This window comes from Cyprinus carpio, chromosome A2, assembly GCF_018340385.1.
Source record: "Cyprinus carpio isolate SPL01 chromosome A2, ASM1834038v1, whole genome shotgun sequence".
Classification (NCBI taxonomy): domain Eukaryota; kingdom Metazoa; phylum Chordata; class Actinopteri; order Cypriniformes; family Cyprinidae; genus Cyprinus; species Cyprinus carpio.
In genome coordinates this window covers 6927309-7071487 of record NC_056573.1, presented here as the reverse complement: position 1 = coordinate 7071487, position 144179 = coordinate 6927309, and the positions used below count along the sequence as shown (strand labels likewise).

Below are 144179 nucleotides of genomic sequence, written 5' to 3'. Positions count from 1 at the left end.
TTATCTCACCAAAATGTTTGATCATGCAGTGCATTTTTGTTTTTATAATGGGGCAATTGTAAAACAATAGCTCACATAAAGCACAAGCCTGATTCGTAAGCTGTATGTTCACACAAAGGCCTACTCTGTTTGCAGTGCTCTGTATGCAGTCCATGTGCAGTACGTAAGCGGTACAGAGGCAATACGACTCATATTGTGCTTTCACAACATAGACTGTAAAAAAACATGGACATAGTGTCCGTGACATCACCCGTAGGTTTCTGAAGAGCATTTTTTAAGCCTAAAATGGGCAGAGCCGGCCGTCGCCATCTTGGAAGCTCGTCACCACGTGTCACTCCTGGATAATCAAAAATATACAAAAACCACACACACCTAATTAGACGGTACCTAAAACCACGCCCACTTAGCTTGACAGTAGTAAAAGCAGCGGCAATCCACCTGTCACTCAAGTGGCCATGCTCTTAATTATGCAGAACTTTATAATTTAAACAGATGAGTTACAAAAAAAAAAAAAAAAAAAAAAAAAAAATCACCCCCCTCACAGTTGTCATGAAAGGCAAAATTAGCTATACAGACCATAACCACTTTTTATACCAGGCTGTAAACATTTTTTTTTTCTTTTGCTGTAAAGTTGGGTGTTTTAACATGGCGGGTCTATGGGATTGACTCCCTTTTGGAGTCAGCCTCTAGCAGCCCGTTGATGAATTGCAGTTTAAGTCATTTCCATGTTGGTTTCAAGAGAGAAGGTTGCCGCTTGTTTCACACAGAGATCCGCGGCTATTACCATAAACACAACATTTATACATGTTGCCCCTTGGTAATATCATTAGAAAATACGGGATTAGTTTCCACTGTTATGCTGATGATACTCAACTATATATCTCAACAAGACCAGGTGAAACTTCTAAATTATCTAAGCTAACAGAGTGTGTTAAAAATGTAAAAGATTGTGATGACCAATAATTTTCTCCTATTAAATTCAGATAAGACAGAGATATTACTTATTGGACCAGAAAACATTACACAGAATCTCGTAGATTACAATTTGCAACTAGACGGATCTACTGTTACTTCCTCTACTGTAAAAAATCTGGGTGTTATATTAGACAGTAACTTGTCTTTTGAAAATCATATTTCCCATGTTACAAAAACAGCATTCTTCCATCTTAGAAACATTGCCAAGCTACGAAACATGTTACCTGTTCCTGATGCAGAAAAGCTAGTTCATGCATTCATGACCTCTAGACTGGACTATTGTAATGCACTGCTAGGTGGTTGTCCTGAATCCTCAATAAACAAGCTACAGGTAGTCCAAAATGCAGCGGCTAGAGTCCTTACCAGGTCAAGAAATATGATCATATTACCCCAATACTACAGTCTTTGCACTGGCTACCTAACAAGTTCCGTATCAGTTACAAAATATTATTACTTACTTATAAGGCCCTTAATGGCTTAGCTCCTGCGTACCTAACTAGTCTTCTACCACGCTACAACCCATCACGCTCCCTAAGGTCACAAAACGCTGGACTTTTGATAGTACCTAGAATAACAAAGTCCACTAAAGGAGGTAGAGCTTTTTCGCATTTGGCTCCCAAACTCTGGAATAGCCTTCCTGATAATGTTCGGGGTTCAGACACACTTCCTCTATTTAAATCTAGATTAAAAACACACCTCTTTGGCCAAACATTCAAATAATGCATCTCATAATTTTGGACTGCAGTTATATCTGATCAAATGTGCATTATTATTCTTTAGCTTGGGTTAAACAAATTAATTTTACTTGGCTGGAACAGCAGCTACGCTAATTATGTCTCTATTTGTTTCTCTGTTTTGCCTAGGATTGTAACTAGGATTTACTCCAGTCTGGATCCAGAACACCTGAGAAGAGATGATGCCAACCCCTCAGAGGACCTCAGATGACGCTAACCCAGAGACAACATACAGAACTACCACATTTTGCTATAAGTTTGATTGCATAATTGCTGTTAATAGTGTTAATCGTCTGTTTGTTTACGTCTTTTTATTGATTTTTCTGAACATTTCTGCCATATGCACATGAACTGACAGTCACCACTGATAAGCTACTACTAAATATTGTAGAAACTTAATTTTCTGTAAAGTTGCTTTGTAATGATTTGTATCGTAAAAAGCGCTATACAAATAAACTTGAATTGAATTGAATTGAATCCATTTTGATTTTAAATCCAAACGTTGTTTCTGAAGATCCTTTTTGAGCATTGTGATTATCTTTTTATGCAGTACAGTAATACAATCTTTCATAGACATGTTTAAACGCAACAAATACAAGCAAGAGTATGTGTGTTAGATGTGCGCGCTTTAAGTGTGCATGAGCGCACCGTCTCTAGGAGATCGTGCAAGTGCTGAATGGTTTAAACACGGGCAAGAATTAAAAAGGATCTGCCTAGATATCCTGATCTACCGAGAGACCAATGGAAATGCTTTATTCCTCTATTCATCAATTTAACATGCATATACACACACTGTATATCAAAAGGAAGGCAAGGTTTCTTCCACTGGTTTCCATAGATACCATCTTTTCGCTACATGTGCTGCATGCATGAACATACTGAACAAGAGAGATGGGATGAACTGACTGGTGTGAAACTGCAGGTAGAAAGATAGATTGTCTGAAAGCAGCACCAAGACAAACAGGCCAAGAGACACACTGTGTTTTTATAGTTATTTGTATTCAGCAAAATTCAACATGCTTGCAGCGCATTTTTCTGTTGAAATGTTACAGCAGAATGAATATGGATGGAGAAATTGTGCTCTCAGGGAAGATGTTGTGTATGCAGAGCACATCCGAGTTCATGTCCTAAGGCTCAAGCACATACATAACAAGAAACAATGTCAAGTTAAGTGTTAGGTCTTGATCTTATTATGTATCGAATGCAGTGGTGTGTGATGAAACATGGTGAAATCATAGGTCATAGGGAAAAAATGAGCAAAGCATAAAGGAGAATTTGTAACCCCATGTTGTCCTCAAAACACAACATGCAGGTTCATAGTCAAGAATCAAGATGGCTGTAAATGGTGGCAGAATACAAATGACGGTAAGTACAAAGACTTAATCTGAGTTTACCTGAGTTCTGCTACTGGACATGCTGTGTTCTGGACCATCACTTGATGGCAGGGAGGAGGAGTAGATGGATGAGGAGTCACCCTCCTTCTTGGAATCCACAGGACTTTTTGGTCGAGCAGGCAACCCCACTACAGAAAGACAATAAGTGTTTTAATTTTGGCATATTTCTGGTCCATGAACTTACCACTGAATACACATACACAAGGAACTATGTCCTGTAACAAAGGCTCCACTAGATTTTTAAAATACTTTTTGAAAAAAATTATATATACCATTAATTAAGTTAAAGGCATTCATTTGTGGTATTAAAATATTTTAAATGTACTCTTTGTATTTATGGTATCATATGGGTAAAAACCTTTTTTTTTGTTTTTTAAATGCGGCCTTGATTTGAAAAACATTTTAAAATCTTAATTTTGGATGGTAATGTACTCTTGTGTAACTCAAAAATATAATAGAATTAAAAAAAAAATTACATACCACACGACATTTTACAACCTAAACTTTCAAATCATCAGATATTTTTACTGACCTCGACACAGTCATAAGGGTCTACAGAACATAGTTTCCTGTTACATTTTTCTGCATATTCCCACTCTTTGGTCCCAACACAGAATTTTAAAGCCAAATGATTTTCAAATAATAATGCAATCATAAAAATTAAAGCAGCTTTGTTAAAAAAAAAATTATATCACTCTGACAGTTTTGACCTCATGCCCCAAATAAATTTGAATTCATAAATGAAATACATGCTCTTCATAGTTATGAATTAGGGCTACACGATATTATCTAATTGCGAAATTTCAAAAGTTCAAGTTGTTTGTAAGGCTACACAATTTGGAAAAACATTTGTGATGATTATTTTTATTGGGATTAGAGGTCGACAGAATTATTGGTTTTGCCGATTAATTGCTGTTGATTGCTGGAACAGTCGGTTATCGGCAAAAATACATGCCGATAGTTTTCCGCGTTTCGTCCCTTAATTGCTGGAGACGGCTGATAGTTTCCAGGGGTGGGTCCATTGCTGGAGCGGCTGAGAAGGCTCTGTTTTCATTATACAGTGCGAGAGCGGCCTCTAGTGGTTGAAATCACTGACAGCACGTGCTGTTTGTTTAGACACGTGACGCTGCACGCTAAACAGAGCGAGACACTTAAAGGGTTAGTTCAGCCAAAAATGACTCACCCTCATGTCGTTCCAAACCCGTAAGACCTCCGTTCATCTTCGGAACACAGTTTAAGATATTTTAGATTTAGTCCGAGAGCTTTCTGTCCCTCCATTGAAAATGTATGTACGGTATACTGTCCACGTCCAGAAAGGTAATAAAAACATCTTCAAACTAGTCCATGTGACATCAGAGGGTCCGTTAGAATTTATTGAAGCATCGAAAATACATTTTGCTCCAAAAATAACGACTTTATTCATCATTTTTTTCTCTTCCGGGTCTGTTGTGAGCGCGTTCACAACACTGCAGTGACGCCGCTGACGTACGACACTGCTGACGTGTTTTCTTTTTGTTATTGTGCGCACCAGAGAACACGTCAGCAGCGTCGTACGTCAACAGTCACAGCAGTCGCATTCACAACAGACCCGGAAGAGAAGAAAATTATGAATAAAGTCGTAATTTTTGTTACTTTTGGAGCAAAAATGTATTTTCGATGCTTCAGTAAATTCTAACGGACCCTCTGATGTCACATGGACTACTTTGATGATGTTTTTATTACCTTTCTGGACGTGGACAGTATACCGTACATACATTCTCAATGGAGGGACAAAAAGTTCTCAGACTAAATCTAAAATATCTTAAACTGTGGTCCCGAAGATGAACGGAGGTCTTACGGGTTTGGAACGACATGAGGGTGAGTCATTAATGACATAATTTTCATTTTTGGCTGAACTAACCCTTTAAGACAGAAAATCCTGCCGCGCCTCAGAGTGCCATTCACACAGTTTTCCATTAAATTACATTATATTCATTAATGTACATAATGAATTGTATATTGAGATTTTCCATCGAAACCTTTGTCTTTCTGTGGCTCCAATAAAGTCTGTATGCTTCATTTATAGAGCTATAACATAGATCGCTCTTTCCGTTTGCTCCATTTTTTAAACACTGAACTTCAAATTATCTTTGCATCATTGTTCATTCTTTTAGTCAGCTTGTGTCCGTTTGGTGAATAAATAAACTGTTTTAGACCGCTGCTCGAGTTGAACGCGACGCGTCCGGATGTGTGTGATACCGGTGAGTTCTCCTAGACTCAGCTGCTCTTTCATTTTGATTAGACAATCATTAAGTGTTCAATAATAGAAGCAGTTAAAGTGTGAGAGTAAACATTGTGCTGGTATAATTGTAGGGCCCTATGTATTCCGCGATGCAGAAAACGCGGACGGAATCCATTCATAAAAACGAAATTCACAGTTTAGCGTGCATGACGCTCGCGGTGATTTCAGCGTCTGCTGTCTCACTAAATGAGGACGAAAACACATGAACAACATCTCCAGAACTGCTCTAAGAGTCACTTCATGAGCATCTGACCGTTTGATTTGAGCAAAAGCATCATATCACATGCACAGAATTATAAAGGTATTCTTTTATTTTGCAACCCGTCAAAATAAAAGTCCGGTTTTGAAGTCTATTGTTCAGTAGAATGTACATAGCCTACTACTACTATTAAAATAAAACAAGCATTATTTTTTAAGGAGTAATCACACAATATTTCTTCCATGTTTTAACTTTAATAGTTAATCCCCTTTGTTTGCCAAAAAAAGTTTGCTTAATTTTAAGTAATTAAAAGACAAATAAAATTAATGTTTCATGCCTTGATTTGATAACAATAAAAATGTAAATACTAATTTTTTAGGGGAAAAATCATTAGGCTTCTTTTAGAAAAAATAAATAAATTAAGTTGTTTTATGCGTTCAAATAATTAGACATGCTAAAACAGAATTTGGTAGCAATAAAAAAAAATATGATGAGAAATAAAACATTTCATAGGGCCCTAATCATGTAATTTTTGTTAAACTTTTATTAAACTGATTTGAAAATGTATAAGTTTCATGATTTTATTTAATTAGACTTACTTTATGATTAATAAACTTTAATTTAACTATTAAAAAGGAGTGGAGTAAAATTTAAATGGAAAAGACAGAATCCAGAAAAAATTAAAATAATTATTATGGAAATAAATAAAATGGAATTTAGGAAAAAATTAAACAGATTTCATAGGGCCCTATTAGAGTGTGGTAATTTCAACATTTACTATTACTGTTATTATTATTATTACTACTACTATTTTTTTTTGTAAATAAAGCACTATTTTAGTTTTTTTTTTTTTTTTTTTGTATCCATTTTAAAAACTATCGGTTAATTAATCGGTATCGGCCAGTGTGGTCCAACCTAGCTATCGGTATCGGCAAAATCCAATATCGGTTGACCTCTAATTAGGATGATTATAATTAGTAAAAAAATAAATGAACAAAATAAGAAATATTAGTATTGTAATACTGTACCGTAAAAAACAAATAATAGGAAAACAATATAATTTTACTTTACAGTACAACTATAAAAATTACAATATTCACATTTTCTTTTACATCTTTTACATATTTTCTTTTCAAGCCATATTGTGATTTCAGCTGATTAATCATGCACCCCGGTATAAATAAAATTTTAAGTTATTTTTGAGCCCACTAAAGTGAAAAACACACAATCTTAAAGAAAAAAAAAAAAAAAAAAAAAATACAATATATATATATATATACATATATTATATATATATATATATATATATATATATATATACATATACATATAATAAAAAAAAGGGACACACCTTTGTCAAAGATTAACTGCAACTGTCGTGTTTTGCGCTTCTTGTCACAGAACTCCCTTTCAAAGTCGCCACGGCCTGAGGTGTATTGGTCCCATGCAATGTCCGGGAGCTGGACTACTCTCTGGGGGCGAGGCAGACCCATCTCCATCTGTGATGAAAGCAGATGATCAAAAACATACTTAAAACAGAATGCAGGACAAAGTAATAGGCATTTCAGACAACAGCAATGGACGTGCCAGAGGAACCTTCTGTACCTGTTTCTGTAGCTGGTCCACAAAGGTGATGGGGTCAGACAGGGCTTCCTTCTGATGCCGTGCCAGTGTCTCCAGGTCCAGGATGGCTTGGGTTCGCTGGGCCTCCAGTACACTGATGGTCTGGAGCAACCTCTGATAACTAATGTGGAGGACAGAGGAGAGGGAAGGGCAGAGATGCTTGGTACATTATGAACATCTGATGCTATGCATTTAACCATCAAATTTTCAGCAGTTATTTAATATTTAATTTTAGTACAGCACAACCACACACTTTACTAAAGATAGCCCCTGTAAACGTTCCTATATAAATATATGGTAACACTTTATTTAAGGTCCAATTCTCACTATTAATTAGCTACTTATTAACATGCATATTACTAGCATATTGGCTGTTTATTAGTACTTCTAGGCAGATATTAATGCCTTACTCTGTATGAGCTTGTTGTAGATCCCTTAACCCGACCTAATAACTATTATTGAGCAGCAAATTAGGAGTTTATTGAGGGAAAACTCTTAGTTAATAGTGAATATGTGTTCCCTATTCTAAAATGTACCAAATATATTCTACAAATAGAAAGTTTGCGAAAGGGTGGGAGGGTGTGATAGTTGGACTAATATTTAATCATTTAAAGGGGTGGTTCAGTGTTTTTTTTTTTTTCTAGGCTTGATTGTGTTTATGGGGTGCAGTCTAACATGTGTTAACGCTTCATTTAAAAAAAAAAAAAAAAAAAAAAAACATAAATTTTCACATAATTAACCTTTATTCCACACCGATCTGTCTCTTCTCCTATTAACACGCTGATAATTTCCTTCTTTTATGAAGCCCCCCCTCAGAAATAGGCGATGGGCTCTGATTGGTTAGCTAGCCCAGTGTGTTGTGATTAGCTAAACTGCCTCTAGCATGTCTAAACGTCATTAATATCTCTTATCAGTTTGAGTTTGAGAAGCAGATGATATTATTGAAGAGGATCGTGCAGAACCTGTGCAAGCACGGCTTTTAATGGTAGGCCTATGTTTTTTTTGTTTGTTGTTGTCTCATACTTTAGGATTCGCTGTTATTTATAAATGCTACTGCATTATTATGTTAGCTTTTAGTATATGGTTTTATCCTGATTAAAGCTTTAATAAAGTACGGCAACTGCACGCGTGTCCATGTTCAATGCTTCTCATAGCTATGTGAAAAGTGTATTTTGTAACAGTTCATTGCTGGAGCTGAACTGAATGAGAGAGAGAGAGAGAGAGAGAGAGAGAGAGAGAGATGCAGAGCAGGGAGACGTGTGGAACATTATAAAGAACAGCTGCTTTAGAACACTGATTTTGAATCCATTAGAATCCTTAGAAGACAGAATAGCGATTAATATACTGTATGAATCGATTTTTACGTGCACCTCTAGTTTTCTCTTCCTCTTATCTAAAGCAGCACACCATGGCCTCAACCCCTTTTCCCGAGGGCGGGGTTTATCTGGGTTTGTGATGTCAAAAACCCGGGAAGTAACTTGATGTAGTCCCTACCAGACGTTTTTGTAGGCATTAAACTGCCAGCATTTTAAAAGACGATATCTCTGTTTGCACTGAACTTTCAGCTTCATTACTGTGCAGATAATGTTTATGATCAAACAGCAACATTACACACTAAGGGTGCTTTCACACTAGCACTTTTGGTGCGCACCCGGGTTCGATTGACGTCAGAGTTCGGTTCGTTTGGATGATGTGAACGCTGTCTTCCTAACTCTGATGCGCACCCGCGAACCTTTCCAGAGTCCACTTAAAAAGGGTGATCAGGGGTACGGTTTATGTGAACTCCGGTACGGATCGCTGCTGAAGTGAACGCAATTGTACAAAATCGCATAAGTGAACTGCTATTAATGACGTATTATTCAATAAAAATCTGTGTTTGTGTGTGTGTTTCACTCACTTTCCTGAGGAGCGTGACTGACGCGCTGGAAGCAGAGAGCTGTATATCTCATTTCTGTTCGCCTTCAGTGTTCTTCAGATCATTTGCAGTATATTACTTAGACAGACGTAAGTGCCGTTATATACCGAAGCTTTGTAAACAAAACGAATGGTTCAAAAACATAAATATATAAAAGAGAAGGTGGCAATGTTATGCATTTGCCACCTTCTCCTGCGCCGTCGTTACTAAGCAACGGGGTAAACAGCTGCTGGCTTGATGAAGCAAACGAACTGCGGTTCGGACCCAAATAACATAATATGAACGCATTCCAGCGGGGGCAGGGGGAGGGGGAGCAATCGAACTTGGGTTCAGACCAGGCAAGCGAACCAAGTGTGAAAGCACCCTAACCAACATTAAAAATAGTGAAATCGCAATGAACCACCCCTTTAACACTTTTAGGGAAAGATGTTAAAAGTTCAAATACTGATGTTCCACCACAGGGAGGTAAAATGCTATTTTATGATATATTGTAATTGTTGGATATAAAAATCACGGTAACACTATTTTACAGTACCTTTGTTACACATCACATGTACTTACTGTAGTAATAACAGAAAATTATGCATAATTACATGCAATAACCCTAAACCTAACTCTAAACTTAACTCTAACCATACAGTAAGTACATGTTGTTAATTAAATAATTTTATGGGATACAGAAGCTCACATTTGAAACAGCTTTTCTAGATTCATCTTGTTAGCTACGAAGATATGACGTTGGCTGAGCTCTACAGAGCTTTGACCTTTTCCCTGATCCACAAATAGAGTCAATGACGTTGGATCCACAAGAGCTTTGAACATCAGAAAATAAACCACAAATAGAGTCAAAGATAAAAAAAAAAAAAAAAGAGGAGTCAAAGAGGGGGAAAAGCGAATTAGACAAAGATGCTCTTCTAAGCGGGAGATTCGGCTTACCGCTTAGAAGTAATCTTATTCAGAAGCTCAACAGACCTCGTATAATCAATCTAGCCTAACATGGCATAAATGAAAACCAACTGATGACAGCAAGCATCCAATCTCAACAAGAATTCATTTAGAGGACTTGCTCCATTTGATTTGTTTTACTTGAGGGCAACTGACTAGTTTTTCTTCAATTTCCTTGCCATTTAATAACTTAGACAGCAGAGGAGCTGTTAACAGCCTCTCGATTTAGATGCACAATGAAGATAGGCATGTAGCACTGCAGGCTGGGGAAAGCAGCCAATCAGCCCAAAACGGACATATGGCTGGCAATGCACTGCCACCTATGGGTCAACCATCTGAAAAGCAGACTAGAGCATAGAGTAGATAACAGACAAAACAAAATAAAAAAAAAATAAAAAAAAAAAACCTTCCAGTAATATGGCCTTTAGGAGCCAAAAGTCTTTAAATAGAATGCCTGAAATTTAACCACAAATTTTTATGCGTCTCTCAATGCACACACATTCTGGCCATGTTCGAATGCGTAATACTGTTTAAAAAACATTTTCAGTTTCAGTTTTCCAAAGTGCATCCAAAATTTTGGATTTCAGTTTCAGCCCAGAATTTTCATTTAGGTGCATCCCTAATATTAATCCTTTCTTTTGTTCACTGTGGAACTGCTTTACTGATATATACTGCAAAGTAAATAAATTAAAATTAACGTTGCTATGTAAATTAAGAGAATGTTGAACTAAACTTAAAAGGGCATGACAAATCATGACATAAGGCTGACAGAAAACAACAACGTACCGATGCATTATCCCTCATGAACAAATCTAACGGGTGATGTTTGCATACATCCATACCAGTGTACCACCACAGCATACTTCATTAACAGACATGACGTCTGATGTTGGTATGCAAATTTAGTCTCAAATACAGCAATTTCATTGGCTGCTGTGCATGCTGTCACATTAATGGGAACAAAGTGCAAGTTGACACGGTCAAATTTCATGCGTTCCGTTTAAAGACATTTGGTTCTGTCTGCCTTCCATATTAGTGTCGCTTTTTATGGGCAATCATCACTATAATGTCATATCAACAAACTTCTAACCACAAACCTCCACATTAATGTAGACCTCAAATCTGAGGCTTGCTGTTGAATACTAATCGAAATGATCTGAGGATCATTCAGAAGATCACTACATAACGACCGTCAAGAATGTGCTACCAGCAATGCTTTCAAAAAGACCCTCAACACTAGCATCACTCCAGTGACTACAATCCCCTGGCACTGTGGTGACCAGTTTTGCACAGAAAAGCACCCCTTGTTTGCTTCTTCTAAGAAAATAATCTGCATTAATATATCTATAATTCAAATCAAGCATACAATAAATCCAAAAGAAAATGCAGGAGAAATACTGTCCCAGATAAGAAATGAGAACGATTTAATATAACAACAAAAGATAAATAATTCAGACAGGCCTCATAAACTGATGTGACTGCAGTCTCTTTTCATTTCTATTGACCAACGAGCTAATCCAGTTGGCTGCTCCTGATCCCTGCACTCACACTGTGAGATGGGCACACGCTGAATGAGCGCGACCCAGGACAACCTGTCCACCAGCAGCAGGCCTTCCCTCGCTTATTACCTACCACCATCCTGGAGACTACAGCAACTGTTGCTCTGCAAGCACTGTTGACTATTACACTGCAGAGAACAAGGATGCAGAGTTAAGCAGAAAAACACTTAGATGTTTATCTAGGACAACCTCTTCAAATTACAAAGCACAGACACTATGAAAGCTAAAAAGACAAAACAAGACTCTAAGCAAGAGCAGGGGAGAGAGATCAAAATCTGAAATGCTGGGTTTTGACAACCAAATAAGTTAAAGCAATGCAGTTTCCTACTACTTTTAAAGCAAACCCATATAATTTGATTTATTTATTATTAAATTGTTTTTACAGAACATTTATAGTTAATAATATTCTACTGGTTTTATACCTTCAGTCATTTTGAATTACCTTATTTTAATGCATTTTCCTAATATAATTTCTGAACATATAATATGTATAAGACATGTTTGTACCTGATGTAACTGTAGTTTATACATCTTTTTGCAAAGACATTTAGGCCTTACAAGTGATTTGTTTAACATCTACATTGTTGACAACTTCATGTGTGGTGCACTTGGAATATAATTTTAATTTTTTAGTAGACAGTTATTAAAAAAAATAAATTACTTGAATCATGTTATAGTTACATTTTTAAGTTGACTTGTTAAAAATCGAGAATTGGTCAAACGTTCTGAAAAAAAAAAAAAAAAAATTGAGATTTTATTTTTTTTTGCCACATCGCCCAGCCCTACTGTCAACCAATTAAAAAAAAAAAAATATCACACATTTTTCACATTAATATATTTATATTGTCATAATTGTCATAATATATTAATATTGTCATAATTTAACATTGAACCTCCAAATTAATGTAGAAACAACATAAAGATGGTATATTTTAAATGTGTTTAATGGCATCTTTTTACGTAGTAGCCTTTTATTAATGAAAGCCAATATCACTGATACCAATACTGCTAATGATGTCTCTATTAAATGCATTTTCTCCCCAAATTTAGCTATTAATTATAGACATTCAACATTACAGTATAATGGAAAGCTATTATTCTTCACATTTAATAGGGTCTAAAATATATAACTTTTACTTTAAGTGAACTTAAACTTGAACAAAAACAGACTGCAGCAGGTTTCACTTTAAAAGCTGCACTGTCACTTTAAATCCTGATGCACATGACGCGGATCTGACATTTTCTCCCAAATCTTTACGGCCATTTAGGACTTTATTACTCATTTCAGACTGTGTTTACGAAGTCACTCACCAAAACCGCACATTTTGACATAATCGAATGTAACGATTAAATGCGAGCCGGTTGAAAACTGATGCAAATATGTGACGATTCAAAACGGTTGAGATGCTAAATAAATCGCAATTCAATTAGGGGTAGGAGTTTATATGAAAGCATCTCTGAGGGGAATTGACTGTCTTTAGAAAAGTTTAGATTGTATTTTCTTTTCATCTTACCTCTGTATAATGCATATTAAAGTTCATAAGTGCAGCGCTGCTTTGTTTACAGTGGAAAAGCACCACCTGCTTGCAGAGAGTGAATCTGCGTCTCATTCAGCTCTTCTGCTGTTTCTGTTTTTATGCAGATATTTTTTTTTTGATAGATGATATATAGTTTCACAAAATTGAAGTCAAATCATTCTGGTTTTGCTTCAAATTTTGAAATTTTATAATCAAATTTAGATTAAAAACTGCTCATGTTGCATGTATGCAGCATCTTTGTTTGGATCATGATTAAAATGCAGTGGCTGCCTGCTTCTAATTTTAAATAATTTGTCTTAAATCTCATTTTGTAAAAACAAAAAAAAAATTGAGAATCTAATCGAATAGTGAAATCAAAATCGTGAATTGAATCAAATGGAATCATGAGTTGAGTGAATCGTTACATCCCTACCCTGTACTAGGGCTTTCTTGGATATTTGTTATTGGCAAAAGTAAAAAATAAATAAATAAATAAATAAACAAAAATAATTAATTCCCACCAGCTAAAGATGCATTATATCCTGTTTTTTTTAGATGTGGCTCGGGTCTACTCAGGGGTGCCCAATCCTGTTCCTGGAGATCCACCGTCCTGCAATGTTCAGCTCCAATCCTGATCAAAAACAACTGAACCAGCTAAGTAATATCTTAGCAGCACTTGATAATTACAGACAGGTGTATTGGAGCAGGGCTGAGACTGAAGTCTGCAGGTAAGTAGATCTCCAGGAACAGGATTGGGCAACTCCTGAAGTAGTTCAATGCTTTCAAAGGTTTAATACTTTGGGTTTGGGGTTTGTTCAAACTAACCCTCAATATGAGGAACAGTAACAGTAGTGTTTGCCATAGCAAACACATCAAATTAATAAATACAAAAGGGTACATTAATAAACAAAAAAGGGGTTAAAGGACAATGCATATCTTGGTTTACCAGAACTGATGACTTCAGACACGACAGCATAAACCTGAACATACTCTTTGTTGTGTTTGAGAGCCAAGTGATCAGACTCAAAATAGTAGACATCCTCCTCTTCCTCCTCATCTTCCTCAGCCTGTGCGGCCAGCAGCTCTTTGGTGGATCGCGACACTCTACTATCTGACACACCAACCTCTCCACTGACCCCTGCTTTCTCTGAGAGTTCATTGTCTGCCTCGCTAGAAAGCCCCAGTGCATCATGGGGAAGGTCTTTATGGCTGGTGTCTTCAGAGGAAAGAGAAACCGATGTGGACTCCTCCTTCAGCGAACCATTGTCTATGTGCGGGGAACTGGGTTTGGGGGAGCTGGCTTTGAGCCCACTACCAAAGGCAGCACGGCGCGGTGAAGTCCTCAGGGTGTATCGGTGTTCTTGAGGCTCTGTGAAGGAGGGGGGCTCTGCAGGGAGCTGGGAGGCAGTCAGCACCGCTGTTTCTCCTGAGATATTCAAGCAGTTGTCAGAAGGGTCCTGCGGCTCAGCCTGAAAGCCGCCGTTGGTGCTCTCCTCTCTTGCGAGCTCATCCTGAGCCAGGCCAGCATCCCCTACGACGTCCACCTCTACCTCCATCTCGGGTTCCCGGGATAACACGACCTCTGCAGCTTCCTCGGGGGTGCAGTTCCTCTCACAGTTAATCTGAGGGCTGTCAGACTCATTGGCTTGCTTGCGATGAGGGGAACTACAAGGCACAATAGGGTTGGGGGATGAGGGTGCAGCCTGGCTGCCGTTTAACAGTGAAGGACTGTTGTTAAGCGTGGCAAGGGAGGCACAGAGCTCTGGGGGTAAGGCTGCAACTTCTGAGTCCTCCTTATGGAGGTCAGTGAGGCCATTGGTGGCCTTGACATTCTCGCCGGCCTGCGGCGGAGGGGCGATCTCCTCCACTGGGCCGTCCTCTTTCTGCTCGGTCTCTTTGTCGAGGCTGAGCGGAGGGTCCGAGGACAAATTCGATTTGGCACCCTCGTCATTTTCCTTCGGTGCAGCACAATCAGGGCTCTCCGGTTTGAGAGAAGGTTCCTCCTCTACCCCCTGCGATTCACCTGAGCGAGGGCAGCGTTTGGCCTTCTTCAGGGCGGGGGAGGCTTCCAGCCCACCCCCGGCACTAGGACGCTCGCAGCTGTCCGATTTGTCTGACTCGTCCTTCTCGGAGCTTGGCAAGCCTCGCTTTCCGTAGACTGGCAAGGGCTCACCCTCCGCCTTGCTCTCGGCTACCTTTCCGACCTGCTGGTGCTGCTGACAGTCCTGCTTCTTCTTGGGCGAGCGGGCTCTGGGCACAGGAGGCAGAGAGCTCTCTTCTGGCTGGGCAATGCTGCGGTTCCTGAGGGTTCGACCACAAAAGTTCTCATCCAATCCATTTATCCCCACTGATGATCTTGTGACGCGCGAAGAGCGGGACGCGGCCATACTATGGTGGGTGCCTACTGTCTCCTCATCGTGGTGCTCTCTCCTCAGCAGCAGAATGTGTGCACCTGAGGGACATGACAAGAGAAAAATTACATATCATTGAGATTTTTCTCTGTGTTTTTTTGTTTGATTAACATTCATGACATAGAAAGCCTCCAGAACATTACACTGCTGTGAACCAATATACTGTTACACATCCATTTTCTTTCTCACTTGTTTACCTTCACCTAAACCATAATCAACTGTTACAAGGAATTGCAGAGACATGTATTTGCATAATTTTGCGTGTGTGTCATTAATAGACGCGGAAGTGAATGGAATTCGGTGTTAATCTGCGTAGCTCTCACCGTGTCTACACTGGACGCGAGCGGTGTGGCGCAACGTAACAAAATACTAGTCAGTGATGCTGTCTACACTGGATGCGGCGCGACACGACAAATCCCTGACAGTAAACTGCTGCCGTGTTTAATTTATGACAAACTGACACAAAGTTCAAATGATTTGCAACGGTCGCATTTCGCATACAGTGTAGACAGACTTTAGCTCTTGCGTCTCGGGGCGTGTCACATCCGGTGTAGACACGGTGTCTGTGTGTTCAAAGAAAACAATCAGTATGAATATAACGATCAGTGTACTAAACATCGTACATCCCACAATGTGACTATTGCGGATGCGCACATCGCGATATCGCTGCTGAAACGATATATCGTGCAGCCCTAATTCCTACAGTGTACAATTTCAAAAAATGCCAACATTAAGACTTTTTCAGCAAAAAATGCTAGAAAAATAGCTAGAATTCAAACCACTATAAATTCAAACATTTATGCTGGACACAGTAACATACAGTGATGTGTTTATTATTTTTAACTCATTCTATCCAACGCTTCTGGAACCATCACAAATCATTCTTGCTATTTCTGTAAAACCTTGTATTTGTTAGCCAGCTAGACAACTTCATCTGTGTGTCATATTTAAAAAACACAAGAAGATGATTTATCACAAAGATAAACACATGGTGGGCCAAAGAGCCAAATATGGAAAAATTAAGTAAAAGAAACATTTTAGCTGAAGAAGTGACAAACTGTTTGCTGGATGTTCCTGCACAGTGGATCAATGAGAAAAGAATAATGTGTGTGTCAAGAATGAGAGTGCATTCATGGAATAGGCCTATATGGAATATTTTATAAAAAATTTCAATAATTTACTTCAAGACAGTAGAGCCAGCCAAGGTCTCGGATCTTTCCTTCAAAGCAAATCTGTTAGATTTTTTTGCTCGCTTAAAAAGCCTTATAGTACAACCCTCCTTAAAAAAACTGCACAATTGGAGATAACATTAATGTCCATAGCACAAGCATGAGTTTATTACTTAGAGGTATGTGCATTAGTAATAGTGATGACACAAACATCACTAACAAGATTCCCACAATAAATCTTTAATGTGCAAAATTTCAGAGGATCTTTATCTTTATTTAGTTCTTCTCTCTTGCTCTCATGGTATTTGGGTCTGGTAAAAAGGATTTAAACATACACCACTGTAGAAATAACAACCTACGGGCAGGCTATGATCTACTGTTATCTAATATTCGATAAATACGTTTGATATTCAGACATTATCTGAGAGTTTCCCACAAGCTATCAATCTACTTATCACACATGTGCTCACTAGGCTTTCACTGGTGCATTTCTAAAAGTTGCTAAAGCTGCAGATGTGAAGGGGGATTTAAGCCGTTTCTTATCTGCGCTATACAAGAGCTTTTCAACAACAGCCACTACACCACAGACACAACAGACAATCTTGGAAAACCGATCATGGGTGTCTCTAATGAAGCAGTTAGTGCTCCGCAGAATCCTGTGGGCAGGGTCCAAAATGAACATTATACAAACCACCAAAAATGTAAGTTGGCCCACCAATAGATTTCATTTCATTATCAAAACAGTCCGTTGATTTCAGCACATCCATGTCCATGCAGCCTTGTGCAAGTTATTTTAATGCTTAGAAGAAAAAAAAAAAAGGTTGACGCACCAAACAGCCATCCACACTCATTGTTAATGGAGTACACTTTGAAAGGCCTGACCACTCAACTGTTCAAGATGCAGCAGAATGCAAAAATTTAGGTATACCTGGGTCCTCAGTGTCAAATCAGATTTAAATCAAATGGCCAACTAAGAAAAAACTGAAATGTTTTCCACACAGGAAAATTTCCAATCAAAAGGTTTTTTTTTCTTTCTTTCCACAAACTCAAAGTGAAACACAAAATATTCCTAGAAATATTCCAAACCACCAAACCTCATATTTAACACATTTTTGTGAAGGCAATAATCAGTTACTTTTATATGCTGCTGTCTGTGACAAAATTACCTGCAATGTTTGTCACAATATCCTTTTATTAGTTAAAATATAGGCTACCCTTTTATTAATTCTCAATATTAAATATAACATTTACTTTAGGCTTTTATTCACATATAAACAATGAACAAAGCACACAGAACACATCAAAGATGGTAAACTGAAGTTCACAGTCCTTATGAGGATCAAGCAAGCACATCTGAGCTTCTGTTTAACATTTGATGTTCATGTATGTGTGTTGAACAATGTTTATATGTGAATAATTGTGAAAATTATTTCCTTCATATGAAAAAACCATGTCACTTCACAAGACGACAACTCTATTCAGATTAATTACTGTTACAATGTCTCATTATCCATGTGTTGAACGAAATTCTTATGGATTTGGAATGACATGAGTGTGAGTGCTAACAGAATTTTCATTTTGGGGTTAAGTATGCCTTTAAATATTTAGAACGTCACATTATTAATTAAAAAAAATAATAATAATCTAGCCCTAAATAACAACATTTAATGGTACATATTCTCCAGCTATGGAATAATTCACAATGTGGCAAAAAGCTAATTTTAGACGCCGAGTATGACAAATGAAGCAGTCAGCCCAAAGACCAGTGCTTACAGAACATGATATATTGATATGGGAATGGTGAAATGGGCAAAATCTGCAAGGCAGCAGCAAAAATGCACCACATTTCAGCTGCCTCACGGGAGACTGAAAGAAGCACTGGGCTGGTACTGTCGTCCACATTACTCAATAATTAGTGTGGTACTAAAGTCAAACAGAAGCTTGAAGTGAGACAAATTAGATTACACCATATCTAATTCCTCAATTGCCTCCATTCTGCTAAGGCTGTGCAAGAGGATACATCTAGGACATATGCAGTAGGGGGAAAAAAAAAGTATAATTTTAGGTTTTATTACAGCCAGAACACTTCCATAAAGCCTGTCCTTGAAGTTTTTATGAAACCATGGCCCTAGATATTTCACTAAAGAAGACCACACCACATTCTCCATTCCACACAATCACTGCCATGTACCATTAGTGTGATCTGAATGTCGAGAGGATTTTTTACTGCTGATATTAGTTTTGCTTGAGAAATGAGAGGCACCTGAGGACAGTCTTACACGCATCCCTTATTCACACTCCACTGAAGCCTCCTGGTGAGTGTCTAATGTGATTTGACCATGCATATAAAAAAACGAGACAGAAAACAGACAGAAGGCGTGGTGTCAGGCCAGAATACTAAAAGCACTAAAATGGTTAGAAAACATAATTTTCCGTTACTACCCATGTCTGTTTAACTACTAGATTCTATTTTCCTCTCTCTAGAAATACTATAAAAAGACCTGTTTTTCCATACAGCAAATCCAGACCTGTGGTCTGAGCTGGAACAAACACTTACAGGCTGATAGACCTAGTTCAAATGTAAAGGAAATCACTGTCTTCTTTTCCCTGTTCTCTCGTTTATTGCAATTTACTGATCAAAAAAAAAAAAAAAAGTGACTTTTGTAGTCATCATGATCGTAAAATGAGCTCTTGCTAATGGAGGAGTCACTGTCATCACACACGCTACAACCGTTCTGACATGAGTCATTTGTGCATAATAAGGTTATCTGGAAACTCAAATATGAGTAAGTGAAGGTTAGGTTGCTTGTCTTGATATATGGAGTAAAACCTTAAATAACAGCGCACAATGGCTGATGTAACATGCTGAAGGCAATTCATGTCATGAACATCAGAGAATTCACTAGGACCAACTTTACTAAAGCAGTGGTTCTCAAGCAGGGGCCTTAGAGGGCCACAGGATGACTTAAAATTGTTTAATTATATTGAAAAAAATAAATATTACTACATACAGAACCACCAAATTTTGCTATAAGTTTGATTGCATCAGATAATAATTGCTGTTAATAGCATCCATAATCTGTTTGATTACATCTTTAATTGATTTTTCCATACATTTCTGCCATATGTACATTAACTGATAAGATACTACTAAATAAATATTGTAGAAACTTAATTTTCTGTAAAGTTGCTTTGCATCGATTTGTATCGTGAAAAGCGCAAAACAAATAAACTGAACATTAAAATGCTAAAAACACAAAAAATAAAATCAAGATAAATTTAAAATAAATTAATGTTCATTTTTCCTCTCTATTCTTTTAATTAAACAACATACCAAATTAGAATATCGAATCTTCTGGTATCAGAAAAATAATTGTTTAATTATTTTTAATATATGGACACTCATTTGGAAAAGCAAACTTTTCTAACTCAAACTTTCAAATATTTTTTATTATTTTTTATTTTAAAGCTTAGTCACTGTGACACTGAAGTCACATGATCATGGTGTAGTGTAGTTGTTGTATTTATCCTGTATTATTCTTACTGGGTTTTTGTTAAAGAAACAATGGTGATGTTAACTTCTTTGTTGGACTACAAAAATACATTACTACAGCACTCTATATCAGAATCAGCTTTATTGCCAAGTGTGAATTTGTCTTAGTGACAGAGCTTCCAGTGCGGGGGGCGGGTGTACTGTGTTGGACCATGGGGATTGAAAACCACTCTATTAAAGACAGTTCAACAACATTTCAGATGTACATGCATATTCAAGGCCTGTGAATTTTGTCACACCGGTTCTGATGGCAACAGTTTCAAATATAATTTTTCATGTCATTCTTGACCAATCAGTACGTTTAAATATGTGGAGACACAAATTACATTTAGTAGCTGCTGCAGCTGAAAAACAACGTACAATATAGCAACTGAGCTATATGGCCCTTTTTTAAGTACAATTCTGCATGCACAGAAGAAAGTCATGCGTGTTTGGAACATGAAGAGGACTAAATTATTCATTTAGTCCCTTTAAATAGCATTATCAACCAAAACATATCAATCTTTTTAGAATAAAATCAGCAAATAAATGAACTTTTGAACTCTAAAGCTTAAAATAATGAATTTCAAATGGAGATCTCAATTTTGACCTTGTTTAACAGAACCATAATCTTTGGATTTACAGCCTACTTTAGTTAACACTAAACATACAATTAGAAGAATCACTCAGACCCCAGCAGCCCATCTGTGCAACGGCTCTTATTGTTCCTATGACAGCCAATGGAGACGCTTCATGTCATCTGGCATTGTCCACAGACAAAACTGGACAGTTGAAAGCTGAAAGAGTAATTCCCACATTATGTACCCATCCTCATATTGTTCCAAACCAGTGTGCTCTTCATCTTTTCGAGGGGGTAAAAAAAAGCATCAACAAAGCAGTCTATATGAATTGTGCTCTATATTCCAAGTCTTCCCTACTTGGAATGAAATTTAAGTCTGGATCCAATGGCTGGTCTCTTTTGTTTACAGCACATCAATGACGTCAATGCTGGCACAGCACATAAATGCACCAATTTTGAAAGTGAACATGAAGGTAAATAAGATTTAAGCTAAGGTCTTTAGTGAATGACAGCCTAAATAATGACAAGCTTTTAATTTCAGAATTAACTATTGCTTTAATATTATTATAAGCCTGCAGATGGACATTAGCTATGCCCTACAGTTACTCAGAAAGACATGATGCCTCAACCAGGAGGAAATGTACAATAAACTATAGATGGAAACACAATGCAATTCAATTTACAAATAATTCATTTTTAGGGCGGCAACAACTTATTAATAAAAATGATAACCGATCTTTGTTTTTTGTCTATTTTTATTAATCAACTCTGTGCTATGCAAAGAAAACATCTGCCAGTCAAGTCACTTCACAGCAGTGAATAACAAAAACGAAGAACATGGACTAAACCTGTTGCGGGAAAAGTGCACAACTTAGGTTGTTCTAAATGTCAGATATAAATAAGTTATATGAAGTGTTTCAACAAAAGTATATAAAGTAGCTTGTCCTATCAGGCGATGTATGTGCTGTTTAATGGGCAATGCGCATGGTTGTATTGTCATTGCCCTCAAACTGCAAATTGTTTTGAGAACAACATCTGACTGGATGTGAAAAATTGTGAAGCATTAGAATGAAATGTATAATTAAAATTGTTGTTTTGGGATTTTTTTTTCATCCAATTAATCGAAGAAACCATGGAAAGGGTGGATTATAAACGGCAGATTTTGTCCTACATCACAGTTTGTGTAAGAAACCCCGGAACAGACACTTCTACCTCATTCACTGGCAGGTGCCAACAGGAGCTCATCCCAGAATAGTGGATCACCGCCAGCTGCCCTCAAACTCGCGCAGACTGTTCTTACAGACCTGAAATATGACGTTGCTATTCTGCTCGTGCCTTGCGCCGCACGAGTTACGAATTAAAAACTTCCTGAATAATCGTAGAACTCGCGCGCGTGGCGAAGAACTTTAAATTGACACGTGCGCGCCAATGGACTATCAGAAAACACTCCAGCCCAGTCCGAATGACAACGCGGAGGAAAGCACTTGCCCTCTGCGTGTTCTCTAAATTGCTCTTCGCAATGGTTTCAGTGAACCCGGTTTGGCTCCGTGCTTGAAAAATGATAAAACCTCACTAAAAACCTGTTCTCAGAATGTGATGTTTCCCTCTGAAACGGGTTCGTTTTCATAAATGACACACTAACAAACAAACAAACAAACGGTGTCTTAAGCACTATTATTAACTCGCCGTTATTTATCTAGCACAGTCGACAGAAGTAACATTTTCTCCTTCAATTGCGTTTAACGGGCCTCTCCGGCTACACCGCATCCGCGGTTCGGCATGACGTGCAGCCCCCGCTGCCTCCCAAACACCCGTGTGCAAGTTTCTCCAGCTCCGGAGACTTCTGAGCGGAGCTCAACTTCTGAAATAGCATCTAATGCAACACGTCTGCTTCATGCATTTCATAAAATGTTTAAATATACATATACTTTTAAGACACAACTAACCGTTGAACTGAACAAAACAAATGTGTCTGCAGGGTTTTATTAGTTCACCTGCTAACTGCTGCATTCACAGGATACGCAATCGCACTCATTTTGCGCTACAATTAATAAAACATTTATCTCGTAAATGGCCACGCAACAACGAGAAACAAACAATTCGGTTTCTTTATTCCACAACTCAGTTACTAATTAGCATTTTGGCTAAGAGCGCTAATAAAGATGATAGACTGACTTTAGCATGCTAATGCTAACGAATTTGGCGCACCCTGTTTTACGCACATTCATAACACTTGTTAACGAACGGGAAAAAAATTTGTTTCCTTGTGTCAAATAAACGCGAGCAAGTGAGTAACGTAAATGCCTTTTGAAGATAAAAGGGCCTAAATGTGGAAGCTAACAGGCTAGCGTGTAACTGCAGAGGAGCGGGGGCAGCGTGAACATACTCTACTGATCAGCCGCAACAACTTTGCCCATCAAATCCGCTCGAACCGCTACAATCGGAGCGGTTCCTGTATCAGAGTCTGCTGTAACTTCGAGATAAAGTGGGGGAATTAGACTTGAGTGACGGATAATTCTATGTAAAAGGGGTTATGAAGCTACAGAATTACACTTACCTCACTTCCGCAAATCGTTTGCTGCACATTCGGCAGCCGCCATGTTTTTTTTTCTCCCTCGGTGCTGCTGTGAATGTGAATCCCACAATCCCGCTCACTGCGATACTGTACAGGACAGCAGCCGCGGCCCACAGGCTCGCTCTTTTCATAATGACAGGCTCTTACGAGCTCTGCTGTCAGCCCTGATCCGACCGACCATTTCAGCCTGATGATGAGCAGCATATTGTACTGAAGAATGCACTATTGTGTCCTATTGATCTGTCTACGAATGGAAATAACTGCTAGATTGCACCACTGCTATTTAGGGCTCAGTAAACTACTTTAATTTTATTTCAAGTTGAAGTCGATGAATTAAATTCACAGTCAAAAGAATGAAATATAGAAACAGTGATGACACTATCTTACATGTCAAGCCTTTTCCCCAGGGAGTGCTTATAATAAGTTATTTTTAAATTATATACAAGGTGCATCTCAATGAATTAGAATGTCATAGAAAAGTTCATTTATTTCAATAATTCAACTCAAATTGTGAAACTCGTGTATTAAATAAATTCAATGCACACAGACTGAAGTAGTTTAAGTCTTTGGTTCTTTTTAATTGTGATGATTTTGGCTCACATTTAACAAAAACCCATCTCAACTCTCATTCAATTATCTCAACAAATTATATCGTGACATGCCAATCAGATAATCAACTCAAAACACCTGCAAAGGTTTCCTGAGCCTTTAAAATGGTCTCTCAGTTTGGTTCACTAGGCTACACAATCATGGGGAAGACTGCTGATCTGACAGTTGTCCAGAAGACAATCATTGACACCCTTCACAAGGAGGGAAAGCCACAAACATTCATTGCCAAAGAAGCTGGCTGTTCACAGAGTGCTGTATCCAAGCATGTTAACGGAAAGTTGAGTGGAAGGAAAAAGGTGTGGAAGAAAAGATGCACAAGCAACCGAGAGAACCGCAGCCTTATGAGGATTGTCAAGCAAAATCGATTCAAGAATTTGAGTGAACTTCACAAGGAATGGACTGAGGTTGGGGTCAAGGCATCAAGAGCCACCACACACACATACATGTCAAGGAATTTGGCTACAGTTGTCGTATTCCTCTTGTTAAGCCACTCCTGAACCACAGGCAATGTCAGAGGCGTCTTACCTGGGCTAAGGAGAAGAAGAACTGGACTGTTGCCCAGTGGTCCAAAGTCCTCTTTTCAGATGAGAGCAAGTTTTGTATTTCATTTGGAAACCAAGGTTCTAGAGTCTAGAGGAAGGGTGGAGAAGCTCATAGCACAAGTTACTTGAAATCCAGTGTTAAGTTTCCACAGTCTGTGAGGATTTGGGTTGCAATGTCATCTGCTGGTGTTGGTCCATTGTGTTTTTTGAAAACCAAAGTCACTGCACCCGTTTACCAAGAAATTTTGGAGCACTTCATGCTTCCTTCTGCTGACCAGCTTTTTGAAGATGCTGATTTCATTTTCCAGCAGGATTTGGCACCTGCCTACACTGCCAAAAGCAAACTCACCAGACCTGAACCCCATAGAGAATCTGTGGGGTATTGTCAAGAGGAAAATAAGAAACAAGAGACCAAAAAAATACAGATGAGCTGAAGGCCACTTTCAAAGAAACCTGGGCTTACATTCCACCTCAGCAGTGCCACAAACTGATCACCTCCATGCCGTGCTGAATTGAGGCAGTAATTAAAGCAAAAGGAGCCCCTACTAAGTATTGAGTACATGTACAGTAAAGAACATACTTTCTAGAAGACCAACAATTGACTAAAAAAAATTTTTTTAAATTTTTTTTATTGGTCTTACGAAGTATTCTTATTTGTTGAGATAGTGAATTGGTGGGTTTTTGTAAAATGTGAGCCAAAATCATCGCAATTGAAAGAATCAAAGGCTTAAACTACTTCAGTCTGTGTGCACTGAATTTAATACACGAGTTTCACAATTTGACACAAACAAACATTTCTCAAATTTATGCATCATCTATATCTAATAAATAATATTTCCACACAAACACACACATCACCCAAATCTAATAAAAAAAATTAACACATATATATATATATATATGGAATTCTAAAGTATGTTACAGAAATAAGTAAAAATGAGTTTATATTTGGTAGTAATTTTTATGCTAATCATGCTAATTTGAAAACCACAAAAATAAAATGTCTATATGCATTACTGTAATGAGAACTTGGGTGGAAATGTGCTTAATTGTCCTCAAAATAACATCACAAAATGTCCTACAAATGTCTTGTATTATCTTCTTATTTGATTTTGTGTGTTTGTGAAATATATCCATTAATGGAGCAATTTAACAAATATTAATTTCTTAAATTTCAGATCTTAAGAATGATGACAGATATCGACAGCATAAGTTTAGGATTTAATAGTAGCCACTCAGATACAGCTTTCGGACAATTAATATCGACAAATGACTTCACGTCCTTCTATACATTAAATAATGCCTTGAATGTACAGTACACATGAGGCAGCAGGATTTAATTGATCTGATTTCCTTTTACATAGCATTTTTAAACAAGACAGCCATTGATGTGTTTAAATGTGCACCTAATTGTTTGCATCTCCATGCAACCCAACGGCACAGCTATGCAGCACAAATAAAAATGAGGAATCGATTTTCTTGCCAGCATAATGTGCCACATCATTCCTATTAGCGTGCATTCTGTTTAGATTTAGCTTGTCAAATCATTTTCGAACAAAGAAAATGTTCATGAATGCCAGAATAATCATACCCCTCTGGAATAAATAACATTTAGTGCAGGAACGTGTTCTTTAAGTACTAGTACATTCAAATACATATCGAACATCAGAGCTGAAGCATGCACGCTTTTGAATCTACAGTACAGTTCTTTCCTGAGACTACGTAGCATTTAGTATCCCTTCATACCCAAAACATGAAGATTTCATCCACTAAGACAACATGATCTTTCATTTTCTTAATTGAGGCAGTACCTCAAAAATATCTAGATGCAGTGGAATTCATTTTCGGTGTACACAAATCATGTTCTATTTGGCTTGGGCGAAGCAAAATCTGTCATGAACTTAGCTGCACATAGAAATCAAATGCATTAATGGACTGTTAAAGTGTGCCTTAAGTCTACTTGGTTTCTAGTGTCAAGAGGAAGTGGATATGTATGATATATACAAAGAAAGCACACTGGATGATGTTTAATCCGTCCATCTGCTATAAAAACAGTCATAAAGGGTATAGAGAGTGTGGGAGAAGTGTGTATACTGAGGTGAAGCTGTAGGTGAAACAAAAGTGAAGTGCAAAATAATAAGTTTTCTAGGTCCCCTTGTGGTCTAGCAGCATCTCAGCACAACTACACGGAGCGCGTCTCCACTTCGATCTTCTCCTCTGTTTGAGAAGTTTCGGCCTCCTGATGGCTGACACTGGGCCGCACGGTCACCACTGGCCCTCCTCCGTAGATGGAATGGAGGAAGTTCCAGGTCTCTTCAGATATCTGACCTGAATCAGCACCTGTTGAAGCAGAGAAGAAGCAAAACGCATGTTTTTTGAGCAAACGTGTTAATGATAGATACTTGATCAAGTACACTACTGAATTTAGGGCTGCACGATAAATCATATTTTAATCATGATTTCTGCTTCTTTTGATGAATTAAGCATACAAACTGCAATATTGGCAAGGTTTTTTTTTTTATTATTTATTTTGTCTCCACAAGCATTTAAATATTAAGAGCTTAAAACCCCAATCAGAACTTGGATTTTGAAGAATGTTGGTATCCAAATACAGCTGACGGTACCCATTGACTTCCATAGTATGGAAAAAATACTATGGAAGTCAATGGCTACCATCAACTGTTTGGTTACCAACATTCTTCAAAATATCTTTTTCTGAGTTCAACAGACAAACAAACTTGAAATATCCTTTTAAGAGGATTTGGAATTATTTTAATACTAAGAATTTTACAGTTTTAGCTTTTGAGAGAAGCTTCTCAAGGCAAAATACCCTTGTACCCTTGTAATTGTGATCAGTTTAACCATTATTGTGCACTTATAACTGAAACATAAAGCTAATATTGACCTGATTTACTTTCCTAAAAGGACAGTTTGGTCAAAAATTACTTAACTTCATGTTATTTAACTTTACAAATATTTTGAGGAACTTCAGCTTGGTAATACACCATATTAAGGAAGCAAAATGGGTTATGATTTCTGTTTTATGGTAACTTTAAAAGAAAACAAATGTAAAAATAAAAATACCTGGCTTTAATGTGATGTGTCCATTTTTATTTACAGCAATCTTGGAATTATCAATTGGTCCTGATGGGTCTGAAAAACACAAGACCATCCATCAACAAAAACACACCAAATACCCCAAACAAACGTGGAAAGCAAACAAAATCTATAATGAAATTCTTTAAGAACTCCTTAGTCATCAATAACTGCAGGACATAATGCTTATATTCAATTTCAAACTTTCAGATACTTTAGAAGTATCAGCAGCAGGGATGAGAAATGACTTACCAATGTCCTTGCCTTTGACAAAGCCTTCCCATTCCCGGAACCATTGCATGCTGATACAATATATCACCACAGGAGACTCCTCCTCCTGAAACGCCTTATTGAGCTACACGAAGGACAGAAGAGATGGGGAAAGAGAAAAAACACATGAAGGGAAAGAGAAAGATACCATTACCTGAATGTTTCTTCGTAAAATATCATCCTACCTCACTGCAGCCAAACAAACAATTACATGAAAAACTACATTGCTGTCTACAGCTTACAATAGCGACTGCTTCCTATAGGGCCATTCACACAGAACGTGTTTTTGCATTCTATAATTTTTCTATGTGAACTTGCACTAGTCAGAGACCTTTGATCACTGCATTCGCGAGTTTTTTTTATACAGTCTAACAATTCATGTTAATTTAGTCATTTTATAGTACAAGTAGTGCGAGTGGTGGGTTCACTAGAAATGCATCCACATTATTACATTCTTATTTTTGGTAATTTCATATTATGGCCAATAACTGATAAGTGTTGGATATTACCATTCTCTATTACTCTATCTACATAAAAATAAAACACTAAAATCAATTGTTACAAGTGAATTTAGGCATCACAACAATATAATGTACAGTATGAAGATGTTATATTCATTTTGAGAAAAGACCTTTAACAGGGTGGTTAAATTTTTAGCGATTTTAAAAATTAACGTTAATCTAAATTTACAAAATATGGAAATGAGAATAAATCAATAAATACATCTATCAGCTGATAAACAATATGGTACCAATATATTGTGCATCCCTAGCAAAAATCCAATGAGTACCAGAATGACGTACTTGTTGAAATGGAAAAAAATGGAGAGTGATGTAGCTTTACCTTTTTTTTTTTGGCAAATCTTGGAATGAATAAAAAAAATTCATACTGTAGATAAAACAATTGATTTTAGCTTTTAATTTAAATATCAGCCACTTAGATGTTATTAATCATAAGAAGAAAATAATTATTGGCTTCGGGGCTATATCAACAAATTCACTGATAATAATCTATAATGGAAATAGTGGATGACGAATTTGATTGATCAATTATGTTTGTGCACTGTGAAGTGAAAACCAATCACAGCTCTTTACACTAGGGAATAATGCATTTTTTTATGAAGAAAACGCATATGAAAAATAGCAGAGGTCACAGTGTGAGCTGCTGTGGGAAAAGTGTACAATCCAAGAAGGCTTTATATTAAACTCTTCTTATCCGATTAATCAAAGTTATAATCACAGACTAATGAATAATCAAAATAATTGTTAGTTGCAGCCTTATTGGTATCAGATTTTAATATGGGTGCATAACGACTTAAAATTCCATATTATCAGTAATTAGGCCTTAACTTGAACTAAGCAAAGCATCTCTGGCTGAAATCAAGTACTTTTGTCCTCATGCTTTAATAATGAGCACAATTTGGGAGTCTGGGGGGCTGGGGGGGCACACTTCTGACCTCATTCTGAGAGGGTGTTTGTGGTGGTGGTGATGGAGGGTGTGTGTGTGTGTCTGTGCACAGATAACAGTGCAGGCGTTAGACCAACCCAAAACAATGAAGACTCTTTTCACTCTACATATCTCTTTAGGGGCTGTTTACACCACAACATTTTTAGCCAAGAACGAGCACTGTTATCCTTTCCATGTAAATACCCATTACGGGAATCTTTGAAAACGGTGACATCATGCATCAGTATGTGTTAGGTATGTGGACACGTGCAGTACGTGCCGATTTTAAAGGCAAGAGCGAACAAACAAACACAACAAAGGCGGAGTACATGGTAGTGTTGTTGCTGCTCAAGAGTTTGCTAACGCTTTTTCAGCAAAGTGTGGATTTACTTCACCAATATTACAACCAACAATGGAGATGCATCATATACATCATATACACTCACCTAAAGGATTATTAGGAACACCATACTAATACTGTGTTTGACCCCCTTTCGCCTTCAGAACTGCCTTAATTCTACGTGCCATTGATTCAACAAGGTGCTGAAAGCATTCCACAAAAACCATCACCCATATTGATAGGATAGCATCTCGCCGTTGGTGGAGATTTGTGGGATGCACATCCAGGCCACGAAGCTCCCGTTCCACCACATCCCAAAGATGCTCTATTGGGTAGAGATCTGGTGACTGTGGGGGCCATTTTAGTACATTGAACTCATTGTCATGTTCAAGAAACCAATTTTAAATGATTCGAGCTTTGTGACATGGTGCATTATCCTGCTGGAAGTAGCCATCAGAGGATGGGTACATGGTGGTCATAAAGGGATGGACATGGTCAGAAACAATGCTCAGGTAGGCCCTTGCATTTAAACGATGCCCAATTGGCACTAAGGGGCCTAAAGTGTGCCAAGAAAACATCCCCCACACCATTACACCACCACCACCAGCCTGCACAGTGGTAACAAGGCATGATGGATCCATGTTCTCATTCTTTTTACGCCAAATTCTGACTCTACCATCTGAATGTCTCAACAGAAATCGAGACTCATCAGACCAGGCAACATTTTTCCAGTCTTCAACTGTCCAATTTTGGTGAGCTCGTGCAAATTGTAGCCTCTTTTTCCTATTTGTACTGGAGATGAGTGGTACCCGGTGGGGTCTTCTGCTGTTGTAGCCCATCCGCCTCAAGGTTGTGCGTGTTGTGGCTTCACAAATGCTTTGCTGCATACCTCGGTTGTAACGAGTGGTTATTTCAGTCGAAGTTGCTCTTCTATCAGCTTGAATCAGTCTGCCCATTCTCCTCTGACCTCTAGCATCAACAAGGCCTGCCGCATACTGGATGTTTTTCCCTTTTCACACCATTCTTTGTAAACCCTAGAAATGGTTGTGCGTGAAAATCCCAGTAACTGAGCAGATTGTCAAATACTCAGACCGCCCCGTCTTGCACCAACAACCATGCCACGCTCAAAATTGCTTAAATCACCTTTCTTTTCCATTCTGACATTCAGTTTGGAGTTCAGGAGATTGTCTTGACCACGACCACACCCCTAAATGCATTGAAGCAACTGCCATGTGATTGGTTGATTAGATAATTGCATTAATGAGAAATTGAACCGGTGTTCCTAATAATCCTTTAGGTGAGTGTAATCTTCACTTCCCTACAGGTACTGTTTACTAACAAGGCGACAGCACCAACTACTGGCCTGGTGTACGTAATGCAACGTTTTTAGCCGTTTTCGCGGAATCGTGTAAACGCGAATTGTTTTGAAAACGTTGTAGTGTATACGTGAAACTTTTTAAAAATGCAAGGGAAAAACTTTTCCGTTTTTGACTACATCGTTGTCGTGTAAATGTAGCGTTAATCTACGGTGCCATTGCAGCTCCTACCCGAACAAACATGTCCAGTTCATTCTTGCGGCGTTTCTCCAGCTTCTCAATCTCGTTCTGGCAGGTGTGGCAGACATACAAGTGATTGACAGCGGGGCCGCCTCCATACCTATTCAACAACAAGCAAACAATTAGCATTTAATAAGAACTCAACTTCCAAAGGAAGTTATAAAAAGAGTAGCGACAACTCTTACCTGCTATACATATGATCCCATACATTTTGGGGAAGCATCATAACCAGATCATCAATAAATGAGGCTTTACTAGGAGGGACACCTGTTGGAGAAGAAGAAAAACAAGAGGTCATAATTTTTAACCACTGAATAATTAGATTTTCTTCTCAAAAATGGGCATCTGTACCCTAAAAGTCAACATGAAACTGTGTGCAAGAAGATTCATAAATAATTCATAGGGAACTTTTCCTTCAAATTCATTAGACTCAGTTCAAACAAATCAGATCAAGGGGACGAGAATGCTTTGAAATGCTTTCTTGAGAGATTCACTTCTTTTTTTTTTCACTGACCTCATACTGCACTTTTTAAGTGAGAGGAAGAGAATTAAAAAAAAAAACACAATCAGTGAAAAGGATGTGGCAGCACTTGTCCTCTGTAATGCTGGTAGAATCTGCAATTCTATCTGGTATGGAGTCATATCTGTGGTGTATAAACTACTTTATAATGGGTCAAGTGGGAAAGGCCCAGATCTTAATAAGAGTGGTCCTCACCACCGTGGGCACACAGGAAGTCATGGTTGGAAATGGGTCCTGGCTCAGCAAAGGTTTTGAACTTGTTCAGCCACTGGCGGGAAATGTAGAACTGCAGGAGGCTTGGCTCCATCATGTTGAGCAGACTGGTCACCTTCCGCCTCTCCTTCTGAGTCTCATCGTTACTCTTCCTGTTGCACACACAAATGACATCAAGTGCCATTTAGCAACTGTCAACACACATGGTTCACCACAGCACTGAGATTTACCGTCAGACTCAAGGCCGTTTGTCCTGCTCAACATAACCTTGAGCTTTTCTGCCTAAAAGAACAGATGCATATTAAATCATTGTTTGTTCATCACTAATTCAGTGAAGATCCCAAGATAACAGCAGAGTGTTTGTTTGGATCATTGTCCTGATCGAAGATCCAACCACGGCTCATTATAAGATTTTTAAGAGGCAGTCAGGTTTAGATTTTTTATCTGTTGGTAATTGATATCCATGATGCCATGTATCTGAACAAGATGTCCAGGACCTCCGGCAGAAAAACAGGCCCACAACTTTAAAGGAGACCTACTAAACCTCTTTCTACAAGATGTAAAATAAGTCTCTGATGTCCCCAGAGTGTGTATGTCAAGTTTTAGCTCAAAACACACCACAGATAATTTTTTATAGTTTGTTGAAATTAGCCGTTTTTGTGTTTGTCCCTTAATGCAAATGAGCTGGTGCTCCCAACTCCCTTTTCAGAAGCGGGCGGAGCTTCAAGATCTCATGCTCCTGCATACCAATGCTGGCCTTTGCAAATAAACATTACACTATTAGTACAAGCATGTTATCTTTACAGAAAACGTACTCGGTTTAAAAGTCACTCATCTGATTGTACTGTGCATAATAAATGCATGTTTATGAATTACACAGACGGGGAGCATGCGTGATAAAAATATTGACATAGCTAGTCTCATGGTGCCTTTTTGTGCTATCACAAACTTTATAAGTCACACTTGTGATTATGAGCTCGACAAATTCAAGTGGTCTACTTCACATTGGTTTTAGAGTCACAGTTTCTGTACGGTTTGGTATGTGCTATGTATAGGGACAAACTATACTGTTAAATAAAAATAAAGAAAATAAGAATAGTCTATCTAACTACAAGCAACAGCAAAAATAAATACAAAAGAGTAAAGATACAAATAAATTAAACAGTGATTTTCAGTTTTTTTTTTTAGGTAGGTCTAACATTAATTTTTAGTTACAGAAATTGAATAAAGTAATGAAATGTAAAACAGCATTGCATATTTGACTGTATAAATTAAAGATTCATCTTTATAAAAGTTACAAAAGCTATTCAATCAAGAGCAGTGAGTGACTTCTTTGTTATTGCTGTTTGATTAATATTAAGAAAGTGCTGTCACTTTAAGACACTGTGTAAGTATGATCAGCGTAGCGCCATTTTGGCAAATCTGAGCAGTACGAGTCTGAGAATCCTTATGGCTCGGCTGACACAGAAGAGTATACACCACCTGCGTACTGCTCAGATTGCGTTATGCTGATTTGGAGAGACACAGAGGAGAGGAATTGTTGAATAAAGTCGTTATTTTTTTCTTCATGTACAAAAAGTATTTTCGTCGCTTCATAATGTTACGGTTGAATCACTGATGGCAGATGGAGTATGCTTTTCATTCTTTCCTGGACCTTGACACTGTTACTTATTTGGCAGTCTATGGGACAGTCACAAGCCTCCCTGTTTTCATCCAAAATATCTTAAATTGTGTTCCGAAGATGAACGAAGCTTTTACAGGTTTGGAACGACATGGGGGTAAGTGAATAATGACAAAATTTTCATTGAGTTATCCCTTTAATATTTGCGCGTGTTCTGAGGCGCGGGTTTGCACGCTTCGGATGAGCGCACGCACAAATCTTTTCACTGCACACGCAAGCTCGCGTCCTCTGGCTCATAAAATGTTTAAACTGGCAAAGCTTAAATGAGTTTAGTTTAAACACAGATATCAACGTGTGCTGTTCAGGTCTCACCTGTGTGCATACGCCTCGGCACCCGGGTGATGACGGAATAAATGACTGCTCATATTCCAGCATTCGCATTGAACAAGAGTGAGTGGTTTTTCCATGTTTTTTTTCCCATCTCTGCTGTTGTAATGTATTGTGAAGCCAGAATGCGCATCCATCAACAGAAACATACATAGCCGAACCCTGTTTGTTTTACGTGTTATTTATAGCAAACCATATTACAGATGCATTGTCAAATTTAAGTTATACTGCAGTCCTAGTGCGTGCCGAAATGTGTGTGGAGAACTGTTTAATTTTTTTCTGCAAACCATTCCACCCCTACTTGATACCCTCTCAAACAACATGCGGTGACGTAGGGGCTGTCTGATTTGATTTTATTAATTTTTTTGGCTTTCAGGCCCCAAGACTCAATTAAAGGGTTAGTTCACCGAAAAATGTAAATTATGTCATTAATGACTCACCCTCATGTCGTTCCAAACCCGTAAGACCTCTAAAAAAGCTGAATAAAGTCGTAAATTTTGTTATTTTTGGACCAAAATGTATTTTCGATGCTTCAACAAATTCTAACAGACCCTCTGATGTCACATGGACTACTTTGATGATGTTTTTATTACCTTTCTGGACATGGACAGTATACCGTACATACATTTTCAGTGGAGGGACAGAAAGCTCTTGAACGTAACACAGTTAAAACATTTTTTTTTTTTTTTAAGGAATGTTATGAATCATTAATAATATTTAATTGTAATTAATTTTAATACATTAAAACTAAATTATAATATCATAAAAATTTCTTGTTACTTAAAATATGATAATATTTATATGGTTATAAGTTTATAGGTTGTTTTTGTAAGGTTATAAGGCAGGGAGGTTAATAGCATTAGGATTAGGAATAATAAATGTATATTGGTACTTCATATCTTCATATCTGTTTATGTTTGTTTGTGTGTGTTCTTACTTGTAAAAGAGCACATATGCCTCAGCATTTTGAACACAGGACTCAGACACCTCAGTTACGCTCTGGTCATCAAACTCGTACCACAGCTGGTTCAGCTCATTCCGACAATAGGCAATATAGTGGCCACCTTGAACAAAGCAAAAATCACATTAAATATTTACGTTTTGTCGGAGACGTAACCACACACTATGACACACTAGCTGTGGCGCTCAAGTATGCAATTTCAGTGTGAGTCCGAATTGATCATTTTCCTGATCCCACTGCCACATCTTATTTTTTCCCTGTGTTTTGCTATATTACTGAATTAATATTAGTGGCACAAAAAGACTACAACTTCACCACCTGAAACCACATACATACCTCTTAATTAAAATAAATCACATTCATTTATTATATTATTCATGAAATTATTTATAGACAATAAATAAAAATAATAAGAATCATTTTTATTTTAAAAAATAATTACTTTTTTTAAATAATATAATAATATGAACAATAATAATTTATATTACAATGTGTAACTGCTGTAAATGATATATGACGTTATGCTTTTATTACCGTGTCCTTCGTCTAAAAGACTTACTGCTGGCAGTGCCGTGGTGACAGATGACTGACAGTAGGTCGTATGAGGTGGTGTGGGCGGGGCAGTCCTTGGCCAGGAAGGGCTGCATTTCGAGGCCTTCCAAAGGGAAGGACACATGAGTGCTGATTTTGGTGGAGAACATAAGTTCGTGTCTGAAGCGCTTGAGGTGAATGCACAAAATCTGTTTGAGAGACAGAGAATTTTAACAAAGCAGAAAATCTAAGTTTGCTGTCAGATTCTAACAGTAAAGATAGAAAAAACCTGCCATGTCTGTTCATATAAAAACTACTTGGGCAATGTTTACAGCATGACTGTGTGTAGTACTACCATCATGGTGGTCCAGTAAAATACTTTTGGCCATTTTACAGATGTACTGAACAATCATCAGATCTAACAACTCCCACAGGATGGCTGCTCTTGCCATTACAGGTCCCTGAGCAAATTTACCAGATGGCAGCAGATATTATTTTTTTGAAGGCATTCCTAGTCTCTCTCCAAACATAAATCCACTGGATGTAGAAAACAGATGACTCACCAGAACCTATTACCCATTATATTACTATTATTGCTCAAGGGTCTAAGATTGGTTTTCCTTTCAGGCAGACTACAGAACAGGCCAAGACATTGTGGACTTCATTTGTGGTGTTTATATTTTTTTGTGTACTTCCTATAAGCTAATGTAAATCTGATGTTTTTCAAAATCTGGAAAATAATCATGTGGCGCCTGATCGGTGTTCCTACCTCTGGCAAACCCTGAACTTTGCAGAATTTGACTCCATTCCGTAACCTAAAAATCAAATAGTCAACATTAACACTTTCATTTCTGCAACCAATCATCTTCAATATATTCTCCAACAAGTTAATACTCACTTCTTGCATTTTTCACAGCTGTACATATTGTCTCCTAAAAAAAAAAAAAGCACAACCTGTAAGAATTACAGCACTGATATGTTAAACATTAACACAGAATTCAATAAAGATTTCCATATTCATCTTCTTTTTCTAGATCTGACACTCAAAACAGCACAATCAGCTATTGATTAGTTTTGGTTTTAGAGCAAAATTTCAATTTTGAGAGAGGGGGAAAAAAATCAAACCTTTTAGTTCATCCCTTGCAAAAAAGGCAGCCAGACAGTCCTGCAGTGTGACCACAGGCCCCCAGAACCAACTAAAAATCAATGAGCAGAAATAAACAGTGAGGGTCATTCAAAAGAAACATATCAAAGCCTCTTCTACACAGAGATTCTAGAAAATACTCGGATAATATGTCCTGGGATCGTTTGATTTTGGTTCATTCACACTGGCAGTGATTTTCTGGAATCTGTGCATGCATTCACACACATTCCGTAAAGACCCCTTAAAGACACGTGACGTTAGGATATGACGTGTAATGTCACGACTCATGAGTACAGTTTCATTAAGCTGGTGAACAATCTCAGCTTGAGCCCAGATAGCGCAGAGCTCCCTGATCTCTGCTTCATTCCAGTTTGTGCACATTTTTTTTGTATCATGAACACTGATCTGCCTTCAAACCACTCTGTAATAGAGTCGCATGATAACGTGCATCATCACTACGACACACCCTTTACAGCATTGGTCCTGGCTTTTGTTCACACCGGCCTTGTTCCGGGACTGATCCCGGCAATGTAGGTCCTCATCACAGATCGTTCCCGGGACGTGTTTACGTTCACACAGAAGGCACTCTGGCAATTTTCCAGATTTCTTATTTCTATCTTTTTCTACATGCTTAAATACTTGCAAATGACTGAATTAAATTATATGGACATAACGACTCAAGGCAGCACTTAATATACCCTTGTGCACCTAATTTTATTGAATTTGCATTTGTAGTGTACTTCAAATCTTAAAAGTGTATATATATATATATATATATATATATATATATATATATATATAGATATATATATATATATATATATATATATAAAACAATGTATAAACAAACTGTACTTGCAGTAATATAATGCTAATAAAATAAATAGACACTAAAGTGTACATAAAGAGAGTACACTTTAAAGACTGGTTCTTAACAGACTTAAGTACACTTTTATAATGCACTTTGTAGTAATGTCAAATTAAACGTTTCACTTAAATTACATTTTAAATAGTTTTAATAACCTTGTCATGCTTTAAAATACATACTAACATAGTAAAGCACATTTTTAACTGTGGTTTGTAATTTAATATTACAATAAAAGTTAGCATATTTTAAATCTACATTTTAAATATTGAAAATGTGTAATTACAAATAAATTAACATACAAAGAATTTACTTAAAGTACAGTTTACCATAAATGCTTGTCAATGCATTCTGTAAACTTCAACCATATTTCAAATATAATAAAATGAAATCATGAAATTATATTAAAAATGTACTTAAATCCTGCTGAAGTGGGTCAAAAACACACTCTCAACTAACTGCATTTAATCTAAATGTAAACTATAATACATTTTCATTTACTTGCAATAAATATTCAGTTCACACTTATTTCCAGAATAAGGACTCTTTTTATAAGTATGCTTAACTGTACTTTTTTTTTTTCACAAGGGTACACTCTCACATAAGACAAATGTCAACATAATACCTCTTTATATATTCCATGACGAAAGCAATCCAGCCTTGAGCGGCGTAGGCTTCTCCACACGAACCAGCCTTGACTAGAGCCGTCTGGTGGGAGGAAGAGTGCAGCTTGGCAAGGTCCTCTTTCCCTGGGATGGGCAGAGAGATGTCCTGGAAGTTCTCCAAAGTCACTGAAACCTGAGAAAGGAAGGACAAGTTACAGAGGAGCTTAATTTAAAATGTTAATCTGTAGGTGCACGTACAGTCTAAAACAAAGCCATTCAAACAACAGCAAAATAACTCATGTAACACAACTTTCATCATGATGACAAGTTTTGTTCATCTTCTTCTATTATTACTGATAGTTTTTTTTTTTTATATGCAAGTGATGTTGATTAAAAATGACTTACGTTTGTGATTGAACTAAGTGAAAAAAGCTGAACATCACTAAACTTAACTGAACCATTTTGAACCAGTGGGTTAATTGGTACTGAAATGTGCCCTGTACATATTCATATCTGATTAATCAGCTATATCCACCACATCAACAAAATATTAGAACTTGCATCTGCAATGACAATGAAGTAAACATTAAAAATGTGATACATTTTTCTAATAATTATCAAACCATTTAAAATAATTTTGCATATTATCATAAAAAAATTATATTAAATACAATATATACTTGTGTATGGCTTTAAATTATTTATTTTTAAGTCTCTTTTGCTTAGCAAGGCTGCATTTATTTGATCAAAACTACAGTAAAAAAACAGCAATAATGTGAAAATAACATACAATTTAAAATAACTGGTTTCTATTTTAAAGGTACAGTAGGCAGTTTTTGAGAGGCTAGCAATAGCAAGATATCCACAAAAACACAAAACCCCAAACTAACTACAAACCAAACCCAAAACCAACCCAAAACACAAAAAACATCAAAGTGCACAAGAACACCAAAAGTGTAACCAGAGACACAATGAAAGTCAGAGCTGGTGGAGGGTTGAATGCAATGCTGCAGATTTGCTCATGTCTCAGTCACCAGTGAGAAAACATTACAGTACAAAGCGCATAATATTACAATAATAATGCCTTCCATTCTCACTTGGTCTGCAATAGTGTAACAGAAAGTGCTGACGAAGTATATTATCTACACAAACAGGGTGCGCGGAGGTATGCAAATACATACATTAACAGACAGCCTGAGGAATATGATTGGACAAACATTTTATGATCCTAAACCTTCCACAGATGATCAATTTAGAACACTTAACTTAATGATTGCTATCAGGATGTAGACAGACTTTCAACCAGCATAACAAAAATGTTTTTAAACCAAATCACCTTGTTGCCTTTAACACATTTTAAAATGCAATTTATTCCTTTAATAAATCTTCAGCATCCTCCCATTTTCACAAGATTCTCCAGAAACCATTTTAATATGCTGATTTGGTGCTCACAAAACATCTTTTACGATTAAAAAAAAAAAACGGTTGTACTAAATGGTTTGTAGAACCCATAATAATTTTTTGCAGTTCAAAAGAACTGCATTTATTTGAAATTGAAATCTTTTGTAACGTTAATGTCTTTATGGCCACTTTTGATCAGTTTCTTTACTCCTTGATAATTAAAAAAGTATTAGTTTAAAATATAAAAATAAAAAACATGTATATGCTAATTTAGTCAAAAGTAAAAATAAAACTATGTGTAAAAATTACACTGTATGAGTAAAAACAATCATTTGATCTTATTTATTTTATATTCATTTGACTATCTTTTATTCATTTAATACTTATAGGAGCTCTCACTCAAAGAATAATTTGCTTTAATGATAGCATATTCACACTCAGTCCTCCGTCAGTTTTAAGTACCTTTCTCTGCAAAGGTTGTCTGGGGGCATTCACTTTGATTATAAAAGTGAGGTTGTCTGGGGGCATGTCTGGGTGAAGAACACACAGATCACTCACCCTGTCACAGGTCAGGCACTGAACTGAGCTGACAATGGTGCCGTCGAACACTTCAGAAATGATACTGTGATATTTCCTCTGCCGCTTACTCTTTGGTGGGGTGAACGAGGGTACTGTCAACACATCACAACCATTTAGAATCAATGTCAAATCTGTTTCAGTTCATGTGATGTTCACAACAATTTAATTAATTCTAGTGATGCACTGAAATTTCGGCAACAGCAAATAGTTTTGCAAGGCTCTTTAATGTGTCATCATGACAGATCACTGTAGTGCCTCAATTCAAGCAGCCCATGAACCGATCATCTCTTCCTCTTTAGTAGTTACAGCATGAAATAAACATTAATGGACATCAGAAGGTGAGTATGACTTACTGAAATGTATTGTGTCTAATGTAATCACTCAGTCAGGTTTTAAATGCAGAAATATGTTAATAAAACAGCTTGCAAACTGTGTCACGTAACGTTACATTTGCCTCTTAAGCCATTCAAAGTCCATAAACTCAATAGTCAGAAAACAATAATTATAGAGGAACATTTAGCTAAAAATAACAACTAAACCACTAAACATAAAACTTAAACTTAACAACTACCTTACTAAATATTAATGAGCAGGAAATTATGAGTTAATTGAGGCAGAAGTTTCAATAGTAGTAAATAGTGAGAATTGGTACCCAAACTAAAGTGTGATCAAACTGCCTTATGTCCAATTTAAATGTTTGTACAACTCAATTTTTATTTGGAGTGTTGAATATCAAATTCAATCAATTAAAGGGATACTCCACCCCAAAATGAAAATTTTGTCATTAATCACTTACCCCTATGTCGTTCCAAACCCGTAAAAGCTTTGTTCGTCTTCAGAGCACAATTTAAGATATTTTGGATGAAAAGACTGACCCAAGTCATTATCCTATTGACTGCCAAGTAAATTGCACTGTCAAGGTCCAGAAAGTATGAAAGACATCGTCAGAATAGTCCATCTGCCATCACTGGTTCAATCAGAATTTTATGAACCGACGAGAATACCTTTTGTACGTGAAAAATAGGGCTGAGGGAATTTCCCTTGCGGTAATTTTCAATAGCGCGGTATGCGGTATTATCGCCATATATATTCAGAAAACAATGAAAATGAAACCAAATAGCGTTGCAACAGGAAGTGAAGTACACAGAAGAAAATGACAAAAATTTAATTTTTCTTTTTCAGCCAAGTACAGTTAAGAATTTTCATTTCAGTGCATCACTAATTAATACCTTTAATTAAAGTACATAACCCCCAAACTGTCCCAAGGAGAATCCAACTAAAATTCTGGTACCTTTCTTGTGAGTAGAGCTCAGGCTTGGCCACATTGAGGATTTGGGAGGACTGCTGGACAGTCTAGATGTGACACCCTCATTTCCACTGGGACTCTGTGGTCTGATGGTACTGCTGACATGGATTTCAGGGTTTGAATCTGAACAAGGTGGAAACAAACAAGTCAGTCAATAAAAGCAAACAACCACTGCCCACAATGGATTTCAAATATGGTCCCGATATCCTTTAAGCAAAATTGAAGAATGAACGTGTGTGATGTCATTTTAAACAAAATCTGGCCAAAATTAGGGTCTTTTGCAGTTCATTTCAATGGTTCGAAACAGCTTGTAAGTGCAAGCTTTCTGTCAAGGTTAAACATTAGTAAAAACATGAAAACACTGGAATTGCAGAATTGCAGAGCTGGTGCAAACATAACCATATCCATGAGATCAAATGCCTTCAGAATATTCACACAGTATACCAAACTTTTTACCTCTAAGCAAAAAAAAAAAAAAAAAAAAAACCCTTCACTGTGAGTTTATTGGAGACTGTAAGGCTGTTCGTTTACATGTTGCACAGAAGTAACAGTCTTGCATTTACCAGAATTTCGGCCCTGAGCTCTAATGGCTCCTTGGCTGCTGATAATTGGCCTTGACTCATTGGTGGTGTCTACGTCTTTATCCAGGTCGCCATGGGAACCGGCACGGTACAGATTGTTGATGAGATTCTTCTCTTTCTGCCAATCTCGGTTGTTTTGGTTCTGCTCTGAAATCAGCATCTCAGCTTCGTTAATGTCTTCTGGGACTTTGGGACCTTCGTTATCAGCACGATCACTGCTGCCGCAAGACTCGCAGGTCTGGAAGTCGTCTGATTGGCTGTGGTTGTCCTCGTCGGGACAGTCATCCATGGCGACAGCCTGGTTTGGGTCCTCAGGTTCAGGAATGGGCTCCTTGAGCTCCTCGTGGAGTTGGTCCATCAGACAACGCAGGAACTCTTGGGAGTCCTTAGTACAGAGACAGAATTTAATTAATGTTTATTACGAATATTTAATAAACTCTCCAAAGACCAAAACTAAGTTCACACCACAACTAAAGCAATAGAGACACAAAGAAAAAATATAATTGGAATCACAATAAAAAAACACACATCCAACCAGAATAAACATAAAAAGACTGTTAGCCAATCAGAATCCACCTGACTTTAAAGACCTTCAGCATTTAAAGTGAAGATGAACTTTACAGATATCGCTACAGTAATCATTTTAGTATTGTTCTTGGTGGGAAGGGGTTACTCTTTAAAGGTAATGTTTATGTTACGCTGGTCAATATTGCAGTATCTTGGACTTACACTGCCACCTAGTGGTGTGGTTGCAGCATTACACAATATCAAACATTTCTAGCTCTTGGAACACATTATTTTATGATGCCCCGCAAATGACATGTTTGAAAAAATAGATATAGTGGCCACTAATACATTCCTATGATTTATTTATTTGTGGCACCATTTTTTTTAATTTGTTCCCTTGTTTTATCTTAATTTAATTTATCTGAAAACCACAATTTAATTCAAATGATGGAACAAATTATTGCATTTTGGGAGCGAATTCTTAATTCACGGGTGTAAGATAAGAGTATGTACATACTGGCCAGAAAATGATGACAGTATTTAAATTTTTACGGTGAACTTTGTCTTGATTTACATTTGTCTTGTTGACTTGTCCATTAAACTCTGCAGTCAGAACCTGACACATTGACAATCACACACTTTTTGGCCAAATGTTTCTAAGCATTATCAAAAGAATGTAACATGCAAGGAGGCTCCCTTGTATGCTGCAGATTAGCCAGGGACCCGCAGGGACCCCATGACCATAGGAACAGCTGAAGCTTATCAGAACGGCGTTCAAAATTGCTAGCCGGGCATCCCAAGGCTATTGTGTCTTCCAGTCGGGCTACCAAAATGTATCACCTCTCTGCTGGACGGGCTGTCTTGAATAGTGATATAAAAATTCTTCCTTGATTTGCCTTGTTCACTCACTTGTAGGAGTGAAATGGATCGTAGTTGACCATTTGTTACATGTTTCTGAGTCTCGCCGATTGAAACAATCAAGTATTTAAACCATTCAAGCACATGAAGATGCGAAAGAGAACTCTATGAAGGGCCATACAAGCCATAATTCATTCTGGCGCTCTCTCACATACATTCTCTTTTTACATTCATACACTTTTGCTCTCATAGTCACTGCTCTCATAGACACTGTCTTTTTGCTCTCATAGACACTGTCTGTGTCCTTAATGTTAATCAAACAACAAAACACAAATTTAACAAAGATTAATCTTTGTCAAACCTACAGGTCTATTTGAAGAAAACAATACAATCACTGTAGTTTTCGATCATGCTGATTTGTCCACATTGAACTTTAGCCAATGTCTTTTTTATTCGATCTAATTAAATTCATTTTGGGCTACCAAAATCTAAAGAATGCCTGCCTGAAGGGCTACCAAGTATTTTTAAATTTTGCGAGCCCTGAGAACATCAGCCATTACAGACTCATCCACATGGCAACATGGCCAACTGGCATTCTAACATCCTGGTATTAAGAATCCTGGTAGGCAAACAAGTTTCCAACAACAGGACACAGCACATTAGACCAGAAGGTCATTGCTGTATTAAAAAGATGGTATTAAACAATGCCCATTTACCTTTATACTTAGTAAAGGGGATGACTTTAAAACAAGGCATTCATTGACTTTGACTGAACGTCCCCTCTACAGGAGTCCACAGTCTATCTGGTATTCATGAGAGTGAGTCTGAAAATGAGATTAATGTTTCCTACAGTCTCTGAACAGCCTATGATGACCCATTCATGTCAACGCTAATTCTCCAAATGGCCTTCCTCTTCAGCCAGGCATGACAATGGATGTATTCCACTGGCCGAAGGTGATCAAACATCTAGAGAGACTCTGAAGATTGTGCTCCATACAAGAGAACAAAATCTTTCATAATCAAGAATAAAAATGGGTCTTTTCTTAAATGCAGCTAAAGGACAATGTATCAAAAGAGAAAGTGTAAAAAAACGTGAGAATGAGGCTCTATCAGATGAAATTCCCATAGCAAGCAGGATAATTTGAGTTTGACCTCATCTGCCACTGGGCAAACTTAACAGAGGGTTTCGCCACAAACTCACACCATTGGTTGACTATGTTGGGCTGGTCAGGATGAGACTATACATAAATAATTTTTAAAAAGAATTCTTGGGCCCTATGAAATCAATTATGTTTTTTCCTTAATTCTGTGTTTTACATTTCAATGATTCTGGATACCAGTTTAAGAGTTTCACTGAATTTGAATCATCAGAAACATGTCTAATAAAATAAATAAATTCAACTTTAACACTTTAATCATTTTCAAAAAAATGCATAATAATAATAATATCGCCTTAGGAAATCTTATTTTTACACAAATTAGTTTCAATACTAGGTATGTATCAGACAATATTTAATATTACAGGATGGATGAACATTTCTCCTATTTTTACATTCAGATTACTAAGTGCCATCATCTAATCAATAAAATCATGAATAATTTAATGACACTGGAAAATGTAATCTTTAACAAACCTCAACATGAACATATTTTTTTCCATTGTACATTATAATGACGTGATGCCCAAAGTCACTTGTAGCATTTAAAGTGACTGATTTTAGATTTTAGTGTTTTATTTCAGATTTAGACAAAACAGCATCAAATCTTTTAAAATACAGTAACGTTCAAAAGTTTGGAGTCAAGTTTATTTTATTTATTTTTTTCTTTGTTTGAAAGAAGACTGTAATACTCAACAAAGCTGCATTTATTTGATTAAAAAAAAAAATAATAATAGCAATAATAAAATAAATTTTAAACAAATTAAATTAAGAAAACATACCTGTTGGGAATAACCACGAAACATTGGGTTTACAGCCTTAATGCCTTGGAACAGATTTGTAGGTACAACATAGGAATTCCTGCAATCACACAAAAGAATCGCAAAGATGAAATTGCTTCTTAAAGGGAAAAAAACCCTGAAAATTACACTGAAATAGGAAATGGCAAGAGAGGAATGTACCTGTTTTTGTGCCACAGGTCTGTGATGAGTTTCTGATAGCTTTTGCTTAGCGCTGGCTTCTTGTCTGTCTTCACCAGACCACCACAGTCCAAGAAAAACTGTGTCAATGGAGGACTAGAAGATAAACCAGAAAGGAAAAGCAAGATCAAACTAGAGCAAAGCCAGACTAAAAGAGAACAATTAGGACACTGAGATAAAAACATGACTGATTATTAGGGTTCTTACCAGTTGGAAAGCGCCTGGAGAGCTGCGTTCATGTAGCAGGTATTGCCAATGTTCTTCAGTCCAGTCAGACCTGTGAGGAGGAACAGATGACGAAGATCAGACTAACAGTGTAGAATGTAGAGCAAATCCACAGAACACCAGACATGAGAGATGAAGGACCTCTCGTCCTTAGTTCATCCTCCTCCTCAGTCTCCATGTCCAGCTCATCACAGGCTCCTGCTGGAGGAACTCTCAGGGAGGTGGGGCTCCCAGGATCTTTGAGGTCCTGAGAACCAGAAAGACAATGGAAGAAGATCAGCAACAGCACACCTTTTGCAAAGCAAGCAAATAAGTGCATCTAAACAACGTTCAGAAAATCTGCAATCTCAACATAAATCATTATAAGACTTTAATTAAACGTATTTAAAACAAAATTCCATCACCACTGATAGAATGTTCAGCATTCAAAATATAACTGACAAAAATGACATCATATTTACATACTGAATAGTGATTGGTCTTTTGTCTTACATCTGTTTGCATACTGAGACTGTGATTGGTCTTATCTTCTTTGCAAATATGTATAGTCGTGTTTACATTGCAAAGACGATGTTGTAAAATAAAGGAGGATTTTATTTCAGCACAACCAAACTTTTAATCTTTGCTTTGCATTCACAGAAAGTTGCAGAAGAGTTCTGACCGGGCTAGGGGTCTGTACTGGGGAGATGAGCTTGCCAGCGCTGGGCATCTTTACGTGTGGACCCAGTTTTCTTTCCAGGAAAACCTCCTTGGAACAAGCATAGCACCACACTCTCAAAGTGGTCAGATTCACCGTCAAGTTGTGCCGTGCCTCCTGAAAGAAAAAGGCACATTGCTTAGACATTTAAGTGAAAATAAATGAGTATCTGCAAGTTTAATGTTCAAAATGTAAATTATAAATAATAATAATAATAATAAACACAAATTTACATATCTTTAAAAAAAAGTCTCCATATGTTATAAAAAATGCAATAACTAGAGCTGCAAAATATATTTATGACCATATCAATATCAGATTCTGTAATAATAATAATAGTAATTAGTAGTAGTAGTAGTAGTAGCAGTAACATTAGCACTCATCTGAATTGGAAAATATATTTTTAAAAAATCCACAATTAATGCAGTAAACTTTTTTTATGCCAGTTACCCATTTTCAATGACTGATTTCATTTGAAGACTGTGAGTCTAGTGCGTCTAGTGGTGTAATTTTAAATCCTGTTATATAATTTTTAATTAACCAATGAATATTGCAATTGAAATCAACCAGTGAACGCCCTGCAACTGTTTTGTATGAGAAACAATAAATAAATAAAAAAAATTCACACATACTATATTTTGGCCTTTGAATAAATACTTTCATTCAAAATCCACTGGGCTGAAAATGTTTAAATGGTTTGAATGGTTTTGAATGATTTAAAACATGTCAAACTCTACACTGAAGCTTTATTGTTAACAAGTTTTTTATTAACATCTCAAAAAAAAGTATAGATTTAAAATATCTGCTGCCAGTTATTAGGCCAAAATTTCTATTTCAGTGCTTTTTACTTCCTAAATAAAGGCAGTCAGAGTGCAGAGCTCTTTCTCAACATATGAAACCTTCAATGCAACAGAAAGACTGCTGCAAGAGTGAAAACGAACCAGGGGAAATGGGAAGAGGCGACGTGAGGCCTGGGCAAGCACACAGCGGTGGCTAACGGGTCTCTACATTATTCATGTGTCTGGATTGGCTTTCACTGCAGCACTAGAACTGGTGCAACTGCAGCCAGACATGGCATTAAAACATTTATGAGAGCAGTGCCAAAATACAAACGCTGCCAAAATCTGCAACTCTGGCCATTTCAGTGATGGATCAGTTGTAATACATGCCCATATCCATTTGAACTCACAGCTCAGCAAGGATAAAATAGAAAACGCATCTACATTATAAATTGTGGTGCGCGCAGTGCACTCATGATCCTGACAGTTTACACAACTGAAAAAAGAAGCCTATATTACACTTGCTGAATGATATTCAAAAATACAGCCTTTTTTGATCTAGCGCAGCACATATGATGTGCATTTTGCTTTCAACAGCCATTTGTAAAGTAATAAGACTTGTGTCATCCCTCAATCACCATAAACTGACACAAAGACATGATTCCTATCTTCCTCTGAGCCAGGTTACAACTATTTGTTGAATTCTCTGATTTTTACATGCATGAATGATCCAAGACATTATTTTATGCCAAATCCTTATTTCAAGGATAGAATTATGGCCAGTGACAGAAGAAAATGTAAACATGACTCAGAACTTTTCTGCTACATCTGTGGATACAGACTTTGTATTTTAATTTTTTTGATGATTTGACATTACATGGAGTATTCAAATATGTCTCCCTTTTTTTTTTTTTGCAGTTTCTAAGTTAAATTAAACATATTGAATACTTCTTTTTGTCACTAAGTCCAAAACTTTTGATATTTGACTGCTTTTGTTATTTTGATTAAGTGAATTAAAGTGGAAACATATTTGAAAAGTATTCATTCATATTTGGTGAAAAAAAAATGTGATGGAAAGTTTTTTATATGCTTTTATGCAACAGTTGTATAGTTCATTTATAGCCTATGTTTAGCTTTTTACTTCTGCCGATTGCACTTAGGCTTTAAAATTCACAAATGTTGTGTCCATCTGTGAAAAGTATCTTTATGAACAAAATGTTTTAGAATCATATACTTTCATTATTCACAAAACTTATTTTCTGCAATAATCCTAAAGCCAATGGAAAAATCTTATTGGGTTTTTGACGAGGCAACAAGAGTGATGATACCTTCTGTGTTCACATACAAAAACACACCATCACCGCAGCGCTCTATCCCCACAAGCACTCTGCTAGAGGAAAACAACTTAGTGGAAGAAAAACATGGGCTGAGTTTACTTCAGCATATGCAGGTTATTGTGGCGGAAGTATAGCTGATGGCTCTGTCTTCTCTCAGTCGCTTTCACACAGACACAAGGGTGTTTTGAGAGCATTGTGGGATTTTGGTAATGGGTAATCAGAATGGGCTTTAGTGGGAAGGGAGATCCCCACTGGAGTGCTGATTAATAATGGATGAGTTCATCCACAGGCCAGCCTGCAATTCAAAACACACTTCAGCGATTCATAGCATAATTCAAGCCTCCAGTCACAATGACAATAACAGAAATCAACACAGAGTGACACATGCGATCAGGGATCAGATAAACCTGTCTAAATCGGCCAATAAAAGTCATCGTAAAGCTGTAACGCTATAAGGGTCACTAATCATGTCTGAAATGTACAATGACAGCTCACTGTAGGTGAAAACATCTTAAAGAGATGCAGTTGCTGGTCCCCATTACATAGTGTTTTTTTTTTTCATCCTATAAAAGTCAATGGGGACCAGCAACAGATGGTGAACTATCCCTTTAATCTGTACGTACACTTATACAAACAAAATATTTATTATAAATATTAAATTAAAAAAAAAAAAAAAACAGAAACAGTAGAAACAAAGAATAAGATGACTAACCTGAGAGTGGACAGTGCTGTGGTCCGCATGTGACTCCCCACAGCCAACATATGAACAGCCATTCTGAGTGAGAGAGAAATGTGAAATGAAATTATACTCTACAGCCTTCATTATAAACTAGCTTTCAACAATTAAGACTTCCACATCACCATTCATAAGACTTTTTTTTACACAAAATAGCCAGTTATTAGTTATAAAGTATAACATAAAAATAATTAGCAGCTAATCGCTATCACCGCAGTATTTTAATATTGGTGAATCCCTATCACACACCAAACTTGTTGAAGATCATTACCTAATATAAAGATAACTTACCTCCAGACAGGCCCAAAGGTTTGGTCCCCCAACTTTACAGTCCTGACACTGACCCTGAAAACAAACACATTTATACTGAGCTTAGTGTCTTACCAAGTCTTTATGCCAGGTACACCACCGTTTCAAAGTTTGGGGTCTGAAAGATTATTTTAAATTATTTTAATTAACATGGCGGAATTTGCAAGCGCAACGACAGAACGTGTCTCCTTATTCTGATACATGCGATGACTATCCGTTATGACATGTAGGCATTTTTATATTTATGCAGCCTACACAATAATATTATTTTTCATTGTAATCCTTTAATTGTGCATCCCTGTGTGTGTAATAAGCAGAGTGTACGCCCGCTGTGGACCCGCCTATACTAACGTGCTCTTTAAATAACAAAAAACTACTGCTGCACCATTGACTTTAGACCAGGTTTTAGTTGGTCAATGGCGATTTCAGTTGCCTCAAAATAGCAACGCGCCAACACTGCGTCTGAACAACCCTTGTGTTCAGACCAGCTCGCCCATGAGCGCAAAAATGGGCGCAAACTCATTTGCTATTTAAACAAAGTGGAGCAGGACGTGAAAATTATTACTACGTGGGGCTGAAACTAGCAAAAAACACTTGCATTGCGTCTGGCACCGCATTGTGCCGGGTGTATGATAGAGTGTGCATAAGAGATTTATTTCAAAAACATTATAAAAATGTTACCGACCCCAATCTTTTGAAAGGTTGTGTATTTATGTAATGGAGCCCATATTACACATTATGGAAAAGCTCTTCTGAAAACATGTATTCTATTAAAGGTGCAATCTGGCAAGCAATTATACGGCAACAGCAAATGCATTTAAACTACAATAAAGTATAATGCATCCACTACACTGCTCATTGATTCCATCACACTCTTTTCAACAGCATGCACTGTTTATAGCCTAAGCTCTTAACTCACTTCGCAAACTCTTTAATAGGGATCATTACTTTGTTAATAGTGCACACTACATTTGGCTTATGAGAAATGAGTGGAAGCAATGAAATGATGAGGGTGCGACTGGGTCTTGGTGGAGACTCACATGGGACTTCTGGATGAGTTCTTCCTTGGTGATCTCCCCCACACTGTCCAAGTGTGGACAATCATTGCTTGACGCTGCAGACATCACTCTTTTAGAAAGAAAGAGAGAGATAAATGAACACATTAGTACATTACTTTTGATGCTTCATCATTATAATCACTTCCTCTCACCCATCTCCTATTTCGTCCCACAAAAGGATACAGCTTTGTAACATAAGGATGAGTAAATGATGAATAATATGGCTTTAGTATTTAGTATTTTAGTATTTCCTTTAATACTGCTTATGAAAAACATTGCAGCTTTTAAATTGCCATTTTTAAATATTTTATATATTTTTGCACAAAGTTCATTGAAAATTTTATATATATATATATATATATATATATATATATATATATATATATATATATATATATATATATTTTTTTTTTATCTTTAACAGAAAACAGACACATCTATATGAAAAAAGACTTTAAGAGGGTTTGTGTGTCTCTGCCCAGATTTGTCATTCTTCTGCATAACAGAGACAAAGGTTGAAACCACTGGACAGATGCCATATTGTCCAAACGGCCAAAATGAACGCACTGTATTACACACACTTTTCTTGGATAGAATAAATATTAGACCAGAAGCAAGTTAGACCAGAGCAATGCTGAGAAAATATCAATAGCAATGCACCAGTCACTCTGACCATGTGTCAAACTGTATATGAACACATCTCACTGCTAACATATAAACTATTAATATAATTCACCATGAAAACAACAGGCAGCACAATATTACACTATTGCATAGCATGAAAAATTGTTTATGAAGTCTACCTTTGATAAAAATATATATTAGCCTATTCTTTTAAAGAATAGAAACATTTTAAAGTAAACCTTGACGTTATTAAAGTGTACTTAAGTTTATGAAAATAAGTCATGAAACTGTATTCTCTTTAGATACAATTTAGTCGCCTTTTATTTCATTAATATTATATTACATGCAAGTACAGTTTTTTTAAAACAATACTTTTTTAAAGATCTGAAGTGCACTACAAGTGCACGTGTTTTCACAAGGGTAATGAAGTCTTTGTGGTTACTAAGTGTAATTCAGGGCGAAGGTCAAGACATGTATTGCGAAATGACAAACAACAAAGAACACTGCCGTGTCTTAAACTTCTGACATAAATCTACAATACAGCACTGATAAAAAACAAATGTTGTCTGAGTCTTCAGTGCTATAATCTATAACCTGTAGCCTAATGAATATCTGTGACAGGACAGCATATACATGCAAAATCTGTATGGCCTGCACATACATGCAATCTCAAAGCACTTAAATGTTACATAAACTGAAAACAAAGATAACATCACAAAGCTTTATCTTTAAAAATCTACAGACTAACCAGTTTTACAACAGAGACTATTTACAAGACTACTATTTATTATCTATGGTGAGGTTTCTTAAACTGGGGTTTCCGAGGATTGCAGGAGGTTTGTGAGTTGATGCAAAGTTAACAAGAAATTAAATAAGGGCTTTTTAATGTTTACCCCCAAATCATCCTCGTGTGTGAGATCCCACAGCAAAAATCCAACAATTAAAGAAAAGCATAAGCCTATATAGTTTCTTGTATAACCAAGTAACTTCTACCTTTTAAATGTTGTTTGGAAAACATTTCTATTAAGTTATATTATCACATTACATTTATACTCATTAGTATTATATTTATTAACTAATTTATATAGTTACGTTGACATTTTTATTATTTATTTTAAATTTTGATTATGATTTTTATATATATATATATATATATATATATATATATATATATATATATATATATATATGTGTGTGTGTGTGTGTGTGTGTGTGTGTGTGCGTGTTATCTTATTTTAATTGTAAACTAATTTTATTTACTATTTATTATTTTGTATCAATTTTTCTCTAAATATTTCCACAGACCCCTTGCGGCCCTCTTTTTAAATAATATATATATATATATATATATACATATATATACATATAATTACAAAATAAAACTCTCATCAAAAAATATGAATTATTTTATTTGTTTACCTGCATGTCATGTTACCCACAAACCCACAGAACCATAAACATGTAAAAGTGTATTTCAAATAATTTGGGAATTCCAGATAGTGAGTAATTATTATAAGTAATAATTATTCTGGATAATTATTATTACTAGTAATATATTTATTATGTACACTATACTCACGTAGCATTGTGAGGGAATGTACACACATACAGTAAACCAGTGGTTCTCAAACCTGTCCTGGAGGACCCCTAGTCCTGCACATTTTGTATGTCTCCCTTATCTAACACACCTGATTCAACTTATCAGCTCATTAGTAGAGACTTGCAAGACATGAATTGTGTGTGTCTGATAAGGGAGACATACAAAATCTGCAGGGCCAGGGGTCCTCCAGGACAGGTTTGAGAACCCCTGCAGTAAACGACAGTAATGGGCATCCACAGCTGCGTGTGACGTCACTCCAGCAACGCGTCAGCACAGCCAGAATCTTCGCTAGGCTACTTAGCAACTAGCTTCAGCCTGTCACGCACATATTCCCCCACAGCTTTTCCTACGACTATAAGTCTTTCAGTCATTACAACCACAAGAACAGCTCAAATCCCCGCACAATGTCACTGAATGCGGTGTTTACGGTGAATGAAGAGCAGACAGAGGGCGTGTGAACGCGGCGGGCTAAAGCTAAAGTCAGCGCGCCGCTCATCATCTGACAGCTCTGCCGCTGCATCAGCTCATATCACAACACAACACAACACTCACAACAGCACAGAATCAATGCGCTCTTTCATATGAACTCTGCTGGACGCAACGCTTTAAATACGCCATATTTCAGGGTTCACCCAAGCCAGTGATAGAATATTAACGTTAGCCCACCTCTAGGGAAATCAACGATGGTTTAAATATAAATCGATTATCGCTTCTGATCTGCTGATGAAGATACCGGCGCTTAAAAGATGTCTTCCGTCTTGTCAGCTACATATCTGTAGTATTCTTCAGTTTGCAGACAGCGGGTTTCCAAACGCCTGGCGTCGGACACTTTAACTTCAGACTGGTGCTACATGGTATGACACATTCAAACAGCCTCTTCCGGTTGTTGTGGGGCGCTGAGAGTGAATGAGGGAAGCAGGTAGCGGCGGTGCCTCCTAGTGTGGACGCGCGCTGATCCCAAGACTACGAGACAGAGCGGGATCCATCCCAGCCCAGACGCCCCCGTGTGGCCATAGAATCAAATACATTATGTTAGGGGACGAGCAGATAGCACTTGGTTTAGAATTTTCTTTCCTAATGGTAAAATGATTTAATTGATTTAAAATACAGTATAGAAGATAAACTTTATTTATAGCGCATATAACAACATGAGGGCTAACCAAAGTGCTGCATACCAGGCTTAAGATGTAATAAAAATACATACAAATACAAAATAATTGTAATATCTTTACTGTTTTTCATTTATTATACACACACACACACACACACACACACACACACACACACACACACACACACACACACACACACACACACACACATATATATATATATATATATATATATATATATATATATATATATGTATATATATGCAATACATACAACAGAAGGTAGTAAATTGTGCCTAAGAAATGTGACAGAGTAAATGGAGGACATTTACCACAAAAATACAGACAAAGACATTCTTGTGGTAAATGTCCTCCATGTACCCTTTCGACTGTATCTGATATCACATTTCTTTGGCCTCTGAATTATCAACAAGATCAAAACCTTGCTGAAAAACCTGCTGTACACAATATACTACATACCTTCTGTCGTTTTTAGCACGTTAAAAACACCTTTTAGTATCATCCTAAAATGTCAACATTCCAGTGTCTTTTTGTTGTAAATCTTTACTGATTTTTATAAAGTAATAGCAAGCGTAACTGTTATATTGTTAGTAATATATCAAGATTTACACTTACTCAACTGATGTACTTAGGTTTTATTTGACTGTCAAAAAAAAAAAAAAAATCGTGTTAAAATTATGTATTAAACATTATACATCAGGCATCTGTTGCCCCCAACAATAAAAACGAAAGTACTTTGATAATAAAACTAATTATTTAAATAGAATTAAATCTTACTGAGACATATTATCGGGAGATACAGAGTGACAACTGATATTTATAGCCAATGGATTTTATGTAAGTAGTCTACTATACTATTATTCACTATTAGTATTGATATAAAAAGAATACACAGTTTACCTACCTTTTGTTTATAATAGTCTAGATTCATATATTCAGGTAATATATTTATTTAAAGAATGAAACAATTTAACGTGAACTGCTTACATTTACTTAAATATTTAAATTCAAAACATTTAAATTATTACACATATATTATTATCACTATATTCTTATAATGATATTATTATTACATTACTATATCAATTATTACTACATATAATTATGACACTTGTATTGTAATGTAATGTAACATATTATAATGTATTTTATCTTAATAAAAACTCTGAAACATAGCATACATGAACCCAGATAAAATGCATTTTGAATGTCGAAATAAAAATAACCAAAACTCTTAATAAACCCCTGGTTCATTCTGCTAATAACACAGTGCAATAGGCTACGGAAAAACTTATAGCATCTATAAAATTCAAGTTTTTTTCCAGTTGAATATTTTGAATTTATTTTTATTAATTCTTTTTTTGCTATTAGTTGTTTTGCTATGGTTTTTGGTTATTATTGTGTTTGTAACCTTTTTATGTTGTTCTGTGTTCTGCAATAATAAAGAAATAAAAAAATAGCACTTTCTTTGCTGCTTTAAAGAAATAACATCTTCTTTATTGCAATAATTAAGACATTGCCAAAAGAGTTTTAAAACATCTAGTCATTTCTAGAATCCTTTGACGGTGACAAGTCCTATTTCAGTTCATTTTAAATATATCAAAGAAAATATACTCGTTTAAAACAATAAGTAAGATAAAAGAGTCTCCTAAGAAATTTAATCCAATATCACGAACTTTTATTTTGAAATCTGAGTGGCACCGGAAGTGAGTTCCAGATTCGCGGAGTCTGTCCACGTGAGCTCACATTCGCAGTTATCGCAATGAGTGGTGGAGGACAGATGGTGGCTCTCCGAGATAAAGCGTAAATGTAAGCATTCCAGTGTGTTCAATATTTAACCCTCAGTTTATAACCCACAGTCAGTGCCATTACTGTTAATATTTATGATAATGCGTTTTTATTAATTTGTTTAACACCAGAGTTAACCATCGAGCGACACAGGATAAATGGGGGTCATTTTTCAATAGTCCCAATTTTGGGGGAGGATGGGGCATGATCGTTGGGTGTTTTTAACAAACATTGGATCACGCCGTTAACATGCCACCTGTCTCTCTGTCTGTGTCTGACTCCAGCGTCTCTTAATCAGTGTCAGCTGAGGTTTATCAGGTCAGCTGGCCAGTCCTACTGATAGATGATGGATGTGTATGTTATGATCCTCAATTCAGCATCTAGATATAACAAATGTAATGTGTGTTTCTTTTAGGTTGAATTGGTGAAGTGGAAAATGGGCTGTAGTTGAGATCCAGAGAGATGATGGCATGATGACCGAGGACGTGTTCAGAAACACACAGGTGTCCATGAAGCTGCTCGCTGTGCGCTCTATGTGTATGCCATTGTCAGTCTATTACTCCCTTCCACAGGTAAACTGACCAGTAGCAGGGATGATTTTCTAAGCTTAATGATTCCAAGCTTATCACAGCGTCATTTATATAAAACATATAAGTCTCTGTAGACCTCAATGTTAAAGACAGATATACAGATACATTTTTAGCTTTTTTTTTAAGTGGTAAAAATGCATGAATAATGTATGAATGTAATGTATGAATTCTTACATTTCATTCTTTTTTTTCTTTTTTTTTTTAAATTAGAAATACGTGAAAATCCACAACCTAGTTTTTGTTTATGGGCTTATATCCGGCTTTTCACCAGCTTGCCATTGTTTTGATCTCCATTTTGAGCCATTTAGTCATGTTTTATGGATTTGACAGCTGTGTCTGATCTTTGAATGCTGGGTTATGTGTTTTGCATGCACTGAGCTCACTGCCCTGGATAAGACGGGTATTAACAGAGCACAGGTGGCATTGCTATTCTCACCTGCAAGCTTATGTCTTAAAACTGATTCCTTCAAAGAGATCGGTTTCCATTCCTTTTTGGTATGGCTCTCTACTGTGAAACACAAAAGCTTTTGTGCCTGTATATCAAAGGAAGACAGCAGCCAGAAATGGCAAAGCACATGAAAAAAAAAAAAAAAAAAAAAAAAAACATGAAAGGGCTGCTGCTATATTTCAGTCAGATACTATATTGGAAGTCTTCTAAAGCTACTGTATATGCCTGTTTTGTGTGACGAAAAGACCCACATTTCATTTTGAATAATTTGCTGAAAGTCTTCTCCCATCTCTGCCATGGCTTTCAAATCTCACTCACATTTTCATTATTTGGTGTCATATTGGGTGACAAAGTAGAAAAAAAGCTGTGGCATGTGTAGCTGTGCTTCATGTAGCAGCTAGGATAAATAAGACGACGCTGTTTGCTAATAATAGGCAGTGTTACATGGTGTCTTTTTGAGAGTTCCTCTTGGTTTTTTTTTAATGGAGGAAAGTGTTGCTCTTTAATAATGTTTACGCCATTCACACAGACACTAGTGGATGATATTATGTGTCTTCTCATAAATGTTGTGCCTGTGATTAGCTTAAACTTGCTCAGTAGATCAGATCTCTCAAACCAATCACCGTGCGCCCAGCTAAATGCCAGGCTGTCAATTCCAGTCATGTAATCCCTGCTGTCACCCTGTCTCGCCTTCTCCCTATCTGCAGTTCTCACTCGGTCTCTGTTCCTTGAGCTGAGTGCTTGATCCAAAGTTAAACGTTGCCTTATGTCTCTCCATTCCCTCACTGAGCAGGTGAGTCTGAGCACCGGCACCAAGAAGCTCTTTGCCGCCACTGCCTTCGGCGCGATCTCCCTTATCTACCTCGCCCGGCGCTTCAGGAGGAGGAAGGGCAAGAAAAAAGCCGGTTCGCCTGTGGAACAGGAAACGTTTGAGTTCCTCAACACTGTCCCACTGAAAAAAGGTAAAAACCGATCGCAAATCACCTTTAATCAACAAGGAGTATTATTACAGTTGAAATAATTTTATGAGAAAATGTATAGTGTACTACTACAGTATTCAAACGTTTGGTGTCAGTAACATTATTTTAAAAGAAATGAATACTTTTATTCATCTAGAGATGAATAAAATTAAATAAAATAAAACTACCATTAAATAATTGTTACAGTGCCTGTATTTATTTTTCTTTCAGATTTTGAGTGTCAAAGTCTCCCTCTTAACTCAAAGAACTGCTACTCGTGTAATGTGCTGTCCAGTGGTAGCATGCACAGCAAACTTTCAGGCTCCCTGCTGAGCCTGGCCTCTGTGAGCAACTTGTTTTATTGTCATCATCTTTAGATAGTTGTGTATTATATCTGTGACTTCAGCCATCTTGTCAAATGTGTGCTTTACTGCAAAACTGAGATGTTGAAATCTTTTTTCAGGTGAGGAGCAGGCACTCCTCCAGTAGCTCCACCTGTGCTAATGGCTCCAGTTGCTGGGACGGAGCAGGAGATGACAATGACGTCTGTAACATGCTCAACATCCCCGTCACAACTCCAGAGAACCTCTACCTGATGGGTAAAAACTCATCTTACATTTACAGTTGCATTAAATTTAGTCGTTTAGCAGAGGCTTCTATCCGAAGCAACTTACAAATGAGGACTATATAGAAGCAGTCAAAACCAACAGAAGAGCAATAATATGTAAGTGCTGTGACAAGTCTCGGTTAGTTTAACACAGTCAACTTTTTTTCTTTTTTTTTTTATAATAAATAAAAAGAAAACAAGTAGATAGAATATAAAAAGAATAGAAAACGCTAGTGTTAGAGGGTAATTTTTTAAAAATAATAATAAAAAAAAAAAAACAAGTTGTTGGAATTGAAATAGAATAGAGAGTAGTACAAGTGTTAGGCCCCGTTTACACTAGTGCATTTTCGTTTTAAAACGCATAACTTTTGCTACGTTTGCGCCTATCGTTTACCCTACTCCGGCATTTTCGACCCTCGAAAACGGAGACTTTTGAAAACGCTGCAGACCCCATTTTAGATTGAAAACTCTGGGGTTGCGTTTCAGTGTAAACGGACCAAAACAGATACTTTTGAAAACGATGGCATGGCTGTCCACATTCGCTCTGCGTATCCTTGACGACCATGTAAACAATAACAATCATGCGCATTGTTGTACCCATAGATGTATAAGTAGATTCCCAATTCGATCGATCCAACCACGTAGACGTGTCAGCGATCTAAATGAAAAAAAAAAAAAAAAAAAAAAAGTGACATGACATACAGCCAAGTATGGTGAGCCATACTCAGAATTTGTGCACTGCATTTAACCCATCCAAAGTGCACACACACAGCAGTGAACACACACACGCCCGGAGCAGTGGGCAGCCATTTATGCCGCGGAGCCCGGGGAGCAGTTGGGGGTTCAGTGCTCAAGGGCACCTCAGTCGTGGTATTGCCAGCCTGAGACTCGAACCCACAACCTTAGGGTTAGGAGTCAAAATCTCTAACCATTAGGCCACGACTTCCCCATGTAATAGGGAATCTACCTATTCATATCTATGGCTGCACTTGCATGTATGGTCATTTTAAAAGGAAAACGCACTAGTGTAAACAGGGCCTTAGAGATTAAAAGTAATTAATCAAAAAAAAATAAAAAAAAATTATAATTACAAAAAATAAAAATTAATTGCGATTAATCACATTCAAAGTAAAATTTATTTTTTTTATATAATATATGTCTGTGTACTGTGTATATTTATGTATATATAAATACACATACATACAGTATATATTTTTTTTAAATATATACATGTATATTTACATTTACATTTAGTCATTTAGCAGGAGCTTTTATCCAAAGTGACTTACAAATGAGGACAATGGAAGCAATCAAAATCAACAAAAGAGCAATGATATACAAGTGCTATAACAAGTCTCAGTTAGCTTAACGCAGTACACATAGAAAGGGCTTTTTAAATAATATAATAAATAAAAAAAACAGATAGAATAGAAAAAGAATAGAAATACAATTTTAAGAATACAATTAAAATAGAGAGTGCTAGAGTTAGAGGGTCAAATAAAGATGAAAGAGATGTGTTTTTAGCCGATTCTTGAAGATGGCTAAGGACTCAGCTGCTTGGATTGAGTTGGGCAGGTCATTCCACCAGGAGGGAACATTTAATTTAAAAGTCAGTGAAAGTGACTTTGTTCTTCTTTGGGATGGCACAATCAAGCGACGTTCACTTGCAGAATGCAAGCTTCTAGAGGGCATATAAGTCTAAAGTAATGAATTTAGGTAAAGGGGTGCGGAGCCAGTGGTGGTTTTGTAGGCAAACATCAATGCCTTGAATTTTATGTGAGCAGCTATTGGTAGCCAGTGCAAATTGATAAACAGAGGTGTGACGTGCATTCTTTTTGGCTCATTAAAAATTAATCTTGTTGCCGCATTCTGCATTAAAAAGGTTTGATAGAACTGGCTGGAAGACCTGCCAAGAGAGCATTGCAATAGTCAAGCCTGGACAGAACAAGAGCTTGAACAAGGAGTTGTGCAGCGTGTTCCGAAAGAAAGGGCCTGATCTTTTTGATGTTGAATAAAGCAAATCTGCAGGACCGGACAGTTTGAGCGATGTGGTCTGAGAAAGTCAGCTGATTATCAATCATAACTCCAAGGTTTCTGGCTGTTTTTGAAAGAGTTATAGTTGATGTGCCTAATTGGATGAAGAAATTGTGATGAAACGATGGGTTTGCTGGAACCACAAGCAGTTCTGTCTTGGCAAGATTGAGTTGAAGGTGATGGTGATGGTCCTTCATTCAGCAAGAAATGTCTGTTAGACCAGCTGAGATGTGAGCAGCTATCATCGGATCATCAGGATGGAATGAGAGGTAGAGTTGAGTGTCATCAGCATAGCAGTGGTATGAAAAGCCATGTTTCTGAATGACAGAACCTAATGATGCCATGTAGACAGAGAAGAGAAGTGGTCCAAGAACTGAGCCCTGAGGCACCCCAGTTGTTAATGCTGATTTATACTTCTGTGTCGGACCAACGCCGTAGCCTATGCATAGACGCACACCCTACGCCGTAGCGCGACATGCACCTCTCCAAAAATCTAACAGCCCGTTAATTCTACGTGGGCCACAAGCGCTGTGATTGGTCTGCTAGAACCCCTTCATACATATGTACTTGATTTTGGTGTGTGTTTATAATGTGCACTTTAATATATTTTAATGTTACACCTTCTTATATAAAATAAAACAAAGCAAGTTTCTTAGCAAGTGTCTTATCATTTATTATACTATATAGCATTATACATCAGTAGTTGTCCGCGACAAACCATGTTGATCTGCTGTGGTACAAGTCCTTGTGGAAATTGAAAGAATGCCATATCTTCTCCTGTTCCGTTGTTGTCTCCTTTTTGTAGTTTTAAATAATGATTTTATGATTTGATAATTATTTGCCGCCGTCATGGCTATAATGCTTTTCCAACGAGCCGCTGCTTCTTCGGCTTTTGCCGTGGTACTGCGGGTTACACCAGCAACATTGCCGTGGACATTGCAGACTAGCAGTTTGCATGTTTACTGCACGTCGATGTGGACAACGATATTAAATCGTAAATCGCACAAGTATAAATGAAAACTGACGCATAGGCCATCGGGTAGGTCTGACGCAGAAGTATAAATCAGCCTTTAGATGTTGCGACTTGGACACCTCACCCCTCCAAGATACTTCGAAGGACCTATCTGATAGGTAAGACTCAAACCACTGGATTGCGGTTCCTGAGATGCCCTTTGCCAATAGGGTTGACATGAGGATCTGGTGGTTAACCTTGTCAAAAGCAGCAGACAGATCAAGCAAGATAAGTATTGAAGATTTGGATTCCTCTCTTGCCAGTCTTAGGACTTCAACAACTGAGAGCAAGGCAGTCTCGGTTGAATGTCCACTTCTGAAGCCAGAGTGGTTGCTCTCAAGGAGGTTGTTCTGTGTGAGAAAGGCAGAGACTTGGTTGAAAGTCGCTCGTTCAAGAGTTTTTGCAATGAAAGAAGGGAAACTGGTCTGTAGTTCTCTAAAAGAGATGGGTTGAGGGTGGGTTTCTTAAGTAGTGGGGTAATACGAGCCTGTCTAAATGTTGAGGGATAAACACCAGTGTGAAGGGATTTGTTAATGATGTGAGTGAGTACAGGTACATCTGCAGGAGAAATGACTTGAAGGAGATGAGATGGAATAGGATCAAGCGGACAAGTAGTAGGATGATTAGAATGGATGAGTTTGGAGACTTCAGCCTCAGAGAGTGAAGAGAAGGATGCAAATGAGTATATGTTTGCTTGACAGATTGTGGTGTGGAAAATTGTGCACCAATGTTTTTAATTTTATTAATGAAAAATGTGGCAAAGACATCATCTATTAGGGATGCAGGAGGGTGAGGAGGAGGACAAAGGAGGGAAGAAAAAGGTCTTAAAGAGCATGTGAGAATTAGACGAATTGTTAGTTTTGTTATCATAGTTTGTCCTTTTAGCAGTGGAGACATTAGCAGAGAAGGAAGAGAGGAGTAACTGATACACATTAAGGTCAGTAGTATTTTTGGATTTGCGACCCACACCCTTTCAGCAGCTCTAAGCTTAGAATGATGTTCGCGGAGAACATCAGTTAACCAAGGGGCAGAAGGGGTGGTACGGGCTGGTCTGGAAGACAAGGGGCAAACAGTGTCTAAACAAGATGTGAGAGTGGAGCAGAAAGAATCAGTAGCACTGTTAGCATCAAGATGCTAACAGTTTAAGGGAAGGAAGTGAAGATGAAACCATAGCAGATAGCCTGTACAGTGAAATAAACACTACATAATCACTAAAGATGACATGTGGAGGGGTATGTGTTGTGTCAGGAACCATATTGAGTTTAAGAGTGAGGAGGAAGTGATCCGTGGTGTGCAGTGGAGTAACCAGTACATCATCAGTGGAGCAGTGTCGTGTGTAAATAAGGTCCAGTTGGTTGCCTGATTTGTGAGTAGTTGCAGTCACTTGCTTGAGATCAAAAGAGGCAAGCAGAGTGAGGAAGTCAGCAGATAGAGGTTTATCTGGGTGGATGTTGAAGTCTCCAAGCATTACTAGGGGAGTACCATCCTCAGGAAAGGCTGAGAGCAGCACATCTAATTCATCCAAAAAGATACCTAGTGGTCCTGGGGGTCGATAAACAACTACAAAATGGATTTTAAGAGGGTAGGTAATAGCAACTGAATGAGATTCAAAGGAGCTCAATATATAAATATATTTATATTAATATTCATATAATTTGTTATATATAAATATTTAATATATAAAAAACATATTTTACTTAAATGTATACATGCATGTGTGTATTTATGTATACATAATAAATTTACACAGTACCCACACATATATTATGTAAACAAAAACTTTTATTTTGGATGTGATTAATAGTGATTAATCGTTTGACGGCACTATAGAGTACATTATATAGAAAAGTCTCATAGGGCACATGCGAGCCCAGAAGTTGCTTGTCATCTGGAAAGCATTGTGTTCAACCATTGTGTAACCATTATTTGTGTACAAGCAATTGATATTGTCTTAAAAATTGGAATCATGTATGTTCACAATCATAAATGTCATTCTAAATCTGATGTGTGCATTCATCTGCAGAAAGTTCCACATGTTGAATTGATGTCTCGCCTACAGGAATGGAGTTGTTCGAGGAGGCCCTGCGGCGCTGGGAACAGGCGCTAACGTTCCGCAGCAGGCAAGCGGAAGATGAGGAAAACTGTGCGTCCGTGAAGCTGGGAGCTGGAGATGCCATTGCAGAAGAGAGCATGGAGGTATTACTCGCCACCCACTGTAGTCCTTAGTAGGGGATGGGTAATATCTACCTCATTTTGCAATGCGGAAGTATGCTATTTTCAGTGAATGTGTGACTTGCAATTCATTAGCTGCTGTTGGTAAATAACTAGAAGAATAACAAAGTGCCAAAATTTGCCCTTCAAAGCAATGTGTTCATGGTTACGATAATAAATTAATATAATATAATAACTATGGCTGTCAAGCGATTTAAATGTTTAATCTAATTAATTATATGATGTGCCAATTAATTAAATTAATCAATAATAAATCACACATAAAGGTTTGGCTGAGAAATTGCCACCCAAAAGATCATTTAAAATCATTTTTGTTAGATGAGAAAAGCATTGAATAGACAGCAAAAAAAGTACAAAAAGTAGCTTTAGAAAGAAATATTTAAATTCAGCATTGCATAAATAATAATAATAAATGGGTATTAATGTTTTTTTAGATGACTATTGAATTATGAAAAAAAAATCACCAATAGGTCTTAACGATTGAGTCATTCACTCAACCGATTCCAGGTGATTCATTCAGAAATGCAGCAAGTATCTGTCTTTACATCGGGTCACGGAATCATTGGCTCTCTTGACCTTATATTCACTCAGTAACAAACCGCTGCTGTGTGTTGCTTGGATCAGCCATATCATATGACATAAATAGAAGGCAAAAACCCATAAAGGGCATTTTTTTGCCCTCATACCTCATATTTTTTATTTATTGGTATTGGTCGATATTGGATATTTAATTGTTCATGCTCATTTTCCTTAGTTTTACATTTAGGGTGCATTTGCCACTAATGCTAACCTATATTTTTATATCTTTAAAAATACTAATATTTTAACAATACTGTTAAATGTAGTACTGTTAATGTGTGGGCCCAGTTTACTTAGCCATGTTTTCTAAGCTGATGTCTAATGATAAATTTTATTCTTTATTAGGACATCATCAGTGTCGATTTCATTCGAAAGCTGGAGTCCCTGCTACAGAGAGCCTATCGGCTCCAGGAGGAGTTTGAGGGAGCGCTGGGAATGACAGACCCTTCAACACATCCTATTAGCGGTGAGCGTTAAACTAAAGACAGTTGTGTTATGTCGATAGATGAGTGAGTGGAAGTGAATGAATGGTCTTATGTAATATTTATCACTTGGCTTGGCTCTGTGATCTGTAACTGTACTCTAAAAATTTACTTTTAATTGATGTGTGACAGGTTGATACATTGATGTTTATTTTATATTATTTAAACCATAATTTCTACAGGGTTCATGTGTAAAAATAATGATAATAATCTAAAAACTATGGTGGTCATGGCTCTATACTAACTTTTTGCACTGGTGGGCCTAACTTATTTTCTTAAGTGCACCAGCACAAAAGTTAATATCAACCAAAAAATCAACAACAAAACATTTAACACAGCAGTTTTACAAGTTCACTTTTTTTTTTTTTTTTAAATCGCTGTCCATATAGGCATATTGACTTGTAAATGATTAACTAACAATCTGGTCAACATAAAGTTCTTTATTTGAAGCATTATTCTACTAGAAAGGTAACTTACTGAAAAAGTGTTGGTGCTTAAAGTGCTTCACTGAGCTGAAATTTAAACTTAAAACATCTCAAGATAAATGAAATAAAAAGAAAACCTAAATTAAGTGTTTTAAGGGCTTCAAACTGAACATCTCATGGCTCAATGTCTTATGGACTATACTCCATTGCAGTCACATGCACCTAGGATGGCCAACTCCTGTAGTTTGGCCTTCTTGATCTTTGGCCTTGGCTAAACCAGCTGGCCACACTCTCTCTAGCAGTAAAATCTTCCAGACTCGGCCCCTCTACACTGATTCTTATCAGATCTTCCACTGTGTCTGAATGAAGGGATGCTCTCGTGTCTGATCTGAACAGCTAAACAGTCCCTAAACAGCTTATACTACTGTCTCAGCTATTAAAATAGTTCAGTTTATGTAATAGCAAAGTGATTATATTTAGTTTCATTTTTTATTAAGTTAATTTAGTTAATTTTTATTATATAAGTTTGTGTTTTTTAAGTAACGACCAAGAGGCCAGCGTTAGACAGTGAGCCTGTGTTTGATCAATTTAGCCTTCTCAAATCATCACGACAGCATGATCACTTGCATTTTTTTCAGTAGATACACCATCATTTTTGCACATAAAGGTAAGAGTAATGCATCGTTTGTAACTGCAAATGGTCTTTTATTTGTGTGCACTCAAAATATCAACAAAACTTCGTGCTTTTATAAAATAAAGAAAACAAACACGATGCGCTTTCTGCATCTCGTTTTTTACAGGAGTACAAAAATGAACCGAAACTCAGTGAAAACATGCCTACAGACACGATAAATATATCTCTAGAAAGCTTTAAATGATTACTTAACGAAATAAAACAAATCGTAAACAAAAACTCTTTCATTATAATCATAATCCGTAAAGATGCACTTTTCTCTAAAGGCGCGTCTAATGAGATGGAGTCAGGATCAGCAACTTCATCCTTGCGACACAGACTCAGAAAACACTAGTTTATTAGTAAATAATTCAAATATCTCCTTACTATTTCCCCCGTAACATTTATGGTAATTACTTTTGCTGCTGCTTTGCAAGCTTGAAGCTTATTGCGTGTATTTGAACGCAGAACTGTTCAGCTGTGCTGCTGCTGCGGGACACTAAACACCGTCGAACCACTCTTGACAGTTGCGGTAGCACGGTTTTGTGTTGTTTCCACCAGCGCGGCAATTTTTTTCTCATCACTAATTGATGGATGTCTAAAATGTAAAAGTAAGAAGTCTAAAACAGGCGGGAGGCCCGGCCCGCGTCTGAACTATGACGTGAAAATTATCCTGAAGCCCGGCTCGAGGGGCATAAAAAAGTCGGGGTCCGTGGGGCTACCCCACCTCTTACATTTCTTTATCGCATAACTTAGAAACAAAAGAACACCTCCAAAAAAGCGGAGACTTTTTTTTTTTTCTCGAACGGCTGGTTGCGACCTCTGATTTTTTTTTATTATTTTTTTTTTCGCACCATTGAGAAATTAGAGCCCTGGCTGTTTAAAGTTGATAGGCAGATTTTATACTTGCCAAGAATGAATTGCACAAAAAAAAAAAAAAAAAAAATACAGATAAGAGACTAAAGTGTCCCAAAGATTTCTTATAACAAAAATAGCACATACAACAGCAACTGATTGTGGCACTAAATTAGACAACATCAAGTGCACTGAATAAACTGTGAAAAAACATACTGCATTCCCAGTCCTTGGATTTTTTGGTTCTGGAATTGAACACATTTGTATATTCAAGCAATGAATAGATCAGTTGAAGACGATTTGGATGATAACTGGCTGCAGGTGTAAACAGACTGTGGCCAATTACTTGGTTTTCTTTGTGCAAACCTGTGATTTTCATTCTGCTGTGGAACACAAAAGATGTTTTGAAGAATGTTTCAACCATTTTAGTCCATACAGTGAACATCAGTGGGATCCAAAACAACAACAGAGCCACTGACTTTCATTATATATAAACAATAAAAAACTGTTCTGCAGAAAAAAAGTCAAGTCACATAGGTTTGAAACAACATGAGGGTGAATAAATTATTACAAAATTTTCATATTTGAGTGAACTATGCCTTTTAAGTTCTAAATCAAACAAAGAACCGCTCACAGTAGATGCGCAACTTTGCACGTTCTGCTTCATGCAGCTGCACATTACTGAGGTCTCAGTACTCAGCTCATGTTCTGTATCTAAATAAAGAAGCTGGCCATGGGCGAACGTTCTTTCCTTACAACTGTTTACGGGTCAATATCTTACCCACTCCCCAGAGCACATGGCACTTGATTCACACCCGTACACATGCAAACCCTGTAAACATATTTGTCCGGAATTGGTTTATGCAGTCTGCTGTTTTGGAATTAGACCATTTCGCTCACCTATGTGAGATAAGGGCACTTCAGTCTAATCTTCCCTCATTTGTGCAGACAAGCACATGGATCTCTCCGTGCGAGAGGACTTGGAGGACACCTGTCTGAGAGATTCAATCAGCATCGCCTCAACAGATTCATTCGTGTCTGCTGCAGAGGTGAGAGGGAAGTCTTTGTGTACATCAGTCACATCTCACAGACCTTTGTTCATTACGGGAATCAATGTGAATGTGTTTTTCAGCACAGGCTTCAGATCACAATTGCCTCCCATCATGAGTAGTCTACAATAATAAAAAATACCATAGTATTGGACATGTACTGTGGTTTTCTTCATGTATCATGATAAATACAGCTTTCAAGGAATCCTTGATTTTATTTTTATTTTATGTTGTTAACAGAATTTTACCATGGTACTGAAAGAGTATGTTAAGGGTAATAATCCTATGTAATTTAAATCTGTACCCCATTTCGTTATTTAATCACTTTATGAGACACCGTTATCTGTGGACACAAATAGGCACTAACCTATAAAGAAACAGAATGTATAAGAAATACACAATGTAAAAAATAATTATGGGGAAAAAAATTTTTTTCTTAAATTTTGCAAATTGTTTCAGTTATCTGAGCACAGAGAGATGAGGAGTGTCCATGCACTAGAGTCACTGTGTCATCACCCCTTCTATGAGGATGCCCTGCAGATGGCTGAGGAAGGAAAGATCTCCTGCCGAGTGCTAAGGTGAGTCGAGTATGTCAGGTGTTGAGGACCACAGAATACCTGATTGGCCAATCAGAATCGAGTGCTTCATATAGTTGTGTAATTAATAATGTATTAATGCAAATCACAGTAGTCAGTTGTTCAATTCATATAGTTCATCAGACTATAATATTGTTGACTAGATGCTTTAACAAAGTTCAGTCATGTTCATAGGTACGTGTGTATTGGATATTTGATTGTGGCTTATTGAAACTGATTTGAGAGTATGAACAGATCTGTTTTATAGATAAGGGTTTGTTTGCACATATTTCTGAAAATACTGCACAGAGCTGAGTTCTATTTTAAGTTGATATGTTTTATGTGTTGTTCACTCGTCTTTTTAAAAAAAAAATAGAACTGAAATGCTTGAATGTCTTGGAGACACTGACTTCCTGGCAAAGCTGCACTGTATACGGCAGGTGTGTCAGGTAAAGGATTTTTGTCTTATGTCCTGGTTGGGGGGTGGTATTGCATTTTTTTTTAATTCATCGTGTTAAATTGACAGTTTGTGTTAATGGTGTTGCATTGGACAGATTAAGTTGCTGTTGTTAAGTTGTTGTCTGTAGTCCCATTCCAAATTGCATCATAAGCCCTCATAGTCCTCCTCAGGGTTGCAAGGTCTGCATAATAAAATCAGCCCAGTTGGTACTCAAAAAACCTACTTCAAGGGGGTTCCACCTCATTCTGAGGGGGCGGGGTGGGGGAGCGGGGTTTGCTGCAATCTACAAACTAAAAAATGGATGCAAAGACTGCAAAATGTACATGAAGTTAGTCATTTGGAATGGGGCCTGTTTGGGAAAACTTTTAACTGTACATTGTATTTTAATTCAGGTCATCTTATGTGAAAGAGCCACTAGAGCATTTCTGGCTGATACAGGAAAGAAGATATTGTCTTCAATTATTGTCAAAGCAAGGAAGGTGAGTGTTCTTTCTCTCTTTCATGTGGTCTCACATGAAGTGTCCCTAACCCAATTGACCTGTTGTGTGGTTTGCAGAGCCCAAAGAGATTTGAGGAGGTGTTTGAAGAAATGATCTGCTTTCTGGAGCAAACGGACCATTGGGAGAACACTGAGATGGAGCTTTCTGCAAAAGGGGTGAGACATCTCTTGTTATACAGATACAAGACATGTTCTGGATATTAAACAGTCTTCAAGTTTTAAACACAGCTAATCTTGTTGTTTAAAGTTTGTGCTTTTTCTCTTCAGGTTAAAGATCTGAACTTCTATGACATTGTTCTCGACTTCATCCTTATGGACTCATTTGAGGATCTTGAGAATCCACCTGTATCTATTCAAAATGTGGTCAACAATCGTTGGCTCAACAACTCTTTCAAAGAGACGGTGTGTACAGAATCACTAGCCTTTGATCTGACTTCAACAAAATTACATTCCGATTACACTATGATATTTAATAAACCTGTATTTTCCCATCATAGGCTGTTGCATCAAGTTGCTGGTCTGTCCTGAAACAGAAGAGGCAACATATGAAGGTATTGTTGGAAATAGAGTAGAGTAGTTTAATCTCTCCAGACAGCCAGACTTGAAAGATGTAAAAAAATTTTTTTAGAATATTTAATTTTGTGTGTGCAGGTTCAAGATGGCTTCATTGCGCATTTCTATGCAGTGTGTGAACACATAAGTCCTGTCTTGGCCTGGGGGTTTCTAGGCCCTAAAAGTTCCCTGCATGATTTCTGCTGCTGTTTCAAGGTAAGCTGTAATTTGATGACCTCTGTATCTGCATGTCAGCCTCAGATGGCATGCCTACATACACTGACTATGACTACTGAAGAGGAAGAGATGATTTGTTAATGTGTGCCAAGTGTTTCATGGATTTGCCAAGTTGTGCTGGAATTAAATCTTTGAACTATCCAAGCGTTAGTTGGAAGAAAAACATGCAATTATGAAAGTTTTGTGAGTTTAATACTGGATAATGGATGATCAGGTAAATAATGGAAAAAAGGTCCTCATAAGTTTGATCGAGTGACCTATTGTTGCTCACCAGCCTTATTGTAGTAAAATCATTTACAGATTTAGTTGCTCTTAAATGACAAACAATTAAATGTGGTTGGTGTCAATGTCAGTGTTATTTATATAGCACTATTAAACACAACCAAGGGTTGAACAATGTGCTGAACAAACAACGATAAAACCATTTCAATAAGACAATACAAAATAATACTATAAAACAGTACAGTAGAAAATTCTCAGTTTCAGATAGTGAAGGTGCAGATCTAATACAGAGGGACAAGGCATTCCACAATCTAGGGGCAGCTACCGAGAAAGCGTGGTCACCCCTGCATTTCAGCCTCGACTTAGGGATGCATAATAATCTCTGCAATAACTACATGATAAACAAAAAAAGCCGGTGTTCAGTCAATAAGTCAGAAAGATAGGTAGGGGCCAGACCATTTAATGATTTAAACACTAAAAGAAGAATTTTAAAATTAACATGATAGTGCACGGGTAGCCAGTGTAGAGAACATAAAACCGGTGTAATATGCTCCCGTTTTTTGGAGCACGTTAAAAGCCTAGCAGCTGCATTTTGATCTATCTGCAAGCTAGATAGGGCTGACTGACTAGTCCCTACACACAGCGAATTGCAGTAGTCCAATCTAGATGTAATAAAAGCATGAATTACTTTTTCGAAATTTCTACTAGATAGAATGGGTTTAACTTTCGCTAGTAGTCGAAGCTGAAAGAAACAGGATTTAACCACTGAATTTATGTGTTTGTCAAATTTTAGACCATCATCAAAGATAACACCCAGATTTTTTACCCAAGGCTTCACAGATAAGGTTATATTGCCTAGGTTATCTTTAGGTGCACTAAAAGAATCCGATGGACCAAACACAATTATTTCAGTTTTACTCTCATTAAAATTTAAAAAATGTAAAGACAACCAGGCTTTCACATAAGAAAGGTTAGATATAAGTGCTTCCAAACCATTTGAACTCTGTTTTAAGGGCAGACAGATTTGAGTATTGTCTGCATAGCAATGGAATGACAGCCCATGCTTTCTGAAAAATAGAACCCAAAGGGAGCATATAGAGTGAAAAATAATGGGAGCTAGAATGGAGCCCTGGGGAACACCACATGACAAAGAAGCTACCTCAAAAGAGTGTTCACCAATGTTAACTCTGAAACTTCGATTTGAAAGAAAGAGCACTTCCTTTCATGCCTACACTGTGTTCCAAGCGAAGTGTTGGGCTAAAACACTAAAGTACTTGTACATGAACTTTTTGCAACTGAACAAGACCATGGTTTGCCCAGGGAGTCCTATCCTGATTCTGGATGGCCACTTTCCTCCAAGCCAATCCAACACACCCGCCCAGAAGTTTCTGGTAATCCTGAAAACCCTGAGTAGCTGCTTCTGTTGTGTCTAATTAGGGTTAAAGCTAAACTCTATAGAATTGGATACCCTTGGCCCAGAGTGGGGTATCCAAACCTGTGGAGTGCCACTGTCCTGTTGAGGTTAGCTCCAATCCTAATTAAGCACCCCTGAACCAACTAATCAAGGTCTTCAGACTCGATAGAAACTTCCAGGCAAGTGTGTTGGAGCTGGCTGATGCTAAACTCTGTAGGATGTTGGCCCTCCAGACAAATTCTTGGGCACCCTTGGGCAGGAGGGAGTGTCCTGTGAGTCTCTTTTGATAAAAGTAGGGTGTTCAATCTTGCTCTTGGAGGGCCACCTTCCCGCTCCAACCTAGAAGTTGCTAGTAACCCTGAAAAGCTTCATTATGCCGCATTCCATTTTGAAGGGCTCATACCTATGCCCTTCGAATGGTTTACCCTGGAGTTCCAGTGTCTTGCAGAGTGTAGCCCAAACCCTGAATAAACTTACCTACCTGTATTTTTCTAGTAACTCTGAAGACCTTGATTAAAGTTGATTAGCTTGCTCAGGTGTGTGAGTAGAGATTAAATTCTGCAGGGCCCTCCATGGCTGGATTTGAGGAACCCCGTGTAGGCTGGAATAAGATACAATGTTCTCCATACTTACTGATGATCAGGGGTCTGTTGTGTATGTTAGACTCCCAAGGTATAATCTTCACCAAATGCCTTCAATGTCAGATTTGTCTTTTGTCCACAGGAACAGGTGCTGTTCTTCATGAAGGACATTTTCGATCTGGATAAAGTGCGTTACTGTAGTCTGGACACTCTGGCTGAGGACATCCTGCACTTGCTTCACCAACGTTCTGAACTACTTCTTGCCTATCTGGGCACTGACATGATCCGTCACCTAAACGGCTGTAGTGGCACACCTTTGCACCTGGTACCCAGTGCTTTGCTGGAAGCACAGGTTCAGTGAGCTGCATCTGTCTGTCATGCCCTCCACATTTTCATGGTTACCTACAGCTGCTGAGTCCACTGTATATCATGACTCTTGTCTTTCAGGTCATTATTAGTGCCATGTAAATGCATTGTAAAGTTTTTCTAGTGCAGTGCTTCCAAAACCTGTCCTGGAGGACCCCCTGCCCTGCACATTTTGTGTCTCCCTAATCAGACACTCCCAATTTAGTTCTTGGAGTTTCTACTAACGAGCTGATGAGTGGAATCAGGTGTGTTAGATAAGGGAGACAGAGGAGAAAGTGCAGGATGGGGGGCCTCCAGGACAGGTTTGGGAGGTACTGATCTAGTGTTTAAAATGAAGAGGGTAAGAATGGACAGAGATGTATATTTTGTATGCCTTCCATGTGGTATTCCAGTAGCTTTAATTTTATACTGAGTGATTTGGACAACGAATGATCGGAATTTTTGGGTCCTTGATGTTTTGAGACTTTAACTGTTTTAAGTACGAGTATTTTCATGGTTATTGTAACATTCTAATTCATTGTTTAGATGTTATTCTAATTCTAAAGAGATTTTTAAACCAAATGTCTTCATGTAGGTCACATAAGAGTCTCTGAACATTTATGGGAATTAATCTTCAACACTAGCCATGAATTCAGTTTAGACTTTCCAACCATAAGAATACATGAAACAGCTGGCTGTTATGAATTTAAGTCATTACATGATCTATCATAAATGGCACATGTATTGTAACTCAAACAATTGATGTATTCTGTAATATGCTTTAGAGTTAAATCAACATGCTAAGCCAGTATACAAGTATGAATTTAGATTAACACTGAAGTAACTAAATAAAAACCTCAAATCCAATTTTAATCATTACAATTTTATTGATGACAATGGCAACTATCTTCAACATTTCAGACCAACAATTCTCAAAAAAAATCAAAAAGTACATTCAACAACTTTAACAGTTCTTGATAGTTTTACCTCAAAGGCATGCTCCAAATTTCTCAGATAGCCTCCGTTTTTCTCTTCATTTTTAGACCCCCACGAATTCTGTTGTGAACAATTTGCTCAAAAGGAAACATCTTGCATGCATACAAAAAGATATGCAGCAATCGATAGACTAGGTTTTAAGAAACTTGTTTAACTGACAAACAAAAACCAGTCTGACAAATATATACTAAAAAGAAGGAAAAAAAAGGGTTTCTGGTCATGGTCCACCTGTACAGCACTAATGCACATAAAATCCCTTCACTTAAAAGGCAAAGCATGTACTCAAAAACATTTCATAAAACCATTAGACAACCAATAATACAGAGACATATGGCTACATATAATCAAAACTAACTGGCATCACCCTGAACTAACAGTAACATCGACTTTTTGCAATGACAGATTCCTTATGATATTTTTACCTTATAATTGGAGCCTTTGAACAGTCTATGTTCAGTGGAGGGACAGACTCAAAAGGATTCCTCCTTACGGACAAACTAGCTCAGGGCCTGATTCTACGAACTACGCCTGCAGCATCTTCAACACTGTGAGTGAGAATGAAGGCAGCAATGTGGGACAAAAATTAGCACTACAGAGGGGCAACAAGAAAGCTTGCAAACCAGTGAAACATGAGCATACATACAGTATACGTCAGTTATCAATGAGTGCATTCATAGGGCTAACTCATTTTGCATCTGCATGCATTGTGTAACAGTAGAAGAGGACCACAATTAACACTTACCAGGAAGCTAACAAATAAGCAATCAAATCAAAATCACATTGGTTTCAATTAGTAAAAAAAAAAAACAGCATAATCCTCGTTAGATCTCAACAGAGGGAAAAGATTTGTAAACTACGGGTCAATGCCATGCAATTTATATGGACAAGAAACATACTTCCAACATATCTAAATTCTGACATTTGTGGCATTCGTCAGTCTATCTACTATAAGAGATGTCATTAAAACAGCGGCACATATTGACCTCGGTTTCAATGGTGAAAAGCATTACACTAGATCACAGGCTCAATTGTTTTGATTTCTTAGGATACTCCTCTTACCTGTGTTATTGCTGCAGAACCTAAGGTGCAAGGTCAGGGATGACACTGCAAGATTAGACAATACACTGCTCACTAATGAACAGTCAAATTCAAAATTAACTCCACAGCATCAAATTTACAGCCTCAATGACTTTCAGGTCAGGCATCAGAATCACAAACAGGTCAGGCACAGATTTAGAAATTGGACATTAAAACTAATTAGCATTTGTAGGAGGCCATTAGTTGATAGTTATGGACTATACAGTATAAACACTTGACAAATCGCAAAAAGGACAATTTACAGGTCTATTCAATGTTAAACCACACATTTGCAGATGGAAAAAGATGCTATTTCTACAGACGGACTGACTTAAAGACAGTGGTACAGTTCACGGTTTCACATAAGTCTGAAAGAAGACCTAAATGACTAAAGCAGTGTCAACTTACTCAATTTGTAAATATCACACAATGCTGTTATAGCAAAAAAATATCAGTCCAATGTGAAAAAGGGTCAGGTCATTATCATCTTGAACATGTCAAAACCAAATTACAGCCCTGACATACTTACCCAAAAAAGGGCATTTAAACATTTAGAGATTTAAATACATTGTTTCTCATTCAGTTAAAAGACAATGCATTGACAGGAGGGAAAAAAACAAATTGATCCGCAAAGTCATGTACATTTTGTACTTACAGTGGAGAGCTCATATCACTGGTGTAGGAGGCCAGAGTCTCCAAAAACCTATAGGCCTATATTGGAGGAATGCTAACAGACAATGGGTAGAAAAAAGTAGTCCATGTTTGCATTCGAGCTATTTTAATCATATCAAAATGTTTTTAAAATGCCAGCAATATTGATACAAATATATACACAATTTTTGGATTTTAGACATGTAAAATATAGGATGGGGGCAAGTAATTTCGCAAGACATAACTGTTAATCAGAACACTTGACCTGCCCTGTAAAAAAGCAGCAAACTTGGAGAACAAACTAAAATACTTGCAACATGATTGCAGTCACAATATAAAAAGGAATAGTTTATGTAAAGACGCATACTTGCTTACCACCTTCCTAATCTCGCCTGTGAAGGAGGAAATGTCTCTCATTAACAGTGCACACTACCTCAACAAACCAGGTAAAATGCAGTACAAGAATAAGCAACACTACAGCACTGAAGAGTTATTGCATGAGTCACATACCTTGCCAACACCAAGCCACCTTGCCTTAGATAACCTGCCTACACCTACATCCACAGCAATGACCAGTAAAAAAATAAAATGAAATGCTGCATAAAAACAGAGCTGTCCATTTGTTAAACAAGCAATGTCAAATGATCAATGATCTCTTATTGTGACTTTTAAACAGACCAGGAATCAAATTAAAAATTAAGGGTAATATAGACCGTTGAAAGAAGAAAAAAAGAAAAAGAAAATTAAGAGCGTTTTTTTAATTTGCATACCACTCCCCCCACCCCAGTCCCAAAACAGGAAATGAAATTCACACAACATTCCCCACTTTTGCACCCCACTTACCAACACAGGAGGTTTCATTGTTTTATTGCAAAAGACAACAGGCATATCATTTTAGAACTGAGATGATTTACATGAAAATGACTATAATTTAGTCTCAAAACTACATAAGATACAGGAGATACAGAAGCTGGAATGACCAATATTACCCGACTAAAAACAAACCGTTCATTTACAAGAGTGGCAAAACAAAAAGGCAAAAAAAAAAAAAATATATATATATACTTGACTTTGGAGCTGATCTGCGATCTAGCTTAAACACTCAAACCAATGAAATTAAGATCTTCATCATGGCGTCTGCATCCAAACATTTAACAAAGGTTCTTTCTGACAATGTAGCATTTACTTTATGTCCACTTCACATTACTGGCCCTGTGCAGAAGAAATACATAAGAAATACACAACATGTTAAGAACAGAAACATTCATTCAACACCCTCCCCCCCAAAAAAGAGAAGAAGCCTGTTTGAGGAGGAAAGAGTTAGGTTATGTTGTGTCGATGACTCATCTGGAAATCTGCTGAACCTGTGGAAGTAAATGTTAATAGAAAAAAAAAGTGTCCGACAAAAACTGTACACATGCACATCTACCAGGTGAAGAGCGTAAAAGACAAAGGGCAGTGTTTTAGCGGGAGTGTACCTGCTGAGACTGGGGTGCAGCTCCCATCGCCTGAGGGGCACCTTGGCCATAGTATGCTGCCTGTTGGCGGTAGTATTCTGCCCACGCTGCACTGTAATCTGGCTGACCTCCTGGCTGAGACGCTGTAGCTGCAGCCGCCTGAGGCGCAGCTTGACCTGAGATTTAATAAAACCCAAAGCATTACAGATGGAAGGTCAAGCAGAAAAATAATCTGGCAGTGTTGTTAAATCACTGCTTAGTACAAGATTGATTTTAGGATAAATAACTCCATGACAAAATTTGTAAGAGGGGGAACGACCCCAGCCACACTACCTCCGAGTGGCGGGACAGAAACCCGCTACTTTACTCTGGGGCAGCCCGAGACCACAGCAGCTCTACTGCAGAGGACTGTGAAAGAGCTGCAGCTGCCCAAAACAATTCAAAATCAAAGCATCTACCATATCTTACCTTGTTTCTTATAGTACTCTTCCCATGCCTTTGTGTAGTCCTGCTGAGGCTGACCTTGACCTGAAGAGACGAGGGTAAACAAAAATTAATCGGGAGCTAAAACATAATAAGAATTACATTGAAAATAACATGACTGAATTACTCGCTGACAATTCTGGTAAAAACATGCAACTAAATTAAAAGTCTACCACCATATTTATATTCTTAAAAATTAACATTACAATAACTGTTCAATTAATTTAGTTAGCATTAAAATTTTAAAGTTTCAGTAATTATAAATTTCATATTTACAAATACAACTGGCATTGAAACAGTAATATCAGGCACAAATTTGAAAAGGTGTACATTTATCCATTACATACATATACAAAACTGAGCAGTAGGGGTGTGACGAGATCTCGTGGCACGAACGTGACGATATTCTTGCACACCTTTCAGATATCATTTATTTGCATTACACTGACTTGACCATTAGGAATGTCACGGAATTTATCAAATTTTGAATGAATTAATCAGAAGTAGGTAATTTCACTAAAATCAAATCACCATATGGACTAGTATCTGTAAATATTAAGCCACAAAAGTCGATTTAAACATGAAACCTGCATGTACTGAACATCAAACCTAAATCAACTGCCCCCAAACTTTAATTCACTAGTTACCAAATCTATAAAAAAAAATGATGATTTCTATAAAAAAAATATATATAGGCCCTATATATTTTTGTTGCAATTAATTTAACCCTTTCGCACGTACGATCACACCGGTGTGATCAGTCTAGGCTGGTCCCTGGAGTGTACGATCACACCGGTCAGTGCATGACGTGAAATTCAAATGTGCTCTGGCGCGTTGGCTGGCGCTGAGCCAGAGACAGGCGCGCTCAGAGCTGTCATCAGAACTTTTCAGTGTTTTCAACCACATAATGTTTATTTTAGGTTTCAGACATATAAGTACTAAAAAAAACAATACATTTAGAGTTTGTAAAAAATACACACTGATGTCAAAGGACGAGGCAATAATAATCCTTTCCATTATAATTAGACACGTTTTATGCATATCAGATACACATTGTGTAAGTAACTTTAAAGTTTACTCTATTATTCTCCCAGTTCACCATCCACTTACTTTTATGTATTTCGGGAGAAGTGGATGAATTCATGTGTTGTAAATCCAACAGATCCGATTCTCTGAACTGCGTCTGCGGCACAAACTAAGATGGCGGCACCCATCGCGTATACAGCTCAACTAACGCGATCATTATAAAGGTCTTTAAACAACAAAACACTTCCACTTGCATATATTTGAAAATCGGAATATCAGCTATTTTATGCCATATCTAACAAATTTGTGAATATTTTGAATAAATAAAAAAGGAAAAAAAAATGACATAAAAGCAGATCATCATTCATTCAGCTCTGTTGTTTCTGCGGTGTGTCACGTGACAAGCAATGACGCGTCACCATGGAAACCATAAAGTGACACATCTAAATAACGATCACCTTAAAAAACTCACGCTGGGGGGTCAGCCAGAATATTTTAAACTTACGTGTGAAAGGGTTAATTCAATACTTGTTAAATGGTGTTTGCAGAAAAGTCTGATACAAATAAAAAAAATATAATATATATATATATATATATATATATATATATATATATATATATATATATATATATATATATATATATATATATATATATATACACAAATCTGATTCTGAATCAGCACCGATATGCTCTGTGTTCTGAATTTGATTTTCTTTTCTTGCATTTAAGAAGGGGGGGGGGGGTCGCGGGGCAGCAGCGCATTTATCATGGGGGTCGCGGGCTTAAAAGTTTGGGAACCCCTGCGTTAATGAATGGCGCAGACGCACAGTTTCATTTACTACACACACACTGAAGAGAAAGTGATGCTCGCGGTGATTTCAGCGTCTGCTGTTTCACTAAATGAGGAAGTAAACACATGAACAACATCTCCAGAACTGCTGAGAGTCACTTTATGAGCATTTTACCGTTTGATTTGAGTAAAACTAGCATCATATCTCATACACAGAACTGTAAAGGTATTCACGGCAACCCGTCGAAATAAAAGTCCGATTTGATATAAAGACTATGTGCCTATTACTATTTTTCAGTAGAATGTACATAGCCTACTACTACTACTGAAATGAAACAAATGATTATTTTTTGAAGGAATAATCACACAACATTTCTTCCATGTTTTAATTTTAATAGTAAATCCCATTTGTTTGCCAAAAAATAAAGTTTGCTTAATTTGCAATAATTAAAAGATAAATGATTAATAAAATTAATGTTTTATGCCTTCATTTCATAACCAGAAAAATGTAAATACACAACACAAAATTTCTAAAGAAAGAAAAAAAATAAAAAAATAAAAAAATGCTACTTTAAGAAAAAAAAAAAAAAAAAAAAAAAAAAAAGAAAAAACTTGTTTTATGCATTCAAATAATTAGACATGCTAAAATAGAATTTGGTAACAAAAAAAAAAAAAAAAAAATAATAATATGGGGAAAAAATAAAACATTTCATAGGGCCCTAAACATGTATTTTTTGTTCAGCTTTTAATAAATTGATGTGAAAATAAAGTTTCATGATTTTAATTAGACATGCTTTTTAATTAATACAATTTAATTTAACCATTAAAAAGGAGTCGAGAAAAATTTAAATGGAAAAAAACGGAATCCAGAAAAATTTTAATGGAAAAAACAGAATTTGGAAATATATATCATAGGGCCCTAACTATCCCTATATCTCATAACCACTAAATGGATATATATATATTATATATATATATATATATATATATATATATATATATATATATTATTTTTTTTTTTTTTTACTAAATAAAAGTGAACTTGACTGACTGCTTGGGATATTTGTGTTGTTTATTATTTATACTATTTATAATTTTTGTGCAGTTACTTGCCTGTCAGTTGAGTTTGTGGCAAATTTTTTTGCAGTATTTACTTGTTTATTACTGCATAAAATTTATTAAAATGGATGTTTAATTTAAGTGCAAGTTGATTTCAAAACGCACCTAAATTATTTGCATTGAGTTTTTCAGTTGAATAAAAGACTATTTTCCCCTATATACTTTATCACTGAGGATCTCTTCAAAAAAAGTAAAAAAATCTCCTCTCGTCTCGTGAACCCAGACTCGTGTCCCATACCTTGGAATAGGTGTCTCATCACACCCCTACTGAGAAGTATAATCTCATTAATGGGCTTTCAGTGTGGTAATCCTATTCTATCTGAGACACTAAAGCTCCTCATTCTGAACTAGGGATGTCAACGATTAATCGATGATCGATTAATTGTCAATAAGAGATGCAATCGATTAAGGCTGTCGATGGTCGGTTAACGATTTAATGTTGGGCTGCTGCGGCTCATGCGCAAAACACGTGCGAGCGGCTGTGAGTGACGGTGACGGTATATAAAAGCATCATCATTCATTCACAATGTACAAATTAAAGCTTTTAATGTGATTTAAACTTTAAAGTACATTAAAATAGAAACAACATAAAAGTTCTTCAACATAAAAGCAATAGAAATGTAGTAACTAAGTCATTTCATCAGATAACTGTTTCATATCGTGCGCTTTGCAGGGCTGCCGGACACAGGACAGGTAGTCTATTCATTCCTACAACTTGTTAATTCGTTCCTATGACTTATTAATTTGTGGCAACTGTCCATGTTTCATTAATTTTGTTCCCTAAATAACCCATGATTTAAGTGAAATAAGGGAAACAAATAATAAATCGAACGAATTCTTAATTCATTAAATCTTTAATTTCCCTTCCCATGTTTACCACAGTAAGAGATGCGAAAAACAGTGATTAAAAGTGAAAGATAATAAAAAAACCTGCGAAATTAGAGGGGGTTAGACTGTGAAGATTTAGGAAAAGAAACAATGCCTAGGCCTATATGTTACTGAATTTGTGGAAATTCGTGACCAACCGGCAAACCAGAACAAAGCTGCGTTAATGAAGGCTATGGGCTCAAACGGCATCCAGAGGCATCTAACATTTTCCTATTATTCCTCTAATAAACAAAGCTATTATACCACACTTGTCATAACCAGAGCTTATAATTTGTAAATAAATAATTGCTGGATTCAAAACAGCGATTAATAGGCGCTGTGTGACCGACACAGACAATAAGTTTTCCCGGAGCATTCAGTGATGTCACTAAACGGTGATGCAATCGTTCACAAGTTTCTGCATGGACCTACAGTAACTAGGGCACAGGTTCTCAAGCCCTGGGACAAAATTGGATGCTTTAAGGAAAATGTATAGCCTATGTAGCCTAAGTAATAGGCCCAACATAAAAATAAATTGTTTTTATAATTTTTTTTTTTTTAACATGCGAAATATGTCCGACTTAAATAATTAAGATAACGAATTTAAAACAGAAGTGTGGCGGCGCTCCATAAGTTCACGGAAAGAAAAGAAAAAGGATGACAACGCATTCTGTTTGTTTGCTTTATTTTACAAGAACATAAATCTTCTGTTTTTATTGTGTGCGCACAAATGAAAGGAAACACTTTTGCGAAAAGGTTTTTTTTTTTTTTTTGTCTCAGCTGTTTCGATCGCGCCGGAGCCTGCTGCACACGTATATTCTAGCGATTCAAACTTGCATCGCAGTCTGTTCATTTTCGAAATAAAATAGTCAACTAAACATTTAAAAGGTTACACTGCTCAGTTTAAATAGACCCTAGTATACCGGTTCACTCTGCTGTTATGCCAATGACGTTTTTGCTCATATGAAGAGAATGATCTTTTCCGTCTATATGCGAATGCGTGTTAAGTACAAGCCTAGTTTACATTATAAATAATAGTTTAACATTCAAATACATTGCGAATATGGAAACATTTTGATTTTTGCCGAATGAGACATCAGCAATAACCTCCAAATAAGTCTAGCCAAAGCCGCGCTCGCTCGTCCTCGTATGCAGGCGCACACGCACTGTCATGATCTGATGCACTGTATGCCGGATTTTTTTTAAAAACAAATAGCCTACCGGAACGCAAAAATTAAAAATCTGACATTTTCATCGAACAGAATCCAGCAGGATCAAATTAATGTGAGCAACGGTGTGTTTTGCTACAGCAGCGCTGACGAAGCAGTTCACTGACTGCGCAGCACATCCACACACGCGCCACAGTTACGTTTGGGATAATTTTATTTTAAATACCATAATGTCAGTTGAAAACATTGCAATTGTGTTTTAAAATACAACAACGAGCACCACAAAACCATTTAAAGAGGCGCGTTCAGCGGTCTCCATGCAGGGAAACAGTCAACAAACTAAAATGACCTCAAACGTATGGCGCGCTCTCTTCATTTTATCAAATGATCATAATCACATCTATTCATTTTACAGTCCTGCTACTAGCATTTTATTCAGACTAAAACCCCTTTAATTCAAGTGAGAAAGCGTTTTGTGTGTGTGTGGCTTTTGCACATCCTGTCATGCCGGTGACTGCGTGCCTGCAATAGACGCATTTTGCAGCATTATGGTTAACGATTAATCGAGTAATTGATCGTTAATTTAAACGACGATCGATCATGGAAATAATCGAAATTTGACATCCCTATTCTGAACAGCAGGGTTTGAGACCAATATTTCTGTGGACAAGCACCAGAGACAAAACTCACGCCACTAATTTACCCCGCTAGACTCCAAAAGAAAAACAGGACTGATTGGCTATTCAAGCCCTGCTGCTATTTAACCTGATCTCTCAAAGAAAGTAACCTCAAGCTACATTTGGCAAAATATTTATACCCAATTTCTTGTAATATTCCTCCCAGGCCTTGGTGTAATCTGCCTGTCCACTTTGACCTGGAGCTTGCGGGTCACCTGTTAAAAATGGTACAATTTCAGAAATTGAGAACCATTCTTTCCAAGGCTGCAGAAAGTCCTCCACCTGGCTAGGTGGCGCACTTTGCACAAACAGGTTGAGTGTCTCAGAAAATGCCCTGTCCATGAATGCTAGTCGAAAAAGGCCATCCCAGAACAACGTATAAAACCATAAGAAAAGCAACACTGTACTGTGCAGTGATGGCTACACTGAAAGGCTACTAAGTACTACTGTACAACAGACAACAGTAGATCTAGAGTGAAGGGAGGGCGACAGCTTTGTGGAGTGCAGGGGAAAAAAATAAAAAATAATAATAATTGTACCTTGCCCATTGGTTTGGGTTGTGCCAGGGGCTGCTGAAGTTGGTGTCATGGGGCCCTGGGGCTGCTGCTGGTACTGAGAATAATAGGCTGCCCATGCAGCTGCATTAGCATCAGCCGCTGCTTTATCTGCAGAACAGACAACAACCAATACTTATTAAAAAAAAAACGATGGTGGAGGACATTAACTTTTTTATTAATAATAATAATAATAATAATAATCTATACATTAAACAATCTATTAAAAGTTTGAAGTATATGGAAATATAAGTAAATATGAAACCCAACTAATTTAAATAAATTTACAATAAAACCTAAGCCACCTGACCCAACTACAACAATAAATATCAGTACTTATAACAAAAGTAGACAGTATTCTTGGTAGGGGTGCAACAATACAGTTAGCTCACTGTTCAATACCACGGTTTTCAGCTTGATTCTGGTGGCTTGGCACATCAGTGTTTTTTTGTGATTTAAAATATGATTTTTAAAATGAACTAACAAATAACTCCTGTACATTGGAGAAAAACATGGATAATGATATGTCTACTTGAAATTTCTTTTGAGAGAAGTATTATTTTTGGATTGGGCATTATCGAGTGCTATAAACACATTTTATGTCTGTTTCATTTGTACTGGAAGCCTGAGGTTGCCCTCACGCAGAAACTCCACATATGTATCACAGAAGTAACAGAACTCATGACACTCCAGAAATCCCTAATATAAACTAAGCCAACCAGTAGCTGTTCGATTAGAAACACTTCTCATTGCAAATCATTACAAGGGAAGTTTAGCTTTAGGCATTTTAATTTAAGCACCTTAATGTAGCTAGCTAATGGTAGGCTACCTACTGCAAATATTTAAATCGACAGCTCAGGCATTTAAGTGGCACCAAAATCTGTGTTCTGATTCAGTTTGGTACATAACCATAATTCTAAACCAACCATAGTTAGCACAACTATGGAACGAGCACTTACTGGGATCTGGCTGACCTTGCTGCCAGTTGGGGTAACCGTTGCCCCAGCCTTGAGGCTGGTATGGTGCTGGGGGACCACTGAGAATAAGAATAAAATACACTAAGTTCATCTTAAGATGAATTGTCAACTAAAGACCAAGTAAAAACACTGACACATGCTAAACATCATGAAGCAGAAAATCCTTACTGTGGTCCAGGAGGGCCCTGGCCATAAGGCCCAGCGTTGTATGGGCCCATGGGAGCAGGTGGTCCTGGTGGACCGGGAGGGCCATGAGAAGGACCTCCATGAGGCCCAGGAGGACCATGAGGGCCACCCATAGGGCTAACTGGACCCTAAGACAAACCAAAATCATTTTTAGTATAAATCAAGCAATAAGCAATAAATAAATTGAGACAAAATTCTGTGCCTGAGAAACATTTGGGAAACACTATTAATTAATATGTTAACCCAAAAAATTAGCAAATAGTTTGTTAGGCATAGTTAAAATCACGGCACTCACTCCAATCTTCTCCTCGACCAGCTGTCTGGCATAATCAATCTGTTGGGGTGATCCACGGACTGTGAAGATCTTTATATTAGGGTCTGAATTAGGTGGAGGGTTTCTTTGTAACTCTATCCTGGCTCCAGACTGCTGGCTGATGTTCTTAATGGTTTCACCCCCTAGAAAGAGAGAGAGAGAGAAGAAATCATCACAATGCTCATTCATTACCAATTTCTGTCATATAAAAATATCCCATTGAAGGTAAAGCAATTATCACCAACTAACCTTTTCCAATAATTAGGCCGGTCTTCATGGTAGGCACAGTGAAAGTGAATTCCTGCAGGCCTCCAGGAGGGCCCATGTTCCAGTTTCCCTGTCCACGGCCCCTCCCTCTGCCCCCGTGACCAGGGGGGCCTCCAGCCTCCACACTCCTCAGCAGGTCAGATATGATATCTGCTGCGTGCTGTGCCCTGTCTGGAGGCCCCATAATCTGAGCGATCCTCTCTGGTGTGGAGCCATCATCTGAAGCAAAACAACAAGTATGTGTATCAAAGGTCTGGTTGGTTAGTGTTTTAATGCCATGCCACAATATGTAAGATTTTTTTATTAAAATAGCTAAAAACCACTAGAACACACTATATTATTTTGCTGACTTGTGTACTTACATTATCCCAAAATGTTGCAAAAGAATGTTTAAATCCAGAGAAATAAGCGAATTTCAACTAGTGACACGGACCGTGTCCATAGTGTCATTGTGTCGCCTGCCAATGATGTCATAACCCCTCGATTTCTGGTTTTGTTTTATAGAAAACATATGGAAACACCAAAGACACTTTAATATGTTGTGCGTTTTAATAGACCGGTGACAACCGCACAGAGTAGCATTATAAACAACTTTCCAATTTATCTAGTATGATAAAACAGCACTGCTTTTTTCCCCTCACATACACACGACTGGAAGCGGTCAACTGTGGCCATCAAAAGCTCTTCATCCTACCACATCAATGAAACACTAGTTCACCCGAGTCCATTCGCTCTGACAGCTTGCAGCCTCACCCTGCTTCATTCTACTACGTTAATAAATCATTAGCTCATCCATGAACATGATTTCTGCCCGAGTCCCGTCGGATTGCATTGGCTGTGGGGATGAAGACAACAACTCCCAGGATTCCACACTCAAGTCACGGCATCATAAAAACTACACTACCTGGTCTTTGTTTATTTTGAATACGCGCCCTCCAGCAGCGAAAAATTAAATATTGTGCCTTTAACTATTTGCATGGTGAGTAACAAGTTGAAAAAAAAATATATATGTTTTTTTTTTTACAACAAAGGTCTGAAAATTAAATTTTGAGCAGTGTAGAGTAGCACTTGTTTGTCATTTCTCAGATCACAAATGCAGACATTGTTTTATGTTTATGCTGCGCGATACGCAACACGAAAAAAAGACAGGTACAAGTCATTATAATCAGTAATTATATCCCCACTGGACGCAACAAATGCCTCGTTTGTAATGGGTTTTATTGGTTTTGTCTCATCGTGCCGGTAGACAGCATCACAGTATGGTAAGGGGCATAACATTTTCGTCACGTGCTTGAGGCATTCAGCCAATCACAATGCACTGGATAGCTTGCCAATCAGAGCACACCTCACTTTTCAGAACGATGAGCTTTGTAAAAATCTAAGCGTTTCAGAAAGGCAGGGCATAGAAGAGCAACAATAATGTACATTATGTGGAAAACAATGTTTTTTTTTTTTTTTACCTTAAACCGCATAAACACACTGCATTACACCAAATGCACAAAATAAGGTTCTTTTTAGCAACCTCATATGACCCCTTTATAGAGCATATAAACATCTTTCTTACCTGGTTTGAACTGAATCCTCACACCAGTGTCATTCTGAATCTTCTTGATCATTTCACCATTCCTACCAATCACAATTCCCACTGCAAACCTTGGCACAGGGACCTAAAGCAACAGCAAAACACTCAGTAAACTGCCTTTCAAAATTCAATCTAAATGTATAACATCACAAAGAACTTAAAGATTATTCTCACAAATCAGTACGTACATCCAGACTATCTCCACCGCTTACTCTAGAACCATACTCTCCTCTCTGTTCCCGGAAACCCTGATCTCTGATTAGATCCATCACCATGTCTTTAGCTTGCTGTACAGACCAAGAAATTTAAAAAATACTTAGATATACAGCCCATAATTTGGAATAATTTCAATGTAGAATTGCAAAGGTTTAAATGTACCCACCTGAACTTTAAAAGGATCGCCAGAGATCCTGAGTGGTTTATCAGCACCTGTGTTTTGGGGTCCATCTTGAATCATGACCATTTTGACTCCAGCACGTTCCTATTACACAAGTGTTGAACAATTAAATTAAGCAAATGTCTATTAAGAAAGAAAAAAAAAAGTAGAAACTTTAAAATAAATAACTCTGAACATTTCTGGTTTAATCACTTTTGTGCACCTTACCTGTAACTGTTTGATTGTTTCTCCTCCCTTTCCGATGACCAGACCAGCTTTGGAGGCAGGGATCATCATCTCCTGAACAGACATCCCTGTTCCATCATTGTGGTGGAATGCTGGAGAAGGTCTTCCTTTCTCTACAATCTCTGAGAGCAATCTCTTTGCAGCCCTATTACAGAAAATGTCAAAATACCCCACTATAATAAATTCAACCATGACAAATTTCTGAATGTGTGGAGATACTCACTGGATTGAATCAGGTGCACCTGTTAATGTCACTGACCTCTCAGGCATGCCACCACTGTCTGTTGGGTAGAGTGCAGAATAAGCACTGCCATTTTTTCTCCAAAGAGCTGACAACAATCAGACTTATGAGACACACAACTAGGACACGGCAATTTGACTCACCGGGAGCAATCTGTATTTTGCAACCTGAATCCTGCTGTATTCTAGAAATCTGTTCTCCTCCCCTTCCAATAACTGAAAACAAAGTTTTAATTAAAACGGCATTTTTTAATGAGATTTAAATGCAAGTTCTCTAAAGCATGTGGTAATGGATTTTTGTTTTTCCGAATTCGTAATCGTGCTTTTCCATTGTATGGAATGGCACGGTACAGCTCGGTATGGCTCGCTTTGGCACTTTTTCACTGCACGGCAAGGCACGGCTCACTTTCTGGTGCTTTTCCACTGCATGGTACGTCTCGCTTAAATAGTACCACCTCAGTTGAGGTTCCAAGCAAGCCGTACCAATACTAAAATGTGATCTGCAAACACTCCAGATCACTGATTGGACAAAAAGAATCACCACAACCAGTGTCATTGGATTTGTAACAAGGCGCCAATCACGGCAGCAGACAGGGCTTGACGCTTACCTTTTTCCCCAAGGATTACATGTTCAACTTAGGAGCACGATAAAAAAAAAATGTAGGGTTAATTAGCTTAATAAGGGGTTATAAGGAGACAAACAATTATTTAATTTAGGTTTTTAAATAATTTAGCTTCAGACTCTATTTAAAAGGCTAATTATGTAATTATTTATAGTCCTATTGCACGTACATTAGGTATGTGACGGTCTCAAATTTTCCACAATCGTTGAAGCTTTTATCACGGTATATGGTTAACAATATATAATTTAATATAAAAAAAAAAAAAAAAAAAAAAAAAAAAAAAAAAAAAAAAGTTGTCCTCTTACCAGGTTAAATAACTTTATTAAAAGTCTTTTACTAAAAGACTTTGTTAAAAAATACACAAAAATATACAAGTGTTTCAAGATTAGAGTGCAAAAGAATGAAGTTCAAATGAATGAAAGAAAAACAGGTAACACTTTATAATAAGGTCCCATTTAGTTGTAATTTAGTAATATAAATAAAAAACATTAACTAATAAAAATAAAAATACATATTGACAAACAACTATTTAATAAACAATCAATTATTAATTTTATATAAAAATACAACTACTTATTGTTAGCTCCATTAAATAATATTGGCAGACAACTTTTGATTTTATAATGCATTAATGTAATATAAGTAATAATAACACGTCTTGGAGCGCTTTCAGAGCATGCATTTATTTGTAATTTTAATCGTTCAGAAACGGAGTGTAAATGTGGAAGTCCTTCAAAGATTTCTTATCCTGTTGCGCCCTCTATAGGACAGCGACTAGTCGATAATGTCCTTAATTTTACCATCAGTTCAAGCCCGAAAGGGGAACAGAGTTGTGTGACAGACACAGTGATGAAACTCTCTTATGTGTTTGGAGTATACAAGCCACGGATGGTTCAGACACCTCACTCTTTTATGTGACCCGGTCTCTCTCTCTCTCACACACATACACACTCGCGAAACACACAGACACAAACACACGACGCGCAAAACACCGCATTTGAACAGTCAGTAGCAAATACTTAAACTAATAACAAAACATGCTTACAGTAGCTGATTCAGAAGCGCCAGATTGTCGTAGTAAAGTCAGCATTACCTCCTCTCCTAGGTTCACGAAACGGTCATCCATAAAATGCGGTGCTGTTCTGTTGTAAGTAATCTTAAAGCTTCCTAAATGCATCTAATGTCAGAAGGCCAAATAAAGTGCTTTTGCTTTCGCCTAGAAACACAGCATCTCCCTGACATGGCTGCTTCATCACTAATTGCGGTTACTGAAACCAGGCCTTCTTTGCGTGAAAATCTGGGCGGCATTACGCAAATATTTCCACATCATGACAGATATGTGGGGGGGTGTTTGAATGAGCCGTTTTAGGGAAGCGTGGCAGAGTCTGAACTTTGATAAAGAATCTCTCTTTGGATTTGAGACTTTAGTCTTTGCAACTTCAGGGATCTTATCTATGTACAATCAGCTTGTAACACTCCAAAGAGAAAGGAAAACTTGAAATCGCATCATATGACCCCTTTAAAGCGTCATGGCAGACCACTGAAGTCAACTAGTTGATTAGTCTGTGCAACCCCTACAGTGAACATCCTTGTAATTCACTTCAACCTTTTCAAACTTTATGAATGATTATTTTAGGTTCAAGTGGTGCATGTGTAAGGAACTGGAGGCAAGCAGAATACGGCTATTTCTAAAGCATGCAGTGCCATCTGCTGTTAAAAACTAAGCTCACAATCGATTCAAAAGAGAATCGCGATGCCTTCAGAAAATCTCAGAATCGATGCAGAATAATTTCTCCATTTGCGATGCATCCATTTATTGTCCCAGCCCTAGTACTAACTGCAGTGATAAAGCAAGTGAGCTGTACCACGCAGTGGAGAAGTGAAGTTAGCTGATCAGAGCCGTGCCGAGTCGTACCACGCAGTGGAAAAGCGCCACAAGTCGACTTACTGAAGCCAACCATGCCATCTGGAACCTTGAACTCTTCTGTTATAGACCTGCACAGAGATGGGAAAACAACATTAGAAGAAAGGCAGAGCAGAAATGTACCATTATATTAAAAAAATTACAAATGATCAAACTATAAAATAATACAATAGTTACCTTGGTGGGCCACCCATGCCTCCCATTACAGATGAAAAAGCTGATGCAAATGAAAGCATGAACTCATGAGATGAGCAACAGACAAATCTTTAAAATGGTTAAATACAGAATGCATATTCAATAGCTAATTAGTTCCTCCTAGAAGACAATTGCAATGCTTACGATCACTTGGTGGAACCTTCTTGGTTTCTGGTTGATCTGAAGAGAGAAAAAAAGACCAAAAAAAGTTTAGACCAAAACATTGCTACCTAAAACAATTAGTAGTATCGCTGACCATATAAGTACAAACTAAAACTTTTACTTTTAGACTAACTAAAACTTTTAACCCTCTGGTCTTTTTAGGCAAAAAACAAATTCCAAATACATTTTTATATAGAAATAAATGTTGCATATTGTGAGCCAGTCAATATTGTTTAGTGTCATGAAATCCACTCAGAATATAAAAAATTACTGAAATATTATTTAACTAAAATACAGCACATTCATGTGTGTGTGTATATATCTCACAAATTAAGAATACCGGAGGATTTAAGTATATTATACTGTGGTTTATGTTGACCATTATGCACAACAACAAAGCCACTACAAGGCACCTATGAGCTTACCTCCATCTTCAAGAGGTCTCTTCTGGCCTCCATAAACAAACTCATTGGAAACTGGAGAGGGGGGTACGCCATCACCTCCTATTTTTGCAGCTATCTAAAATAATATAGTGAAATGCAGCGTTAAAACGTTTTTCAGTAACACTGTATGATTATAACACTGTAACAGTGAGGCCTGCACTACTGTTGTCCGGAACAAAACTAGGTCGACTCAGCAGCACCAAAACCGTAGGAAGTTGTAATTACATGGCATATTCATATAATTGGATGAAAAGAAACATTACCAAAAACATCTATAAAGCTCATCCTACACCTAGTGACCTTATTCCAGTTATAAGTGACTGTATACGCAAGTTACAGTTTATTTCATTGTCTCGTAATTCGTTACGTTATTTTAAACTACTATTTTGCTCTTTAGCTCATTGGAGCGTGTGTGAAATATACGCATTATTTACCAAAAACATTCTGCTTCAGTAAAAAAAAAAAGAAAAGAAAGAAGAAAAATGCACACAACTGAAACCTCTTTGTTGCAACGCATCGAAGTTAACTTGGGCCTCAAGTTAGCACGTTAGCTAACGTGACGAACTGGTTACGTTTCATATCAATTTTTAAATGTAACGTTTGAAGACACTAAATATTTTTGACGTTTTCAAAGCACTCACTTGTCTGGCCCTCTGGAGGGCGTCTTTAAAAGCATCGTTCATCCCTCCACCAGCGTTTGAGGACGGCGGAGCCACGTTAGAGTAGTCGGCCATGTCTGCGGGAACAGTCTTCACGAGCTGAAGGAAGATGGCCGTGCGCGCGAGAGTGATGAAAAGAATTGACTGCAGCCGCTTCGATCCTGATTCCACTTCCGGCCGACACACTACCGCGGATGTTTCTGCCCAACCATAATAGTAATTATTTTACTTAATTATATCTATACATGGATATTATATTTATTAATAACGTATCTAAGAAACTTTACGATCTGTGTGTCATGTACTTTATTTATATTTCAGACGTTAGCATTTTTGCTAATTAAAAAAAAAAAAACATAAAGAGAAGTGCTTATGAGAATATCATTAAATGTAAATCTCATATGAGATGAAATCATATCAGTCTTCTAGAAAAATATTGTTTTAAAATATACATATGGCCTCCTTTAGCCAATGTTGAAATCACATGACCACCAGTTTGCAAAAAATACTACTATAGTAGTCCTACTATTACTCGGCTAATTCTGATAATAATATGCTAATATGTTTACTAGGGATGTGACGATTCACTTTTGATTTCAGGATTTGATTTTTTTTTCTTTCTTTTTTTTTTTTTTTTTTTTTACAAAATGAGATTTAAGACAAATTATAAATTAAATGTGTTCTTTTTTATTGCTTGGACAATTATTATTATTACTATTATTGTTGTGAAATTGAAATTTAACACCATACTAATATATCACTTGCATATTTTTGCTCTTTTGTTGGATTTGATTGCTTCTATTGTCCTTACTTGTAAGTCGCTTTGGATAAAAGCGTCTGCTAAATAACATAATTTAAATATAATGTAAATGGAAATAACAAAATTAAACTGAAATTTTAAAACAAGCCCCAAATCAAATTAATAAGTAACACAAATAAAATAAATTTCTTCATATAAACAGAATAAGGCTTTGTCTGTGCTCTTTCCATTTAAAATGAGAGGTAACCCCTGCATTTTAATCATGATCGAAACAAAGATGCTGCATGCATGCAACATGAGCAGTTTTTAATCTAAATTAAAGGGATCATATGATGTTGCTAAAAAGAACATCATGTTGTGTATTTGGTGTAATGCAATGTGTTTATGCGGATGAAGGTTAAAGGTATTATTTTCCACATTTCCTCTATGCCCCGCCTTTCTGAAATGCGTCGATTTTTACAAAGCTCATCGTTCTGAAAAGCGAGGTGTATGCTGATTGGCCAGCTATCCAGTGCATTGTGATTGGCTGAATACCTCAAGCGTGTGACGGAAATGTTCCTGGAACGACCAGACAAAACCAATAAAACCCATTACAAACGAGGCATTTGTTGCATCCAGTGGGGACATAATTACTAATTATAATGACTAAAGCCCAATTTATACTTCTGCATCGAACCTATGCCGTAGCCTACGCAAAGACACACACTCTACGCCGTAGCCTGACGTGCACCTCTCCAAAAATCTAACAGCACGTCAATTCTACGTGGACTGCAAGCGCTGTGATTGGTCTGCTAGAACCCCTCCCTCCATATATACTTGAGTTTTGTGTGTATTTATGTGCACTTTAATATATTTTAATGTTACACCTTCCTATATAAAGTAAAACAGAGCAGAGAACAAGTGTCTTATCATTTATTAAACAATATAGCATTATACATCAGTAGTTGTCCGCGACAAACAATGTTGATCTGCTGTGGTACAAGTCCTTGTGGATATTGAAAGAATGCCATATCTTCTCCTGTTTCGTTGTTGACTACTTTTTGTAGTTTTAAATAATGATTTAATGATTTGATATTTATTTGCCGCCATCACGGCTATAATGCTTCTCCAACAAAGACGCTTCTTCTTCAGCTTTTGCCGTGGTACTGCGGGTTACACCAGCAACATGCCCGTGGACACTGCAGACTAGCAGTTTGCATGCGTACTGCACGTTGACGTGGACAACGATGCAGAAATATAAATGAAAACTGACGCATTGCCTACAGAGTAAAGGCTACGGTGTAGGTCCAACGCAGAAGTATAAATCAGCCTTTATACTGTCGTTTTATGCTTTGCATTGGGTATCGTGCTGCGTAAACATAAAACCATATGTGCATTTGTGAGCAATGACAAACAACAAGCACTTCTCTACACTGCTTAAAACTCGTGGTTGAATCATCAGTGGCAACTTCTTTAAATATAAAACATGTACTTACAGGCTGTGAGTCAGAAGCGCCAGACTGTCCTTGCAAAGTTGGAACTGCCTCAATTTATAGAACAGCCTTTGAGCACAGACCCAATGTAGGCTAGTCTGCAGGTTCAGGAAACAGTCCTCCATAAAATACATCACACAGTGTCACACACTCCGGGCTTGAGTGAGGAATGGCTGGCAGGTAAGAGAATGGCGTGGCCAGCGTATTCGACAAAGGACACATGTGACGATCCCAGGCTGGACTCCGCTTCGTCCACAGTGAAAGCCGATCTGGCGATCCATAGCACGAAGTTGATGTATTTCCTCAGCGACCAACACTGATCAGGCATGACTAAGCGGATATTGTCCTCTTTCGGAAGGCCAAACAAAGTAGTAATGAAACACAGCGTCTCCACAACATGGCAACAACAATAATATTATAGCGTCAAAAGTTACGTCTTCTTTCTTTGCGTGAACATTTGGGCGGTGTAATGCAAATCTTCCCACACAATGACGTAGACATGTGGCTGCGTGTTTAAACGAGCTGTTTTAGGAGGGTGAGCGTGAGCTCAACGTGAGTTCATCTGATCCTCATACTGTGATCCTCAGCATGTGTGTAAAGCGTGAGCTCAACGTGAGTTCATCTGATCCTCCTACTGTGATCCTCAGCATGTGTGTAAAGCGTGAGGCGTGAGTTTATCTGATCATACTGTGAGTGTCGTGAGCTCAACGTGATCATCTGATCCTCATACTGTGATCCTCAGCATGTGTGTAAAGCGTGAGCTCAACGTGAGTTCATCTGATCCTCATACTGTGATCCTCAGCATGTGTGTAAAGCGTGAGCTCAACATGAGTTCATCTGATCCTCATACTGTGATCCTCAGCATGTGTGTAAAGCGTGAAAGTTCATCTGAGCCTCATACGTGCAGTTGTAAAGCATCTGATCATCTGATCCTCATACTGTGATCCTCAGCATGTGTGTAAAGCGTGAGCTCAACATCCTACTGTGAGTTGAGCTCATCTGATCATCTGATCCTCATACTGTGATCCTCAGCATGTGTGTAAAGCGTGAGCTCAACGTGAGTTCATCTGATCCTCATACTGTGATCCTCAGCATGTGTGTAAAGCGTGAGCTCATTGTGAATGCTTCACACTCCGGTCCAGTTGGCGGTGGTAAATGCACCATCTAAGCTGGTCTTCCAACCACCATAAAACATGTAAAGAAGAAGAAAAAGTTGTGCATGGTATTGTTACACCGCAGAAATGGTGAGTGGCCTATTTACATACTTTTAGATGTGCAATGTGGTCTGGTCTTTTTTTTTTTAGCAGAGTACTGCTCACACATGCTACATGTGCACCAGCCATTTTACCTTCAGTAATCACACCAAAATTGCTAGCTGCAGCTAGTTTGCATATCAAAAATTAAGAATTGTTACGCCTGTTATGTCAGATCATTACAACATTACTAACTTTATATTTCAATATATTAATTTTTTTTATTTATACTTATATTTCAATAATTAACAAGCACTGTAAAACAACAATAAGCAAGAATGCTGCACTGGTGGAATAGCGTAAACTATCATTGCTCTTTGGATAAAAAGATGAAGTACGCCTACTCTTAGACACTCATATTAAAGATAAAAAGCCTTATTTCACCACGCTATATGACTAGTTTTTTAACAACAACTTCTATCTGCGGAACTGTAGCTGTTTTATGTTAAAAGCTTCAACGTCACTTCCCATTTACCAAAACTCAAAGTGACTGACATTCATCCTCTTATTAACATAACAAGCAACTTTACCCAGACATCAGATGCAACACTACATCATTAAGAATGTAAAGTGTAGATCTACAAAAGAGTAGTTTAAAGTACTTTATGATACACACTTTCTTTAGGATACACAACAATTGTCCAAAGAAGACTTCTTAAACAATTATCAAATACAGTAATCAGTGAGAGTGGCTAAGGTTGTCCTCTCAAACAAAAAAAAATTGTAAAATATTTATGTGTTTCATATAATGTTTTACTAATACAGAAGTTCTTTTTGGCCTGTTAGGATTTGGAAACAAAAATTAAGGCATTGAAAAGACAGCAACAAAAAACTCGTAGAAAATCAAAAAAGATAATTTTGGCTCTTCAGAAAAAAAATGAAAACACTTCTGATAGTGAACACTCCACCAGAGAACTTGAATCAGACTACTCATCAGACGACTCAGGAAATATGCTGAATGTTGTGAAGCAGCATCTAAATGAAGACTTGCAAGAACAGTATGATTCAGAATCACAACAGAATACCATAATTAATATGCAAGATCAAGTGCTATGGTATGGAATTGATAGACTAAATGATTCCATGGATGTTACCAGTGAAAGTAACTCAGAGCTAGCTTTGTCTCTGGAGAAAAAGCTGTCTGAGTGGGCAATGAAATTCAACATCTCCATGACCTCTCTCACTCATTTGCTTAAGATTTTGAAGGAACATGACATTGATGTTCCAGCAGACGGACGAACACTATTGAAAACACCTCGTTCTGGCAGTTTGAGAATAACAGAAAAATCAGGTACATTTTAACTTTGAAAATGTCCATGCACTCATTTGGCAATATTATTCAGAAATTTCACTGAACTGTAAAATCTTGTTTTTGATAGCAAATACACATATTTTGGATTAAAGGAGGGTCTTACGCATACTCTGTCTGAGCAAGACACTTCAAAATACGACCACTTTGAGATTTGTTTGAATATTGATGGCCTACCCATTTTCAAGTCCAAAAACCTCACAATGTGGCCACTTCAGTGTGCTGTCATCAACACTGATGAAGTGGAAAACAGTCCTTTTGTTGTTGCTCTGTTTTCTGGAGCAAAGAAACCAAATGATTTGGAGTTTTTGAGGGATTTTATGGAGGAGCTGCAAGAACTGATGGAAACAGGCTTTAAAGGGAAGAGAATTGTCCTCAAAAACATCATATGTGATGCACCAGCACGAGCCCTCATCAAAGGAATAGTTCAGTTTAATGGCCCCTATGGCTATGACTTTTGTGATGTAAAGGGAGTTCATGAGAGCAAAATTTTTTTTTTGTATAAAGGAAATCTCAGAACCAATGAGTCATTTAGACAGAAGACAAATCCTGAACATCACAAAAACAGATAGCATTCTTTTGAATCTGGACATTGATATGATCAGGCAGGTTCCCAATAGATCCCATGCATTGTGTAGATCTAGGAGTGAATAAGCGAATGTTGATGCTGTGGAAAGAAGGACCTTTGGCCCATAGATTATCAGCTGGACATCTTAGCACCATTACTTATTTTCATCAAGCTGTCCGACATCACATACCTCCTGAATTCAATAGGAAACCCAGGGGGTTAGATGAACTGAAGCACTGGAAAGCAACTGAATTCCAAACATTTTTGCTTTATACTGGACCAGTGATTTTGAAATATGTTCTCGATAAGGAGAAGTATATTCACTTCCTTTCACTTAGTATTGGAATGCGCATCTTGTACAGTGAAAACCTAATGGAGCATCGTGATTATGCAGATGCATGTTATCCTGATTTTGATCCAAAGACTATGAATAATGTGTGTGTGTGTGTGTGTGTGTGTGTGTGTGTGTGTGTGTGTGTGTGTGTATGTGCATGTGCGTGTGCGTGCATCTTTCAGTATCGAATTTGTTTATTCGGTGTGGACAGACATCTGTTGTACCAATCAGTTGGATTTTTGATGACAATGGAACATTGAAGTGTCGATGGACATCATCACTCTCAAACATTAAAAACAATTCTCCACCAAACCCTAACTGGAAGGTTTATGACATTGTGAAGATCGTTGGACCATCAATTGGTAAGAAATTGCAATAATGGTGCATTTGAATTGAAAATGAATGTGATGCTGAAATGTGGGTATAAGAACACAAATTCAAGTTGTTGTGCCTAATATAAGACAATCACAATTTTAGTTTTACATAAGTATTTAACATTTCTGGAAGATTTTTTTCTCAATATTATGATAGGTGGTCTTATAAATTTACTAATCATAATATATTTATGTATTCTATGATGAATAAATAGTTGACTTGAATTTCCATTATACACATAGTATACATAAATTTACCACTTACAGGAGACTATGATCAAGCAAATCAATACATCTCAGATTACACAACGGGGGTCTCAGCAGCAGAGGACTCAAACTTATTCAATGACAGACCCTGCAGTTGTGGAATTACCTGAGAAGAGAAAAAGGAAAAATAAGCTCTGTGATGAAAGTGACATCAATTCAGAGACATCTTCCTGTGAAGGTCTGTATATATTGAAATGATTGGTATGCAGAAAACAATTTAGCCATAACTCTGTGATCATTCATTATTTGTATGTACTAAACAGATTATATGAACTTGAAGCAGTCAGGAAATGAAGTGAAGCAATCTGGTCTGAAGTCAAGAAATGTCCCACTGCCCAAACCTCCTATATACCATGGTTAGCCTGTTTTAACTTTGATGTAGAACTTTGAACTTGCTAAAGCACTTTTATGTTTTTTCAATCCCTTTTTTATTAGTTTGTTTTTTTCTTCTTTTGAACATTAGTCAATATTCAGCTCATTCAGAAAGTTCAGTGTGACAGTGTTTTAACTTCTTAACTAAACTTTTATTTAATAAAAAATATTTTTCTTCTGCATGATCTATCTTTAAAGATACTCTTCAGAGAAGTGGGAAAAAAGATTAGGAAGATCCCAAGCCAACAAGCTCTGATGTCTCAGGTGATTTAAACATATACACACATATACAAAAGATAAATTCATGTATTAATGGTGTGTATAATGTGTTACTATGCAGAGGTTTTTACACTTTATATTGCCAAAACCCACCATATATGATGAACCTTTAGCTAAGGAGTAATGTTGGACATGTAAACCTGAAGATAACAATTTTTAGTTCAAATTTATTAGTTTTATAGAAGATTTACAAAGAATTCTGTTTTAAAAAGAAATACAAATCCCATACTACAGATAAAAAACAAATATAAACACTTAAATGTCTCTATCAAGAACTTAAAAATGTGACTGTAACAATGTTTGAATATATTAATATTTATGTTTTTTTATGAATTTTATGAAGACCCTTACAACCCTCTGGAGGCCTGTTGTGGGTCCCCTGACCCCGGTTAGAAAACCCATGCATTCATGTATTGATGTACATTAAGCCACTTACTTCTATATCTTCCTCTCAGAATTTCATGATCTTCAACAACATCACATGACTTATAAAGAAATTACAGTGCAAACCAGGATACCAGGTGTGTATACATTGTTTATTCATTGTGTATACAAGGTTTGTTATGGCAAAAGATTAGGTGATCATACTAATTTTAATGTGATAAACAGATGATGTGCATTTAAAGAAGTCAAGAAATGCAATGAAGCGAGTTGGTCTGAAGACAAAGAATGTTCAGCTGGCCAAAACTCCCAGATACCATGGTAAGCTTGTGTTTTAACTTATCTAAGGAACTTAGCAGAATCAGCTTTATAATTTTATTTGCAGATTTTGAATGTCTTATGTCTTTTCTTGAAAGTAGTCAAGAGTCCACTTATTCAGAAAGCTCTGTGTGTCAAAACATCTGGTGAGTATGAAACACTTTTTCTCTTAAATTGAATCTGGTTAAGCTAATTTGATCATTCTAATTCACATTGTTCAGGTGACTGTCTGGATGATAACAATGAAAGCCCTGATGACAGTTATTTAAACTCAAGCCAGCCCAACCCAGTATTCTTAGGTGAGACAATAGATATTCCCTTTAACACATGCAAACACATCACAAGGTACCTTATAAGAGAATTTTGTGTCATGACTCTCACAGATACTCTTCAGGGAAATGTGGCAATGCATGAGGATGATCATCCCAAAAGCTCTGCTTCTTCAGGTGAGTTATAATTTAATATAATTTATTGTGTGTGTGTGTGTGTGTGTGTGTGTGTGTGTGTGTGTGTGTGCGTGTGTGTGTGTGTTTTTTTTTTTTTTTTTTACATTGTACCAAATGTCCCCACAATTAAAGTGAACCACCTACATGTGCATTGTGGATAAAACGATCAGGGAAAAAACGGTTTAATTGATGTAGAAAAATAAATATAGAAACAATATAACTGATTTAGATAAATGCAATTTCACTGACCTCATGTATGTAATTTTGATAACAGGGAAGGAACCAAAGGAAACAAAATGCAAAGTCACCATGGAGAAATTGTTTGGTATGTGATATATCAATTAGACATTATTTATTTATACAGACATAAAACATCCTTTGCTATATAACAATCTAACTTTACAATTTTTCAGATCTGAATACTAAGATACTCCAACAAATTCAAATGCTGGAACAGAGACAAGCTGTCATCATGAATGACTTGGCAAAAGTTAAGTCTGTTCTCATGAAGCGGGCAGAAGAAGATGCCCATGAGGAACTTTTTAAACAACAACAGTACTCCAGCTTTGAAACGTTTGAAGCCTTCTGTCAGAGGCTTGAAGAAGACAAAAATTATCGAGAGCTTTATGTTAGTACTACTATATAAATTTAGCGTTTATTTTTACAACAAAGCCACAGTTTTATTTTTTTATTTGCAGTTATTTATTTTTGCAGCAGATACCATGTAAAAGAAATGTTGAAGCCTGGTATATTTTAATCATGACAATATTATGTATGTTTTTGTCAGGTACACTATCTCATCCATACTCACGGCAGCTCCAATATAGGTGAGATGGTGAGACAGGCTTTAAAAAGCATAGCATCAGACAATGTTCTCTATAACAGAACGGGGAAAGATGGGAAGAAGGTGTTGCCACCTGTGCTCCTGACATGTTTGAAAAGTAAGTGTTTAAGTTTTGGTTTGTGCATCTGGATGCTGCTATAGAAATTGTAATGTTAACACTTTGCTCTTTGTGTTTTTAGAATGTGTCAGGTCTTTTCACAAACAAAATGAAATAGAGGTGAAGAAGCTAAAAGTAACCACCAGAACAACACCAGACGCGGAATGTATTCGCCAAGTAGAATTTTTTTTGTCCAACGCCAACACCAGGCTGAAAAGGAAACCAAATAAAGGAAAAAGCTGACTTTATGTTTGATTGTTTTTATTGATGGAAATAAAGAATGTGGGTGTAAAAGTTTGAGTTAACTGAATCATTTTAGATAACAGTGAACTAACACAATTATTGCATAGTGGTGTTATATGGTGATCTCACAGTATGAGCACACAGTGAGTGCGCAGTGACATCACAGTGACCACAGTATGAGCACACAGTGATCACAGTATGAGCACACAGTGAGTGCGCAGTGACATCACAGTGACCAGAGTATGAGCACACAGTGAGTGCGCAGTGACATCACAGTGACCAGAGTATGAGCACACAGTGATCACGGTATGAGCACACAGTGACCACGGTATGAGCACACAGTGACCACGGTATGAGCACACAGTGATCACGGTATGAGCACACAGTGATCACGGTATGAGCACACAGTGACCACGGTATGAGCACACAGTGACCACGGTATGAGCACACAGTGACCACGGTATGAGCACACAGTGATCACGGTATGAGCACACAGTGACCACGGTATGAGCACACAGTGACCACGGTATGAGCACACAGTGATCACGGTATGAGCACACAGTGAGTGTGATGTGACCTCATATTTCCACCACAGTATGAGTGCACTGTGATTGTGCAGTGACCTCATGTTGTGAACAAAGTATGAGCACACAGTGAGAGCTCTGTGTGGTTACACTTTTAGTTCACTGTGACACTCACATTATGACCGCACCATGAGAATATTGTGAGCTCATAGTGACATCATTGTGAGATCAAATTGTTGACTGGGTGTATTACTCCAAAGACAAAGGAAAAATGTAAATGGCATCATATGACCCCTTTAAATTGTATAATTTCGAAATTTGAAGCAAAAACAGAATGGCTTGACTTCAGTTTTGTGAAACTATTCATAAAAAATAATCTGCATGAAATAGAAACAGCAGATGAGCTGAATGAGACGCAGATTCAATCTCTGCCAGCAGGTGGCGACTTAAAGCTGTGAACAAAGAAGCGCTACACTTATGAACTAATATGCATTATACAGTGGCAAGATGAAAATAAAACATAACATCTAACTTTTCTAAAGACAGTAAGTTCCCCTCAGACATACATTCTTTCTTTTCAGATAAAATCAAATATGGAATTGTCAGGTGAGTGAAAACTGTTGTTTTCAGATACTTAGTATACTATTTCCAATTAAATTAAAATGTATATTTTATTTATAATAAATATAGTTTAACTAAATAGTGTTTCTTGGCCCATTGATTTTGGATTTCAGTAAATCTTCATATGTATTTTCATAATTGCTTGAAATATAGTTAAATTATACTTTTGAATTTAATGATAAGCTTTAGTAAACTAAAATATAATTTAATGTATTTTTTTTAAACTTGTATGTCATGCATTTAATAAATATATTTATAATTACACATTTGTTATAATCTTGCAATTTAAAATATATTAACTTTAAATGTAATATCAAATAACATACTACAGTTAAAATTATAATGCAGTGCTTTACATTTGTTTTAGTGCGTTAGTCTACAAATTAAAACAAGTGAACATTGAACGATTATCACATGTCCTGTTTTGTAAGTGGACCTTCGTTTGTAGTTCTGTTTGTCTCTGGTTGTAGGCCTTTTGTAGATTGTTTTCAGTTCTGCTCTCATGTCTTCTGGTTTATTTATTGGGGTGGTTGCTGATGTTAAAGAATAACTGCACAAGGATCCTGGCTTCCCTCAATTCACCAGCAGGTGAAAGCGTGATTCATCAGCAGGGGCAATTACCCCTGCTCAGAGTCCTGCATGGGTCCTATTTGGTAAACCCACACCCGCAGGACTTAACAGAACACCCGACCAGTTATCTGACAGCAGCACTTATTTAATTCCATACCCAACCCGACCCATTTGACATTAAGACCGTGACCTGAGTCGCACATGCATTAAATCTACCATATCAGGCTGGAAAATTAAATAAAGACCTTTTACGTTAATTTGATACTTTCAGGTCCAAGGTTATAATACCAAGCGTGCAAGGTTCCAGGCAAATAAATTGTATCCACCTTATTTTTCAACTCGGAAGTAAGAAGTTTTCTATGAATATGCGAGACTTCCAGTTCATTAACTGCTGTAGGGAAATAACGAGAAGAATTCCAAAGTGCAGTAAACAGTAAAAATGTTTGCAATACAAACCAGTGTGTTCATAATTAAGATCATACATTCAAATAATACGGTACGACACACCAGTTTGGAATATCAAGCAGCAAAATTAGCTGTTTCATACAGCTAAAAAGAGCTGGAAACGGAGGAGACCGTAAGCCAGACACATAAAATTTACAAATGCTCATGCCCACTCTTACGGGAAAAATAAGGTGGATAGACCTACAGAAAGAGAGCAAAGAACATTTACATTGTCACGAACATTATCACTGAATTCAGTCTAGTGAGAGTTTAAACACTCCCGTAATAATCATTGCTGTCTACACTATGTGATGAATGAATGCGGTGAGACCTGCTTTCTGGTTTGCTCAGGTGACATTCGACATATACCACATTATCTATTTTGGGAGACTGCTGCAAAGACTCAATGGGCCGAGTGTACCCTCCAAACTGTTTTTTGGATGTAAATTCAGCATATTATGAGGGAAGCTGTCCCACTAGACTGCAAGCGTGATCTGTGGGATTTCATTCTTTGGATGTTGCAGACAGCTCCAGAGCCCTCAAGCCTGGTGGTCTCAGCCCCCTTAAGCTCGCAAGGCCTGGCGCCCCGAAGTCTGGTGGGTTCAGTGGTCCCAAGTCTGGTGGCTCGAGTCCAGTGTTCTGGGAAGTCCTTCCACTGTTGGCTGCAGTTCTTGGCTGCAGATGCAAATCCATCTCTGAACATTCTGTCTGCTCTGAAACTGTCGTGAAGGCAGTCCCTAAACTCTCTGATACAACCACGGCAGTCATCTCTGAACTCTATGTCCGGTCTGAAAAGTCTATGGAGGTTACCCTTAAACTTTCTCTCTGCCCTGCCACGGATGTCATTCCTGAACTATCTGTCGACTCTGAAGTGTCCACAGAGGTCTCCCTGAACTCTTTATTTGCTCAATATGGCCACAGAGGTTATCCCTGAACTTTCTGTCTGCTCGTAGTGGTCTTCGGCTCCATCTGCACCACCTTGGAGGTCTTCAGCTCTGTCTCCTCCGTCCTGTTGGTTTCCTGCTCTGCCAGCTCCACCCTGGCTCCCCACACTGCCAGGTCTGCCCTGGTCTTCAGACCTACTTCCACCTGCCCCTCCATCCTTCCCCTTGTTCATCTGTACCCTTTTTTTCTGAAGAGCATGTGGAAACTGTTCCTTAGGGATTGGGGGGAGGGGGGTTGCCTTTTGTAGTACTTTTATGTACCCTCATTACTTCCTGACTGTTTACAGGTGTATCTTGTTTGTCAGTTACCCCTGTGTATATAAGCCCTTGTGTTTCCTGTGTTCATTGTCTGGTATTATCCATTGTTGGATGTATCATTGGTTGTTTTCAGTTCTGTTCCCGTGTCTTCTGGTTTGTTTATTTTAGTTGTTATTATTACACTGTAAAAAAATGAATGTAATTTTAACTGTTAAATATTGTAAAAATGCTACAGAAAAAACTGATAATAGGTTAACAGTAAGTTCCTATAATATATACAGGGAAACACTGTAAAATATCTAACCAGTCATTTCATGTAATTTTACAGTAAAATGCTGTTAATTGTAAAATTTTTAGAAGAAAAAAATAACAAATCAACGTATAATTTACAGTAAAAAACTGTAAACTGATATTCCCAGAATTCCCTGCATGACACTCCACATTTAAAAGTATTTAAATAATAATGTTTCTTAATAGTTTTGTACATGTGAGTTTATGTTACATCTTCTGTTGTTTAGAGAATGTTTATTGCATTAAGTCAAGTCAAGTCAAGTTGAGCTTTGTTGTCATTCTGCTTCATGTGGGGACATACAGTGGAGCAAAATGTCATGCCTGACAGGACCAATGTGCTGCATAAATACAGACATACAACAATGAAGTAAAAGTTTAATTGTCATGTGTGCGTGTGATGGTTTTTAGTGTTTGTGTGAATGACTGTATGTGCCTTCTATATTTTAGTATATACTTCAGCTTGTGGAAAAATTACTTGAACTGATTCTTCATATTGCTGTCTCTTTTACCACCTGCATTATTATGGTGGTTGTCAGTTTATGTTAAAGATACAAAACAGATTTTAGTAACAGTGTGCATTGTTGAATTTATTAGTTTAAAGGGTTACTCCATCCAAAAATGATTTTTTTTTTTCATTAATCACTTACCCCCATGTCGTTCCAAACCCGTAAAAGCTTTGTTCGTGTTCGGAACACAATTTAAGATATTTTGGATGAAATCAGGGAGGCTTGAGACTGTCCCATAGACTGTCAAATAAATAACAGTGTCAAGGTCCAGGAAAGTATGAAAAGCATCGTCAGAATAGTCCATCTGCCATAAGTGATTCAACCTTAATGTTACGATGCGACAAGAATACTTTTTGTACACGAAGAAAACAAAAATGACGACTTTATTCAACAATTCCTATCCTCTGTGTCTCTGCAAATCAGCTGATGCGTTGTTTGCTTTCAAACCAAAGCGTAAATACACGTAAAAACGTATCCTTGTGGGGCGGCTGAAACAGAAGAGCGTAGAAGAGGAGAGGAATTGTTGAATAAAGTCGTATAAAGCTGCTGATGAGATGCATCGTCATATGACATCAAAGTACCACGAGTGTGATTAGAGAACAGATGATTCTTTGAGCTTTTGAATCTCTCTCACGGTATTATGTCATTTGCCAATGCATCTTGAACAAGCCTTATGCGAATGAACCAGAATGTCTCGGAATGGTAGTTTGAATCATTTATATACTTGTATAGTTTTTCACAGCCACTTTGTAATGATGGATGTGACACAGCCCCAGACCAAATGGCGGACATACTGCTGTCAATAATATGATGTCATATTGCGGACAGGAAACAAACTGCTAATTTTTTGAGCCTGGTTTGGTTTTATGAAGATTAAAAAAAAAAAGACTAAATGGATTTTTATCATTAGAAGATGTCTGTGTACACACAATTCCAACACACATTTCTGTCCAAACACCTTGTAAAAGTGGATTTTGAATATTAGGTGCCCTTTAAGTAATACTTTACAGTGTTACAATGGTGAAATTACAAATGTGAAATACATTGTGAGACGAGAATATAATAACTAGGAATTTTATTAATATTAAACATTAATAATATTGGTTCTTCCCCCTCTTCAAAATCTTGGCTAAGCTGTGCCTCTTTTGCCTCCCCTGATGAGCTGCCACTGGCTGTCATACACCATACTGATCTATGACAATGTTTCCTATGTGCCACTCCATTGCAACTCTGAGAAAGCATTAACCACGCCCCCTGAGTGGAACATAGCATACACAGCTCAGTTATGAGCGTACATGCAGCCGCAGCAGTTGAGTAACAAATTGGCTGGAGTGTTTATTCAACTTTGTATATTTTTTTTTCCAGTGCGTAAATGGTTACAGGTAAGTTTTCATATATATTTTGCAATATATGTCGTAAAATGAACACATTTTTAAACTGCGTCACAATGCAATGCTTGTCTATCAGATTTTGAAATCAAAATAAGTGTATTTCTATTGAAATATAAAATATTAATTTCACTTGCTAGTTATATATCACACGGTTTGTTCAATACCGTTTAAAACTGTCGAATTTGATGACATTGCATGTTTCACGCTTGTAATATTGAGCATACGCAATGATTTCATATATCACTTAATAATAATTTTACTTATATATTTACAACTGTTTTCCTTGTTTATCTTCTGTTTATTATAGACCACGTGTGTGAAGTGACATATACAAACCTACTTTGATTAAAAAGATAAACTGGGATTCCCTCTCGCGTTTCTCTTACCGGAAACACACCCCCATCTGTGATGCACTACACCTGAACCCACTGAGTGTCCCATGAAACACACCCCCACCCATTTGTGATGCACTACACCTGAACCCACTGAGTGTCCCATACACTCGTACATGGTGCTTCAAGCCAGATCTGCCACAAGATGGATTCTGAAACTCCCAGTGCAGCTGAACCCATCTTACGACCATCCTACGACCACTGGTTGATTATGACGCAGCTCCCACCTAACCTACATCTGGAGCCAATTTCTGCCAATTCGTCTTCGCATAGACCATCCAGACCATCAAGACATGCGTCACAATCGAGAGAAAAGTCATGGAAACATATGCAGTGCTGAATGATGATTCAGAGCGTAGCATTGTCCTGTCTTAGGCTGTAGACCAGTTGAATCTCCCTACTGAACCCAAAACACTCACACTACACATGGTCTATTAGGATGTAGTTAATCTGCACAGAGCAACTGTTTCCTTTCATGTGTCACCTTTGCACAGACCATGTAGGAAATACCGGATTCATCATGCTTTCACCACAGATAACCTGAGAGTTTCCGAACATTCTTACCATGTGTCCGCTCTTCAGCGCAAGTGTGAGCATATTAGGTCCTTGCCATTATCCTTGTTAGACTGAGCCCAACCTCTATTGCTCATTGGGTCTGACATGCCTCACCTGCTTACTCCTGTTCAGCCAGTGTGCATGGGACCTGCAAATGGACTGATTGCTGTCTGTACCAGACTTGGTTGAACCCTCCAAGGTCCTATTCATGCTCAGTCAAACCACCCTTTCCGCCCTACGGTGTTTCCACATAACCAGAACCACAATGAATACAGAGTAATTCAAGAATGTAGAAAGCCTTTGGCAAATTGGTACTCTGACATATATAAACGAGAAGATGGCCACTCGTTCCAAAGAAGACCAGTATGCCCTTACTCTTCTCCAGACACATACCACAAGGCTAGAAGTCAGTGGAGTTATGCGATATACCACTCCCCTGCTCAGATGACCCAATGATAAACATCTAAAAAGCCCCAAAAGAAGCGATAATGGCAAACCTTCGAAGCACATTGCGTAAACTTGCTAAAGACCCTAGGTGAGCTGAGTCTTTTCTGTTCTGAAATGAGGAAATTACAAGAAGCTGGATTTGTGGCAGAGAGATATCAACACAAGAAGCCGAGCAATCCCCAGAGTCGTGGATTTGTTTCAGAATTGTTTTCAACTGTTCTTATTCATACCAAGGGCAAGCTTTAAATTACATCCTCCTGCCTGGGCCCGTTCTTGGTCTGTCTCTACTTGGTGTCTTGAGGTGGTTCCGTTAACATCCTGTGGCCATCCGTGGAGATGTGAAGGGTATGTTCCACCAGGTTCACCTCTTGCAAAGTGATAAGCCTATAGTCCGCTTTCTGTGGAGAAACATGCAGAGGACAGTACAGCCTAAGATCTACGAATGGCAAGTCTTACCATTTGGCACAACATGCAGGAAATTGCTCAGAACCACCCACAAGTGGACCCAGCTCTGGTGACAATGGTCAAAGGTCCTTTCCCCGAGGTTATCAAGCATCTCCCCTCTGAAGCAAGATCACAGAATAGTGAACTCTGGTTAACACAGAAGAGTACTGACCTCCTGGAAGGTACACTTGGGCTACTGAGGAACTGCCTCAGAGAATCGTTCTGCTACAAACCCAGCCAATTAGGATGGCTTGAACCCACTCTGCATAATGTATACAGAGTTTTGGCATCTCAATATAATCCCCTGGGTTATCTATTCCATTTACTTCCATTTACTGCCAAAGTGCTGGTCCAGGATTTGTGGAAGGGAAATCTTTGGTAGGATGACCCAATCACATCTGACAGCCTGTTAACCAGATGGCAAGACTGGTAAAAAGAGTTCCCAAAGTTTGGATCAAATCGCAATCCCATGGTGTTACACTCCATTTGAAGGACATGGGGAAATTTTCAGTCGGGATTTACATATATTCTGTGATGCATGTGAGAGGGCTTATGGCTCAGTGGCCTACATGTTCACAGAAAACAATGAAGGACATGTACATGTCTCATTTGTGTTAGCCCATTCAGTAGTGGCACCTCGGAAGCAAATGACAATCCCTCGGCTAAAACTGAGTACGGCACTTACCGGAGCGCAGGTAGCTAATATCCTTCAAGCAGAACTAACTGTGGACATCAATCATGTCATTCTCTGGTTAGACTCAGCTACAGTTCACCAATGGCTTAAATCTGAATCAAGCAGATATAAAGTTTTTGTTGGAACACAGGTGGTAGGAATTCAGTCACTGATATTGATTCCTGGAGGTATGTTGATTCAGCGAACAACCCTGCTGATGTCATAACACAAGGCCAGTCATTAAAGGATATAACCCCACCTTGCCGCCAGATTAATGGACCAAATTTTTCGCATCAGAGTCATGTTGGCCCACTTTGACAGTAGATGAACCTGAACCAGATGCAGAATTTAAAAAGTCAGCAACTTGCCTGCATGTGTACACTAGTTCAGACATTCCTCTTCCTGATTTCAACCAATTTAGTACCTGGACAGAACTATTGAAGGCTACAGTGACATCCCTTCAAGGGGCGGCTACATCTTCCATGCAGTCAACAGATGATTCAAAGAGTTACATCTCAGCAGAGAAGCTCCTCCTACAACAGGCTCAAAAAGACCATTTAAGATTTAAGGCTCTCGTCTCTGAGCGACCATTACCATCCAACAGCAGATTAGCATCCTTATCAACTCTGTATGATAAAGCCGGTGGACTTATCAGGGTTGGAGGGAGACTAAGACATGCTAAACATATGGAATTCGATGCAATACATCCCATTCTGCTTGATCCACAACACAACCTAACCAAGCTTCTGATCAAGGACTATGATACCTCCCTTTTACATCCTGGGCCAGAAAGAGTATTTGCCAAGTTGAGAAGACGATACTGGATTCTGCAAGGAAGGGAAGCTACCTAGAAGCATTAGTACAGGTGTATGCACTGCCAGAAATGGCATGCCAAGCCTAATTTACCCAAAATGGCCGACCTCCCACTAGCATGTCTACGTTTGTACAAACCCCCGTTCTGTTCCACTGGAATGGATTGCTTTGGTCCATTTACAGTGAAGATTAGCCAACGAACAGAAAAAAGATGGGGAATAGTTTTCATATGTCTGACCGCCTGTTGTCTCCATCTTGATCTCTTAGAGAGCCACGACACAGACACATCCCTAATGTCTCACCGCAGATTCATAGCTCAAAGAGGTAAACCATTTGTGCTCCTTTCCGATAATAGTACCAACTTTGTTGGAGGAGACAAAGAGATGAGACCAGCCTATGAAGCCATGATGCCTCAACTAAGGGAACAATTCACAGAACAACAGATTTCATTCAGATTTATTCCACCTGGTGCCCCTCATTTCGGGGGAAGCTTGGTAATGGGAACTTAAGTCAATAAACAGGCCATAAAGGTAGTACTGAAGGATCAAACAGTGACTGAAACTGTAATGCATTCCATGCTCATTGAGGCAGAGGGTATTCTAAATGCCAAGCCTTTGGGATCCGTGTCCTCAGACGTGTTGGATCCGGACCTGGCTACGCCTAGCATTCTCCTAATGGGTTGCCACGATTCTTCACTCCTACAAATGCTCTATGACTCAAGTAATCTTTTGGAAACTGGAATATTCAAACATAGCCAAGTATTTGCCAAGTAATTACTTGCCATTTCTGGTCTAGATTCATGCATTACTATCTCCCGAATCTGCAAGACAGACAGCAGTGGCGTAAAGATGGAGGCGAAATTAGTGTAGACCAGGTAGTACTGATAGTGTACCCACAACTTCCACAAGCATGTTGGCCAGTAGGAAAAGGGAATAATATTTTCCCTAGACTTGATGGACGTACCAGAACAGTTGAAGTTCAGGTACACAGTCGTGAGTCTCACTTATGTGAGACCTGTATCCTGTATAGTCCCACTCCCTAAACTCCCTGACGATGACCCTATTGAGCCTACTGATTAATTAGGGTTTCTCACTTTCACTTTAGGGTTTCAAATGTCCTTACACACATTTGGGGGTGGCTGTGTGAGAAAGCCTTAACCACGCCCCCTGAGTGGAACGTAGCATACACAGCTCAGGTCAGAATCAGAAACAGCTTTATTGCCAAGTGTGTTTACACACACAAAGAATTGTTTTTGTATCAGGAGCTTCAAAAGAAAATACAGACATAGTGTAGACATACATATAATTTAAGGTAATAAAAACACAACAAATAATAAAGAGAATAGACAATAAATGATAAATACAACATAGTAATAAAATATAGAAAAAAAGAAAATGTCAGTAGACAGAACTGTGAATGTACATATTATCACGACACTGAGGCAGGATGCAATTGCAAGGCGATTTATTGACAAGATATGAAATAGGCCAGACAAACAGACAAGGGGAGTGGCGACGATCTCAAGCTCAGATGGTGGGTGACGCAGGGACCTCGGTGGACAACCAGTGATGATCCTTGATGATCCTGTGCTGTATTTCCCAGTGAAGGTGCTCGTGATCCCAATGCTGAGTGCAGGAAGACACGACGAAGAACAAGCGGGAATCCATGATCCAACACAGCAAAGGAAACGGCACGAAACACAGGGAAGAACCACAATGATCTGACAACATGAGACACCAGTTACTGCACTAAAATAGACACATATAATGGAACGCAGGTGGTGCTGTTAATCAGCCGTGATCAAAGACCACGCCCACAGACACACACCTGCACACTAAACAAGCCGAGAGAGAGACAGAGAATTCATGAACCGTGACAGTACCTCCTCCCCTAGGAACGCCTTCTGGCGTTCCTCGATGGACTTACCTGTCAATGTAATCATCGATCAGGGAGTGATCCAGAATGTCCCTAGCAGGAACCCAACTTCTCTCCTCCAGACCGTAACCCTCCCAGTCCACCAAGTATTGGAATCCGCATCCCCTCCTTCTCGAATCCAGAATACGGTTAACCCAATAAGTGGACTCCCCATCTACGAGACGCAGCGGGGGAAGAACCGGGACTGATGGGTTAATATGTGAATGAAACACAGGATTTATTTTTGAAACATGGAAGGCGTGATGAATTCTCCTGTACGCAGGAGGAGGTTTGAGGCAGACTGCCACCAGACTAATGATTTTGGTGACAGTGAACGGGCATATAAATTTAGGAGCCAATTTGTTAGATACGGATCGGAGCGGAATGTTCTTAGTAGAAAGCCACACTTTACAACGACATATATGGGAGGCCTTGACCGGTGGCGATCGGCCTTGGTGCGCGTCCCCACCCAGAGCAGAGTCTCACGGGCTCTTCTCCAGGTGTGACGGCACCTCTGGATGAAGGCATGAGCGGAGGGGACCGCGACTTCGGATTCCATACTGGGAAAAATTGATGGCTGGTAACCTAAACTACATTCAAAAGGAGAAAGGCCCGTGGATGACACTGGTAACGAATTGTGGGCGTACTCCACCATCGAGAGTTGTTGACTCCAAGAGGAAGGATTCTTGGAAACCAAACATCGCAACACTCTCTCCAAATCCTGGTTGGCTCTCTCACTTTGTCCATTGCTTTGGGGATGAAACCCTGAAGATAAACTGACACTCACCCCCAGTAATCTACAAAATTATTGCCAAAATTGGAACACAAATTGGGGACCCTTGTCAGAAACCATGTCTATCGGGAGGCCATGTAACTGAAAGTCGTGATCTATCACAGTTACCGCTGTCTCCTTGGAGACTGCTTTCTTCGCTTTGACAAAAAGCCCATTCTCTAGCAACCTCTGAAGCACTCGTCTGACGTGCTGTACATGATCCTGGAGAGAAGAAGAAAAAATCAATATGTCATCCAGGTAAACATATATGAACTGGTCAACCATATCTCTCAGCACGTCATTGACGAGTGCCTGGAAGACCGCTGGGGAGTTGGACAGCCCGAAGGGCATGACCAAGTATTCAAAGTGCCCCCTAGGGGTATTAAACGCGGTCTTCCATTCATCGCCCTCCCTTATGAGGACCAAATGAAAAGCATTACGTAAATCCAATTTTGTAAAAAATGGATGCTCCCTGTAACCGTTCGAAGGCTGAAGACATCAACGGCAAAGGATAAGTATTCTTTACCGTGATGTTGTTCAGTCCCCGGTAATCGGTTGCAGAGATCCATCCTTCTTCCCCACAAAAAAGAACCCTGCCTCCGCCGGAGATGAAGAAGGACGAATGAACTTGGATGCCAGAGAATCAGAAATATATTTCTCCATGGAACAGAAAGTGAGCAACGGGTAAGGAATGCTCTGCAATACAAACTCTCACCACAGTATCCCTCTGCTGCGCATAAACGCCTCTCATAGTGATGAGACGGCTCGGACAGACAACAATGTAGTCCAAACACTGAAGGGGAGTGCCGACAATCTCAAGCTCAGATGGTGGGTGACGCAGGGACCTCGGTGGACAACCAGTGATGATCCTCGATGTTCCTGTGCTGTATTTCCCAGTGAAGGTGCTCGTGATCCCGGTGCTGAGTGCAGGAAGACACGACGAAGAACAAGTGGGAATCCACGATCCAACACAGCCAAGGGAACAGCACAAAACACAGGGAAGAACCACAACAATCTGACAACATGAGACACCAGTTACTGCACTTAAATAGACACATATAATGGAACGCAGGTGGTGCTGTTAATCAGCCGTGATCAAAGACCACACCCTCAGACACACACCTGCACACTAAACAAGCCGAGAGAGACAGCAAATTCATGAACCGTGACACATATGTGCTATTTACAGATGAAAGTTTTGATGAGTTATTTACAGATGTACAGTCCTGAGGTGTGTTATGTGTGGTTCAAATGGGATATGGCCTGTGGGAAAAACTGTTCTTGTGTCTGGTCGTTTTTGTGCTCAGTGTTCTGTTGCGCTGGCCAGGGGCAACAGTTCAAAGAGGGAGTGGTATGTTGGGTCCAGAGTGATTTTACCAGTCCTTTTTTCTCACTCTGGAAGTGTAAAGTTCTTGAAGGGTTGGCAGGGGGCACGAATAACCCTCTCAGCAGTCTTGACTGTCCATTGTAGTCTTCTGTTGTCTGATTTGGTAGCTGAGCCAAACCAGACAGTTACAGATGAACACAAGACAGACTCAGTGATGGCTTAGTAGAACTGTGTGAGCAGCTCCTGTGGCAGGTTGAACTTCCTCAGCTGGCGAAGGAAGTACAGCATCTGCTGGGCCTTTTTCACAATATATTCAGTGTGATTGTCCCACTTCAGGTGGGGGAAATGGTGGTGCCCAGGAACCTGGATGACTCCACTGCAGCCACAGTGCTGTTCATGAGGGGGGAGTGCAGGGGGGTTTCTCCTAAAGTCCACTATCATCTCCACTGTTTTGAGCGTGTTCAGATCCAGGTTGTTATAACTGCACCAGACAGCCAGCTCTTTAACCTCCTGTCTGTAAGAAGACTCGTCTCTGTCCTTGATGAGTCAGATGACTGTAGTGTCGTCCGCAAACTTCAGGAGCTTGACAGAGGGGTCTTTACAGGTGCATTCATTTGTGTAGAGGGAGTGGGGAGAGATAAGTGGGGAGAGAACGCATCCCTGGGGGGCACCAGTACTGATAGTGAGGGTCCTGGATGTGAGTTTCCCCAACCTCACTAGCTGCTGCCTGTCTGACAGGAAGCTGGTGATCCACTAACAGATAGAGGTGGGAACGAAGAGCTGGGTCAGTTTGTCTGATAGAAGATCAGGCATGATGGTATTGAAGGCCGAACTGAAATCCACAAATAAGATCATTGTGTTTCCCAGGTCTGTCAAAGTGTTGCAGGATGTAATGCAGTCCCATGTTGACTGCATCATACACATACCTGTTTGCTCTGTACGCAAACTCAAGAGTATCCAGCAAGGGTACAGTGATGTCCTTCAGGTAGGCCAAGACCAGTCTCTCAAAAGACTTCATGACCACAGACTTGACACATCTGACAGGTCTGTAATCATTAAGTGCAGTGATTTTGGGGGTTTTGGGGACTGGAATGATGGTGCAGCATTTGAAGCAGCAGGGAACTTCACACAGCTCTAGTGAGCTGTTGAAGATCTGTGTGAAGATGGGGGCCAGTTGGTCAGCGCAGACTTTTAGACAGGCAGGTGAAACGCGTCTCCTAGTCTTTTGCTTTTTGAAGACCCGGTTCACATCCTCTACACAGACCTTGAGCACAGGTTGAATGGTGGGGGAGGCAGGAAGTTGGTTTGCAGTTGGGGTAGGTGAATGTGTGAAGTGCAGATCAGATAGAGTGGGGGGTGAGAGACTGGACTTTTCAAAACGGCAGTAAAACCAGAGCTGGACAGTAACGGAGTACATTTACTTGAGTACAGTACTTAAGTACAATTTTGAGGGATCTGTACTTTACTCGAGTATCTTTTTGGAGACTACTCATGACTTTACTCAAGTACATTTGCGAGGCAAATATTGTACTCTTGACTCCGCTACATTTCTATACATAACCGTAAGTACCCGTTACTTCTTCGGCCCCATCCACATGGAGCTTACCCCAATCCAATCTTTTTTTCCCTCGTCTCAAGAAATATCCGAGTCCACACGAAACCGGAAAACGATGTAGTATACATGCCAGACCAGCATGTGGCGCTGTAATTCTGCCACATAGATACACTAAAAACGGAGAAGAAGACTTGGACTATGCACATAAAACCTTACAAATAAAAACAAAACAACAATAAAAAATACAAATAATAAACTTTGTTAATTATAGTTAATAAAAAGACAATCGTTCAGTGTTTGTTCATGTTTTTGTTGCTATTACGTGATGTAGCGGTGTCTGATTAGGGCGAGACATGGGCTGATGACTTCATCGGAAAAAAAAGAAAAATCTCGGAAATTTATTGTTTCCCTCTCAAACGTGATTGGATTGTGCAGGCGCCACTGATTGGGACACAGCCTATCAGCATTCACATTCAGCTATCCACCAAAGACTTTTGATTGAATTGAAGTACAGTACACACACACACACACAGAGTTGTCACACATAGATTGTGTGTGAGAGAATGGTGTTATTCAGCTGAAAGTATTTTCTCCTGCCTTTGCCTGTATGTCTGTGAGAGGAAGGGGCTTAATACTGTCACTCAAATTAGCTGAATTTTATTTTTCCTTCTTTGTACGCTGACCTAAACACAGCTGATTAGCTGATTTTCATTAATCATTATTATTTTCTGTTCTATGCGGCGTGTATAACATGGTCAGGTTCAGAGGTGTGTCAGAACATTGCTATATTGCCTTCTTTGCTGATTTAGGTTTATTGATTTGATTGATGAAAAAACAGAGAAACTCACATGTACACACAATTTTTAGCTGAATTTTCTTTTCTGATATTACACATTAATGTAAGCTGAGCATTTGCTTTTGATGTTCTTGAGTATGCGGTGTGTTTAACACAGTCAGGTTCAAATGTGGGTGCAAAAATTCCATTAAAACTCTAGCAGAGGTTTGTCAGAGCGTTGCCATTGTGCGCAAGTGAGAAATGTTAAATAAAGCAACATGGTAAAAAAATGAAAATGACTTGATTTTACTTTCAATTCATTTTACATTCTCCAAGGTATTAACATAAAAAAATTTTCATAACTCCATGTAGGATGTTTCTGTACATAAATGTAAGCAGTAGTAATGCAATATTTAAAAAATGTACTCTTGTACTCTTGATACTCAAGTACTTTTAAAAACAAGTACTTCAGTACTTTTACTGAAGTAGACATCTGACTGTAGTACTTTTACTTGTACTTGAGTAAAATTTAGCAAGGGGTATCTGTATTTTTACTCAAGTAATGAAGCTGTGTACTCTGTCCACCTCTGAGTAAAACACATTCAGATCATCAGCCAGTTGTTGATTCTCCACAGACTGCGGGGGCAGTGTCTTGTATTTGGTGATGTTCCCTGAGACCAGTCCATACTGACGACTGCGTCGTTGGCTGAAAACAGTTTTTTCGGCTTTTCAGAGTAGGTTTTTTAAGCCACTCTGATCTCCTTTGTCAGTCTGTTTCTGGCCTGGTTAGACAAGATTTTATCCCCACCTCTGTAAGCATCCTCTTTGGCATGACAAAGCTGTTTGAGTTTCACAGTAAACCATGGTTTATCATTATTGAATGATAAGAATGACCTGGTGGGGATGCACATATACTCACAGAAACTGATATATGAAGTTACAGTCTCTGTGAGCTCGACTAGATCAGTGGCTTCAGCTTCAAAAACACTCCAATCACTCTGCTTATTACAGGTGTAGCTGATTTCAGCTTCTGCCTGTAGGCCAGTATAAGATTAACCAAACTTTGTTCAGAGAGCCCCAAAGCAGCCTGTGGGACAAAGTGATATGCATCCTTTATTGTGGTGTAATAAAGGATGCATATCACTACAATATATTACTGTCTGTGGTAGGACAGGTAATGTGCTGTCTGTATTTTGGCAGTTCACAGGAAAGATTTGCTTTGTTAAAGGCTGCATTTACACTGCATGTCTTAATGCAGAGATCCGATTTTTTTGGCCAATCTGTTTACATTCAATTTAGACACAACTGGTATCCGATATCTGTGTTTACTTAATTTCCACCCCAAATGATTGTGAGTGATCACTTTACATGCACATGGTAGACCCTCTGGTTTTGAATGGCCGTACTATTAAAATTATTTATATAATTCACGTCTAGTGGCCAATAGGCTATTATTTGCCAGCATTGAAAACAGCTGTCATGGATGTTTTGCAGCTCAAAATCTGACTGAACGGATAAATAACAGAAAATTACAGTAATGTTCATTTGGTATGCTATTTTATATAAAGCTCGTTAGAGGTAGAATTCTTTAGTGAAATAAAGTAGCGCCAAAATTATATTTATTTAAACGAATTTGAATTAATTAACGAGAGAGAGAGATAGAGTGTGAAGCTTGAAAATAAGTTAAAGTTATCACCTCATTGCTAAGAAATATAATGTAGCTTTTAGTAGCGAAGCCGTTTTATTTATAAAATTTATGGGGCAGGGGTTGAAAACAATAAAATGCGAGCGCATACAGCACACCGGCATTAAAACGCTATCTTTATGGACAAACGTGTCGCTCTCGCACTGTTTGCAAGCTTCACACTCGCTCTATCTCTCTGTCTCTTTAATTCATTCGAATTCATCTCTATATTATTTCATTAAACCTAAGTGTGCGTTTGAACAGGACTGCTGCCCCCTCTGACTAGAACATCCAACAAAGCATCAGAATAATCAAAAAACAGGAAAAAAAAATATGTCTGGTGTGTGCTGCCTTATGTCCAGTAAACTTATGTCTGGTAAAACTAATTGTAAAAGAATGATTAAACACAGAACAAATAAACAAAAACAGCAAAAGAATGGGAGAGCTCCACACCAGGGCTGCTCACCATCTTGCACAAGAAAAAAGTTAGGTGCGTACATGCAGCCGTGGCAGCGGAGTTAAGATCAACCCAATGAGCAAAACAAATATCACACTTATTTTCTATATAAAAAAAGGTTGTTTTAGTTTGGTGGCATAGCTTTGGTTAATTATCTGGAGACTGACAGAAGACAGGTTCAGTCCCATTGCATTTTTTAAACCAGATTTAAGGTTTCTAAATTAATACATAACAAATGCCATAAATGTATGATATGAAAACAATATCAATAGATGTGAGATTAATTTAAAACATTAAATTGTAGACACTGTATATCCTGTATTTACTGTTAATCTAATCTAGTCTAGTCTAGTCTAGTCTAGGCTAGTCTAAATGGGGCAGTCGTGGCCTAATGGTTAGAGACTCAGACTTGTAACACAAAGGTTGTGGGTTCGTGTCTCAGGTCCGGCAGGAATTGTGGTGGGGGTAGTGAATAACCAGAGCTCTCTTCCACCCTCAATACCACGACTAAGGTGAGACCCTTGAGCAAGGCACCGAACCCCCAACTGCTCCCGGGCGCTATATGCTCCGGGTGTGTGTGTTCACTGCTGTGTGTGTGCACTTGGATGGGTTAAATGTGGAGCACAGATTCTGAGTATGGGTCACCATACTTGGCCACACGTCACTTCACTTACACTTAAATAATCCTCCCCACACACCCCCGGCCCACCTGAAATATCACACATCCTTCATCTCATATCTAGAGCCAGGGCTTCAAGCCACTCCCCACAGATAAACAACATTACCAGTGAGACTGATCCGAGCTCTCTCTTGTATATGGTGAATATTTTGAACTGAGAGAGGCTTATCACACACTTTCCCGCTATTGAACAGTATGGGACTGATTGATTTTGGACACGCTGCTTTGTTTGCATCATATGTAATACACTTTGGCTTAATTACAGTTTGTGTTGTCTGTAAATTTTCCTTTTTTATTTTGTTCATTCATTCAAGAAGGTCAGGTTTCCTTTTATTTGTGTAAATTTCACACTTTACTGGGAACTGTTAAAAACACAATACAGACACAAAACAATAACAGATCTCAGATCAACATGTTGCAACGATGACTATTAGTCATCAGAAATATATTAGAAATCATTAGAAAGATAAACTGAACGAACAAGCTGCTGGAGCAAATAAACAAATAATGATGACCACAGCTTGTGTGCCCCAGATCATAAAGTTGTCTGGATAGTGTGTTCTAGACAGTCACAGCCGCCAGACCTAATTCACCTTTTTATACGACATATAATACAACTTTAATACCTTTTAAAATCTAATTTTCTTATTATTTGCTCATTATTTCATTTAGTGCCTTGCCTTATAATGTTATGGGTTCAAGCTTAATATAACTTTTTTTTTTTGGTGAATCTATTGTAAAGAAAAGAAAACAGCAGAACCTAATCACCAGATTTCAGAAACACTGTTGAAGTGTTTTGAAGTCTGAAGGTCTATTTTTGGGTCATAAAAAAAAAAAAAACGTATTTTTTTTTAAACGACACAGTGGTTCAGAACTCTTCCTACCCACAAACATTGAGAGAGAGGAAAAAAAAAAATTGTGTGTTGTGAGAATTTACTTTATTTATCAGCACCACTGCCCAACAGACAAATCTCACCGGTATGTATAATATATCTTTCAACATAAAGTGTACATTTTAAATCATTAGATTTACAATGATCTACAGCAGGGGTTCTCAACTCTGATGCAGAGTTTAGCTCTAACCCTAATCAAACACACCTGAACATGCTAATCAAGTTCTTCAGGATTGCTAGAAAGTTACTGGCAGGTAATTTGATCAAGGTTGGAGCAAAAATCTGGCAGAAAAGTGGACCTCAAGGGCCACAGTTGAGAACCCTTGATCTACAGTATAAATAAATAGAAAAGAATGTAACATTGTATGTTTTCTTTTTTCTTTTCTATATATATAGTATATAAATGTCTACCTATATGTGAAAACTTGACCCTGTTACACAAACGTTCTCTATACTTTTCCTATTCTATCTGCTTGTTTTCTTATTAATTATTATAAAATAATAAGAATAAGAATAATAACCTGATCCTCTAACACTAGCTCTTTATATTCTAACACTATTCTATCTACATTTTATTCTTGTTATTCATTATTTACATATTTTTGCTCTTTTCTTGTTGCTTTGGATAAAGGCATCTGCGAAATAATGTTATGTAATGTAATGAATGTGCTGATAAGCTTTCTAGTTAACTAAAATATATATTTAATGTCATTTAATTGAAACATATATGCCATGTATATAATACATACATATATATCTATTGTTTCTGGCATTAAAACATACATTATATAAATTAAAATTGTGAACATGAAAGTTGTGATCTGCAGATATGTCCGTAAACCTAACTGAATGTTGTGTAGGAATGATGAAATCCATTTTCATTCATAAAACACTATAGATTTCAGCATATAATAATTTAACAAAGCTGTTTGATACATACACAGACATGTCTGGTTATGCTCCACAAGAGAACACTGCAATGATTCCTTCCCCTGACCCGTACCACTGTCCTTCTCATCTGGAGACCTTGACCAGGGTCAGATAAGACTGTTTCAGTCTTCTATTAATAATAATACTAATACTAATAATATTTATCATTATGTGTATGTTACTCGGACTTAGACAAATACAATTATTTCACAGAGCAATTTTCACTGAGCCTGCAATTTTCATGTTTAATTTAGGTGGATCAATTTTTTGTCTACAAAGAAGAAACTGAGGAAGAATATTTTGCAGAAGGTTTGTTCATTGGCATTTCATTAATGAAATACTTGTACCGCAAATCAAACTGAACAACATCCTTATCTCCTACCTTTTAATTTCTTAAAGTTTGCTGTGGAATAAAGCCTGTCAACAAATATTTTGTGAATGATGGCATGGGGAACAAGGTTTTCAGTATTCTTGAGGACAGCGAGTGTTGTGACAGGTCTTTCTGTGCTAATGGACGTTCTTTCATAATGAATGTTACTGACAACTCAAATCAAGAGGTCATCAGACTGGTGCACCCATCTACTTGCTGCTATGGCAGCCATGAGGTATTAAAGCTATTATTGTCACGTTTAACTGTTAAGTATATGTACTGTATATTATATGTTGTATTTATATTCTAGCTGCAGGTTCAGTCACCACCAGGCACTGCCATTGGATACGTTCGAAAAAACTGGCATTGTTGCCTATCTAAATTTACTGTTGAGAATGAACAAGGTGAACCAGCATTTGAGATTAAGAAACCGTTTGTAGGTTGTACCTGCTTCACGGATCATAAACTATGAGGTTAAGACACATACACTTAGACAGTCTCAGTTTTCATTCACTATTAGCCCATTGATTTTTAATGACCAAATATATTCTCTGCCATCTAGGGTTTAAACATAACCTTTACATAACCTTTTTATTATTATTTTAATTAAAATGCTATTTAGTGTGCTTATTAAGCCATTTACGACCCACACTGGTTGTAGGTGATTTTAGGCTGTGCTATATTTCTGTGGCAATTTGATCCCCACAATGAAGGCAAAAAACTGACCCACAAACACATGCAGGGCTGTGAACTCTCATGCATTCAGCGTGAGACTCATAAAATTGACACTTTTCTCACGCTCTCACGCCACACATCCATTTTCTCACGCAATCAAAAGCACTCTCAGCTAAAACTATAATAATGGGATATTGGCAAAACAAATTTGGTAAAGGCTCCTGTGCGCATTTGTGTTTGTGCTCTGGAAAGCGTCGAGATTCTTTACAACGCATTTCCGTAGCGAAAATCCCTCCTATATGCAGGATTCATTTTCGAATTGGAGAAAAATATAATTTCTCAAATAGATGTTCAAGCTATGCAGACTAACAGATTAATAGAAAAATATTTGAAATGTAACAGGTTAAATAATTGCAATTGCAATTATTTATAAAAACAACTTAATGACTATCTTCCAATTCTTTGTACATTGCTATTCTGAGAAAAGCTAATAGTTTTGCAGCACTGCAACAGTTATTTTCCATAATTTTATATAAAAAACACAGCAGGTTACGATGAGCCCATTTTTTTACTTATGTGGTCCTCAAGATAAGGGGAAATGATGCAGAAGTACAAGGAAAGTATCTGAAGTAATTGCAGGATGTTTCCTATTATTTTAAATTATCACAATGTATCTATGACAGGGGGTTTTAAAAATATGGCTTCTTATAAAAAAAAAAAAAGTGTTTCTGTGGCTCAATTTGCCCCAGGGTGGGGGTAATTGACCCAAGTTGGTGGGTAAGATGCACCATCTGAGTGTAAACTGACCATCTCATTGAATCTAATTCAAACCCATGTGAAATTTTAAGATAATTTTGCCTCTTTTAAAAACTAATTTAATAATCAAATTTCCATTTCACATTTCTTTTCTTAACAACTAACTTAAACAACATAAATGAAGCTTAAAATTCAGTCTTTAGTTGTTTGCAATTTATGAAACAACATGTTGAACACCAAAGTTGTAATCTTCCCAAAACAGACTAAACATAAATAAAAATAAAAAAAAAAAAAAAAAAAATAAATAAAAAAAAAAAAATTAGAATGAAGGAATAATGTCACTGAAACTAATAAACATTTTAGTCAAAAATATTCTTGGCATGGTATCTTTTTTGCAATGTTGAACCGGCCATTAGGGAAAGATAAATCTGATTATAATGTGATGAAAAACATCTTCGGTTCTCTATCAGAGGAAAGATTTGATTGCACTTGTACACTGTCCCTATTAAAATAAATAACTACAAATAATATTTATATATATGATAAACTAAATTAGTTGTGTAATATCACATTAAAATACTAGTACCTTAAAACTTTCAGAGGTTTAACTACTTCAAGTTAAAATGCTGGCTCAATTTAACCTCCTACTAGCTGGCGCAATTTGCCCCATAGCTGCAATTTTGGAAAAAACACTAGCTTATTTACCAATTCAGGCTAATTTATAGCATTATATGTTGTTAAATCACCTATATGCATCATAAAGAATTCTTAAACCTGGATAAATTTACTTTGATGTAACAGCCATTACATCTGTTATGCTAAAATAAAAAATAAAAAAAACAGTTTTTAAAGTAAATGGGTGCCTTCCACTCCTCCCCTGTGTTTCTTCTTTTCACAGTCTGGCAGACATAATGGGTGGTTCCAAAATATATGCCTTCTAATAATAACAATAACAAAACATTACTATAATAACAACCCATATTTCTTACTATAACAAAACACTATTATAATAACAACCCTCATCCATAACTACCAAATCACACTATCCTGGTGTTTTTATTATACATATTCTGTATTAAAAATTGTGTGTGTGTGTGTGTGTGTGTGTGTGCGCGCATATATACATGTATATAAACAACACCCCCCCCCATGGGAATTTCTCATTCCAAGTTGAACTCAAAAGTTGGCAGCCCCTGCACACATTTCTTTGGTTTTAAAGAGCTAACATGGTCTTGTTGCTGATTTAAGCAGAAGCAGAATGTAGCTGAAGTTTTCAAATCCACGAGTGCTGCTTTTTTAAAAATGTTTCTTGGATCACTAAAAGTAGGGCATGAGTTAGAGGGGCCTTTTTTATATTACAGTTTTTTTTACAATCGTTATCGACACTTTTTTGTTAATACTTTTAACAAACAATGTTCCTAAACTCTTACTACCCAGTTTAGAACAACAACATGTCCAGTTAGCCACAACATCTGTGTCAGGGCGGCTATTACAATTAACACATTTCAATTTTGCTATGAACACAAAATGCATAGATTTAAACACAAATTTCAAACTGCTTGAACTACGTTTACACACAAGCTCACCCAAGACCATAACAATGTACTTACTTGGCAAATTCTCAAAGTGCTCAGTTCAGATAACATAATTTTCTCGTAAACTAACTTAGAGGCTAAAGTCAAAGTGAACAGCTGTTCATATTGTGAACTGAAACACAAATATGTCTCCTGTATTTTATTCCATTGCTAATGAGAAAGAGCTGATTGAATTATGCAAATACTATAAAATTACAGCTTATTCCCATCTAGAAAACACACCCCTCAGGTGTTGAGGTTCTTTCAATCGCATGACCATATGATATACAGTAAAAAAAGGATCTCTTTGGGCTGGTCTTGTGTGGAAAAGTATTATTCTTAAATTCTGGAATAGTACTATTCTAAAACAAACAAACAAACAAACAAACAAACAAACAAACAAACAAACAGACAAAAAAACTTGTCCCTTTTAGACTTGCACTCTATTCATTTACTGCTTGTTTTCTTAAAAAAGCTTTCCTTATATTTTTGTATTCTATCTATTTTTGTTTTCTATCTTTTTGTATTCTATTTGTATTTTTTTATGTTTTCTTATTTACAGTTTATTTCAATTGCGTAAGCACAATTTTGATCTCAATTCCTCACCAGAGCCCAGTTTTTCAAAACCCCTTCAACACAATTAGCACAACACTACACCAAAGTAGCACAACAGCTCAGATAATTTGCAAAACAAAAAACTTTTGCCAAAACAATACAATGTCTTATAAAAACCTTATTTTGTTGTCATAACATATGGTCTGATGCTGTTTGTATCAGTTAAACACTCCCGTGCTCAACCTAAAACACTTTTAGCATATACACAGAGAAAGTGTAAAAATAAATTCACCAACACCACATGACACCAGTTGTGTCAGACTAATGAAAATATTATTTTTGGTTTTCATGTATTCAAGTCAGTCAATACTGAACATTTCAGTCGTTGTGTCCTTTAGAAGAGCAAAAATAATAACATATTTGTATCTGTAGACTGCTGGTCGCCAGCAGTTATTGTGGTACATTACAACTGCAATTATGGCCCTCGTGAAATGCATTTCTTACCTGTTGGTTTGTCGAAAAAATTTGGATAAATGGAAGCCACCAGTTGACCAATCTGAGATTAGGCTGGACTCTTCTCACCGCCTATCTCAGTGACAGACCATGAATTTAATCACATGGTCTATGATGGTGGCTCTTATTTTCATCAGTGAACACCAGCTTGGCTTACTCCTCCCCTGTGAACTTGCACCACACAGTCTTACTCTTACTCCCTCCCTAGTCCACCTTGTTCTCTCCGTGGGTCCAATTATTCCTCTTCTTAGTCCAACTCTCCCGTCGTCCAGGGCATTTTATTTTATTTACTTTTTCTGATTCTCTGTGTTGTTCTGTACTGTTTATCTTTTGGGACAAAAACAATCCAGTACGAGTGCCTTTCGTATTTCGTGCATGGCCATGTAATGGAAAAGGACTTGGGAATTAATCATTTAGATTGGAATCTAGCTCTATTTCACGACCATCTCAGTTATCAAATAATTAAAACAATTCTTATAATCAGCTCTTTTAAGCTGAAGTTGTTGCAGAAGTAGAGGATTTTACACTATATTTAAAGTTTGGAACATTAGGTTCGTCTTCATTTCAGTCATGCTGTGTTTAAGCATTTGTTAAAAAGATGCTAAGATAGATCCATGATTTTTTGGTTTTGGGTAAGCTTGTGTGAAAAGAAATGTAAGCATTTTAGAAACTACCGCGTTAATTTACCAGAATATTGTGTGAAAACAAACATGAATTGTGTTAATGGTATGGTCACAACAAACGGATGTTTGGCTATTGTTAGTGTTTAGAGTTTTGAAAAATGTGACTACAGATTGGATCAAAGGGATGTTAGCAATTGAAAAAAAAAACAGTAACCAATTGGTTCATGGGTGTGTTCATTTGAAAGCCTTTGCTTTCGAAAATTGCAAGCAGGTGCCAATTACATCATGATAAATTTCTGTATCAAATGCATACAAGTGTGGTTTAGTGTTTTGCAAATCACTGTGTGTAAATGTTTTGCAAAACAATGTGCTTACAAGTTGTGCAAATTTAGCCTGGTGTTTTGCTCCTTGAGTGTAAGGTTTTGTTAATTGTGGAAAAGTTTAATTTTAGTGTGTAAGCAATTGAAAAAACTGTATTAATACAATGCACAAAAGCAAAAAATATAGCTTGCTCTATTCTTTTTTTATTTCTGTTTTCTTTTTATTTATTATAGGTTATAATAATATATGATAATAATAACCGTAATAATTCCTACATGTTTTAAAGCTAACTGAGACTTGTTATAGCACTTGTATATCACTGCTTTTGTTGATTTTTGGCTGCTTCCATTGTCCTCATTTGTAAGTCGCTTTGGATAAAAGCGTCTGCTAAATGTCTCAATGTAAATGTAATGAAAAGTGCACTCCCTGCATAAAATGTGCAGATTTTAGAAGATCTGTACAAAGGCTGGGTGCCAGAAAAATGGGACAGGGGTGGGAGACCACTTGCCAATATATATGTGATCCACATGGAACAATGTGGCATGCCACTATCTCCAATGCAGTCAGAGCCTGGTTTGACACCCATTCGAGAATTATGTCTCTTTTCCTTGCCCTCAACCCCATTGAGGAGTTTTACTGAACCTGGAGGTGGAAGATTTTTGACCCATTGTCCCTCCAGATGTCCCTCCAAATGTCCCTCCAGGATGCAATGGATGCTGTATGCCAAGACATCACAGCTGAACAATACCAGGAAGGATAATGCATATCAAAAGATTATTCCCAAGATGCATTGCCAGAGAAGATATCAGCTGTGATGTGTATGAGAACATTTGGCCAAATGCAGAAGACCAGGCAGATTATATTATATTTATTTATTTATTCTTCTGTGGCTTTTTCTTTTTTGTATATTTGTATTTTCGCATACAGTAATACTGTAACTGACAGCTAATATTGCACCATATTTTTTGTTTTTTTCTTGCATTCATAAGCCATTCATTCTATAAAGCTACTCTGAGATTGGTCATTTCAATTTTGCATTGAATTTCTGCCGGAGCTAAATAAACAAAATACATGCATTACTAAACCCAAGAAGTAAAACAAAGAAAATGTAGTGTAAAACACAATCTATGATCAATGCAATATACTTTCAATTGTATAAGGTCAGACCTGACACCTAAAATAATGCAGTTTTCTGTAATTCCTCATTTTGATGTTAGTGTTTTTGTTCATGATATTGTGCTATGATGTTCACTAAAATGTTTCCTGTTGGAAGAGAACCATGTGTTAGTGTTTTGGAATAATTATTTTGATTCGGAGACATGTTTGCAGTGTTTTTGGTAGTTGTAGTGTATTGTGTTAGTGTATTACTGTAATTTGAAAAGAGTGTTGGAATTGAGTTTTGCAATGTCAGTGATTTTTGAGGCAGAAATAACTGTAAACTGTTTTGTCAGTTGTGTTTGTAGGTGTGTTGGTGCATTAAGAGTTTAGGAAAAGTTGTTAGAAATATTAAAAAACAGAATGTCAAAGCAACTCGTAAAAACGTGTAATATATTATAGTGAAAATAGAATATTAAAGTGAAAAAAGGGAACATACTGTAGAGGATGACTAGCTACTAACCAACTATTGCTGGAAACTGTTTATTGTGTTAATGTGTGATGTTATTACCTGTGTCTTATACTGTGATCACAGCTGATGTCTTTGTGATGAGATGCGCAGCGACAGAAAGAATCATTTGGCAAAATCATCAAACCTTTCTCATGCTGTGGATCAAATGCAGATTTTGTGTGTGGTTGTTCCAAGAAACTGGATGTCAAAATGAAAGCTACTCTACTGGGGGCCTGCATACTTATTGTAAATATTGTTAAAAATACCTTTTAAAACATTTTTTTTTTCTCAGACTTGTTTCATGAATTTATAATTTCTAACTTGTTTATTTATAATTATTATTAATTAAAATTAATTTTGCAGGACTCTGTGGATTAATTACACGTATCATAAACCAATGCCTTGTGTTTCCCTCATATGACTGGCATTTGGCTTTGGAAGGTAAGGCTGTTGCCACTCCAACAAATTTTAGGCAAACATCCCAGTATGATTTAATACTAAACAGTATTTTTTTATATTTTTATTTTTTTAACAACAAGAAGGAGTATGTTTCAAAATATTTTCAAGCCTCTCAAATTATAGTATTAGTGTTTTATTAACACTAGAATTTGAGATGCTTGAATCATATTTGAAATAAAAATAAATGTTTTGCCAAGTTCTGGATTAGGTTTAGGATGATTCTTACAAAACCTTATTTTCTGCGACATTTTTTTTTTCAAGGTAAATTAAAAACACTTTTTCATTTTTCATAATTCACAAAGCTTTGTGTACAGTGCCAGGACAAATCAAAAAAAAAAAAAAAAAAAAAATACTGAGGAAAAAAATAAATGTGAAAAAATAGGGAGGATCTTGTGCACTTTTCAATCCACATGTAACACGATTCCAAGTTACAAACAAATTTCCTTATGAAAAGGAGTATAACAACAACAAAAGTACAAGGTGCAAAATAAAAGTGTAGTTAATATAGAAACACTAGGCAAAATTAAAGAAAGTCTTCATTCAAACCATGTGGTTGTGCATTAATTAAAACAAATAATCCTGTTTACTTTCAGTTTGTAATAAGTATCTGTTCCATACTAGTGCATTTGAAGAAGAAGAAGAAGAAAGAAGAAGAAGAAGAAGAAGAAGAAAGAAGAAGAAGGACAATTAAACTGAAATATAATTCCATGAGATGTCCAGGCAACCTGATTTTACTATCAGCTTGTATTTATAGGCACTCTGAGTTTATTAATTACAAAATTCTTGTTGTTGATTGGTCCTTTAATATTATGAAGGGCCACAAGGGCAAGCCCAAGTGTTCCTTTGGCTCCGTGGGATAGAGGCATTGTGTTCGCATTGCAAAAGGTTTGGTGGGTTTGATTCCAGGGAACACATGTTAGGTAAAAAAAATGTTAGGCTGATGCACTGTCAGTTTCTTTGGCTAAATGTGTTCTGCTAAACATTGCCATAAATGATAATCACACTAGTTTGAACATCCCACACTCCAAAAATACATAATGTTCTGATCTTCAAATTTCCTTGGTTCTTATTATTTATTACTTATCTTTGTACTCAGAATCATCTAACTCACAACTCTTTTAAAAATTTCATGATAGGGGCCAAACAATGGCTGCCATGGGAAGAACCCCAACTGGACCTTTTGATTGTTTTGAATAGGTTTCAGAGATAAGCTGTATGTGGGCATGTGGCTTGTACCACTTAATAGAGGTCCTATCATTAAACAATTCTTCACATTTATTGTTTTCTCTGTATTAAGTATACTGGCAATCTGTTTGTTGCGTGTCCTTACCAAATGTGTATTGACATTTATTTTTACAAATTTTTTTCTAGAATGTTAACCCTAGAGACATCCAAGACGATCGAATCAATTTTTTGTTTTTTTACAGCATTACCTTGTGCTAAAAAATAAAGATGTGTTCTCAACTATCTGTCCAGTCCTTGCAAATATATAATTTTTCTTAAGAACCGACCTATAGAGTAAACCCCTGTCTTGGTTGCACGTAGGCTGCTTAATGTAATGGTCTGTTTTACTTGTGTGTCAGTTTTTGAAATACCATTGTTGGATAAGGTTTGATCCAGTATTACAAACTCTGTCTGGGATCAAGAAATTGGAGCTCTCTGTCATTGTATTTCATACTGAATTTAATACCACCAAAAACAATTTAATTTAAATGGAAAAGGCAAGTAGTTCCTCCTTTCTGTGAGCCCTTGAAAAGTATAAAAAATGTATTCACGATAAAATAGAAAATTACTGTAGAGGGGGTGGTTAGAAAATACAAACCTTTCTTTCCTCAAAAACCCATTGTTAGTAAGCCTAAATCTGGTGGTCTCACACAAGATCCCATTGGGCAATGCCTTCATGTGTGTCAGTATAAACTCATTTCTCATATATACAAATAATTTCTTAGTGATAATCAATCTTGCCATATCTACTAATACACTCACAAAGCCTCGCTGGTCATTGAGATGCTACCCTTTCAAAGGTTCTACCTTTGTTACTTATTTAACCCCTCAAGGGTGTAGATTAGTCACTTTAACTTACAGCTCCCGTGACAGTCTTTTGTACCTATTTAATTATTATTATTATAGCCCTAGTTTACACAATAAACACAATTATCAGCCTACAACGTCTGCCTGTACCACAGGTTGTCCTTATTATTGCTTCTAATAACAATATCGGTGAGTTTAAGATTGCACTCTGTTTCCATATAAGCAACGTGACCTCACAGACAAAAGGATAAAAAATGGACACTGGATGGACGAAGGATAAGATTTATAAAGCTTTGTAAAGGTAAACTGAAAAAAAAAGCATATCTATTCCAATTACTAATTACATCAGACTATATATACAGGTCCTTCTCAAAAAATTAGCAATACTTGTTAAAAAGTCTCATTATTATTCCATTAATGTAATGACTAAAAAATTAACTTTAATATATCTTGTAGCTTGCACTTTCATTGTCACACCAACTGAAATATGTCAGGTCTTTTATTGTTTTAATACTGATGATTTTGGCATACAGCTCATGAAAACCCAAAATGTCCTATCTCAAAAAATTAGCATATAATGAAAAGAACCAATAAACTAAACGCAAGTTTTTAATACAAAAAAAGTCAACCTTCAACATAATTTGTTCATTAAGCACTCAATACTTGCCAAAATGGTTCGGGAAGGCCTTTTAAAACCTCCCAGCCTGCTTCATTACTCAAAACCGGCGTGGCATGGAGGCCAAGGTAGACTGTGGCCGACCTGACTGCGGTGCCTACCTAGAAGCCCATCAATTCGACGACCCAAGCGCTACTGAGAGGGTAGACACAGAAAGACATCTTATGAACGATAGCTCTTCTCTTCCAGAGTGCACTGTATATCAATGGCACCTCAGATGCTCTAGTCTGTCTCGCGTCAGAGAAACCGTGCAGGCCACAAAACAGCGCCTGCAATACCATGCGATGAGCGTGATCCGGACCCTTCAGGCATGATTGGCACTGTGAGCAGCAGCACCGATTCCAGACCTTTGGGGGCGAAATCTGGAAGTCCTAGTGCGCCTTTTCACGCAGATCTGAGTGATGAAGTGGGCTCAGAGCCACAGCCTGATAGCTAGGGACCTTGACTTTTGCCCTTGGAACCAAAACACAGCGGACCAACACATGCCGCCTAGACATGGCACCTACAGAGAAAGAAGCACAGTTGTACTGGACTGTTGTACTCATGCGTTCATAGCGAAATTTTTTTCGCCGCATCATGAATAGCAAAGTTGCATGCTCATTCGGAACATCAAGGACTGGCACCTTGAGTTTCCGGATGATAGACTCACGAAAATTTGCTTTTCATCCGAAGGAAATAACGTTGGATGCGACTGAAGTCCAGCTGTCCAAGTACCACAGTCAGTGCATGGTCTGCTGGTAGCCATGTCAGCTCATGGTGCTTGAGGCCACCTGTGATCTATCAAGGGACATGCATCACGCCTGTGCAACTAGCATCAGGAGATACTCTGGAGCACTTCCATGCTCCAGACTCATGCCTGCTTCCGCAGGTCCCCCAAGGTCTGGATTCGGTCCTTTCAGCCTATCTCTCACAATCGTCCTCAGGGTCCGCAGTCACAAAACCACTTGTTGCGCATGAGTTTACTGACCACGTATTACTAGTGACCCTCCTTGGACTCCACATGCCAACTCTCCTGCACCTAGAACCCCATAGAGATCTGCTGACTCTGGGAACAGCACTAATTCATTCAGAAATTTCTTCTGAGAACAGACGCAAGCAACTCGTCGCTGTGGAGAGATCTTCAGCCGCTATCGAAGCCATCATGCGAGCCCATAACACCTCAGCTAGATGCTCACAGGCATGCACTTGCGGTTTTGAGCCAATGCCGCCCATTGAGCACAGTCATTTCTGCCAAAAAGGATTCCCGCACCAAGGTAGTGAGTGCATAACTGAAAATAATTATTGGAAAGGTTGACTTTTTTGTCATTCAGATGACTTAGGTTTTAGTAGCCGTTTAGAAATATGACCTAATTTCATGATATGCTAATTTTATTGAGAATTTTTTGATTTTCTTTTGGGACGTCAGTCGAGGCTGTCTCATGCCAAAATCAATCAGTACTATTTAAAACAATAAATAGACCTAAATATTTCAGTTGGGTGTGGTGGCCAATGAATCTACAAATATATGAAAAGTTTAATTTTTATCATTCGCATTAGGAAATAATGAACTTTTTCACAATATGCTAATTTAATGAAGGCTTTTACATTAACAATTTTTTTTTTTATATATATAATGAAGGCTTTTACATTGTATATTAAGTATATATATATAGATATATATATTATATCTATATATATAAAAACGTCTCTATGAACTGATTTCCTCATGAATCAAACAATCAGGAACTCAACAAAAAACAGATCCATGCAATAAGCATAAAACTGTCTGTCTGGGTAAGGGTCACCAAAGAGAGCAAAACAACACTCTGCTCCTTGTTCATTTACGACCCCTCCGCCTCCTCCCTCTCTGCCTCTGACTCTGACACGTTTCTCCCCCCAAAAGCAAGAATATCCAGATGCTACATGTTATAGCTTGTTCATATGTTTGTGTTCCCTTCATGTTTGGTATCATTTTAAAGGGGTCATATGATGTGATTTCAATTTTTTTTTCTTTCTCTTTGGGTTTTACAAGCTCTTTGTCATAAAGAGAACTGGTAAAGTTGCAAAGACCTAAAGTCTCAAATCCAAAGTAGATATTCCTTTATAGAAGTTAGATCAACCCACCCCCCTAAAACGGCTCTTTCTACACGCCCCACATCTCTACGTCACTATGTGGGAAAATTTGATAACACCGCCCAATGTATCACGCAAAAGATAGGAAGCCATAAGGTTTATTCTCTCTTTTGCCACAGCGGCCATGTTTGTGGATTCGCTGTGGTTTCGTTGAAGGGAACATTCTAAAATGCTTAACGTGACAATGCTTAACGGGGCTTAACGTAACCAAACACCAACCACGAAACCCAATTTTTCAAACTTACTTGTTTAACCTAACTACTCTCACAAGAACGCGCCCTTAACTCCACAGATTACGTGAATAATATCACGTTAACGTTTTCTTCCCATATAGAACTCCTTATCAAGGAACAGCATCTTTAACGTGGTTAACGTACCTTATCAACGACCAGGGAAAACCAAATTCTGGTCAAATTTTTAATTTAGTAATAAACACTTTCTCTGCTGTCAAAGAACTGAAGCTCCTGCTTATTCAGAGTATAATGTGGAATAATATCATGTTACGACATTCTCCCCCTTGAAGTCCATTATAAGGTAACAGCTTAACGTGAAATTGCATCGCGACTGAGAACATTTAATTGGTTCAGTTTAAGTTTTGTAATAACCACGAAAGTAAAGACGGTAGGTTTCTCCTGTCTCATCTTATTACTCTAATGATCACGCCCTCGCTCCGAGCGCTATTCAAAAGGTAATTACCCAAACAATAGGAACACAAAACGTTTCATTGTCCACATTTTATTGATTTGTCTGCGCTTTTGGATCATAAAATGTGAAGCTTTTCCTTAAATGGACTTTCTATGAGGAGAACGCTAATTGTGATATTAGTCACATATACACTGACATAAGAAGGTTCGTTCTTTTGACAGCAGAAAGTGTTTATTATAAGTAGAAATTTTGACAGTAAATGTTTTCCCATCCCTTTGCCTTCCCCCCGGTCGTTGATAGGGTAGTTAAACCCCTGTTTCCTTATAATGTATTTCGATAAAGGGATGAATGCTTAAGTGGATAATTATCATTTATCTGTGTAGGAAGGGCTCATTCTTTAGTTATTGTTTATTTACAGTATGTTTGACAAAAATTGGGTTCCCTGGTCCTTGTTTGTCCCCGTTGAAGTGAAACTTTGTTTGGCCTTCCAAAAGAGGACATGACTAGAAATCAGTGGTTTAATTTGTATTTCAACACTGTTCCCGAACAGTCCACACCAATATTCTGATGTGTGCTGCACATTTTATGGAGAATTAGACTGTATCCTGACCATAGCCCGCAATGCGTCGTGGAAAACGTCTATTTTCTATAACGCTGGGCAGTTCAAAACCTCTGCAAGCACAGAACCTAGTAATGTCATTTATTGGAAAAGAAGGTTTTTTTTTTTTTTTTTTTTTTTTTTTTTTACCTTAACCCGCATAAACCATTATTATTGTATACAAAAAAATAACTTTCTATCAGAACACAAACAAACCACCTAAAAAATTTTTTTCTATCGATAAATAAATCTTAATTAAACAGTACATCACTCACTTATATTATTGTATGTCGAATTATGTTCGCTGGGAGGCGGTGTATTCCCCTTTAGGGGTCTGTGGGAGTGGTTTATCGATCTCCAGGCCTAGGTATCCTGTATTTATTATGATGTTATTTTATATATATATATATAATCATTATGTATTGGCAACAGTTAATATGCTACTGGAATTATGTATGTATGTTAAAGAATTACAATTGAAATTACACTAAAGCCTGACTTGAAGCGGCTTAATTTAACATAGATAAATATTTTAAAATTTGCAACTAATTTGATGGATCTTAACTAAAATTGATCTTAAGCCATATCTTGAAGAATACTTACTTTTTTATTACACATTCATTATTTAATGTTGTTGCCAAAATAACACATTTTAAAATCTTTTTTGGGACAACATTCTGCTTACAAAAAATATCAACAGATCTCAGTCAACATGCCTCAGTGATGGATATTATAGAAATATAAAAATTACATCAATCAGCACTGCCGCAGCAAATTAAACAACCCACGATGAACAGCAGCTGTCTGTGTGCAACGATCAAGTATACACTGGACAGACAGAGCCACCCACTGTGCACGACCTTGCTTCTCCTTTTATGACATAAAAATAAACTGTCCACCTGACCTTTTAAAAATTGTATGTTTCTTATTTGCTCATAATTTTTCATTTAGTGCCCTTGTGGAAGTAGGGAAAACTGATATCCAGCATTTACAAACAGGAGGAAATCCAAGGGGAAAAATGTCTGTAACTATTTTTAAAGGTCTATGACCTTTATGGCATAGTTTATTTAATTACAATGAATTTACTAGAATGATAATTACCAATGGTGGCAAATGTTAAATTAAAAGTACTAAACTTGCCAATGATCAGCCCCTGGCCCTGCTCAACCCTAACAACGTTTTTTGGCTACACACACACACCACACATATAATGCAATTTAAAATTAATTATTTAAATCATGTTAGATTGGGTATTGTATGAATGTATAGTGATCTATACATAAACAATGCAAAGGATAAGAATTTAACACTGTAGTAAACAACACAAAAATTTTTGTTTTATTTAATTTAATTATTTATTATGAATTTACTTACTTTTTATATTCTCATCGTAGGTAAAATCAAACATGGAATTGTCAGGTGAGTTTTGTTAAGGTGGTGGGTCTATTTAATCCCCGTTTTGTTTTTATTTTGACTAAAACAGGCACTTTGTAAAGGCAAAAGGATTGGCCAACTTGAAAACAAAGTGCACACTTCTAGCAGACCTTTTAAAGAGTTCTTAATTCGAAATAGTAATATTTAAAAGAATATACTTAAGTCTGAATTGAATGTAAGTATCATAGACTGTGGATTACATTTAAAATAATATATACTTATAAATTAAAGTGAATACAGTAGTTAAGCTGAACTTAACAGTGCTTTTTTGCTCACTAATGTGGCTATTTCATAATTAGTCTTTGAAATATGAATATGTTTTAAGTGTAATTTCTAATGTGCTGATAAGCCTTGGTATTTAACTAAAATCTATTTAATTAATGGCCATTATTATTAAATCATGTATGCAATGGTATTTAATACAGTATATGTAATTTACATATGTTGTAGTAATGGTTGCAATTTAAAATAGATTAACTTTAAATATACTATTAAATAACACATAAATAAGACAGTAAATTATAATTTAATACTTCTTCGATGTAGTCAACGCATCAGCAAAGGAACTTTTAATGTATGACAAAAGAACATTGTGAAACTAGGAATATGAACTGCTCGGTTACTCAGGTTACAGCCTGAAAACAGCGAGACCATGACTAAGACCCCAGAGACATAAGATCCCCTGTAAGACTTGTCTCAGACTAACCACCGGGACAAGACCACAGGAAACAGATGAGTCTTCTGCACAATCTGGACGTTGCTGCAGCCTGGAATTGAAACTGCTGGTTTCGTCTGGTCAGAGGAGAACTGGCCCCCGCCAACTTGAGCCTGGTTTCTCACAAGTTTTTTTCTTCTCCATTCCTCTGCAACTGATGGGTTTTTTTTGTTTCCTTGCCGCTGTCCCGTCTGGCTTTGCCTTAGTTTGGGGGACCTTCATTTTACAGACTGATTATCGTTGACCTTGAGTGCCAAATTATTGCACAGATACTTTAAAACTGAACTGAAGCTGCATGATGACATCACTGAATTCAATGTGAACTGGGCCTTTAAACTGTCATTTATGCATTATGGACACACTATTTTTCCTATTAATGTGTTCATTGCTTTGACGCAATCTTTTTTGTTTAAAGCGCTAATATAAATAAGATGTTGACTTGAACTTACTTGACTGTAACTCTGGTTTCCCTGAAAAAGCGGGATACGAGATTCTACTCTCATAGCGCTAATGAGAACATTCTTTGTTCGATTGCCGGTCTTATTGTGAGCACGTGTGTCAAACCTCCAGAATTGGTGCTTAAATAACCTCGGAGGTGACGTCACCTATTTACCGCACTTGGCGGGTTTAAATGACGTGACACGGAAACACCCTCAGGTTAATATTTGTGTCTGAAAGGATGTCCGGACACGTTTACAGTGCGGCATTGAGGCGCAGAGCGTCGTTCCCGCTTTTTCAGGGAACAGGGTTTCAGTCAAGTACCCCGAGACGTTCCCTTATCAAAGCTGACAACTCAATGCTGTGTTCAATAGCGCGAATGGGAACGAGAAACCAAACGCCGCCCGCACTGTAAGTGTCCTGGAAACCCCGGTTGTGTAGTGTTTGCGCACAACATAGACGAGGTCTCAGACATGACCCTCCTGGGATTGTCGACTCAAGGACATCGAGCCCGGAGTAGCATGGACATCCAAGCATAGAATCGGACAAATGTGTGCGAGGACCAACCTGCCGCATCACACACTTGCTGCAGGTCGTCCTTTTCTAACGCCATTGAAGATGCACCCCTGGTTGAATGCCACTCCACCTCCTAGAGGCGCAGTTTGTACCACGCGCCTCTTGGCTAGGGCATAGCATCCCTCACCCATGTGAAATTGGTTTGCCTGGTGGCGACCCCCCTGGAAGGCTTCGGAAGACCGTATGTAAGGTCGAGAAAGGACTTCGGAAGATAATTTTATTGTGAGGATGCAAAATATCTTTGACTCGCCCAGGCAAAATCTACTAAGCAGTGATGGCGGACTGACAAGCCTGTGTAAATCCCCAATTCTCTTTGAGAGTATGGACATAAGAAAACCACTTTAAGTCAGAAAGCCTGTCCGGCGCTGATTCTAAGGTTCGAAAGGGGTGCCAGACAGCCCTTCGAGCTATGGCTAAATCCCATGAAGGACCGTACTCTAGTTTGTGGCCTCAACCGCTTAGTCCATGATGAATCGGGCGACTAGAGGTGCTTTCCCCACAGATAACCCCTTCATCAAAACATGGCAAGCCGAATAGCAGCCACGTAGTTCTGAAGTACTAGGGCAATGTCCTGAGACATTTCTCTTTGCAGGACTCCAGTCTTGCCCAACAATTGCAGTGAGTCGTTTGGGGGTTCTAATCATGGGCGGGGGGGGTGGGTGTGGGGGTGTTGTGGATCATGCACCAAGCCCTCGAAAAACACGCCATCTGAGGGCATATTACAAGTCTCTCTTTCTCTAGTGGGAGGGAGCCCAGCACGTAGAAGATTTTCGATTACATTTGCTGAAGGCCAGCACCCTCTACGTGGTCCCCCCTCAGGGGTGCCAGTCTGAAGTTCCAGAGCTCGTGCGCCGGTGCTATGTGGACAATACGTGTCCCCTGCGCCTGACGATAGAGACGATCTCCGGCCTGATGAGTAATCGCCCACGGCGAGCCGTTAGCGAGGGATATTATATCTGAGAACCAGAATTCGGTCGTCCAAAACTGGGCGCTATCATTAAAGGCGAGACCCCTGTTGACGAACCTGGCCAGGACTCCCGGTAGCATAGAATTGTAGGAAAGGCGTAAAACGCATCTGTGGCCCGTATGGGCCAACGCGTCCAGACCCAGGGGAGCTGGATGAGTCAAGGAAGTAGGGGGACATTGTGCCATCTCCTTTGTAAGCAAAGAGGTCCACCTCTGCTTCGTAAACATCGTTCCCAGATTTGAACTCACTACTTCGGGGTGGAGTTTTCCATTCCCCGTGATTTCATCGGCTGTCTGACAGCAAGTCTGCTCCCACTCATATGCCCAGGACATGAAAATCGCCCGAGGGACAGGACTTGTCCGGTGCCCAAAGCAGAAACCTGCGTTAGCTAATTTTGTTCAGCCGCGTCGACCGCAGTCCACCCTGGTGATTTATGTAGCAGACTACCGATTTTTGCTACCCGCACTAGGACATGGTGAGCCTCACTCAACTGCTGTAGGAAGTATGTTCCGGGCCAGAATACATCCTTCATTTCGAGGCAATTGAAAGTGTGCCGTCGAGAGATGACCTCTTCCAGATCCCTTGGGGCTGGAGGGCCATTAAAGACCGCCCCCCAGCCCTGAGGGAGCATCTGCGTTAGCATTTGCGACGACAACCGGCCCCTAGAGGGGGCCCCAAAAGAAAAAAGAAACCGGGTCTAAAAACCACATAGATAAACAACCCCTGGCAAGTAACCCTTATTTGCCCTGGGTATTGGCCCCTTGGAAAAAATCCCTGCTCTGACCCCAAAGAAATGATTCATGTCAGGGGCCCAAAAGGTACCGGGTGCGCTGCCAGAGACCTAAACTTTCTAAAGTGAAAACATCTTTCTGGCCCTAGTTTTGAAATTTTTAGGGTGTTTGAATGGCTTCGACACGTGCGGGAGAACCCGGGGCCCGCATTGCGATCGAGTACATACCCCCCCAAATAGTTATCCTCTGAACAGGGGCCTAGGAGACGCTTTCTTTGGCGTTAAGGATCTCAGCCCAGAGATTCGAGTGAGCTAGAACGACAGCCGCGTGGTCGAAGCGCTAGCTCCGTAACTGAGCCAGAATCAGCCAGGCATCTCTCATTTCAAATGCGGATGCCCTGGGTCGTAGAGGAGCCATAGCTGCATCCATGCATTTTGTGTACGTTCGGGTGGACAAAGCTAGCCGAATGGAAAAGAACCCGATACTGGTAAGCTTCGCCCCCAACCGAACCTCAGGAACTTCCTGTGTTGTGGTCAAGAGCGCTCGGGAAAATACGCGTCCTTGAGATTGTAGTCCACGAACCAGTCTCCTGACTGATCTAGACACAATCATCCTTGATTGCCACATTTTGAACTGTATGCTTCTGAGGTAGCTGTTCAACCCGGAAGATCTAAAATCGGACGCAACCCCCCATCTTTCTTGTGAACAGAATACCGCTGTAAGGAGCCTTGGGGAAAAAACGTTCTGTCCTGGCAGGGTGGAACAGGTTCTATGGCCCCTTGGTCCAGTAGATGTTGCAATTCCTGTTTTTTTTTTTTTATGTCAACAAATACGCCTCATTCCGGTTTCATGGAAGTGGAGACCACGCAGTTGAAACAGCGGAGGACGATACGTAAAAAACTGGAATCCTGTAGGCTTTTACTACAGTCCTTTCTAACCCATGAGGGCAGATATTTGGCAGTAGGTTCCCCACGCTGCCAGCTTATCTGAAATGGGGCACCTAATTTTGACACTTAGTTTTGTTGGGGGGGGATGTTAGATGTTCGGTGTCCTGGAACGCGGCAGGAGCAACCGAGCATTTAACATTTTCGCCTGAGCCGCTGCTTCCCCGAAACACCAGTGGTGCAGCGGCAGATAAAAAACGGGTCCTTTAAGGGTGCCAGCGGAGGAGTCTTTATTCTCTGTTTTGAACTTTAGCCGCGCCCCTCCCGGAGGGGGCACACCCCCACGGTATGGGCGTGCCAGCCCTCAGGATCTCTTCTTGCAAGAGATGATGCCTCAGCAGATACAGTCTCTAGAGGCGGGCTGAAGAGGTGCGGGCAAGAGCGCTCCCCAATTTCTCTTCGAGGGGGGGTGCTGACCTTGCCACACTCTCCTTTCTGGGCTTCTCGCCTCCGAGAAACCAGAACTTGGGCGGGACTGGGTGTCCCGACGGGTCCCGACGCTGAGTCACGGTTGGGGGAAGAAACCTCACAAACGCTTCCTCGATAGCTATATTTCGGCACTCCCTAAAACCTTATTGGCGACCAGTGTTTACGGCATCACACCAACAAGGCCGGAAGGCCGATACAGGGGTCATCAAGGAGGAAAGCGCAATGCCTCTGCCCTTATTTGCATGTGAGGTTCAGCCACAGAGTCTCTCTCTGTGGAGAACCATAGCAGCCCATAGAACGGCCGATGGCACAGGCCGTAGGCTGCTTAGGTGTCCGCACCCCCCGAGACAGATCTGTGCTCGGTGAAGTTCTAAAACATGCCTCCTCATCGATGGACCCGCCTGTTGCTAAAGGTCCTTTAACAGGTCCGTCCTGGTATGGCCTGCATAATCCAGCCATGTGTGTGTGCATGGCAGCACCAGCCTTACCCGCATCCTGAAAAGCTTTCCTCCCCACCAGCGAAGATGTCATTCTGCCCGGCCTTGGTGGGGGGTGTAGCTTTTTTAAGGGACGATGAGTCCCAGGGGAGAGCTAGCCCGCAAGCAGTTTCTGTGCACCTGGGGCCTCATCAAATAGCCCCGTAGCCTTTGCATCGACGATAGTCCGAATAAATCGAGTTCGACGGCACAAAGACACGGGACGAATATGGCTTACTCGCCATGACCGTACCAACATCATCGTCGAGATCGCCGAAAAAAAGGGGAGAGGACCGTCGCCATGAAGTCACTCCCCTTGTCCAACCGACAGAAATCTGTTGTCTAAGTTTTGAGCGTTGGGGGGGTCTCTTGCTCCTGTGGCCAGGTCTAGCTGTAGGCGATATATTATCTAGATATTATATAGATTATTATATATATATTATATACTATATATATATATATATATATCTAGATATATAGTATATTATATAGTACCTAGGGTGCCCGTTCTTAACCACACACAGCACCCACACACTCTGGTCCCTGAAGACAAAAGAACCTGATGTGGGGGTGTGCCGTGTCACGTCTAGTTTATAAACCCTGCAGGTGCGTGTAATATGGGGACGTCACCTACCAAGGTTATTTAAGCCAATTTCTTGGCGTGTTTGACACCCGTTGCTTAATAACCATTCGAACAAAAGAATGTTATCATTAGCACTATTGAGCGCATACATCGAGTGTAGCTTTTTGATAAGTGGACCATTTCTTTTACTCAGAACGTATGTTAAGAAACGGGGATGAGGGCACATTAGGCTTTTTTTTCATTACTAAAAAATAAATTAAATAATCTGCAAGTATTTTAAGATATAATTGGTTTTTAGATTTTGGAAGTAAAGCTGCATATGGCACATTCAATGCAATTAAACATACTTCTTTTTTCCACATGGGAATGGATTACAAAAACAGTTTAATAGTTAAAAATTAAACCAGTGTGTTGAATACAAATACTTACTTTTTTTCAATGTCTTCTTGCATCAGCCTATTCTCAGTGTACGTACTAGATTTGTGTGAATATTATGTTGTGATACTGCATATCTGAAGTTCCATAAACCTTAACTGAATATTATGTTTATTGTGAATGTTGTGAATATTTTCATTCATAACTAGTCTAACGATTTACAGTGTGTATTATTTTGCTTAACAAATCTGTTTGACCCTTACGACACACAAAAACAGTATGTCTGTTTTATGCTTTATAAGAAGGTCACCAGCAATGACGGCCCTTCCCCAGGACCCGTACCACTTGTCCTTCGGCATGTGGAGAACCTTCATCAGGGTCAGATCAGGACTTGAGATTCCTTTATTCTTATAAAAATATTAATAATAATGTTTATTAGTATGTGTATATTACTCTGACTTTGACTTATTGCATGGTATTGCACAGCAATTTTCACTGAAAGAACTGTAATTTTTTATATGTTTTGATGGATCAATGGTTGTTTACAAGAGCACGGCATTAGAATGTCTTGCAGAAGGTTTTGTTCATAGGCATTAAAATGAAATTAAATGGAAGCAAAAATCAACTGAACTACATCCTGACAGTATCTCCGATGCTTTTATTTCGTAAGTTTGATGTGGAGTAAAGCCTTCAGCAAAATTTGGAAAGGATGGCAGGGGAACAAGGTTTTTCTAGTATTCTTGAGGACAGGAGTGTTGTACAGGTCGATCTGTCCTGGTGGCCATTCTTCATAAGAAGTCACTGGACATCTCAAATCAAGAGGTCATCAGACTGGTGCGCCAGTTGTTATTGCTGCGTGACCAGTAAGGTATCGAATGTTATTCTCATCTTGTTTAGCCTTTAATGATCGTTATGCCCTATATATTATATATGTTGTATTTATATTTTAGCTAGAGGTTACAGTCTCCACCAGGCATGAGAAGCAATACTGTATACTCAAACACAAGTTTAATTTTTCCAATTTCTCCATTGACGTCTGCCTATTGTGCTATACACGTTACATGTCCATCCCTTGTGTGTTAACTAACTGCTACAAAAACTTATGTGCATATACAGTATATGTAAATAAGTTAGGTTTCAAAACATTAAACAAACCTATTTACAGCTTCATTGTTGTTCATTGTTAGTTTTTGTTAACTACGTTAACTAATTAAGCTGTTAATGTGAAAAGATGCATTAGTATATAATTGAACAGTAACAAAAAACAAAAAAAACAAAACAAAAAAAAAGTAATCCAGATCATTGGCATTGTTCATTGTTAGTTCATGTTAGCTTAATTCATTAACCAACGTTAAACTAATTAAACTGTTAATGTGAAAAGATGCCATCAGTATATGCAAAAGTTTAGCATTAACAATGATCAAAGTACTCCCAAACAGTGGTGTGTTCATTGTTAGTTCATGTTAATGCATAAACAAATTCATATACTGTACAGTTAATGTTAACAAGATTCTGATATGCTGAACAGATGCATGTTCTTTAACATGAACAAAGATCATGTAATGCTGAACAGAGGCATTGCTTTTTGTTAGTTCATGTTAACATAATACTTTAACACATTAACTAATTAAGTTGTTAATGTGAAAGAGATGTATTAGTACATGCACAAGTTAAACATTAACAAAGATTAATTAAAGCTGAACATAAGTGTTGTTCATTGCTAGTTCATGTTAACTAATGCAGTACCAACGTAAAATAATACAAAAATTATTGTAAAGTGTTAATACGAGGAAGCTCAAACTGTAAATACGGTGGTTTAAAAAAATAAATAAAAATAAATCTTTTTTCGACGCTAAAAGTAGTAGGGCCTGTTTATTTTAAAGTATTAGTGAAAACTATAAAATGAACGTAAAAAGTAACTTACTGTAGTTATATATGACTTGTTTATAATTATATAAGTATTTTATTGTTTATTTATTTTTTATTATTAATTATAACTCAATTCATTTTCAGGACTGCATGTGTTATAACACAGGACATAAATACGCTTTTTGTGAACCTGCTTATCAGCAGCAATAGGTTGGAAAATGTACTAGGTAGGCTGTGCCACATCCATCATTTTCAGCAAACTTCCTAGTATGTTTGAAAGTTAACCCATT

The 144179-nt window shown here is 37.8% G+C and overlaps 6 protein-coding genes across 17 annotated transcripts in view; 3 read left to right on the top strand and 3 right to left on the bottom strand.

The window, feature by feature from the left end:
* The window catches only part of LOC109053399 (ZZ-type zinc finger-containing protein 3-like), a 44658-nt gene extending 21048 nt beyond the window's left edge, over positions 1-23610 (bottom strand). The window contains exons 1-5 of one of the 3 annotated variants that reach the window (XM_042770869.1): positions 23392-23610; positions 14133-15594; positions 7189-7327; positions 6935-7082; positions 3104-3231 (exon numbers count right to left, since the gene is read on the bottom strand). In XM_042770869.1, coding sequence (XP_042626803.1) covers positions 3104-3231; positions 6935-7082; positions 7189-7327; positions 14133-15529 — 1812 coding nt within the window. In that variant the 5' untranslated portion in view covers positions 15530-15594; positions 23392-23610. Of the gene's footprint in view, positions 1-3103; positions 3232-6934; positions 7083-7188; positions 7328-14132; positions 15595-22046; positions 22386-23391 lie in introns of those variants that run through there. The other 2 variants (XM_042770857.1, XM_042770866.1) reach the window with 2 other exon arrangements.
* Positions 23611-25762: 2152 nt separating this feature from the next.
* LOC109083826 (ubiquitin carboxyl-terminal hydrolase 33-like) lies at positions 25763-53795 on the bottom strand. The gene is made up of 24 exons (XM_042770849.1): positions 53516-53795; positions 50608-50695; positions 49550-49603; positions 49235-49297; positions 46371-46523; positions 45851-45956; positions 45692-45761; positions 45467-45580; positions 45287-45365; positions 41965-42367; positions 41387-41524; positions 40075-40187; positions 38136-38308; positions 36627-36697; positions 36400-36433; positions 36271-36316; positions 35530-35710; positions 34947-35073; positions 31984-32153; positions 31454-31535; positions 31260-31368; positions 27909-28011; positions 27645-27713; positions 25763-26900 (listed from the first exon to the last, which is right to left on the bottom strand). The coding sequence occupies exons 2-24, from the start codon at positions 50689-50691 to the stop codon at positions 26743-26745; spliced, it is 2700 nt and encodes an 899-aa protein (XP_042626783.1). The 5' UTR covers positions 50692-50695; positions 53516-53795; the 3' UTR covers positions 25763-26742.
* A 1851-nt stretch (positions 53796-55646) lies between these two features.
* miga1 (mitoguardin 1) lies at positions 55647-73467 on the top strand. 2 transcript variants are annotated; one of them, XM_042770798.1, is made up of 17 exons: positions 55666-55791; positions 56055-56088; positions 56186-56342; positions 57602-57770; positions 57999-58111; positions 58231-58366; positions 63480-63616; positions 64577-64697; positions 67615-67715; positions 68175-68293; positions 68667-68739; positions 69143-69229; positions 69307-69405; positions 69517-69651; positions 69747-69800; positions 69901-70017; positions 72398-73467. In XM_042770798.1, exons 3-17 carry the CDS (start codon positions 56241-56243, stop codon positions 72614-72616), a joined length of 1782 nt encoding a protein of 593 aa, XP_042626732.1. In that variant the 5' UTR covers positions 55666-55791; positions 56055-56088; positions 56186-56240; the 3' UTR covers positions 72617-73467. The 2 variants fall into 2 exon arrangements, with proteins under 2 accessions (XP_042626734.1, XP_042626732.1); XM_042770800.1 differs by lacking the exon at positions 56055-56088 and having other exon boundaries at positions 55647-55791.
* A 2707-nt stretch (positions 73468-76174) lies between these two features.
* LOC109083828 (far upstream element-binding protein 1-like) lies at positions 76175-91779 on the bottom strand. Of its 5 annotated transcripts, none has more exons than XM_042770768.1 (20): positions 91645-91779; positions 90986-91079; positions 90543-90578; positions 90381-90420; positions 90195-90274; positions 87801-87872; positions 87640-87697; positions 87399-87561; positions 87177-87275; positions 86983-87081; positions 86777-86879; positions 85195-85431; positions 84928-85088; positions 84615-84760; positions 84429-84505; positions 83455-83580; positions 83056-83130; positions 77250-77309; positions 76803-76957; positions 76175-76536 (listed from the first exon to the last, which is right to left on the bottom strand). In XM_042770768.1, the coding sequence occupies exons 1-20, from the start codon at positions 91735-91737 to the stop codon at positions 76528-76530; spliced, it is 1983 nt and encodes a 660-aa protein (XP_042626702.1). In that variant the 5' UTR covers positions 91738-91779; the 3' UTR covers positions 76175-76527. The 5 variants fall into 5 exon arrangements, with proteins under 5 accessions (XP_042626702.1, XP_042626709.1, XP_042626716.1 ...); XM_042770775.1 differs by having other exon boundaries at positions 90228-90274; XM_042770782.1 differs by lacking the exon at positions 83056-83130.
* On the top strand, positions 91754-101261 carry LOC109074434. Of its 5 annotated transcripts, XM_042770836.1 has the most exons (13): positions 97078-97720; positions 98085-98177; positions 98263-98355; positions 98570-98635; positions 99106-99171; positions 99260-99352; positions 99448-99495; positions 99571-99648; positions 99733-99795; positions 100070-100120; positions 100209-100423; positions 100583-100736; positions 100819-101135. In XM_042770836.1, exons 5-13 carry the CDS (start codon positions 99132-99134, stop codon positions 100977-100979), a joined length of 903 nt encoding a protein of 300 aa, XP_042626770.1. In that variant the 5' UTR covers positions 97078-97720; positions 98085-98177; positions 98263-98355; positions 98570-98635; positions 99106-99131; the 3' UTR covers positions 100980-101135. The 5 variants fall into 5 exon arrangements, with proteins under 5 accessions (XP_042626765.1, XP_042626756.1, XP_042626770.1 ...); XM_042770831.1 differs by lacking the exons at positions 98085-98177; positions 98263-98355; positions 98570-98635 and adding an exon at positions 91754-91878 and having other exon boundaries at positions 97541-97720; positions 100819-101186; XM_042770822.1 differs by lacking the exons at positions 98085-98177; positions 98263-98355; positions 98570-98635 and adding an exon at positions 94944-95138 and having other exon boundaries at positions 97541-97720; positions 100819-101186.
* Positions 101262-120685: 19424 nt separating this feature from the next.
* On the top strand, positions 120686-121689 carry LOC109094949 (phospholipid scramblase 2-like). The gene is made up of 4 exons (XM_019108623.2): positions 120686-120944; positions 121093-121147; positions 121238-121443; positions 121519-121689. The coding sequence occupies exons 1-4, from the start codon at positions 120855-120857 to the stop codon at positions 121678-121680; spliced, it is 513 nt and encodes a 170-aa protein (XP_018964168.2). The 5' UTR covers positions 120686-120854; the 3' UTR covers positions 121681-121689.
* Positions 121690-144179: the final 22490 nt, after the last annotated feature.

Excerpts from the sequence above, each read along its gene's own strand:
- LOC109083826 (XM_042770849.1), bottom strand. The coding sequence starts at position 50,691 with ATGTCTGCAGCGTCAAGCAATGATTGTCCACACTTGGACAGTGTGGGG. Across the intron at positions 49,604-50,607 it reads AACTCATCCAGAAGTCCCAT|GGTCAGTGTCAGGACTGTAA; the intron begins GTGAGTCTCCAC and ends GTTTGTTTTCAG. Across the intron at positions 46,524-49,234 it reads ACAGCACTGTCCACTCTCAG|GAGGCACGGCACAACTTGAC; the intron begins GTTAGTCATCTT and ends TTTTTCTTTCAG.
- miga1 (XM_042770800.1), top strand. The coding sequence starts at position 56,241 with ATGATGACCGAGGACGTGTTCAGAAACACACAGGTGTCCATGAAGCTG. Across the intron at positions 69,230-69,306 it reads TTATTGTCAAAGCAAGGAAG|AGCCCAAAGAGATTTGAGGA; the intron begins GTGAGTGTTCTT and ends TGTGGTTTGCAG. Across the intron at positions 69,801-69,900 it reads AGAAGAGGCAACATATGAAG|GTTCAAGATGGCTTCATTGC; the intron begins GTATTGTTGGAA and ends TTGTGTGTGCAG.
- LOC109083828 (XM_042770768.1), bottom strand. The coding sequence starts at position 91,737 with ATGGCCGACTACTCTAACGTGGCTCCGCCGTCCTCAAACGCTGGTGGA. Across the intron at positions 85,432-86,776 it reads GAGGATTCAGTTCAAACCAG|ATGATGGCTCCACACCAGAG; the intron begins GTAAGAAAGATG and ends GTTTTGCTTCAG. Across the intron at positions 83,581-84,428 it reads GCAAGGTCAGCCAGATCCCA|ATAAAGCAGCGGCTGATGCT; the intron begins GTAAGTGCTCGT and ends TCTGTTCTGCAG.
- LOC109074434 (XM_042770808.1), top strand. The coding sequence starts at position 97,510 with ATGTGCATGTGCGTGTGCGTGCATCTTTCAGTATCGAATTTGTTTATT. Across the intron at positions 99,353-99,447 it reads CAAAACTCCCAGATACCATG|TAGTCAAGAGTCCACTTATT; the intron begins GTAAGCTTGTGT and ends TTTTCTTGAAAG. Across the intron at positions 99,496-99,570 it reads TCTGTGTGTCAAAACATCTG|GTGACTGTCTGGATGATAAC; the intron begins GTGAGTATGAAA and ends CACATTGTTCAG.
- LOC109094949 (XM_019108623.2), top strand. The coding sequence starts at position 120,855 with ATGTCTGGTTATGCTCCACAAGAGAACACTGCAATGATTCCTTCCCCT. Across the intron at positions 121,148-121,237 it reads GGAAGAATATTTTGCAGAAG|TTTGCTGTGGAATAAAGCCT; the intron begins GTTTGTTCATTG and ends AATTTCTTAAAG. Across the intron at positions 121,444-121,518 it reads GCTGCTATGGCAGCCATGAG|CTGCAGGTTCAGTCACCACC; the intron begins GTATTAAAGCTA and ends TTTATATTCTAG.